At 45.8% G+C, this 107054-nt stretch overlaps 1 protein-coding gene across 5 annotated transcripts; it reads left to right on the plus strand.

Moving 5' to 3' along the window:
* Positions 1 to 12181: 12181 nt before the first annotated feature.
* Positions 12182 to 68052, plus strand: LOC139233870 (gap junction gamma-1 protein-like). Of its 5 annotated transcripts, none has more exons than XM_070864486.1 (2): positions 12182 to 12435; positions 63305 to 68052. In XM_070864486.1, the coding sequence occupies exon 2, from the start codon at positions 63333 to 63335 to the stop codon at positions 64503 to 64505; it is 1173 nt and encodes a 390-aa protein (XP_070720587.1). In that variant the 5' UTR covers positions 12182 to 12435; positions 63305 to 63332; the 3' UTR covers positions 64506 to 68052. The 5 variants fall into 5 exon arrangements, with proteins under 5 accessions (XP_070720587.1, XP_070720588.1, XP_070720586.1 ...); XM_070864487.1 differs by lacking the exon at positions 12182 to 12435 and adding an exon at positions 48244 to 48318; XM_070864485.1 differs by lacking the exon at positions 12182 to 12435 and adding an exon at positions 55142 to 55292.
* The last annotated feature ends 39002 nt before the right edge of the window (positions 68053 to 107054 follow it).

Below are 107054 nucleotides of genomic sequence, written 5' to 3' on the forward strand. Positions count from 1 at the left end.
AAACAGATTATCTGGTCATTATCACATTGCTGTTTGTGGGAGCTTGCTGTGCGCAAATTAGCTGCCGCATTTCCCACACTACAACAGTGACTACACTCCAAAAGTAGTTAATTGGCTGTAAAGTGCTTTGAGATGTCCAGTGGTAGTGAAAGACGCTATATCAATACAAGTCTTTGTTTCTTCTTTCTTCTGTGGCGTTCGTGTTACTTGCCACATATCAGCCCAGTGAATAATGTAAGTGAACAGCTGGATGTCATTCTGGAGGGAGCAGGGATTGAGGGACACAGTGAGAAGGCAGGTCTATGAACTTAAATGTACTTGTTGGACTTTGTGTTTGTTTCTTGTTCTTAAAATGTCCTTTCTTCCCACATCTGGAGCCTGTTAAAGTGTTTGTTTTTATTATCCTTAGGCAGGATCACACAAACGGCATTATCATTGTGAATTATAGCTGTGTCAAAGTTAAGTTAACAAACCTTTTGTGAGCTTTTTTTTGGGGACATATTTTCAATCATTGTGGAACAAATATTTACTCAAATATGCCACGAATTGCAAACCTGGTACACGTTCAGACGTAATAAGCAGTCTGAGATTTGGATCCTCAAAATCCCACAAGATTTAACCATACATGGTCCCAGCAAACAACATGTGTCCCCATTTGACTCACAGATCACCGCAGATACACCTCCGGATATCTAAATAATACTGTTACAGGCGGACCACAGCCTTTTACATCGAATTTTACAGCACAATTCGGCCTAACCGGTCTATGCTGGTGTTTTTTTCTTATTTTTTTCCCCATTTTATTAATTATATTTGCTGGGTTGCGGTCATCTTTTGTGGGACATTCTTCTCAATAAAGAATGTTTCTCCCTCGGCCATCACCTCTGTCCTCGCTGACCTCCTGATCCTTCAGTGCCTCAGATTTAAAATGAGCATCCTTGTTGCAATGTATGCACCTGCGAATATGCTCACAGGTTTATTGTGCTGGTGCTCCCGTTATCTCTTGGGGATTTGGCCTGGAGGGTGTTGCACGGGGCACGGACTCCCAGGCCGCCTGCATTTTCTGTGGTCTGGAGGGGTCCATATTCCATATTTTTATAGAGTGTGTGAGGTTACTGCCCCTATTCCATTATTTGAAGGGGCTGCTCCTTGATTTTTGGCTGCACTTCAGTTCCACGCTCCTGATCTTTGGGCACCCTGTGCAGAGGGGAGCAGGCAGGTCGGAGGGCCTCCTCGTGGGACTGCTCCTGGGCCTGGCCAAGGTGGCCATTAACAAGTCCAGGCAGCGGGCCGTCGAGGGGGCCGATCAGCCCAACTGCCTGCCCCTCTTCCGCGGCTATGTTCACGTCAGGGTGTCCCTGGAGATGGAGCACGCGGTGTCCACCGGTACGCTCGCGGCCTTCCGCGAGAGGTGGGCACTGGAGGGACTGGAGTGCATCATTACTACAGGGAACCCAATTTTTATTTGATTTGTTAAGGTTCCCTTAAAAGTTTATTTGTTAATTTGCGGGTTCTGGTCGTCGTGTCCCTTTATCAAAGGGGGCACTGGGCTTAAAGTTATAATTTAAAATAGTTGTAGACCTGTTGCATTATGAGTGGCTTTGCCAGTCACATGATGTTCACAAGACTCAATAAAACCCCAGCCAGTTGGGTCTAAGTCATCAATGATGAGGTGTGCAATTGTGAGACTAGTAGACGAACTGGTAATGTGTAGTGTGATTGTTAAACCTTTGTTAATAAACCAACTAGTTCTTAATAGCAATGTGTTGCTATGAATTCTTACGTAAAGAACCCAAGAAGCAAATACATTACACATGATGAAATCATTGCTTCACCTACTCCTGTCTCTGTAACCTTCATCAACCCTACAGACCTCCCCCGCCCACCCCCTCCCCCCACCGCCAACCTCATCGAACCCTCTGGTCCTTCTACTCTGGTTTCTTGTGTGTCCCTTCGCCCTACCATCAGCTGCCATGCCTTTAGTCACCTAGGCTCTGGAATTCCCTCCCTAAACCCTTCTGATTTTCTACCTCTTTCTCTCTCTCGCCTCCTTTTTAAGATCCTCCTTTAAACTCATCTCTTTGACCAAGCTGTTAGTCACCCTTCCTAATGACTGCTTCTTTAACTTGGCATCCATTCTGTTTGGGTTACACTTCTGCGAAGCACTTTGGGAGGCTTTCCTACGCTAAAGGCGCTATATAAATGCAAGTTGTTATTGTTAAACATGCTTGCTTGACATGCTGATCCAGTAATTATAGGGGCTGTAGAGGTGAGGAAGGGCTGGAATTCAGTCTTTGCTCCGTATTGAATCAGTTCATCTCAGTTTGGTCGGAGGGGAAGAGCAGTCGGGATGTTCTGTATTCCTGGGTCAGGGAGAGGATAATCAGCCGGGCTTCCCGCACCACATCACTATCCAGAAGCCATTGGGAGTGCACATGGGCGAAGTCCAGTGGAGGCAAGGTTGGACTCGACAGTGATGCCCCTATGGTGGAATAGCCTAACCCACCGCTACCACTGTTGAGGCACCTGCATCGATAAGGGTTGCTTGGCTGAGCTGCTGGAAGGCTGACCAGTGACTGGCGAATCTCTCCCACCCAAGGGGTCATTGCCCTCTGGAGAGGAGTGGAGGCAGCAAAGGGAACAATGCACATAAGTCTTAAGGTGGCGTTTGAAATAAGTTCTAATGTGGAAATTTCCTTTATATTCTCCATGAATAGGTTTGCTGTAAATCAGTATTCTCCATTTGCTTACAACATATTTAGAAAAAAGCAACAAGACCTTATATTGGCAGTTGTCTACATACCCACCCTTTGAATGACATTTTCTATTTTTTCTTACAATGACCAACTTATCAGGAATGAGTGAATGAAGCATATAGAAATGTTCCATTCATTATCAGCAAGACAGCATGGGATAAATCTAACATTCAGTAGATTGTATTCAACTTTCCACACTGCATGACCTTAGCTCAATGCACACAATGTTGCCTGTGTTGTCTCGCTCCAGATGTTAATCCTCAATGGTGAAGCAGTTAAAAATAAAACCCGGTCGTTGCCCAATTTTTAAATAATGCCTATTCATTTCTTGTCAGCTTCTGCTTAAAATCAGGCCCACATGACAATGAGCTGTATGCCTCCTCGCATCAAAACCAAGCGACCTTATTCTACCCTGCAGGTCTGAACACAATCTGTGTGCCAGTTCCAATTATAGTGGTGTGCAATGCTTCATCTAGTGGGGACGAGTGATGCAGAACTCATATAGTCAGTGTTCTGCTTCACAAAACTAGTGTGTTCTATACCAATGTTGAAGAGGCTTGAAGGACTGACATATGAGGAAAGCCTGGATCGACTAGGCTTATATTCACTGGAATTTAGAAGAATGAGCGGGGATCTCATAGAAACATATAAAATTCTGATGGGATTGGACAGGTTAGATGCAGGAAGAATGTTCCTAATGTTGGGGAAGTCCAGAACCAGGGGTCACAGTTTAAGGATAAGGGGTAAGCCATTTAGGACCGAGATGAGGAGAAACTTCTTCACTCAGAGAATTGTGAACCTATGGAATTCTCTACCACAGAAAGTTGTTGAGGCCAGTTCATTAGATATATTCAAAAGGGAGTTAGATGTGACCCTTATGACTAAAGGGATCAAGGGGTATGGAGAGAAAGCAGGAAAGGGATACTGAGGTGAATGATCAGCCATGATCTTATTGAATGGTGGTGCAGGCTCGAAGAGCAGAATGGCCTACTCCTGCACCTATTTTCTATGTTTCTATGTTTCTAAGCCAGTGATTATATTCTTTTGATATAAATGGACTTCAAATATTTATATTATGTACTTTTTTTTCACAGGTTAGATTTAGTAACTACTTTCATATATAAAAGACAAAAAAAACCATTATGAATGGAACAGTGTTGCACATCGAGCACAATCAGACAAAAGAATATATTAGTGTCGGCCGCAGTTCAATGGGTAGCACACTTGCCTCTGAGTCAGAAGGTTGTGGGTTCCAGAGACTTGAGCACATGAATCTAGGCTGACACTCCAATGCAGTACTGAGGGAGTGCTGCACTGTAGGATGAGACGTTAAACCAAGGCCCCCATCTGCTCTTTCAGGTGGACATAAAAATCCCATGGCTCTATTTTGATGAAAAGCAGGGGAGTTATCCTTGGTGTTCAGGTCAATATTTATCCCTCAATCAACATAACAAAACAGATTATCTGGTCGTCATCACTTTGCTGTTTATGGGAGCTTGCTGTGCGGAAATTGGCTGCCGCGTTTCCCACATTACAACAGCGACTACACTCCAAAAGTACTTGATTGGCTGTAAAGTGCTTTGAGACATCTGGTGGTCGTGAAAGGCGCTATATAAATGCAAGTCTTACTTTCTTTAATATGTTCCCATTGGTCACGATGAGTCATTACTTACAGGACTACAAGATCAACCAACACTTTCCTTCTAGCTTTACCTTAGAGTCCACTGTCAAGGGCGTGTCTTCAGACAGTCAATTGACAATCCCCAGTAGGTCATGCACTGAAGCTTCAGCACACATTATTGATCTTTATTACAGTTCCCCAGCTTTGCTCACAAGCTGATAATTATTCCTTCTATCTAAGTTCCACTCTCGCTGGGGTCACCAGAATCTTTTATTTTGCTGTTCAGGCTGGTGCATATTAAATCTTTCCACAGGTGATGCGCATTTGCATCTTCTTAAATTGAATTATTTTTAATGTCTGTAATGTATGCACCTGTGAGCATGCTCACAGGGTTACAGAACTGTTGAGATCAGGCGTTGGTGTACGTGAGCACCCAGGCTGTGACTTTCCGTCTTCAGACCCTGCAGAGGATATTGGACGTTGAGTACCCTCCTAGATGGTGTGCCCTGGCAACGTATTTCTTCCCCCAGCAGTACTGCCTGAATTATGACACGCAGCTCCTGTTTGTGAACCTGGGAGGGGCGTCAGGACCACTATGCAGGGGCTGCCTGTCCTTTACCAGGAACTCATCAGGGTCTGGAACAGAATCGGCACCAAGCGCAGTTCTCCCCCGTCTGGAGTGGCGGCTGTCCTTCGGGAGCCGCTGCTCAGGAATCCGTACCTCCACAACCGCGGTTTTAGGTGGCAGGCGGATGAGAGGGCTGTGTTTGGCAAGGTGACCATGGTCAGGGACCTGCTGGATGGCGCCAGAGGAGCTGGCACGGTGCCTATCCTGGGCCGACGTCCTGCACGTGGCCAATGCCATCGAGTCGCTAAAAACAGCACTGGGCCCTGACTCCCTTAGGTGTGTCGAGGAGGCTCAAGCATGTGGGGAGATCCCCTCTGAACTGACCCCCGTCCGGACAGAATTCCTCATCGGTGCCAAGCCCCGAAACCTCCCTTGGGAGCCGGCGCCTCACAACTTGAGCCTCCTCCGGGAAATCCCCTCTGTGCCTTTCAGTTCTGCGCGGAGGGGTTTCCTGTACGGGCTGCTGTTGCACACTCTCCACTTTGCCGTCCTCGTCTGCCGTCTGGACACGCCATGGCGTACCATCCCCAATGGAGTACTCTCTATGTGGGAGTCCTCCCTTTATTTATTGGGGTCTAGGCCTGGAAGGTGTTGCACGAAGCAGTCCCGTGCAATCGGTTTTTAAGTCAGTTCACGGACTCCCGGGCTGCCTGTAATTTCTGCGGTCTGGATGAGTCCGTGTTCCACATTTATGTTGAATATGCAAGGTTGAAGCCCCTCTCCCAATATTTGAAGGGGCTGCTCCTCAAATTCTGGTTGCACTTCAGTCCCACGCTCCTGATCTTTGGGCACCCTGTGCGGAGGGGAGCGGGCAGGTCAGAAGGCCTCCTTGTGGGCCTGCTCCTGGGCATGGCCAAGGTGGCCATTAACCGGTCCAGGCAGCGGGCGGTCGAGGGGGTCATTCTGCCTGACTGACTGCCTCTCTTCCGCGGTTACATCCGAGCCAGGGTGTCCCTGGAGATGGAGCACGCGGTGTCCACCGGTACGCTCACGGCCTTCCGCGAGAGGTGGGCATTGGAGGGAGTGGAGTGCATCATCACCCCCGGCAACCAAATTTTAAGTCGATCGTTTAATGGTTCAAAAAGTTTTATTTGTTAATTTGTCAGTTCTAGAATGCCTTTAATAAGGGGTACTCAGCTTTACCGTTTAATTTAAAATAGTTATAGAGCTATTGAGTTGGGAGTGGCTTAGCCAGTCATGTGATGTTCACAAGACTCAATAAAACCCCGGCCAGTTGGGTTCAGGGGATCTACAATGAGGCAGGTGTTTGGGAGCCTGGTGAATGAACTGGTAATGTGTAGTGTGATTGTTAACCCTTTTGCTGATAAAGCAACTAGTTCGTAATAGCAATGTGTTGCTATGAATTCTTAAGCAAAGAAGCAAATACATTACAATGTCCAATTTGCTCCAGTCCTGGTTTTATTCCTCTCCTTCCTAGCTATTCCAATCTATCTAATGTATCTTTTCCTGTGCTTGTGTCTCTCTGCATTAATAGTTCTTGTGTTACATTTACTCTTGAGAAAGGATATTGGACTTGACGGAATTAATTTTAGCATCAAACATTGTTGTGTCTGCCAGCTCTTAAAAAAAACTTTACATTGTGGAACATGTTTTGGCCAACTTCAAGGTTAGAAAATATGTTCTGAACGAACTACTCTTGAAATATGAGAAAAGCACTACTTTCATAAAATGTCCAATAGGGCAGTGAAAAAAAACTGAGGGACGTCGCTGAGGAGAAGGTGCCAGGAAAAGTGAGGGATCAGCTGGACAGCAAGGCAGGCTCTGTTTCTGGGCAATCCCTTATTCAAGGTACTAGGGAAAGAAAAAGAAAAGGAAGTTAAGAATCAACCACATTGCTGTGGGTAAGGGCGGCAGGTTTCCCCTCCCTAAAGGGCAATAGCAAACCAGATGGGCTGTTACAACAATCTGGTCATTTCATGGTTACCATTACTGATACTCGCTTTTTAGTCCAGATTGACTTAATTAACTGAATTTAAATTCCCCAGCTGCCGAGGTGGGATTTGAACTCTTGTCTCCTTAGTTCAGCCCTTGGGATTACTTGTCCAGGAACATAACCACTATGCTACTGTTCCCTATTTGATGCAAAAATACTTAAATGAGCACCGATCACAATTCAGTGGGGCTTACTGCAGGGTCTTTTTCATTAAGCACCTATTTGGAATGGGGGCAGGAGAAGCTATATTAGCAATGGAGCTCTTAAGAAAGAAAGACTTCCATTTATATAGCATCTGTCATGCCCACCGGACACCCCAAAGTGCTTTACAGCCAATGAAGTACCCATTTTGAAGTGTTGTTGCTGTTGTAATGTAGGAATTGAAAAATCAGTGTCAAACATTGCTTCTTCCTAACTTAACCACAAATTTAAATCCACTGATTGTCTGCCAGCTCAGAGCTGAGGCCAGGCAACAAGCCATAGATTGCAAAGAAAACTGGTGATTATAACCCTTTTGCAGAGCGTTGGTAATGAGCTAGTGCACCTGACAGTATTTTAGGATGTACTCAATATAAAATGGAAATAATTAAATTGCCTAAAAACTGCTTTGAGGCCCGCTGACTCTTTTAAATGCTGGCAAAGGCCAATTAATAACCAAGCATGAGGGGCACATCCAATAGAGACCGTAAATGAACAAGTTTTAAATTAAACTTAATAAATCAAATTAAAATTCTGTTCCTGGTTGTGATTATGCATTCATCATAGGCAATCCCTCGAAATCGAGGAAGACTTGTTTCCACTCTAAAAGTGAGTTCTCAGGTGACTGAACAGTCCAATGCGGGAATTACAGTCTCTGGACACTCAGTAATTGAAGGAAAGGGTGAGTGGGGAGTCTGGTTTGCCGCACGTCCCTTCCGCTGCCTGCGCTTGTTTTCTGCATGCTTTCGGCGACGAGACTCGAGGTGCTCAGCACCCTCCCAGATGCACTTCCTCCACTTAGGGCGGTCTTGGGCCAGAGACTCCCAGGTGTCGGTGGGGTTGTTGCATTTTATCAAGGAGGCTTTGAGGGATCCTTGAAACATTTCCTCTGCCCACCTGGTGCTCGCTTGCCGTGTAGGAGTTCTGAGTAGAGCGCTTGCTTTGGGAGTCTTGTGTCAGGCATGTGGACAATGTGACCCACCCAATGGAGCTGGTCGAGTGTGGTCAGTGCTTCGATGCTGGGGCTGTTGGCCTGATCGAGGACGCTAGCGTTGGTTCATCTGTCCTCCCAGAGGATTTTCAGGATCTTGCGGAGACATCGTTGGTAGTATTTCTCCAGCGATTTGAGGTGTCTACTGTATATGGTCCCTCCGGTGCCCACCTCGCTCGGAAGGCCGCAAGCGTACCGGTGGACACCGCGTGCTCCATCTCCCAGGACACCTGGGTGCGAGTGTAGCCACAGAGGAGACAGAAAGGCAGTCTGGCCAACCGACCCCCTTGACCACCTGCTGCCTGGACCTGTTGATGGCTACCTTGGCCAGGAGCAGTTCCGCGAGGAGGTCCTCCCACCTACCCACTCCCCCCAACCCCCCGCCCCGGGTGGATTAGGCCCGCTGATGTGTAATGTTGAGATTATATGCAGTGTGGGACATCTGACTGATTCACAGCATCGTCCTGCTGAGTGATAATCTTTTTCACTCAACACATTTCCATCTAAGCTTGGGGGTGGGGGGGGTGAAGGAATGTGCTTTGGGCAAAGAAAGAAAGATGTGGATTTATATAGCACCTTTCCCGACCACCAGACATCTCAAAACGCATTGCAGCCAATAAAGTACTTTTGGAGTGTAATCACTGTTGTAATGTGGGAAACACGGCAGCTAATTTGCGCACAGCAAGCTCCCACAAACAGCAACGTGATAACGACCAGATAATCTGTGGGGTTTTTTTTGTGATGTTGATTGAGGGATAAATATTAGCCAGGACACCGGGGATAACTCCCCTGTTCTTCTTTGAAATAGTGCCATGGGATCGTTTATGTCCACCTGAGAGAGCAGACGGGGCCTTGGTTTAACGTCTCATCCAAAAGATGGCACCGCTGACAGTGCAGCAGTCCCTCAGCACTGCAATGTCAGCCTAGATTTTTTTTTTATTGTGCTCAAGTCTCTGGCATGGGATTTGAACCCACAACCTTCTGATTTCAGAGTGCAAGGGTGCTGCCCACTGAGCCACGGCTGACACTTGGGCTATAAAGAGGGCCAGGTGAGGCCACCGTTACGTTCAGTATCCCACATGATGTTAGATTCAGTAAAATTAGCATGGGGGTACAACTTCATTCAGAAAACACTGCTGAGATCCTGTGCTGCAGCACGGCAGGAGAGCAGTTGTGCCCTGGGCGAGGAGGGATTGCACAATTCGGAGAGAAGATCCTACGCCCATTTACCACTAGCTGCAATCTGCTGCATTTTGTGAGCTCAAGAGTTTACCCCCCACTTCATGCTTTCCACCCCAAGTTATTTTTCTATTTGTTCACAGGATGTGGGCGTCGCTGGCAAAGTCAGCGTTTATTGCCCATCCCTAATTGCCCAAGAAGCATTGTTCTTTGGTACAACTAAGTAGCTCGCTGGACCATTTCAGAGGGCAGTTAAGAATCAATCACATTGCTGTGGGTCTGGAGTCACATATAGGCCAGACCGGGTAAGGACGGCAGATTTCTTTCCCTAAAGGGCATTAGTGAACCAGATGGGTTTTTACAACAATCCGGTAGTTTCATGATCACAATCACTGACATTAAGCTTTTTATTCCAGATTTATATAATTAACTAAATTTAAATTCCCCAGCTGCCGTGGTGGCATTTGAACACTTTTTCTCCAGATCATTAGGCGAGGCCTCTGGATTACTAGACCAGTAACATAGTCACTATGCTGTCATTCCCTATTTGATGCAAAAATAATTAAATGAGCACCGAGCACAATTCAGTGGGGCTTACCCCAAGTTTTTTTTTAAAGCATCTATTTGGAATTGGAGCAGGAGAAACACTATAGGCGATGGAGCTCTTAAAGAAAGGACAGACTTGCATTTCTATAGCACCTTTCATGACCACCGAACATCTCAAAGCACTTTACAGCCAATTTTGGGGTGTAGTCACTGTTGTAATGTGGGAAACGCAGCAGCCAATTTGCGCACAGCAAGCTCCCACAAACAGCAATGTGATAATGACCTGATATGTTGATTTGAGGGATAAATTTTGGCCAGGTCACCGGGGATAACTCTCCTGCTCTTCTTCGAAATAGTGCCATGGGATCTTTTAAGTCCACCTGAGAGAGCAGAGGGGGCCTCGGCTTTACGTCTCATCCGAAAGAAGGCACCTCTGACAGTGCAGCACTCCCTCAGCACTGCACACCAGTGCATTGGGAGTGTCAGCCTAGATTTTTGTGCTCAAGTCCCTGGAGTGGAACTTGAGCCCACAACCTTCTGACTCAGGCGAGTGTGCTGCCCACTGAGCCTCAGCTGACAGTTACAGGAGAACTGACTTTGTATATTTTTTTTGACATGCTTTCAGTCGCCTTTGAGTATTGTATTTTTATGGGTGTGTATGAGATGCAACGAAAGAGCCATAGGGATTTTTTTTCATTAATCCACGGGATGTGGACGTCACTGGCAAGGCCAGCATTCATTGCCCATCCCTAGTTGCCATCGAGAAGATGGTGGTGAGCCGCCTTACACAACTGAGTGGCTTGCTCGGCCATTTTAGAGGGTATTTAAGAGTCCACCCCATGCTCTTTTTAAGGTCCGTGCAGCAGAGCTGGTCTCCAGTCGTCTTGGTTAATCCCTGCCACTGGACCAAGACCTAGCTCTGTCAAGCTCATGTATGTAAGCTGGTATGCAACGGCCACCACACGTTTAAAAAAAAATCCATGCATAGACATCTTCCACCCTTCAAGGCGTAGTTCCGAACCTGGAATATTAGGTCCTTCATTGAAACACCTGTGAACTCATCCCTTTTTGGCGTGGAAGCAAGTCATCCTCAATTTCGAGGGACTGCCTATGATGATGATTAAGAGTCAACCACATTGCTGACTGGTAGTGGTTTGGTACAACTGAGTGGCATTGCTGTGGGTCTATCGGCCAGACCGGGTAAGGGCGGCAGATTTCCTTCCCAAAAGGACATTAGTGAACCAGATGGGTTTTTATGGCAATCTGGTAGTTTTATGGTCACCTTTGCTGATACTAGCATTTCATTCCAGATTTATTTAATAAACTGAATTTAAATTCCCCAGCTGCCGTGGTGAATTTGAACTCCCATGGTTGAAAGTGTGCATTCCAACTCCACTCTTTCCCATTGAGAGTATTTTGTTCGGCAAACTGTACAATGTTTGATAATTCCACTGGGGCATGTGGAGTTTTGAAAAGGTCACATGATCGAGTGTCAGGTGATCAAACCTCCAGGGATCCTTCCAACCAGAGTTGGCAACCATGACAAGCAGTTCCTAATGTAAGCTCGAGGGACAGCACCTTATCTTTCGTTTAGGCACATTACAGCCTTCTGGACTCAACATCGAGCTCAACAATTTCAGACCATAACCTCTGCCCATATTTTGCGCCCTTTCCTCCTTTTTTTTTTTAACCCCCCCCCCCCCCCCCCCCCCGATCTTATGTATTTTTTTCTCTCTGTCTCCCATGGCAGCTGGTAACTATTCTGCCATTCATACCCTATCTAGACTAATCTTTTTCTAACTTCTGCCATTACCGTCGCAAGTTGGTCCATCATCCCTTTTGTTTCTCTAATCTCTCCTGTCTTCCACCCCATCACAGACCTTCCATTTTATACTTTCCTCCGCTCCCCCTTTCAGTGCTCTGCTAGAATCTGTTCATTTCGAACATTCGCCAGTTCTGAAGGGTCGTCGACCTGAAACGTTAACTCTGTTTCTCTCTCCACAGATGCTGCCTGACCCGTTGAGATTTCCAGCATTTCCTGTTTGTATTTTAGTACCGAACGTGTAACGCTTCTGCTGCTACGGGATCACACTATCCAGCCCCAGGTGTAAGATGCTTTCCTTGCCAATATAACCAAGGAAAACTAGGGGGAATCGCTCCAGATCCCATTTGTCCATGACAGGATTTATCTGTCTCTTAGTTGCTGCAGTCTGGTCTCGCATTCACACAAATTCACAGAAGGCAGGGGGGGGGGGCACTTATTACTTTAACCTCAGCCAGATCTGAGCAGTTATGTGGGTGGTAGCAGTCCTCATCTGTCTCTGCTACCACCTCGGGCTTGGGGCATTCAGCAGTAGCCACTTCACAGCCTGACATACTGCTGTTGAAGTATATACACATTTCTGAACATTTGCTGCAGATAAGTAGGCAAACAGCTTCGCCACTAACAGGCTGTAACTGATTTTGGCAGGACATTGGATGTTAAGGAGCCTTGTCTGGAATTCCTGATGGCGTGAGCCCCAAATAGCTTGGCAGCAAATTGATGGAGAGGAACTACCAAAGGTAAGATTGACTTGAGGTATTATGCAGCAAGACTGTTTATTTTGACCAAACTGTAATCATAGTGGCACACTCGTATGCCTCTAAAAACAGCATAAAGCTAGACATTATTAGTACTGAAATAAAGAGAGACTTCATTTATATAGCACCTTTCACGACCACCTGACGCCTCAAAGCACTTTACAGCCAATGAAGTACTTTTGGATTGCAATCACTGTTGTAATGTGGGAAACGTGGCAGCCAATTTGCGCATAGTAAGCTCCCACAAAAAGCAACGTAATAATGACCAGATAATCTGTTTTTTTTAATGTTGATTGAGGGATAAATATTGGCCAGGACACCGGGGATAACTCCCCTGCTCTTCTTTGAAGTAGTGCCATGCGACCTTTTACGTCCACCTGAGTGCAGACAGGGTCTCGGTTTAATGTTTCATCCAAAAGACGGCATGTCCGACAGTGCAGCACTCCCTCCGTACTAGTGCCAGCCTAGATTTTTATGTTCAAGTCTCTGGAGCGGGACTTGACCTTCTGACTCAGAGGCGAGTATGCTGCCCACTGAGCCACAGCTGACACTACAACCGACAGTATAACTGCACAGGATTTTTATTGTGTTGTGAAAATTAAGAGTTGTTGAATTGTTTTGCTGCTCCAGGTGATCCAGTAATTCAGGTAGTTGCCATTTTGAGCTGTACCTGTGCTGGATTCCGAAAGCTCAGGTTTTATTTTGAATTATTTGTAATATGCCCCACTTTCTTGTGTGTAGGTTAGATGGAAGGATATTAAAAAGAGGAGAATTTACTTGTAAGTTCTTTGTTTTTTTTCAAACATGCCTGTGTTTAACCATTGGTGGCTGTGCCTTCAGCTGCCTGGGCCCTAAGCTCTGGTACTCCCTCCCTAAACCTCTGCCTCTCTATCTCTCTTTCTTCCTTTAAGACGCTCCTTAAACCCACCTTGTTGACCAAGCTTTTGGTCATCGGCTGTAATTTCTTATTCTGTGGCTCAGTGTCAAATTATTTTTTTTGTCTTATAACACTGCTGTGAAGCACCTTGGGACATTTTACTACATTAAAGGCGCTTTATAAATACAAGTTGTTGTTGTTAGTTCCATTACCTTTTCAGTGAACACTGAGGGCCTGCACACTTCGTGAATCTCCGAGCATGCCCGAATTTAGTTTCATGTATTGGGCTACTGGGAATCCCAACAATTCAAAAACCCTTTTTTTTTAGGCAAAATAAATAACCTATTTTATTTCCATTGGGCTCAAGACTTCTGTTTTTTCCATGAATCCTAATGCTTTTATTTTGTATTCTGTGATCCGTGTTTTCTGCGTTACTATCCAGCTCCCTACTTTTATCTCTAAATGTTTTCCAAAAAGTGGCCGTTTAACTTTTTTTCCTCCCACACTCGTGCTATTTTGAGCATTTCCCAACCTCTACCAGTAAAGAAAAAATAACTTGCGTTTATCTTGTCTCTTCTTAGGCAGTCCCTCGGAGTCGAGGATGACTTGCTTCTGCACTAAAGAGAGTTCTCAGGTGACCGATGAGTCCAATGCTGGACCTACGGTCTCTGTCACAGGTGGGGCAGGCGGTGGTTGGAGGGACGGGTGGGTGGGGTGCTTGAGTTGCCGTGCACTCCTTTCGCTGTTTGCGTTTGGCTTCCGTGTGCTCCCGCCAAAGAGACTCAAGGTGTTCGGCGCCTTCCCGGATGCTTCTCCACTTTGGGCGGTCTTGGGCCAGGGATTCCCAGGTGTCGGTGGGGATGTTGCACTTTATCAAGGAGGCTTTGAGGGTGTCCTTCAAATGTTTCCTCTGCCCACCTGGGGCTCGCTTGCTGTGTCGGAGCTCTGAGTAGAGCACTTGCTTTGGGTGTCTAGTATTGGGCATGCAGACAATGTGGCCCATCCATCGGAGCTGATCGAGTGTGGTCAGTGCTTCGATGCTGGGGATGTTGGCCTGAGCGAGAGCACTGACATCGGTGCGCCTATCCTGCCAATGGATTTGCAGGATCTTGCGGAAACAGCACTGATGGTACTTCTCTAGTGCATTGAGGTGCCTGCTATACATAGTCCACATCCCTGAAGCATATAGGAGGGCAGGTATCACCGCTGCTCTGTAGACCATGAGCTTGGTGCCGGGTTTGAGGCCCTGTTCTTCAAACACTCTCTAACTCAGGCAACCGAAGTCTGCACTGGCACACCTGAAGGCGGTGTTGGACTTTGTCATCGGCATCTGCTCTTGTTGACAGTAGGCTCCTGAGGTATGGAAAATGGTCCACGTTGTCCAAGTCCTCGTCATGGATCTTGATAATCGGGGAGCAGTACTGTGCGGCAGGGGCAGGTTCGTAGAGAACCTTTGTCTTACGGATGTTTAGTGTAAGGCCCGGGCTCTCGCATGCTTCAGTGAAGGTGTTGACAATGGTTTGGAGTTCGACCTCCGAGTGTGCGCAAACGCAAATGACGTCAGCATACTGTAATTCAATGACCGAGGATGGGATGACCTTGATCTGGACTGGAGGTGATGGAGGTTGAACAGTTTCCCGTTTGTTCTGTAGATCAACTCCACTCCACCGGGGAGCTTATTGAGGGTGAGATGGAGCATTGCAGCAAGGAAGATGGAGTATTTGACAGCTTGAGTGCTGAAGAATCTTTACAGTAGCATCCTCTTACTGCATTTTCATTTCTATATTAGAGTTGGCAAATTGTTACATTGAGTTACAGCGGCCCAACTGGCCTATGCCACCGTTTATTCTCCACACCAGCCTCCTCCCACCTTTCTTCACCTCACATTATCAACATATCCTATTCTTTTCTTCCTCATGCGTATATCTAGCTTCCCCTTGAATGCATCTATGCTATTTTCCTCATCTACACCTTATGGTAGCAGGTTCCACATTCTAACCACTCTCTGCGCAAAGAAGTTTCTCCTGAATTCCCGATTGGGTTTATTAGTGACTATCTTATATTTACGACCTCTAGTTTTTTACTCCCTCACAAGTGGAAACATTTTCTCCATATTTACCCTTTCATTATCTGAAAGACCTCTATCAGGTCACTCCACAGCCCCAGCCCATTCAATCTTTCCTGATCGTTGTATTCTCTCCGTTCTGGTATCATCCTTGTAAATCTTCTTTGCACCTTCCCCAGTGCCTCTATACCCTTTTTATTTACGAAAGGATATACTTGCTTTGGAGGCATTTCAGAGAAGGTTCACTAGGTTGATTCCGGGGATGAGGGGGTTGACTTGAGGTTGGGCCTCTACTCATTGGAATTCAGAAGAATGAGAGGTGATCTTAGCGAAACGTATAAGTTTATGATGGAGCTTGACAAGGTGGATGCAGAGAGGATGTTTCCACTGATTGGGGAGACTAGAACTAGAGGGCATGATCTTAGAATAAGGGGTTGCCCATTTAAAACTGAGATGAGAAGAAATTTCTTCTGAGGGTTGTAAATCTGTGGAATTTGCTGCCTCAGAGAGCTGTGGAAGCTGGGACATTGAATAAATTTAAGACAGAAATAGACAGTTTCTTAAACAATAAGGGGTTATGGGGAGCGAGCAGGGAAGTGGAGCTGAGTCCATGATCAGATCAGCCATGATCTTATTGAATGGCGGAACAGGCTCGAGGGGCCGTATGGCTGACTCCTGTTCCTATTTCTTATGTTTGTATGTTATTATAATATGGTGACTAGAACTGTGTGCATTATTCCAAGTGGGACTGCAGCAGCCATATTATCAAAATGGATTGTGATGACTGTATTCAGGATTAAAGAGCAGTGATTTCCCTCTGACAAGTAACCCTTTCCTTTTTCGTCCTCCTAACCTGTAGCTGAAATTGTAATCCCAGAATAATGAAAAGGCTTCCAATCTGTAGCATTCTGAGCTAGTTCTTCACAAGTGTTAAATCATTGAAAAGCTACTTTAAAAAAGGATATAGAGAGTTAAGACAAAAGGAAAGTTGAAAAAGAAGTGCTTGGCTTGTCTTTAATTAAAACATAGGATGAGAAAGAGAGAGAAAATGCTGTAGTTTGATCATTTGGGGCAAGGAGACACATTCTAGTCCACCACAGCTTTGCATAAGGAAGGGACATTTCGAGCTCCATATCGGCAGCAGAAGCTTGTGGCCCATAAGTGACCATTTAAAAACAAAGAAAAAGCAATTATTGAAAATTCTCCATGGGGTTCGGTAGTGCAGTGATTACATGACTGGACCAGTAATCTAGAGGACACAAGTACAAATCCCAAAATGGAAGTTTAAGAATTTGACATCAGTTTTGAAAACCTGTAAATAGTCATTTAAACTGTCAGATTGGCATTAAAAAATTCAACGAGTTCACCAATGTCCTTTTTAGGGCAGGAAACCTGGTGTCCTTACACATGTTTGGGGACTTAAGCACAAAAATCTAGGCTGACCCTCCAGTGCAGTGCCGAAGGAGTGCTGCACTGTTAGAGGTGCCTTCTTTCGGATGAGACATTAAACCGAGGCCCCGTCTGCCCACTCAGGTGGATGTAAAAGATCCCATAGCACTATTTTGAAGAAGAGCAGGGGAGTTATCCCCGGTGTCCTAGCCAATATTTATCCCTCAATCAACATAAGAAAAACAGATTATCTGGTCATTATCACATTGCTGTTTGCAGGAGCTTGCTTGTGCACAAATTGGCTGCCGCGTTTCCCACATTACAACAGTGACTACACTCCAAAAGTACTTCATTGGCTGTAAAGTGCTTTGAGACATCCGATGGTCGTAAAATGCGCTATATAAATCCAGTCTTTTTTTTATATGTGACTGCAGTCTCACCCCAACGTGGTTGACTCTTAACTGCCCTCTGAAGTGACCTAGCAAGCCACTCAGTTGTATCTATATGAAGAAGATGGCCCACCACTTTCTCAGGGCAACTGGGTATGGGCAATATGTATTGCCAGCAATGCTCCACACCTTGAGAATGAATATTTTTTTTAACTCTGGAAATACTACTGGTGACTTAATGACAACAAACTTTGGTTATACTGTAACATTGCGTCCATCTCTGAAAAACTTTCTCAAGAAATTTGAGTACGCCACAAGCTGTCTCAAGAAGCAATTATATAAATAGAAAGTTAACATAATATTTTGTAACACTAACTTATGTGTAAATAAATCCCTGCAGTTACGGAAAGTGATAATTCACAATGTCATATGGTCACTCATGGCAAGAATTGAGACTATAGAAGATGAGCAGGGCTCAACTAGTGTTACACAAACTTCCAAGAAATATAGTTATACACTATAGCAAGATTAATCCTGGGGGGATTGTCCTATGAGCAGAGAATGAGTAGACTAGACAAATTCTCTAGAGTTTAGAAGAATGAGAGGTGATCTCATTGAAACATACAAAGTTCTTACAGGGTAGATGCAGGGAGGACATTTCCCCGGGCTGGGGAGTCTAGAACCAGGGGTCACAGTCTCAGGATAAGGGGTCAGCCATTCAGGACTGAGATGAGGAGAAAGTTCTTCACTCAGAGGGTGGTGAATCTTTGGAATTCTCTACCCCAGGATGCTGTGGAGGCTCAGCCGTTGAGTATATTCAAGACAGAGAGATAGATAGATTTTAGGATATGAAGGGAATCAAGGGATATGGGGATAATGCAAGAAAGTGGAGTTGAGGTAGAAGATCAGCTATGATATTGAATGGTGGACCAAGCTCAAGGAGCTGAATGGCCTACTCCTCCTATTTCTTATGTTCTTGTATGGTGAAAGGGGAATGTGTGAGTGTTGTACTGTATTTTTAGTTTTTGTGTGGATTATGCCAAGTTTGTGTGGGGCGACTGAATCCCCAAATTATATCAATAACCCACATCACTCATTCTTTGTTACCACTACCTTTATAATAATACATTAGCCAACTGTGCCCATTTCCACTGAAAATAGCCAATAATACCGCAAATTTCAAATGTAGTGTAATGTAAACCTTGTGCTGCTCATCCTCCTATACTTCCTGCTAGGATGAGCTGGTGCCAGAAGTGGGTCAATCATTCAACCCTTTTAAGGAGGCTGCGTGCTTTTATTTTTAACCTGTGTTGGCCTAGTTTCCCAGGCCTCGGGAAACCCAACAGGTAAACGGAGGTGAGAAGGGCTGGATCCATAGGGTAAGTGCCTTTACAGCACTGCTTGTAGGCCAGGAGGAGTGAGAGTGTTTCCCCCTGGCCCAACAAGCAAACCCTGTAACCACCCTCCCACCCCCACAATGTTCCACCCGAGCCCCCATCACCAACGCACCCTCCCCTCGATCTCTCCCCAAACCTCCTCCGATCTCTCCCCAATCTCCAATCCGCCCCCACCATGATCCTCAATCGCTGACTCACTCCCAAACCACCCTGTACCCCACTCCTGCACCCTCTCCACCCCCAACAATCACAAATTTTACCTGATCATCGGCTGCCGCCTTTCATGGAGCGTTCCCCGCTCGACAGGCAGCCAATCAGGCTGGCTTCCGGCAGGAAATCTAGTTTAAAAAAAATATGCATATGGCAATCGGGGGAAATCCACCCTTTCGAGTTTCGCGACCATAAATCCTTACCCCCCGTCCCCCCCCGCCCCCATCCCCAGCTCCAAAATATTGGGGCCAATGTCTTTGTTCCTTTTTCCACCTAAGCATTTTGCAAATGGGGAAAACTCATCAGTCTCTTGTGGAAGACAACACATACAAAATTAGACGGAAGGCTTGAAGAAGAATACTTGGATTTATATAGCGCCTTTCACGGCAATCGGACGTCTCAAAGCGCTTTACAGCCAATGAAGTATTTAGGAAGTGTAGTCACTGTTGTAATGTGGGAAACGCGGCAGCCAATTTGCGCACAGCAAGCTCCCACAAACAGAAATGTGATAATGACCAGATAATCTGTTTTTGTTATGTTCATTGAGGGATAAATATTGGCCAGGACACCAGGGATAACTCCTTTGCTGTTCTTCGAAATAGTGTCATGTAATCTTTTACTTCCACCTGAGAGAGCAGATGGGGCCTCGGTCTAACGTCTCATCCGAAGCTTGTGTCGCTAAGTCCCTCCCTCCATGAGCTGCCCCTCTACTGTATTATAGGTATAACTTTTTGTGGTATAAGAACATAAGAAATAGGAGCAGGAGTCGGCCATTTGGCCCCCTGAGCCTGCTCTGCCATTCAATAAGATCATGGACTCAGCTCCACTTCTCCACCCGCTCCTGATAACCCTTTATTCCCTTATCGCTCAAAAATTTGTCTATTTCCACCTTAAATATATTCAAAGACCCAGCCTCCACAGCTCTCTGGGGCAGAGAATTCCATAGATTTACAACCCTCAGAGAAGAAATTTCTCCTCATCTCAGTTTTAAATGGGTGGCCCCTTATTCTGAGACTATGTCCCCTAGTTTTAGTTTCCTCTGAGTGGAAATATCCTTTCTGCATCCACCTTGTCGAGCCCCCTCATGATATTATGTTTTGATAAAATCATCTCTCATTCTTCTGAACTCCAATGAGTATAGGCCCAACCTACTCAACCTATCTCCATAAGTCTTTCTGCCGAAGTTGATAATCTCTCATTAACCTGTCTATATCCCTTTGCAGATTTTTTGTGTCCTCTTCACAACTTGCTTTCCCACCCATCTTTGTATCATCAGCAAACTTGGCTATATTACACTCGGTCCCTTCATCCAAGTCATTAATATAGATTATAAATAATTCAAGCTCCAGCACCGATCCCTGCGGCACCCCACTAGTTACTGTTTGCCAACTGGAAAATGACCCATTTATCCCGACTCTCTGTTTTCTGTTAGTTAGCCAATCCTCTATCCATGCTAATATATTACCCCCAACCCCATGAACTTTTATCTTGAGCAGTAATCTTTTATGTGGCACCTTATCGAATGCCTTCTGGAAATCCAAATACACCACATCCACTGGTTGCCCCTTATCCACCCTGCTCGTTACATCCTCAAAGAACTCGAACAAATTTGTCAAACATGATCTCCCTTTCATAAAACCATGCTGACTCTGCTTGATTGAATCATGCTGTTCCAAATGTCTGGCTACTGCTTCCTTAATAATGGACTCCAGCATTTTCCCAACGGCAGATGTTAGGCTAACCGGTCTATAGTTTCCTGCTTTCTGTCTGCCTCCTTTTTTAAATATGATTTAAGTATGATTTATGTTGACCTATAACTTTGTCCTTTTGTCATTGTGCTTTGTGAGTCAATCTGGGGCCTTCCTTTCCCTGGTTGAATGTCTCGGTGCAAATGCTGGTTTTTGTGAGTCGTTTGTTAGGCCCTCGCTGTGCAGCTGGCCTTGCTGGGCTGCCTGGCGTAGTGAATCCTGCTGGACTGCTGCGGTGATAGGTTCTGCTCCATGGTCAACTGCTGGTGTGTGTGTTGGAGGGTCAAAAAAGATAGTCTATTGTGGGTTGCTCTGGATAGTCCGTGAATCTGAGTTTGGTTTGGTCCAAGTGCTTCCTGTAGGTGAGTCCATTTGAAAGTTTGACCAGAAGCACCCTACTCCCCTCTTGGGCCATGACAGTGCTGGGAAGCCACTTGGGACCTTGTCCATCCTTCAACACAAATACAGGATCATTAATCTCGATTTTGCGTGACGCATTTATGCGATCATGATATGTATTCTGTTGAAGCCGCTTGCTCTCTACCTGTTCATGTAGCTCAGGGTGAACTGACGAGAGCCTTGTCTTAAGTGCCCTTTTCATGAGCAGTTCAGCAGGGGGAACCCCAGTGAGCGAGTGGGTTCTTGTGCAGTAACGAAGCAGGACTCGGGATAGGCGAGTCTGCAGTGAGCCTTCAGTTACCCTCTTCAAGCTCTGCTTGATTGTTTGCACTGCTCTCTCTGCCTGACCATTGGACGCTGGTTTAAACGGGGCAGATGTACATGTTTGATCCCATTACGGGTCATGAACTCTTTGAACTCGGCATTGGTGAAGCACGGCCCATTGTCAATCACAAGGACATCAGGCAGGCTGTGCATGGCAAACATGGCCCGCAGGCTTTCATTTGGAGTACGCATCTACAACCACTGGGAACATTTTTCCCAAGAACGGGCCTGCATAGTCGTCATGGACCCTAGACTGTGGTTTGGAGGGCCAAGGCCATAAACTTAGTGGCGCCTCCCTGGGTGCATTGCTTAACTGTGAACATATGTTACATTTGTGCACGCAGGACTCTAAGTCTGCATCGATACCAGGCCACCACACGTGGGATCTGGCTATCGCTTTCATCATTACAATACCTGGGTGGGTACTGTGGCGATCACTAATGAAAGTGTCCCTGCCCTTTTTGGGTACCCGATTACCCCATAGGAGGCAGTCTGCCTGTGTAGACATTTCATCTCTGTACCGCTGGTACATCTTTATTTCTTCCTGCATTTCTAACGGGACACTAGACCAACTCCCGTGGAGCACAGTTTTTTACTAAGGACAGTAAGGGGTCCTGGCTTGTCCAGGTTCTAATCTGTCAGGCGGTAACAGGTGATTGCTCACTCTTGAATGCTTCCATTACCATAACTAAATCTGCGGGCTGTGCCATCTCCACCCCTGTGGTGGGCAATGGCAGCCTACTGAGAGCATCGGCACAGTTTTCTGTGGCAGATGCCATAGTTGTATGCGGACAACGTGAGCGCCCATCTCTGGATGTGGACCGATGCATTCGTATTTATCCCCTTACTTTCAGAAAAGAGGGATATCAGTGGCTTATGGTCGGTTTCCAATTCAAGTTTGAGCCCAAACAGATATTGCTGCATTTTCTTTACCCCATAGACGCATGCTAACACTTCTTTTTCAATCATGCTGTGGGCCCTTACAACCTTAGACAGACTTCTGGATGCATAAGCAACCGGTTGCAATTTCCCAGATTCATTAGCTTGTTGCAATACACATCCGACCCCATATGACGACGCATCACATGCTAGTACCAAACGTTTACATGGATCATACAACACAAGCAAATTGTTTGAGCATAACAGTTTTCTAGCTTTTACAAAGGCATTTTCTTGGCTTTTACCCCATACCCATTCATCTCCTTTATGCAATAAAGAGTGCAGTGGTTCCAACAGTGTGCTAAGACCCGGTAAGAAGTTACCAAAATAGTTCAGGAATCCGAGAAACGACTGCAGCTCCGTCACGTTCTGTGGTCTCGGTGCTTTCTTGATTGCCTCTGTCTTCGAATCGCTGGCCCTGATCCCGTCCACCTCAGTAACTCCACTTCAAGCACCAGGAAAACACACTTCAAGCATTTTAACCTGAGTCTCATGTGATTAAGCCGACTAAGAACCTCCTCCAGGTTCTGCAGATGCTCGACGGTGTCCTGACCTGTAACCAAGCTGTCGTCCTGGAAGACCACGGTGCACGGGACTGACTTCAGCAAGCTTTCCATGTTCCTCTGGAATATTGCTGCGGCTGATCGAATCCCAAACGGGCATCTGTTGTAAATGAAGAGACCTTTGTGCATGTTGATGCAGTTGAGGCCCTTCGATGATTCCTCTAGCTCCTGCGTCATGTAGGCCGAGGTCAAGTCCAGCGTCCTGAATGTTTTTCCTCCCGCCAGCATCGCAAATAGGTCGTCTGCCTTTGGTAGTGGGTATTGATCCTGCAGGGAGAAATGATTGATAGTTACTTTATAATCACCACAGATTCTGACGGTGCCGTCTTCCTTGACGACTGGAACAATCGGACTGGCCCACTCGTTGAATTCGATCGGCGAAATGATGCCCTCTCGTTGCAGCCGGTCCAGCTCGACCTCCACTCTCTCATCATTTGGTACCGCTCTAGCCTTGTGATGGATGGGTCATGCCCCCAGAATCAGGTGGATCTGCACTTTTGCTCCATGGAACTTCCCGATGCCTGGTTCAAACAGCGAGGGGAACTTATTTAGGACCTAGGCACAAGAAGTGTCATCGATGGACGAGAGCGCTCGGACATCATTCCAGTTCCAGCGTATCTTTCCCAGCCAGCTCCTGATGAACAGCATGGGGCCATCGCCCGGTACCACCCAGAGTGGTAACTTGTGCACCGCTCCATCGTTGGAGACCTTTACAGTAGCACTGCCAATTACGGGAATCAGTTCCTTTGTGTACGTTCTCAGTTTAGTACGAATAGGAGTCAGGACTGGCCTTGAGGCCTTGCTGCACCACAATTTATCAAAAGTTTTTTTGCTCATTATGGATTGGCTTGCGCCCGTGCCCAGCTCCATTGACACCGGGAGTCCATTTAATTCAACCTTCAGCATTATTGGGGGACACTTTGTGGTAAATGTGTGCACCCCATATACCTCTGCCTTCTTGGTCTGAAGCTCTGGTTCATTGTGATCCACCGTGGATCTGTCCTCCTCTGCAACATGGTGATTTGCAGGATTAGCAGGGTTTGCAGCTCACCTGCACATACATTGGAGGTGTCCCATTGTTCCACAGCCCTTGCAAATGTATCCTTTGAAGCAGCATGAATGGAAACAATGATCACCCCTGCAACGCCAACAAGATGTTAATGGCCTTGCATTCACCACCCTTGATGGTGGACTCTGAGATATCTGTGGATGTGCAGCTGCAGGCATGTGAGGCCTGCCCTGTACGATACAATTCTAAAACAACATTACTTTGTTCACAGTACTTGCAGCACTCGTGTACTGAGATTTGTTTGGTATCGCCACTGGTGGCGATGAACGCCTGGGCTATCGCTATGACTTTACTCAAGGTTGGGGTCTCTACAGTCAAAGGTTTGCGAAGTATTACTTCATGGCCAATGCCAAGTACAAAGAAGTCCCTGAGCATATGCTCCAAGAGTCTTTCAAATTCGCAATGTCCTGCAAGGCGCCTTAGCTCGGCGACGTAGCTCACCACTTCCTGGCCTTCAGACCTCTTGTACGTGTTGAACCTGTACCTCGCCATCAGAACACTTTCCTTCGGGTTTAGATGCTCCCGGACCAGTGTGCACAAATCATCGTACAATCTCTCTGGATTTCGCTGGAGCAAGCAGATTTTGCATGAGGCCATACATTGGTGCCCCACAAACGGTGAGGAGGATCGCCCTTCGTTTGGCAGCGTTCGCTTCTCCTTCCAGCTCATTGGCCGTGAAGTATTGGTCGAGTCACTCCACGAAAGTTTCCTAATCATCTCCCTCCGAAAATTTCTCCAGGATGCCCACTGTTCTCTGCATGGTTGCGGTGGGGTTCGTCATCTGTATCTCGTCGCCAGTTAAGTATTGAATAAAGAGTTTGACCAGATACTGTGAGGTCTCCGTAAGGGAAGGTGTGACCGTAGTCCTTTATTACAGGTCTCCAGAGTGCCTCTCCAGCCTGTGAGGCCTCCTTATGTACAGCTGCTCCCAAGGAATTGTGGTATCCCTTGGGACTCCAGGGGATGAGCCCTCTGGTGGTTAAACAAGGTATTTACAGGTTTACATGTATAACAAGATTGATGCAGGTGGCCTTCCCAACTGTGTCGAGCTGGAGAAAGCACAAGCTGCGACAGCTCCAGACTCGGAGGGGAATGCTAAGCACCCCCTCCTTCTCTCCCAGGACTGGCCGGGGGAGGGGCGGGGCTGGGCCAAGGAGGTTAAATCCGCCGTGAACACGCCCACTTCTGGTGGGTTTGGGAGCGTGCAAATAACCTGCTCTCGCGGGGCGGGTCAGTGATTTTACTGGCCCAGAATTTACAGGGCTTTTGACGGCATACGTACACCGTTGTTCTGGAACTCCCTCCCTAAACCTCTCCGCCTCTCTACCTCTCTTTTCTCCTTGAAGCCGCTCCTTAAAACCCACCTCTTTGACCAAGCTTTTGGTCACCTGCCCTAATTTCTCCTTATGCGTCTCGGCGTCAAATTTTTTGTCTTGGAACACTCCTGTGAAGCACCACAACGTTAGAGGAGCTATATAAATACAAGTTGTTGTTGTTGTTGTTGTAAGTGCTATGAATGGCCCCACAAGTTCCGGGATACCGCATGCGATGGGCAGCTGCGAAAAACCCAGAACTTGCGATCTGTCAAGTTGTGCTTGGACAGATCCACCGCATCTGCGGTAAATGCACTTTTATTGCCGGAGAGTCAGGTATACCCGCTAAACCCTTGCGCCCGGTACAAGCAAGCATAAGGCCTTCTCTTACCAGTGTAAGGGTTACAATAAATGTTAAAATAACATTCACTTGCATTTAAAATTAGTTCGAATCAATTTTGTCCCTTTTTTAAAAATGTTTCAATTTTTTTGGAAAAAAATTTAATTTTTATTTTAAATATTTGCTGAAAGGGTATTTTGTTTAATTTTGAACCTGTGATAATTAATTTTTATTTCAGTGTTGGTGAAATTGTAATTTGTATTATGGGGATTCCGTACATAAATGGGAGCCCCATAAGCATAATGGGAATCGCCGTTTGTCTTTGGTTGGGCCAGCCAATGTGATCTCAGGGACGCTTGCGAGTCGCCTGCTCCCCCTGGGATATGTGGGCCTTTACGCTGGCCTCCGCCCGCAGGCCCAGGAGCGCGAGGGCCCGAAGCTCCAGAGACACCAGGTAGGTGCGGACTTTTCTTGTGGTTCAGAGGCATTCGCCACGGGAAGGCTCTGACCGTAATATCCAGGCCAAAATGTTAATAGGCTACACGCCTCAGATTTTCGCAGGATTTAACGGCTGCGGGTCCGGATTTCCCAGGGCTTGAGAAACCCGGCAGCAAAACGGAGGAGTGAATTGCTGGATCTAGCGGGTAAGTGCCTTTTCCTGCACTGCTTGTGGGCCAAGAGGAACGAGAATGCTATTCTCCGTCTCCCACGCTAACCTGCCACACTCGGCCAGTTTCCCCTCCCTGCAATCCGCTGACCCTCCCACCCCCCTCCCACCCTGGCGATCCCCTTCCCCCACATCTAATAATACCCTTTCAGCAAACATTTAAAATAAAAACTACAGTTTTTGCAAAAAAAATGTAAACATTTTTAAACGGGACAAAATTGATCTGAACTCATTTTAAATGCAAGTGAATGTTATTTTAACATTTATTGTAACCCTTACACTGGTAAAAGAAGGCCTTATATTCTGTTCATTCGTGTATTTTATGTAAAATAAGTTTCTTGGTTAAAAATCGTGCCTTATGCTGCAGTGCTTTTTTGTCCGCCTTCCTTTAAAAATAGGAGAACATGTGCGGCTATAGTAGCTGGTACATGCAACAAGGGTTCTAGGTTATAATTTCCTATATAATGCTGTTGTTTAATTAGATATCGGGCAGTAAAGGTGCACTCTGGGCTGTAGAGACTGTGAGGTGTACCTGTGGGAATGCCCAGTGACCCTGGACCCAAGGGTCTGTCTGGTATAAACTGAGTGCTCTTTCCCTGGTGTATTCCTTGTGATATTGTGTATCCTAATACACATTCTAATCCTCCTTCTAAATGCAACCCGAGTGGAAGAAGGAAGTGAGGTAGCTGGCTGCTGGATCTTCCCAGGAGGTTTCTGGGATAAGAGTGGATCCTGAGTTCTATTGGCAAGGTCTAATCCTGAAGGCACTATGCAGTGTTTAGAGATTTAGCGGGGTCAGGGGTGAGGGGCCTCCAGTTTTCAGTCTCTGTTATGCCGTGTGCTTCCTTGGCCTGCAATGAGAAGATTGTAATCAAAAATGGACTTGTTTCCTGTCATGTATTCAATCAACATTGTAACCCATGTATAATCTGACCTAAGTTGTACACTGAGAACAATGACCACTAGGTGGTGAACTTGTGGGAGACACTCCTAACCTAGACCTTCAGATATAAAAGGGGAAGCTCCACCCACTTCCATCACTTGAGTGCCTTGAAATAAAGGACAGGTCACAGACTGACCTCTCAAGCATGGGCCTCATGTGCATTTATACTGTATAGTAAGGACGTATCAATGGTGACAAGAAACTGGGATTTAAACCAAGCGAGCATGGCCACTAGCAGAACAGACGAGAGATACTGTGTTAAGGAATGGTTGGGACAGAGATTCAACATTGTTAAAGCAGCACACAGTTCTCCAGGCAGACAAGGGCAGTCGGACATTCCCCAACATGTAGTCGAACCCAGAGGGGGAGTTCGACAGAGACAATGGCAAGCTGAACGGCGATTCACGCCATTGCAAGGGACAATGCGGCCAGTAATGTGGCCATCAACACCTGTTAATGGCGCACTCAAGGGCAATAACAGGGGCAGTCAGGGACGATCGACTGGCAAGGGACCTTTTGTTTCAAACAGCAGCTCATGCTGGAGGCGTGGAGGCACACACTCAGCCGGAGTTTGCAGAGGTGAGCAAAATACCTGCAGAAATGAACTCTGAGGGAAATCGCTGGAAGCTGAAGTTCAGCGAGTTCATGTGGAGCATGTATACAGTTCATACACCAGGACGCCACCGATAATGAAAGTGCTCCTCAATGGCATCCCAGTATCAATGGAGCTAGACACGGGGGCCAGCCAGTCCCTGATGGGTATCAAACAGTTCGAAAAGTTGTGGGCGTCCAAGGCCAGGAGACCAAAATTATCGCCGATTGATGCACAGCTACGGACATACACAAAGGAGATCATTCCGGTACTAGGCAGCACCACGGTAATCGTGACCCACAAAGATTCGGAGAACAGGTTGCCACTCTGGATTGTCCCAGGGGATGGTCCCGCACTAGGGAGGAGTTGGCTTGCTGTCATGAACTGGAAATGGGGCGATGTCAATGAATTTCCTCTGTGGAGCGAGTATCATGCTCACAGATCCTAGACAAATTTGACTCATTATTTCAACCCGGCGTCAGCACTTTCATGGGGGCCAAGGTAGTGATTCACATAAACCTGGACGCCAGGCCAGTACACCACAAGGCCAGAGCGCTGCCGTACGTGATGCGGGAAAAGATAGAAGGCGAATTGGACCGCCTGCTGAGGGAAGGCATCATCTCGCCAGACGAATTCAGTGACTGGGCGAGCCCGATTGTGGGGTGCTCAAGGCGGATGGGTCGGTCAGGATATGTGGCGATTACAAGGCCACCATCAATCGGGTGTCATTCCAAGACCAGTACCCGCTAACTAGAGCGGAGGACCTCTTTGCGACGCTATCCGGTGGCAAACTTTTTTCAAAATTGGACCTGACCTCCGCTTACATGACCCAGGAGCTGGCGAGTGAGTTGAAGAAGCTGACCACCATCACGACACACAAGGTTGTTTGAGTACAACAGATGTCCGTTTGGGATTCGCTCGGCCGCCGCGATCTTCCAACGAAATATGGAAAGCCTCCTCGTCGATTCCAGGGACGGTGGTTTTTCAGGACGACATCCTCATCACGGGTTACGATACGGAAGAACCTCCACAACCTGGAGAAGGTGCTACGCAGACTGGACCGCGTAGCGCTGCGACTGAAAAAGGCGAAGTGCGTCTTCCTAGCTCCAGAGGTAGAATTCCTGGGGATGAGGGTAGCAGCAGATGGGATCAGCCCTACTGCGTCCAAGACGGAAGCGATCCAGAGAGCACCCAGACCCCGTAACACGACGGAGCTGCGTTCGTTCCTGGGACAGCCAGGAAAGGGCTTTTAATAGAGCACGCAATTTATGTTCCAACAATCTGTTAACGCTATATGACCCATGTAAAACTTGTGTTAACATACGATGCGTCGTCCTATGGTGTCGGGTGTGTGTTGCAGCATGTCAATGCCAAGGGGCCAAGGGATGGTAGAAAAGGAGGCGCTCGCATGTGTATATGCTGTAAAGAAAATGCACCAGTACCTGTTTGGCAGGAAATTTGAGCTGGAGACAGATCACAAACCCCTAACGTCCCTTTTGGCCGACAACAAGGCCATAAATGCAAACGCATCAGCCCGCATACGGAGGTGGGCACTCACGTTAGCCGCCTATGACTATACAATTCGGTACAGACCGGGCACCGAAAACTGCGCCGATGCACTCAGCAGGCTCCCACGAGCCACCACTGAGGGGGCAACTGAGCATGCTGCTGAGACGGTCATGGCTGTTGAAGCTTTCGGAAGCGAAGGCTCACCCGTGACAGCCCGTCAGATTAAAGTCTGGACAAATAGAGACCCGCTATTGTCTCGTCAAGAAATGTGTCCTGAATGGGGACTGGGCAGCCACGTACAGGGCATGCCCTGAGGAATTTAAACCATTTCACAGGCGCAGGGATGAACTCTCGATTCAGGCCGATTGCCTACTGTGGGGAAACCGCGTAGTCATGCCCCAGATGGGCAAAGAGGTGTTCATCAGAGAACTCCACAATGAGCACCCGGGCATTGTCACGATGAAGGCAATTGCCAGGTCACACGTTTGGTGGCCAGGGATAGACGCAGATCTGGAACTTTGTGTTTACAGGTGCAACACGTGTGCCCAGCTGGGTAATGCGCCCAGGGAAGCCCCCCTTCGCCCCCAGCCATGGCCCGCCAAGCCTTGGTCACACATCCATGTGGACTACGCAGGTCCTTTCATGGGAAAAATGTTTTTGGTTGTAGTAGACGCCTACTCCAAATGGATCGAGTGTGACATTTTAAATTCAAGCACATCCTCTGCCACGGTAGAAAGTCTACGGACAATGTTCGCCGCCCACGGTCTACCGGACATCTTGGTCAGCGTCAATGGCCCGTGCTTCACAAGCACTGAATTCCAGGACTTCATGGCAGGCAATGAAATTAACCATGTTCGAACGGCACCGTTCAAGCCAGCCTCAAACGGCCAGGCAGAACGAGCAGTGCAGATAATCAAACAGGGGATGCTCAGAATCCAAGGGGGTTCCCTACAATGCCGCTTATCACGCCTCCTGTTGGCCTACAGATCCCGACCACACTCGCTCACAGGGGTTCCACCCGCAGAGCTGCTAATGAAAAGGATGCTCAAAACCCGGTTATCCCTTATACAACCCACCATTAAAAAAATTATCGAGAGCAGGCGCCAGTCACAATATGACTACCATGACAGGAATGTGAGGGCGCGATGTATTGATGTAAATGACCCAGTTTTTGTCCTCATCTACGCTGCAGGGCCCAACTGGCTCGCAGGCACTGTGGTTGCCAAAGAGTGAAATAGGATTCTGGTAGTTAAACTTGCCAATGGACAAATCTGCAGCAAACATGTGGATCAAACCAAAAGGAGGTTCAGCAACCCCATAGAAGAAGCAGAGGAAGAACACGATGTAGAGTTCACTCCTCCACAGGTGACCGAACACAGGAACCAAAGGGAGAAGAGCCCAGTCACTGTGGGCAGTCCGGACAGGCCTGAGGCACCGCAAACAGCAGACACTCAGGCCAGCGCCCAACAACTGGAGCCCCAACTCAGGCGCTCTACAAGAGAGCGCAAACCACCAGAGAGACTCAACCTGTGATCCCAATAAGACTTTGCGGGGGGAGGTGATGTCATGTATTCAACCAGCATTGTAACCCATGTATAATCTGACCTAAGTTGTCCACTGTGAACACTGACCACTAGGTGGTGAACTTGTGGGAGACACTCTTAACCTGGACCTTCAGATATAAAAGGGGAAGCTCCACCCACTTCCATCACTTGAGTGCCTTGAAATAAAGGACAGGTCACAGACTGACCACCTCTCAAGCATGGGTCTCGTGCATTTAGACTGTATAGTAAGAACGTATCATTTCCTGAGGCTTTTGACAGCCATGCAATTGGAAAGAAAGACTTGCATTTATATAGCGCGTTTCACGACCACTGAACATCCCAAATTGCTTTACAGCCAATGAAGTACTTTTGAAGTGTAGTCACTGTTGTCAGCAGGAAATGCGGCAGGCAATTACCGCACAGCAAGCTCCCACAAACAGCAATGTGATTATGACACCCCTGCTCTTCTTTGAAATAGTGCCGCGGGATCTTTTACGTCCACCTGAGAGACCAGACGGGGCCTCGGTTTAACGTCTCATCCGAAAGACGGCATCTCCGTCAGTGTAGTACTCCCTCAGCACTGCACTGAGTGTTAGCCTAGATTTTTGTGCTCAAGTCCGTGGAGTGGGGCTTGAACCCACAACCTTCTGACTCAGAACTCGCTGTCGTCCCATTTATGTTGCGGAAGTGGTTTTGTAATACGATGCAGCTGCCTGTGTTCCATATTGCTACTTAAGTATGTTTGTAAAATCTGCACGACAACAGTTTAATTTTTGTCTATGCTTCTGGGATATTTCCACATTTTACTCTCTCTTCACCCCTGCCCCCCCCCCCCCCCCCCCACAAAACATATGGGGCTAAAGTTGGATGGTCCCCGAAAATGGGCACGGGGATCAATCCATGCAGACAGCATGCAAACTTTGTGCTGCTGAGTGGCTGTAGGCTGTACGCTCAGCAGGGGACCCAAGTTCGTGCGAAGCTGATACGGTGAGCTAGCATGCAGTTCTTAAAGGGGATCTGCATTCTGGCTTTAGAGGATTGTCGAGGAGCGTACGCCCTACAGGGAGAGTAAAGATAGCACAACATGGCAGAGAGAGGGCTCCCAGATTCTCGGATGCAGCACTCGAGGCAGTGGTGCAAGAAGCGGACAGGAGTGATGTCCTGTATCCGCAGGGGGAGGCCATTGAGAAGCGACTGGGAGCAGATAGCCATCACTGTCCATGCAAGCAACAGCTCCGAGCACAGAATGGATTGACCTCACTTCAAAAGTAATTTGTTGGCTGTAAAGCGCTTTGGAACATCCTGATGGTGTGAAAGGTGCTATATAAATGCAAGTTATTTCTTACTTAGGCAAAACTATTTCAAGCTAATTCCTTGATTTCAGCAAGACTTGCAACTTGAACAAAAATATTTAAAAATTGGACAAAAGATGTTAAAAGTTGATACAAGATTGCTCCAATGATATCCCTAACTTAAAACTACACTTGGCGTTCATTTTAAACCATGTCAGTTTCATCAGAATGGTGATCTGCAACTATAAATCTGTTATGTATGTAAACATTGTAACTGTGTACGACTTGCCACCAGAGGGCGCAACTGTTGGAGGCCCAAGGGTCACCTGCACACCTCGTGCAAGGGAGTATAAAAGGTTGTCTGCCATACTGCTTAGGCACTCTGGAGTTGTATTAAACAGACTAAGGTCACATCAGTTTTAGCTCACAGTACTCAGTCTTGTGGAGTTCTTCCATACTTAACAAAACAAGTGCGGCACAAAAAACCTATTATCCTGACAAAATTCTGAACTATAGTTGGACTTGAACTTGTGTTGTCTGCCTGAACTGAAATGGATTGCATAAGTTATAGAAGCTTAAACACTCTACATTCTTCTGTTTATAGGAATGGCTTTAAAAGGTATCGTTAAGAAATTCCCATCTCTTTCCACATATTGATGCACCAATTTGATTTGTGAGATATATTGTACTGTTATGTATGAACAGTAGACGATTAGAATCATAGAATGGTTCCAGCACAGAAGGAGGCCATTCAGCCTTTCGAGCCTGTGTCGGCTCTCTGCAAGAGCACTTCAGCTGGGCCCACTCTACCGCCCTTTCCCCGTATCCTACTAATTTTTTTTCTTCAGGTACTTATCCAATTCCCTTTTGAAAGCCGCGATTGATTGAGTCTGCTTCCACCACCATTTCAGGCAGTGCATTCCAGATCCTAATCACTCGCTGCGTAAAAGAGTTTTCTCTCATGTCGCCTTTGGTTCTTCTGCCAATCACCTTAAATCTGTGTCCTCTGGTTCTCGACCCTTCCAACAATGTGAACAGTTTCTCTCTATCTACCCTGTACAGATCCCTCATGATTTTGAACACATCTGTCAAACCTCCTCTCAACCTTCTCTGCTCCAAGGAGAACAATCCTTGTACTTTCATTTATAAGTGAACAGTACTTGATGTATAATCATGTCCAATCCAATTATGTGGGAAGTGATTTTTTTCCCCCTTTCAAATGAATGTAGTTTGGATACATACTAGTCCATTTATATATGTGTTATAATTAACTGGTTATCTTTTTATAACTATTCTCCTCTTTCCTGCCTATGTAATTTAGATAGTTTGGATTTCTTTTTCATCTGAGAGTTAACATCTTTTTCTTTCAAATTAGCTTTATACCAGCATGGATATTTTTTTACACATATTTTATTCCAAATTGTTGCAAGTCCTTTTGTACTGCCTTTGTATTCGCATTCTTAATATGTGTTCTTGCACGATTGCTAATTTGTTCTTATGAAAAATGGCAGCACTTTTTTTGGAGGAGGGGAGGATAGAACGAGGTGCAAGCCACTTAAGAATTGCTTAGCTTTTATTGTAAAGCCTACATTCTCTGTAAAGAACAGACTGTTCCAAAAGGAGCCTTTAATTTCTTCACCATCCATCAGCCGGGCCCTTGACTTCCGTCTGAAGCGGATGGTAGTCGAGCAGTATAGATTTGCTAAAATGTAAGATGTTCATTAAAAATAAAATCTGAAACACTGCCGTTTGTCTGTTAGATAAAACAGACAGTCTGACACACTACTCTTAATGTTGAACACTAGAATTAGTGCGTGCACTGATGACAGAGGAACATAGCTGGTTGACGTGTCCTCTGAACGTTGAAACTCTCCCCCGCGTCCTGTTTACAACATATCTAGAATGAGAAAGTGATTGAGTCAAAGAGCAGCTGTAAGTTATTTTGTGCAATAAAGTAGAAAAAGCTTGCATATGGATCTTGTATCAATTTTTTTTTAAAATCACACCAAACTACACACCCCTAGGGGACGACACTTGCCCTGCACCCCGATTGGAGGCGGTAACTTTCTGGGGCTGGGACATTCTGCGCACAGGTTCCGCTCCCACCGCGGAATTGCCCTTATCTCCCCTCAAAGAAAGCAGAGCGCGATCTCGCGCGCACCACTTCCTTTGTGGGGTGGCTCATCATCATAGGAGGTCCCTCGAACAAGGATAACTTGCTTCCACATGAGTTCACAGATGTTTCAATGAAGAACCCGATGTTCCAGCCCTGAACTCCAATTGAGGGGGTGGATTTTTTTAATGTGTGGTGACCGTTGCACACCAGCCACCACACGGGCTCGACAGAGCTAGGCCTTTATCCAGTGGCAAGGGTTAACCAGGACGACTGGAGACCTGCTCTGCTGCACGGACCTAGTGCACACACATATCGCAGTGTGGGCGGCCCATGCTACCCCTGGGCTCTTCTGGGCCCCGTACCCTCATTCCCCACACCTTCGCCCACGATGTTCCAGGGCCCGGCGCTCCACCTCTATTTATAGCCTCGACCTGTGTGAGAACACCACCGCAGGTCAGGGCTATAAATTGAGCTGGAGCGCCGGGCCCTATGGGGCGGTTACTGGGGCGCTGAAGGAAGCGCTACGCGGATACTCCGCGAGACCGCAGCACGGGCACCCGAGACGGAGCGCACGATGACAGCCCAGACCATGCTAGGGCCGCCATCGTTGAGCCGACCCAAGAGTCAGCAGATAAATAAAGATGGCGGCCCGGGCTGATCGCGCCCTACCCTTTAAGGAGCACCCCGAGAGCGGATGTTCACCAAGCTGCCGTTGACATCCGCTCGCGCCAGCCTTGCAGCACGCGGAGCAATTTCCCCCACGGGGCATTAAAGGGACGGCCATGACTTCATCGCTGGTTGCGCGGCAGCCCGGGGAGCAGCCCCTCCGCAAACCCCTGGGAGGCGGTAGCGCCCACCTCCCCCGGGCGAAAAGTGCCTTGCGGAACTGCTAACGGGGCTGTAAAAAGGGTTCATTTCGCCCGCCCTAGTGTGGTGTGGTGTGCGACTAACTTTTGCTCCAATCTTTTAAGTTTGATATAATGCTGTTGGTAACTAGCAGGCTGTAATAAGCTATTACTTCCATTCAGTAGCGCGCTCTAACATGACAATCGGTGTTTATGAACATATGCAAAAGTTTGTGTAATGGACCATCTGGTCCATAAAGCCTCCCCCGTGCAGACATGCTGCAAATTTGTACACCATCAATCCAACCTCCAGTCACACGATCTCCAGGGAGAGGCAAAAAAAACCTTGAGCTCAATTCAGAAAAAACTTTGGGAACTTCCTTTCTGACCCCTGCAGGCAAATAAGTGAGCTCCAGGAAACCACAGTAACTCATGATGAGGAGCACTAATCCCAACTGCGCTGCAACCTACTCGTTTTATAAGCTGAAATAACTCTCGTACCCAAGAATTCCCGTTTGAAGGTTTTGAAGGAATCCATCCTCCCCCATCACATGTTTCGGTAATCTGTTCCAGAGATCAGTGGCTCTCTGTAAAAGGAAATGCTTCAGTGTATCTAGTCTAAATCTTTGTTTACATACAAACTTATGAAAATGATGGGCAGGAAAAGACCAACTGGTCCATCAAGCCTACCCCACACTCATGATGGCTGGAGCATCATGACTAGACACATATTTCCATCCCCAACGGCCCCCCACCCCCCGGCCCCTGCTACCTCACAGCCCTGTAATCTTCTGGGAGAGTCAAAAAAATTAGAGAAAAATCCAGGACAGATCAGGGGTCAAAACTAATCTGGAAAATGTATACTTATTCCACCTTGTTCTCCGATCCCTAGCTCACTGAAGTGACCTATCCACCTGGGCAGAGTTTATTTCCTTCATCTTTTGGGATATCTCAATCATATCTCTTCTGTCTATATTCCTCCATAGTAAACACAAAATGCCACGAGCCTTAAGACTGTGTGTCATTTTCTTCACCTTCCTCTGGACCTGCTCCATGGCTTCATTGTGCAGAGACCAAAACTGGACGCTGTGCTCTAAAAGTGGCCAAACCAAGGGGTACAAGCCGAAGTGTAACAATCCTGGTTCTATATTGTTCTGTCCTAACAATACACGCTAAAATTATATTTGTTGTTACATTGGCCTCATCACACTGCTTGGGGACCTCTTAAGGTTTTATCCATTCCCGCTCCGACTCCATGACATTTAGTGAGTCATCATCATCATAGGCAGTCCCTCGGAATCGAGGAAGACTTGCTTCCACTCTAAAAATGAGTCCTTAGCTGGCTGAACAGTCCAATATGAGAACCACAGTCCCTGTCACAGGTGGGACTGATGGTCGTTGGGGGAAAGGGTGGGTGGGACTGGTTTGCCGCACGCTCCTTCCGCTGCCTGTGCTTGATGGGACTCGAGGTGCTCAGCGCCCTCCCGGATGCTCTTCCTTCACTTAGGGCGGTCTTTGGCCAAGGACTCCCAGGTGTCGGTGGGGATGTTGCACTTTATCAGGGAGGCTTTGAGGGTGCCCCTGTAACGCTTCCTCTGCCCACCTTTGGCTCGTTTGCCGCGAAGGAGTTCCGAGTAGAGCGCTTGCTTTGGGAGTCTTGTGTCCAAATGCTGCCGCTGTTAACGACATCTCCGCTGCTATGGCTGTCCTTTGCAATCCCCGTTGATAGCCCCAGACCCTGGCCCCCTCTCTCTATTCGCCTCCTGCTCCAAAGCTCAGCTCCTGCTGCTGCTTGCATATCATCAGATTGCAATCTGGCAGGCAGGGAAGGCATTAGGCTGCAGTTCACTTGGTCTCGGTGTTGGAACAGGCCAAAGACGGACAGATTTGAAATGCCACTTTTTAAAAAAAAAAGTGCAACAAAGGCAAAATAAACTGAAGTGGCAAAGCAAAAGGCCAAATAACAGCCCCCCCTCCCTCCCTCCCATTCAAAAATGGGCACAAAACAAGGGAGATAAAGGAAAAAGTTCAGCATAAAACAAAGGAAACAGAAGGTAAGAAGCAATATATATAGACGCCAGATAAAATATAAAATGCTGACAGAATAACTTCCATAATCCCCATTTTCTGGTGTGAGCAACACTAAAAATTGTACAAAATGGAAATGATGACGTTATTTGCACGTTCCTGGAGCTACAAATAATAAATTGTCCCTGATGTTGGTCTGATCTTTAAGGTCTGTATCCTTCACCTTGTTCATTTGAAAGTGGATGTGTATGGGTGGCAGTGATCAGGTCAGTTCTGATGATGCATCAGTTGTCTGATAGATTACTTGTCTGCCGTGTAATACCGCACACCCTGGGCACACCAGCACCAATATTTCACGTGCCTGTGCCCTCTGAGATTTGGCGGAGGGTGCACTTGGTAGAACGTCATCAGCAGAAGTGACATGTCCAAGGTATCTGAACTCATACCAGCTATGAAGTATGTTCGGGTTATAAGTGCATTTATTTACAAAGTGGGCTATGAGTTGTAACAAGTGCACTGCATGACCAGGCCAGGTCCAAGGCCACCCCAACCTCTGTTGTTGAGCTACTGTACACAGACGATGCCTGCGTCTGCGCACATTCTGAGGCTGAACTCCAGGATATAGTTGACGTATTTACTGAGGCATACGAAAGTATGGGCCTTGCGCTAAACATCCGTAAGACAAAGGTCCCCTACCAGCCTGACCTTGCCGCACAGCATTGCCGCCCAGTCAACAAAATCCACGGCGCGGCCCTCGACAACGTGGACCATTTTCCCATACCTCGGGAGTCTCTTATCAACAAAGGCAGACATTGATGCGGAGATTCAACATCGCCTCCAGTGCGCCAGCGCAGCCTTCGGCCGCCTGAGAAAAAGAGTGTTTGACGACCAGACCCTCAAATCTACCACCAAGGTCATGGTCTACAGGGCTGTAGTAATACCCGCCCTCCTGTATGGCTCAGAGACATGGACGATGTACAGAAGACACCTCAAGTCACTGGAGATATATCACCAACGATGTCTCCGCAAGATCCTACAAATCCCCTGGGAGGACAGGCGCACCAACATCCGTGTTCTCATCCAGGCCAACATCCCCAGCATTGAAGCACTGACCACACTCGATCAGCTGGGCAGGCCACATAGTTCACATGCCAGACACGAGACTCCCAAAGCAAGTGCTCTATGCGGAACTCCTTCACAGCAAACAAACCAAAGGTGGGCAGTGGAAACGTTACAAGGACTCCCTCAAAGCCTCCCTGCAAAAGAGCGACATCACCACTGACACCTGGGAGTCCCTGGCAAAGACCGCCCCAAGTGGAGGAAGTGCATCCATAGGGCATTGAGCACTGAGTATCAATGCCGAGAGCATGCAGAAATCAAGCACAGGCAGCGGAAAGAGCTTGCGGCAAACCAGTCCCACCCACCCCTTCCCTCAATGACTATCTGTCCCACCTGTGACAGGGTCTGTGGCTCTCGTATTGGGCTGTTCAGCCACCAAAGAACTCACTTCAGGAGTAGAAGCAAGTCTGCCCATGATAACTGCATGACATAGAACCTTTTCAACTCATTTTCAGACTGAATTTATCTTTCATCTCAAGTTAAATGACCAAATGAAAAGCTTGGTGACAATATCTTAATTGCCAGCAAGACATTTTTATTTAGTTGTTTCAACACTTTTGAAGATTTCTAGAGATTTTTCATCGTACTTCCCTTAACTGTCCAGACCATATAATAGTGTCAGCTCAGGGGGTAGCATTCTTGCCTCTGAGTCAGAAAGTTGTGGGTTCAAGTCCCACAATCCTGAGCACAAAAATTTGGGCTGACACTCCAGTACAGTGCTGAGGGAGTGCTGCACGGTCGGAGGTGCCGTCTTTCGGATGAGACGTTAAACCGAAGCCCCGACTGCTCTCTCGGATGGATGTAAAAGATCCCATGGCACTATTTCAAAGAGGAGCGGGTGAGTTACGCCCGATGTCCTGGTCAATATTTATCCCTCAATCAACATAACAAAAACAGATTATCTGGTCATTATCACATTGCTGTTTGTGGGAGCTTGCTGTGCGCAAGTTGGCTGCCACATTTCCCACATTACAACTGTGACTACACTTCAAAAGTACTTCATTGGCTGTAAAGCACTTTGAGACGTCCGGTGGTCATGAAAGGCGCTATATAAATGCAAGTCTCTCTTTTTTCGTTTCTTACATATTATGTGGGTCATGGGTTCAACGTGCGGCCTGAAGGGCACATGTGACTCCGGCTCCCTGGCAGCCCAGCTCATGAAGCCTGGGTAACTCGGGCCTATTATTGCTAATATTGTTTCATTGGCTGGTTTATCCTGTTTTAATTTTATGTGTCGGCAGCTTTAGAAAGAGCTATTTGTAGCATTGTTGCCAACAGTGGATAAAGGTTAAATCAGAATACCCAGATCTGTTAGTAGCAGCAACAGGAGGTGTGAATGGATACATTGATTTAAAGCTTCACACGGTCACCAAGGCTCCATGTTATGTCCATAAGCCATCCACAGAAACAAACTGCTTGCAATATGTTTTTCCCAAAAGCATCAAGGCATTTTTTAAACTATTTGATCCTGGGATGTGGGCGTCGCTGGCGAGGCCAGCATTTATTGCCCATCCCTAATTGCCCTTGAGAGGGTGGTGTGAGCCGCCTTCTTGAACCGCTGCAGTCCGTGTGGTGAAGGTGCTCCCACAGTGCTGTTAGGGAGGGAGTTCCAGGATTTTGACCCAGCGACGATGAAGGAGCGGCGATATATTTCCAAGTCAGGATGGTGTGTAACTTGGAGGGGAACTTGGAGGTGATGGTGCTCCCATGCACCTCTGCCCTTGTCCTTCTAGATGGCGGAGGTCACGGGTTTGGGAGGTGCTGCCGAAGAAGCCTCGGCAAGTTGCTGCAGTGCATCTTGTAGATGGTACATGTTAAGTATGGAAGAACTCCACAAGACTGAGTACTGTGAGCTTAGTCTGTTTAATACAACTCCAGAGTGCCTAAGCAGCATGGCAGACAACCTTTTATACTCCCTTGCACGAGGTGTGCAGGTGACCCTTGGGCCTCCAACAGTTGCGCCCTCTGGTGGCAAGTGTTACACAGTTACAATGTTTACATACATAACAGTACACATTCAATTTATAATATGTATTTTGTGAAAAAGCACCATTTAGTTCAAAGTGTTTAAAAACGATGTTGTGGACAATCTAGAGGAATGCCATTAATAGCACCTTCAAATCGAGGCTTTCAGTGAAAATGAATAATCCCTACTCTCAGATACTGGGCCAGCACACAGACAAAACCAAAAGAGAGGTTTTGATTTCCAGATGAATGCCTCAGCTTCAGACTGTAGGAGTAGCGGGTTTTATTTACTCTTCCGAATCCATTCTGTGTACTTGGCCAGTCGTTTGTAGGTCAAAGAGGGATGGGAAAGAAACCTGTGCACGGCTCTGCATGCATACAGGCTTGTCTCTTGTTTCGAGAGACCTCTCCCTTCACAAAAGAACAGCTGGAAATAGTGTGACTAACGCATTATCCCAGGCCCTTTTGTTCTGTGACACACAGAATTTCCATGTGAAAAGACGTGACATTGAGTCCAGCTGGAAGAATGAAATGCTGGGTCAGACCGCAGGCCTCAATCACTGTCTCAATACACTGAGCTTTTGTAGGCAATGGAAGGGCCGAATTTTGCTCTCAGTAATTCTTCAAATACGAGGTTATCGTCCTAGAAGTGGAAAGTAATGAGTCCAAAATGTAAAGTCGTTCTTTTTAGAAGCTGGTGGTTGTGCTGACTATATATTTCTCTTTCCTTTTCATTTTCATGTGTGTTTTGGACCAATTTGTGTTTTTGCTGGGAATTCGTCGTCTAATAATACACTTTTGTGAAAATGACATCTGCTATATTTTAGTTCCCTTCAAATTAGTATTTAAATTCAAAAGTTTTTCCCCAAAAAGCTAGGTTTATGGTGATCGAAGTTTTCAGGATATTAAGGGGAACAGATAGGATAGATCATCATCATCATAGGCAGTCCCTCGGAATCGAGGAAGACTTGTTTCCACTCTTCAAATGAGTTGTTAGGTGGCTGAACAGTCCAATGCGAGAACCACAGTCCCTGTCACAGTAGATAGAGAGAAACTAGTTCTACTGGTTGGGGATTCTAGGATCAGGGGCATAGTCTTAAAAATTAGAGTCAGACTTTTCAGGAGCGAAATTAGGAAACCGCTTTAGACACAAAGGGTGGTAGAAGTTTGGAACTCTCTTCCGCAAACGGCAATTGATGCTAGGTCCATTGTTAATTTTGAATCGGAGATTGATAGGTTTTTGTTAAACAAAGATATTAAGGGATATGGGCCAAAGGTGGGTATACGGAGTTAGGTCGCAGATCAGCCATGATCTCATTGGATGGTGGAACAGGCTCGAGGGGCTGAATGGCCTCTTCCTGTTGGTATGTTCCTAACAAGCTCAACCAAGTATTTTATGCTGAAAATAGGACTGAAAGCTTAGTGCATATTACATTCTCTGAATATATTTAGTGATGTAATGTACAGAACTGTTGAGGTATTTGCATCAAAGATATTCCATTAGATTCCAAATGATAAAATGTTTCTGGCTTTGTAGAGAAGGTTCCCCAGTACATGTTTCCCAAGTGAGATAAGACAGATCACAGCCAGTATGTTCTTCTGGACAATTGCATTACTTATGTGTTTAAACTACTTAAAAGAAAACATTGGTAGTGACAATGGCATTAACAAGCACCTTGAGTAATGGTTTATTCTGGTCTAGTTCGGTGAAGCTTTAATCATTTTAAAAGACTCATTAGCCAATATTTCAGCAACTCTTGTTCGTCTTTTCAGTTTATTGCATGTGATGTGTATGACATCAATGTTGCTGTGCATTTTCTGGACACTGTTTTGAAATAATGATAGTTACTGCTCTACCTTGAAAACTTGACTAATTTATTTTTGCGTTGAGTGTTATAAAAACTCTTGTTTCTGCCTTGTGCTCGCTCTCGTATATAGGTTTTAGGAACATAGGAAATGCTAGATGAAAAAAGACCAGGGTCCATCTAGTTCGCCTTCTACCATCCTGGCATGATACAACCATAATGGAATTGCTGACTAATCACAGTGATCAATCTCTATCAATTAGTCTACATCAGAGTGAGGAAAAAACCTCCAGTGATGGAGAGCATTGGGAACCACAGGTTCAGTCACATAGAAACATAGAAACAAAGAAAATAGGTGCAGAAGTAGGCCATTCAGCACTTCGAGCCTGCACCACCATTCAATATGATCATGGCTGATCATGCACTTCAGTACCCCATTCCTGCTCTCTCTCCATACCCCTTGATCCCTTTAGCCGTAAGGGCCACATCTAACTCCCTTTTGAATATATCTAACGAACTGGCCCCAACAACTTTCTAATGGAAGAGAATTCCAGATGCTCACAATTCTCTGAGTGAAGAAGTTTCTCCTCATCTCGGTCCTAAATGGCTTCTCCCTTATCCTTAGACTGTGACCTGTGACCCCTGGTTCTGGATTTCTCCAACATCGGGAATATTCTTCCTGCATCTAACCTGTCCAATCCCATCAGAATTTTATATGTTTCTATGAGATCCCCTCTCATTCTTCTAAATTCCAGTGAATGTAAGCCTAGTCGATCCAATCTTTCTTCATATGTCAGTCCTGTCATCCCAGGAATCAGTCTGGCGAACCTTTGCTGCACTCCCTCAATAGCAAGAATGTCCTTCCTCAGATTAGGAGACCAAAACTCTACACAATATTCAAGGTATGGCCTCACCAAGGCCCTGTTTCTCACAAGCATAATACACTTTACATATTTCATATCTCCGTTTATTCGTATACTATATCCTAAAATATTATTGAAAGAACAACAACAACTTGTATTTATATAGCGCCTTTGTGTAGCTTCCGATGCTAGGGAGAGGGATGGAGTTGGTGGCTAGGGAAAGGAGTTTGTGGCGGGGAAAATTTCTGCTCATCCAGAGCTGAATGTCGGACAATTTAGAGACTGAGGTAGGTCGAGAGAAGTGGTGGTGAGGTCGAGCTGGGTATCATCAGTGTACATGTGGAAACTGACGCTGTGTTTTCAGATGATGTCACCAAGCGGCAATATGTAGATGAGAAATAGGAGAGGGCCAAGGATAGATCCTTGGGGGACACCAGAGGAAACGATGCTGGAATGGAAAGAGAAGCCATTGCAGGTGATTCTGTGGCTACGATTAGATAGATAAGAATTAGAAGTTTGCTAATTTGCCTGGTTTCCAATAAGTCAGCAGCTTCTATTTTATAGTTTAGTTGAACACAACATTCCCTCCAAGCTGCACGAACCGGGATTGGCTTGTCCAATGTTAAGTCACACAAAGCTGTGAATGGGCTGCGCAACCCAAAAGAAAATTAGGGGTAAACATTGGTTGAAAGCTTACTCAAATTCATTATCCTGTTGTCATCAAATTATTTCAGATCAGCCATGATCTTCTTGAATGACGGAGCAGGTTCGAGGGGCCGTATGACCTACTCCTGTTCCTATTTCTAATGTTCTTATTTATTGAAAAAAACACAAATTGAAATGGACAAGAACACACTGTGGAAAAATTAATAATTGTTTGGAAATTGAACATAAACAAAAACGGATTCTTGTGTATGGCTCTGTTGCTGGGGTTGTTCCCTCTAGTGGTAGGAATACAATGCATCATTCTTGCCCAGTTTTGTAGCCAGAACAGCTTTTTTACATTGGTAATATATGAAACACTCTTGACTATAAATAAATACGTTTGTTTCCAGTCCAGTACTTCGTAAATTTTATATGGATAAATCACTGGCATTAAACTGTTTTGATTGGGTTGTGAAATGACAAACTACTTGATAGTTTCTGAAAGCAAACCGAGCCTGTATAGTCTAACATTTGATTCTCTCCTTCAAGTGAAGTCTTTGTCAGCTAATTTGTGGACAGCAAGCCTGTCTGGCCATCAAAATAGCATTTTTTTTGGCTTTGCATCAGAGTAGCTTCCATTTTAAACCCAACCCCTTTGATCAGCACAAAAACAAACAGAAAATCCGATATGTTCAAATGGAGAAACATATTGGCCTGGAAATTGCGGTCGGAGGCTTGCCGCCTACGTATGCCTCCGAACAGCAAGAAAACTCCGTATTTCCCTGATGTCTCCGAAGCTCCGGACTCTCGCGGTCCTGGGCCTGTGGGCGTAGGTCTGCGTAAAGGCTCACGTATCCCAGGGGCACAGGCGGTTCACAAGCTTGGATGTTATGAAGGGGCAAGGAACAGTAGGTTTCTCTGGATGGTTGAGCGAGGGAGGGTAAAATGATTGTCCACATTTGTGTCTATCTTGTGAGCATTTAACATACTTGTAAACAGTTTACTGTATCGCTTTTTCAAATTTATTTTGGCATCGATGATTATTGGCTAGTCCCTGGTAAAACATGCTTCCTCGTAAAAGAGTAGATGGTTTCCAGACCGTCCTTTTCTTGGAAGGGAAAGCAGCATCTGTCTTGAGTCCGTTCAGCATCGTTAGTGATTGCATAACTGGAGCTTGTCTTTATCTTGCTTCTCAACTGTCGCTCAGTGGGTAGCACCCTCACCTCTGAATCAGAAGGTTGTGGGTTCAAGTCCCACTCCAGGGACTTGAGCACAGACAATCTAAGCTGACACTCCCAGTGCAGTACTGAGGGAGTGCTGCACTGTCGGAGGTGTCGCCTTTCAGGTGAGATGTTAAACCGAGGCCCCATCTGCTCTCTCAGGTGGATGTAAAAGATCCCATGGCACTATTTCGAAGAAGAGCAGGGAAGTTATTCCTGGTGTCCTAGCCAATATTTATCCCTCAATCAGCATAACAAAAACAGATTATCTGGTCATTATCACATTGTTTGTGGGAGCTTGCTGTGCGCAAATTGGCTGCTGTGTTTCCCACATTAAAACAGTGACTACACTCCAAAAGTACTTCATTGACTGTAAAGTGCTTTGAGATATCCAGTGTTCATGAAAGGAGCTATATAAATCCAAGTCTTTCTTTGTTTTCTTTTTTTATCTCTCCCCAGTCACACAAGCTGGTTGACCAACTGATTACGAAGTGAAGAATACACTCTAGGAAGTTTCTTTAGGAAGGATTTTACTTGTTGGGACCTTCCCACTCATAGTGAGATAAATACAATCCATCACATCCCTCGTCTGGTATCTGCAGATCTTGCGGGACTATCTGCTCCAAGTTGGGACTCCATACAAGATATGTTGGGCTTCCTTGTGACCTATCAGTTTTACAGAGTCTGGTTTTCAACACTTTTATGGAATAATACAAAACTAGTTATTCAGTATGGAATAATACATCTTTCCTCATGGTCAAGCAGGAGCCTGTTCATCTGCTGCGGTTTCTTTCATAGAATATTGCTCACATGCCAAATTGTTCGTTCAAAGAAATCCCTATGGCAATCGAGAGAGCCCAATAAGGTGGATGCTTTGGAAAAGATGCCACATGACCAGGGAACGCTCCAAATGAGAATACAGCTCATCAAGTGAGGTGAAGTAATCTGGTCAGCCATGCATCTGTCATGGACAACATAAGGCAGCAAAGCTCCTGCAGCAATCTACAACTGATGCCGGCGACAAGTCAGAGACTGTTCAGATTTTAGTCATAAAAGGTTCTGTTTTAGTATTTAATATTTATCTCTCTCCACTGTGTTGGCTTAAAAATGTGTTATTTCAATAAAGGTAGACCCTCAAAATGGCTTCTGCAATTGTGTGCTGGGAGAATGCCTTGTGTTCTTTGGCTTTGTATGAAGTATATAAGAAAAAGGGCAATCATTCAATATTATTGATTGTTTACGTGCGCACGTGTCCATCGGTTAATAATCAAGTAGACCTAAGCGGTCGTAACAACTAATGTGTATCAACAGGCTATTAATCAATTAATAGATTACTAGACTTCCAAAACAAGCGCTCTACTCAGAGCTCCGTCACGGCAAGCGATCCCCGGGTGGGAAGAGGAAATGCTTCAAGGACACTCTCAAATCCTCCTTCAAAACGTGCAATATCCCCACCGACACCTGGGAATCCCTGGCCCAAGACCGCTCAAAATGGACGGAGAAGCATCCGGGAAGGCGCCGAACACTTCGAGTCTCTTTGCCGGGAACATGCAGAAGCCAAACACAAACAGCGGAAGGAGCGCACAACAACCCAAGCTCCCCACCCATCCATCCCTCCAACCACCACCTGCCCCACCTGTGACAGAGACTGTAGGTCCTGCATTGGACTCATCAGTCACCTGAGAACTCATTAGTGTGGAAACAAGTCATCCTCGACTCCGAGGGATTGCCTAAGAAGAGAATCAATTATGTAATTCGTTTAGAATAGCTCTAGCAAAGACAGTTATTTATCAGGTCCCATTGGTGGACATCAGTATGCGTTTTTTTTGTATGTTATGTTGTCCGTTGTTTGAATGAAGTACTTCTATCTGGCTGACTGACTTCTCGAAGGTAACACTTTATATTGTATGATTTTATAGATGGAAGAATCTAACATTTTTGATCTAGTTGCAACAGGTACAGTGCCTTTCCGGGAGGAGGAACACATTTGTTCCGGGAATTGTAACCAGTTGGGATCATGTGGCTATTACCATTCTAAGAGGAGCTTGTCCATCATTTTTTTTTTAGAACGTTCTCCAAAGAAACTTAGCTGACGGATGTGTCCGTTTAACACTCTGTGAACTGACGCAGAGCTATGTTATTTGGAAATCTCAGCGGGTCAGGCAGCATCTGTGGAGAGAGACAGTTAACGTTTCAGGTCGATGACCCTTCGTCAGAACCATGTCCGTTCTGTTTTTATTTCAGATTCCAGCATCCGCAGTATTTTGCTTTTGTTATTTGGATTGCCTCAAACTCCTGTTGCCGCTTGCTTCTGCAAATGATTAATCTGTGTGTATGAACCTGTTTTGATAGTTTAGTCTGTTCCACAAGTATCTGGCGTGACTGGTGTGAATTGCTTCCTATTAATTGTCCCAAGACATGGGTGTCGAGTGGAAACCCTGCCTGTACATCCAGAGACGATAAACAGGTCTGTTTGTTTGCCCAGAGCATGTTATCCTAAATTACTTTTATGAGCAAGGTCCAGCCTCAGTTCATACAAGATGCAGGCTTGCTTCAGCAAACTGGCTTTCATGTTGTATTGTGCGAGTCAAAATTGCAACAATGCTCTCTGTGGGGGGTGGGGGGGGGAGACCCGGAACATCTGGTTACAGACTTGCATGTGGAGGCTGAATGAGCAACTTGCTAAAACTGCAAGTATTTCCGATAGTTCAACTTTCACCTGCATGTCTCATGGTTAGTTTCTGACTTGGCAGTGGTTTTTTTTTGTGTGTGTATTACTTTCATTGTATTACTTTCAATCCTGCAGACTCTTTCAAAAGGGGCGACATCAACAAGGGGGTGGGGGGGGGGGGGGGGGGGGTAGGGGAACCACATGCACACAACACAAATTTGGAATGAACAAGGATCTTTTATGGTTGGAGACCATCCCTGATACTTTTCTCTCACGCGCAACACAAAGGACACATGGGCTTTACTGTGGAACTGGTTCTACAAGCTGACACATGACGTTTGGCGTGATGTAAGAACATAAGAATTAGGAGCAGGAGTAGGTCATACGGCCCCTCGAGCCTGCTCTGCCACTCAATAAGATCATGGCTGATCTTCAACCTCAATTCCACTTTCCCGCCCGATCCCCATATCCCTTGACTCCCCTCGAGTTCAAAAAAATCGATCTATCTCAGCTGTGAATATATTCAACAACTGAGCCCTTTCGGGTAGAGAATTCCAAAGATTCACAACCCCCTCTGCGTGAACAAATTCCTCCTCGTCTCAGTCTTAAATGGCCAACCCGTTATCCTGACACTGTGCCCCCTAGTTCTAGATTGTCCAGTCAGGGGCAACAACCTCTCAGCATCTACTTTGTCAATCCCCCTCAGAATCTTATATATTTCAACGAGATCACCTCTCATTCTTCTAAACTCTAGAGAGTATGGGCCCAATCTACTCAATCTCTCCTCATAGGGTAACCCTCCCATCCCAGGGATCAACCTAGTGAATGTAACCTGGGGTCACAGGGTGACTGGTGAACCCTTTTACCACTGAGGTATGCACTGGAAGTAATATAAGTTACTACTACAAAATGCCAATCTGAACATGGAACTGTCAATCACAGAGGCATAATCATAAATCAATAGATGCTAAGCGATAGGAGGAGCTATTATGACAGATGACAAAATCTTGGTCAAAGAGGTGAGTTCTACGGAGGGCCTTAAGAGGAGCAGAGGGAGGTGCAGGGGCTTAGATGGTGAATTTTGTGTGTGGGCTGAAAGCAAGGCTGCCAATTGTGGCACCAAGGGAAGGGTGTTTGCACAAAAGGCCAGGGTCAGAGGAACAGAGAATTCTCGGATGTTGTATGGCTGGGGGAGGTTACAGAAAGGGCATGGAGAATTGTTAAACATAAGGATGGGAATTTTAAATTGGAGATGTTAGGCGGACCAGAAGCCATTGTAGGTCAGCAATAATGTGGGTGAGTGGGACTTGGTGCAGGATAGGATACCAGCAGCAGAGTTTAGGATGAGCTGAAGTTCAGAGAAAAGAAAGGAAAGCTTGCATTTATATAGCACCTTTCATGACCACCAAAGGGCTTTACAGCCAATGAAGTACTTTTGGAGTGTCGTCACTGTTGTAATGTGGGAAACGTGGCAGCCAACTTGCGCACAGCAAATTCCCACAAACAGCAATGTGATAATGACCAGCTAATCTGTTTTAGTGATGTTGATTGAGGGATAAATATTGGCTAGGACACCGGGGATAACTCCCCTACTCTTCTTCAAAATAGTGCCATGGGATCTTTTACGTCCACCTGAAAGAGCAGACAGGGCCTCAGTTTAACGTCTCATCCAGAAAGACAGCATCTCCGACAGTGTACTGGTGTGTCAGCCTAGATTTATGTGCTGAAGTTTCTGGAGCAGGACTTGAACCCAGAACCCACTACCTTCTGACTCAGAGGCGAGAGTGCTACCCACTGAGCCACAGCTGAGGATGGGAGGCTGGCCATGAAAACATCGGAATAATCAAGTCTGGAGGGGACAATAGCATGATTTGGGTATCATCAGCAGATGGGGTAATGTAGCTGGAGAGGTGAACAATGTCATGGAGGTGGAAATAGGCAGTCTTTTTGACGGGGTGGATATGGGGACGGAATGTGAGCTCAGGGTTGCCAAGGTTGTGAACAATCTTGTTCAGCCTGAGACGGTGATAGACGAGGTGGGTGGATTTAGTGGCAAGAGTAGGGAATTTGTGGCAGGGAGCGAAGACAATGTTTAACTATAGAATGTTGCAGCTGATCTAAGACTGGATTTCGGACAAGCAGTGTGACCAGACAGACAGTGGCGGGGGTTGAAAGAGATGGTGCAGAGATGGAGATGGGTGCCGTCAGTGTACATGTGGAAACTGACTCCCACGTCTTTGGATGATGACAAAAGGGGCAGCGTGCAGATGGGGAAGAGGAGGGTGCCAAGCATAGATTCTGACAGCAATGTCCCCCCCCCCGTCACCCCCAATTCTTTTTTGGGTGTGCGACCGTTTAAGGGGCTGCGCGGGCCATTCACGACATTGAAAAAGATGGTCCCGGACTGCACGGGATCGATAGGGAGCTGTGCAACTACGCAGCTCAGCGGGAACGTTGCCTTGAAGGACTCTGCAGCAATGTTCCTACTTGGTTTTTTTTTTGGGGGGGGGGGGGGGGTTGAGCGCTCCCTTCAAAGTTTCGTGCATTTGCGAAATTTCACGTTGGAAAAGCCGGTCCCAGGCTACGCGGGACCAGCAGAAAGCTCACGACGGACGTTGCTCCCGAGGTAACGGGCCGGGATGTGAAGCTGATCCTGGGGCTGCTCTGGTGACGATTGGATAGTAGGTAAGGGTGGAAACATTACAGAGAGATTAAAAGTATCGGGGCTGACTTCTGCATTCCTCAGAGCAGTGTCTGCAGGAATGCTTATGTTTGGACACTCTGTGCATTTGCACCACAATCTTCTGACTACATGTTATGAAGCGTTGTCAGCTCCGAATAAACTCGGAGCACTGTGCTGGGAGTATGTAGGGCCGGTTGCCAGCAGCTCTTAAAAGTCTGGTGGTTGATCTCAAAGCAGTCTTGTTACTCAGTGGCAGAGCTAGGAATGGACATTTTGGTGGGCCCCAACTGATCATTGACACTCGACACTGGCAAAAGAAGGGAATTTCGGTATAAAACATACTGAGTACTCCTGGTGTAATGTATGCATCTGTGAGTATGCTCATGGGTTTGTGGAGCTGTTGAGTTGAGAGTGGCTTAGCCAGTCACGTGATGTTCACAAAACTCAATAAAACCCCAGCCAGTTGGGTTCAGGGGATCCAAGATGAAGCAGGTGGTTGTGAGCCTGGTGGATGAACAGGTAATGTGTAGTGTGATTGTGAAACCTTTTGCTAATAAACCAACTAGTTCTTGATAGCAATGTGTTGCTATGAATTCTTAAGCAAAGAACCCATGAAGCAAATACATTACACTTGCTTCATATAATAAAGTTCATTTTGGAAAAATATACATCCCTGTTACTGAGCACGACAGTGATACTCGTGGATGTTCTGTGGCTATGGGCATTTCGGGGCAAACTTTCCTTTTTTCGCAAGTGTATTCGGCACAAGGGCAGTTGACTGTGCATGGGATAGTAGGTGAACTTGAGTAAAGATGCCCTCGATGAGGGTCCATCTTATGACGGCTTGTAAGAGTGACTGTACAAACATTTGCTCAGTTTCTTAGTCAAGTGTCCTCTTGTCACTGGTTCAAACTGCCTGTCCTCTTCACCATCTATGGCAAAGCCCCTTTCAAGGGGAAAGTTGTCATCATAGGCAGTCCCTCGGAGTCGAGGATGATTTGCTTCCACACTAAAAATGAGTTCTCAGGTGACTGAAGAGTCCAATGAGGGAATTACAGTCTCTGTCACAGGTGGGGCAGACGGTGGTTGAAGGAAAGGGTAGGTGGGGAGTCTGGGTTGCTGCTCACTCCTTCCGCTGTCGACACTTGGCTTCAGTTTGCCCTCGGTAAAGAGACTCGAGGTGTTCGGTGCCTTTCCGGATGCTTTTCCTCCGCTTTGGGCGGTCTTGGGCCAGGGATTCCCAGGCGTCGGTGGGGATGTTACATTTTTTTCAAGGAGGCTTTGAGGGTGTCCTTGAAGCGTTTCCTCTGCCCACCTGGGGCTCGCTTGCCGAGTTGGAGCTCCGAGTAGAGCGCCTGTTTTTGGAATTTCATGTCAGGCATGCAGATGATGTGGCCCGTCCAACGGAGCTGGTCCAGCGTGGTCAGTGCTTCAATGCTGGGGATATTGGCCTGAGCGAGAACACTGACATTTGTGCGCCTATCCTGCAAATGGATTTGCAGGATCTTGCGGAGGCAGCGTTGGTGGTACTTCTCCAGTATTTTGAGGTGCCTGCTATACATAGTCCATGTCTCTAAGCCATACAGGAGGGCGGGTATTACCATTGCTCTGTAGACCATGAGCTTGGTGCCGGGTTTGAGGTCCTGGTCTTCAAATACTCTTTCTCAGGCAACCGAAGGCTGCACTGACACACTGAAGGCGGTGTTGGACCTCATCATCGACATCTGCCCTTGTTGCCAGTAGGCTCCCGAGGTATGGAAAATGGTCCACGTTGTCCAAGGCCTCGTCGTGGATTTTGATAACCGGGGGGCAGTGCTGTGTGGCGGAGGCAGGTTGGCAAAGATGGATGTTTAGTGTAAGGCCCATGCTCTCGTACGCCTCGGTGAAGGTGTTGATGATGGCTTGGCGTTCGACCTCTGAGTGTGCGCAGACGCAGGCACCATCTGCGTATTTAATTCAATGATGGAGGATGGGACGACCTTGGATCTGGCTTGGAGGTGGCGGAGGTTGAACAGATTCCCATTTGTCCTGTAATTTAGCTCCATTCCAACAGGGAGCTTGTTGAGAATGAGATGGAGCATTGCAGCAAGGAAGAACAAGGAGACCGTTGGTGCGATGACGCAGCCCTGCTTGACCCCGGTCCGAACGTGGAATGGGTCTGTGGTGGATCCGTTGGTCAGGATCACGGCCTGCATGTCATCGTGGAGCAGGCGGAGAATGGTGACAAACTTTTGAGGGCAGCCGAATCTGAGGAGGACGCTCCATAATCCCTCATGGTTGACGCTGTTGAAAGCATTTGTGAGGTCGAAGAAGGCCATGTACAAGAAGGCCTGGTACTGTTCCCTGCATTTCTCTTGTATCTGCCTTGCTGCAAAGCCCCTTTCAGCTGTAGCATATGCAGTCTAGATGTACTCTGCCAACTTTATAAGGTTTGTGCTGGGAGAGCGCAACAGTGAACTTACTAATTCTTCAGTTTATCTTTAAATATGTCTAGTGAATTAGCTTTTATTATTTCATTATCTAACTGGTTCCAGTCGACAATCAGCGCTGCTCTATGGTCTAATGTTTTGTTCCTGTAGATTGTGTTCCCATTTGAAAAGGAAGAAAGTCTTGCATTTATATAGCGTCTTCACGACCACCAGATGTCTCAAAGCCCTTTTTAGCCAATGAAGTACTTTTGGAGTGCATTCACTGTTGTAATGTGGGAAACGCGGCAGCCAATTTGCGCACAAGCAAGCTCCCACAAACAACAATGTGATAATGACCCAGATAATCTGTTTTGTTATGTTGATTGAGGGATAAATATTGGCCAGGATACTGGGGATAACTCCCTTGCTCTTCTTCGAAATAGTGCCGCGGGATCCTTTATGTCCACCTGAGAGAGCAGATGTTTAACGTCTCATCTGAAAGATGGAACCTCAGACAGTGTGGCACTCCACTGGAGCATCAGCCTAGATTTATTTTGTGCTCAAGTCACTGGAGTGGGGACTTGAGCCCCCAACCTTCTGACCCCGAGCCGAGGGTGTTACCCACTGAGTCACTGGCTGACACGTTTCAGAGCTGTGATTCAGAGATGTAGTTACTGAGGCGTACGAAAGCATGGGCCTTATGCTAAACATCCGTAAGACAAAGATCCTCCACCAGCCTGTCCTCACCGCGCAGCACTGCCCCCCAGTCATCAAGATCCACGGCGCGGCCCCTGGACACCGTGGACCACTTCCCATATCTCGGGAGCCTCCTATCAACAAGAGCAGGCATCGACGACGAGATCCAACACCACCTCCAGTGCGCCAGTGCAGCCTTCAGCCGCCTGAGGAAAAGAGTGTTTGAAGACCAGGCCCTCAAAACTGCCACCAAGCTCATGGTCTACAGGGCTGTAGTAATACCTGCCCTCCCGTATGGCTCAGAGACATGGACCATGTACAGTAGACACCTCAAGTCGCTGGAGAAATATCACCAATGATGTCTCCGCAAGATCCTACAAATCCCCTGGGAGGACAGACGCACCAACATCAGCGTCCTCGTCCAGGCTAACATCCCCAGCATTGAAGCACTGACCACACTTGATCAGCTCCGCTGGGCAGGCCACATAGTTCGCATGCCAGACACGAGACTCCCAAAGCAAGTGCTCTACTCGGAGCTCCTTCATGGCAAACGAGCTAAAGGTGGGCAGTGGAAACGTTACAGGGACACCCTCAAAGCCTCCCTGATAAAGTGCAACATCCCCACTGACACCTGGGAATCCCTGGCCCAAGACCGCCCTCAGTGGAGGAAATGCATCCGGGAGGGTGCTGAGCACCTCGAGTCTCAACGCCGAGAGCATGCAGAAATCAAGCGCAGGCAGCGGAAGGAGCGTGCGGCAAACCAGTCCCACCCACCCTTTCCCTCAACGACCATCAGTCCCACCTGTGACAGGGACTGTGGTTCTCATATTGGACTGTTTAGCCAGCTAAGGACTCATTTTTAGAGTGGAAGCAAGTCTTCCTCGATTCTGAGGGACTGCCTATGATGATGATGTTTGATGAGCTAGTGGCTTACTGTTCCATAATTTGAATATAGCCCACCCTTCACCTTTTAGTGGGCGATGGAAAGGATAAAATGATCAGGCTGCTGTGTGATGTAGTGTTTAGTTCCTGCAGATTTTGTTCCCATGTAGGTGCAAGTAGAAATTTGTTTTCGAAAAATAAACTTTATTCATATAAAATTTTCACAATACATTGGAAAATAGTTCAGTACCTTGCGCTCAGCAATTCCATACAATTCGTTTGGATGCTGACAGCAGTTCCATACAATGCACTAGCATGCATTTCATTTCAAGGTACAGTTTATTACAATCCGTAAATCACGTTACATGTAGCACTGTGCAAATGAGGGTATTACAAGGAGCAGATGAGAACAGGTTTACATTAGATTCCAGGATACATTTCAATACCGATCACGAATCACGTTCCATGTAGCATTATGCAGATGAAAGCAGTACACGGACCGGATGAGAATACATTTACATTTCTTTACAAGTTACTAAACAGTGCAGAGACTTTCATTATACATGGCACAACACAGGTGTTTTTTTAGTACATGGTGCTCTATGTATACAAGCAGATTAACAAGTACAGCCCGAGGGGGGTCTGATTCCATCCCCTGGGTTTACCGTGGCGGAAGGGCCTTAAACTGTGGCTCTTCCCCACCGTGCCTTTGCGGCGACTGCACCAATCTTTGGTGCGTCCCTCAGCACGTATTCCTGGACCTTGAATTGCGCCAGTCTGCAGCACTCGGCTGTGGACATCTCCTTGCTCTGGATGACCAGCAAGTTTCGGGAAGACCAATGTGTGTCTTTCACCGAGTTGATGGCTCTCCAGCAGCAGGTGGAAATGCACCGATAAACGGATGGGGATTTGTTTTAAAAGTGGCTAACTTCGGTCGCAAGCATTATTGAGACTGGTGCTGAACTTCTTGTCAGTGTGGCTTGTTCTGGGGAGTGTTGTAAAGTGGCTGCAGCCACACACACAGCGAATGTAGCTGGACTTGCTGTGTACTTTGCAAAGCCTCCCAACGTGAGCCCCCCCAAGCCTGGGACTGGGATGCGAGTTTGGATGGAAAGGGGTTGGAATCGCGGAGGCGCTCGGGAAATCCCGCCCTTTGCGCTGCTCCCACAGGAAAAGGGGGCGGATTTGGGAGCCGGGCAGAGTGTGTGCTGGTTCGAGACACGGATTGTTGGACCAAGAATCGGGCAAACCCTCCTCCTCGGACTGCCCGCGCCGCTATGTCCGGCGCAGAATGAGCGCTGGTCCGCCCGCACAGACCCAGTAAGTAAGTTTCTTCTGCCTAAAAAAAAGTTGCTGTATCTTTTCGGCGGGGGAGGGAAAGGTTGGGCAGGGGTGACCTGCTGGGCTGGGCTGCTTATCTAACTTTTGCAGAAGCACTAATGCAGTCACTGCTGTAGTATTTTGGGACGATTCCTGCTGCAATAATCCGATTCAGGACGAGAATTGTGGCTTCCAGAGTTGCGTCCGACCCAAAGTTGCAAATGAAGGGGAGAATGGAACAGAAGAATTGAGAGGGTTGGAATGGAGAAAACGTAATCTTCTATATTAATTTAAGCCTTTGCATTGAGGGTTATAATCATTTCCAATTGTTGGTGCTCCCAAGGAACTGAACCCATTTCTGTTCCGTTACTGCCCAAGCCTTGATTTTAAATTGTAACTTTTTCCCTTCTCTTTGTCCCTATTTTTTCCCCTCACCGCTCTCCTGCAATTTTTTCAGGCTGCATAATCCACAAAGGCTGACCTTCTCCAAAACTGTCACAGTTCTTCAATCCATAGCTGTGTGTAATCTCTCTCACATATTGCCCCCTTTGGAGACACACGACCTATATACATTAGCTAAATTAATCAGCAGAAAGATTTCCTGAGTCTTATCCTGGGCATGGCGTGTTTGAGACCCAAGAATCATCTGAGAGTAGTCATCTTAAAACTACAAAGGGGAGGACGACAATTTAACATGGTTTCTTATGCTTGCTGTAATGGATGGGCTTCGATATTGTTTGCAATGATTTAAAAGTTAGATCCTTGTTAATATAGTCACCAAATACTATATTTTCAGAGGAAGCTTGCTGCTTTCTTTGCATTGTGTTTATCATGGGCTTCAAACATGTTATAAATTTGATAATTTTCCTAAGGTTTTAGAGCAGTTAGAAATATATTTCGTATGTTGCCTATCTGGGATCTATATGAAACAAATAGAGAGACACATACACACACACAAAGGAGTTGTGTGCTTTGTGTGTGTGTATGTCTCTATTCTCAAATATCATTTTTAATCATTGTCTGCATCAAAACATACTTTCTGAGCTAGCAGTTTTATCTCTCACGACCGATGATAAAACTCTCTGGCAGCAGGAGGACGGTAATGATGGAAAAAGGCCAGGGTCATGTCTACATTGCACCCACTAGTCATTGTGTAAGTATTTGAGGGGAAGCCCTTGAACGCAGAAACAGTTTTAATTGCCGTTCTCCTGGTCATGACTTTCCCACATGTATTTGGACAGGAGGACTGAGGAGGAGAACTAATACAAAAGAATTTAATGAACATCATTTTTTGAAAAAAAAACTTGTAAGCAATGAAGTACTAGTGATGTTGGGTTCTTATTTTGCACGTGGAATAAGCCTGTTGTACTGCTGCATTTGTTATCGGGGGACTTGTACAGTCAGATGTAACTTAATTTCCTTTGATTAAATTAATCAGGTACAGCAGCCACAAGATCAGAATTTGAAGTCTGTTTTACTGTACACATACAAATAATGCACCGATTTTCCAGGGATTTATTTTGAGCTGTTATAGATGTTAGAGTAATCCACTTGATATTGGGGGTGGGGAGAGTGAAGAAATAGACTTCTCTGTTTCATTGTTTGCATTTATTTTCCTGAAAGGGGCAGGGAAACTGGAATGAAGCAACTTTAAGTCATTTGTAATGCTAGTCATATCCTGCAGTCAAAATGAAAATCAAAATGAAACTGTTTTTTATACAATTTTTCAGTAGACATCATTACATTTTTGTAACTTTTAAAGTATTATGGTTAGAATTTCATGAAAGTATTATTTCTGTCGCGTTCTGGAAAGTGTAATGCTGTGTGAATTTTTTATATTACATCCACTTGAACTGTGAAGAATAGCCAGCTGTACAACCACACATTTAATCCCTCCAAATTTTAGTTTTGTAAGTATTTTTAGCCATATTGCGCCATGTTGGAGTCCTGGTAATTATAAGTCTGTTACTTGTGTAGTTATGGGGCCTGGCAGATGCTATGGTTGGCAATTATTCCTGTCATAATCAGATGATTCAGTCACTTATTTTCCCCGTTTATATGTTCCTTTTGACAAGTTGTGCGGATTTTGAGTTGCAAAGTTGATTGCGGAGCCATCAGAATAGTTTGGGGCTCCTCCAACCAGCCCCAAGCTTTGCGATTTAGGGAGTTGAGGATCCGAGTACAAAGAACTCTCTCTTTTAATCCTTCTGCTAAATCAAGTTAGGAGGCACAGCAAGTAGGCGGAAGCAGGACGTTACAAAGGGACATGGGCAGATCAAGTAAGTGGGCAAAACTATGGCAGATGGAGTTCAGTGTGGCGTACAAAGGGGAGGCAATGATGCTCCAGCTGTACAGAGCCTTGATCAGACCCCATCTGGAGTACTGAGTATAGACCTGGGCACCGCATCTCAGGCAGGATGTATGGGACTTAGAGGGGATATAGTGCAGATTTACCCCAAATTATATCTGGGCTAAAGGGTTAAATTGTGAGGACAGGTTGCATAAACTTGGGTTGTATTCACTTGAGTTTAGGAGGTTGAGGGGGTCATCTAACTGAGTTGTTTAAAATGATTTAAAAAAAAAGATTTGATCGCGTACAAACAGATAAGCAATTTCCTCTGGTGTAATGCAGAACAAGAGGGCACAATCTTAAAATTACAGCTAGGCCATTTAGGAGTGAAAGCAGGAAGCACTTTTTCATCCAAAGGGTAGTGGAAATGTGGAAAACTCTTTCTCCCCCCCCCCCAAGGCTGTGTCAATTGATATTTTAAAACCTTTTTTATTAGGTAAAGGTAGCAAGAGATTATGGATCAAAGGCAGATAAATGGAGTTGAGGTACAGATCAGCCATCATCATCATCATAGGCAGTCCCTTGGAATCGAGGAAGACTTGCTCCCACTCTTAAAATAAGTCCTTAGGCGGCTGAACAATCCAATAGGAGAACCACAGTCCCTGTCACAGATAGGACAGATAGTAGTTGAGGGAAAGGGTGGCTGGGACTGGTTTGCCGCACGCTCCTTCCGCTGCCTGCGCTTGGTTTCTCCATGCTCTCAGCAATGAGACTCGAGGTGCTCGGCGCCCTCCCGGATGCTCTTCCTCCACTTAGGGCGGTCTTTGGCCAGGGGCTCCCAGGTGTCGGTGGGGATGTTGCACTTTATCAGGGAGGCTTTGAGGGTGCCCTTGTGATGTTTCCTCTGCCCAGCTTTGGCTCGTTTGCCGTGAAGGAGTTCCAAGTAGAGCGCTTGCTTTGGGAGTCTTGTGTCTGGCATGCTTTCAACCGTTTCATTAAACCCCTAACCCTGCCTGCTTCACCCTCGCCTCGAACAACAAGAGCAGCTCATGGACCCCTTTGTCCACGTGTTGGAGATTATCCGTTCAGCTGTCGCTGATGCTCACCAAGCCAAACTTCCCCTCGGGCCCACCCTAGCCCTGAGCCTCTCCCAAATTTCTCTCGTTTCTCTCTCATTTTCCCCCATACCCCCTCGGAGCTCATTGTATCAATAAGACCCACTTCTTGCTCCCTTTGACCCTATTCCCACGAAACCCGTTGGCCACCCAACCTCTTGGCCCCATTGCTAACTGTCCGTGTAAAGAGTTCCGTCTCCTCGAGTACTGCCCGCCTCCCTTTCAAAGCAGCCTCATCCAGTGTTCCCTGTAAGTTGCGTGACTGCGCAGTAGAAAATTCAATAGAAAAAACATGCATGGGCAGCGCATCTCCTTAAAGGGGTAGTGCGACCCCCCCAAAAAGAATTACAGGAAACCTTGCCCTCAAACACCCCCACTGTCCTTGCAAACTACTGCCTCATCTCTAATCTATTCTTTCCAGTATCCTAAATGTACTTGTCGCTTCCCAAATCTGTGTCCATCTCTCCTGCAACTCCCTGCTTGAATCCCTCCAATCAGGTTCCTATGCCTCCCACAACACTCAAACTGCCCCATCCACTTTGGACAGATCCGAATTATTTTTAAATAGTCATCAGCTCGGAACAGTGGAGGTCCAAGGAGATTTAGAGGGTCCATGTACGCAGATCACTAAAATGTAATGGCCAAGTATAAAAAAAATAATCGTAAAGGTTAGTGGAAATGTTACCCTTTATATCTAGAAGGCTAGAATATAAAGGGGAGGACGTTTTGCTGCAGCTATACAAAGCGCTGGTTAGATCACATCTGGAGTATTGTGTACAGTTCTGGACATACAGGCCTTGGAAGGAGTTTAGTGCAGATGCGCCAGAATGTTACCAGGGCTCCCAAGGGTTAAATTACGAGATGAGCTTATGTAAACTAGGCTAGTATTCTCTGCAATATAGAAGGTTATGGGATCATTTGATTGAGGGTTTTCGGGCTGTGAAAGGAATTTATTGGGGTCGATAGAGAGAATTTTGTTCTTCTGGTTGGGCAGTCCAGGACAAGGGGACCTAAAATCACAGCCAGGCTATTTAGGAGAGAAGTTCGGAAACACTTCTTCACGCAAAAGGTGGGAGGAGTGTGGAACTCTCGCCCACAAAAAGAAGTCGATGTCGGTGGTAGTTCAAGAGATATTGAGCCAAGGCGGGTAAATGGAGTTTGGATACAGATTAGCCATGATCTCATTGAATGGCAGAACAGGCTCGAGGGGCTGAATGGCCTGCTCCTGTTTCTATGTTCCTAACCAAAGTCATGAACATTATCTGACCAGGGTGCATTATCCTTCCTCCTCGACACAGTTGACCACCCACTTCAAAGCGTCTTCTCTGTTGTACAGCTCAATGGGAATGCTCTTGCTTGGTTCCAATCTTACTTCTCCAATCATAGCCAGAATATGTCGAACGGTGGCTACTCATCCCACCTCTGCACAGTCAAGGAGTCCACAAGAATACATTTTTGGCACCTTCCTCTTCCTCATCTGTATGTGCCCCTTGGTGACATCATCTGCCAACATGGAGCCTGCTTCCCCATATACAGTGATGGGACCCAGCCTCTCCATTACCTCTCTTGACTCCTGCACGGCGCCTGTTTTGCCAGAGTGCTTGTTTGCAATCCAGTCTTGGATTAGCCACAGTTTTCTCCAGTTAAACACCGTCTTTGACTCCTGCCACGAACTCCGTACCCTTGTCACGACTTCCATTTGAATATTGGGAAGACTGAAGGCATTGTCTTTGGCCTCCGCTGCAAAATCCATTCTCTTCCTGGCCACTCTCTCGGGCTGAACCCGATTGCTTGCAAACTCTGTGTCCTGTCCAACCGTGAGCCTGGTTTCTGACCGTGTGTGTTCTCCATCACAAAAACTGCCTACTTCCACCTCAGTATTATCACCCACCTCTGCCCCTCTTTCAGCTCATCCGCCGCTGAAACTCTCATCCACATCTTTTTGTCATCTCCAGGCTTGACTATTCCATTGTTCTCCTGATCATCCTCCAACCCTGCGCAAACTACAGGTGATTCCAAATATCTGCTAGCCGTATCCTATCCCGCACAAAATCCCACTCTCCTGTCCACCTGTCTCGAGAGCATGCAGAAACCAAACGCAGGCAGCGAAAAGAGCGTGCGGCAAACCAGTCCCATCCATCCTTTCCCTCAATGACTGTCTGTCCCACCCAGGGACTGTGGTTCTCGTATCGGACTCTTCAACCACCTAAGGACTCATTTTTAGAGTGGAAGCAAGTCTTCCTCGATTCCGAGGGACTGTCTATGATGAATGACTGACCAAAATTGGCTCTCTGTTCCCCAATTTCTGGAATTTAGAATTCCACAACCTCGTGTTTAAAACCCTCCATGGATCTGCCCCTCCCACATTATGTAACCTCATTAAGCCCTCCAACCCTCCCTCTCAAAAGTCCCCATTCCTGTAACTCTGTCTTTATGTGCACTTCCCCCTATCCTTTTGCCTCACCATTTGCAGGCAACTGTTGCGGGCATGCCTTTAGCCACCTGGACCCCACATTCTGGAATTCTTCTCTAAATCCCTCCACCATCCTCTCCGCCATTGACTCTCCTTAAAACGCGTGCCCTTGGCCAAGCATATGGTGATGCCTCCTTCCATAACGCTCCATCCATTTTATTTCCTTAATCTGCGATGTGCGATGGGACTTGTTACCACTTTAGACGTGCGATTTGAGTGCCAGTTGTTGCTGATTTTCCTTCTCTGTTCCCCCTGCGCCCCTATATTTGTGTCTGCCTGTAAAGTCTGCCCCATAGCAGTGCTGTAGCTCCACCTTCTGAAGAATACAGATACTGCAAGAAGAATGGTTTCTGGCTCAGATTCCCAAGTGTGCCAAAACTAATGTGAGCTCTAAACATCGTCGGGTTCAAAAATGTATCTGGCAGAGGCCTGCTCCCTGCATTTTATTTTGGGGATTAAAAAGACTTTGGTTAATAAGGAGAAGACTTTCATGTCCTAAGGACTTACGTAGGATTACATAGGATATACGGCACAGAAACAGGCCATTCGGCCCAACCAGTCCATGCCGGCGTTTATGCTCCACTCGAGCCTCCTCCCGTCTTTCCTCCTCTAATTCTATCAGCATAACCCTCTATTCCCTTCTCCCTCATATGCTTGTCTAGCCTCCCCTTAAATGCATCTATACTATTCGCTTCAACCACTCCGTGGTAACAAGTTCCACATTCTCACCACTCTTTTTGGGTAAAGAAGTTTCTTCTGAATTCTCTATTGGATTTCTTGATGACTATCTTATATTGATGGCCTCTAGTTATGCTCTTCCCCACAAGTGGAAACATTCTCTCTGCATCCACTTTGTCAAAAACTTTCACAATTTTAAAAACCTCTATTAGATCGCCCCTCAATTCTTTTTCAAGAGAAAAGCGGCCCAGCCTGTTCATCCCTACCTGATATATATATACCCTCGTATTTCTGGTATCATCCTTGTAAATCCTCTCTGCACCCTCTCCAGTGTCTCTATATTCTTTTTATTATATGGTGACCAGAACTGCACGCAGTACTCTTAAGTGTGAAATGTCAGGTCCTTCACTGAAACTCCTGTGAACTCATCCTTTTTTGGTGTGGAAGCAAGTCATCCTCAATACGAGGGACCGCCTAACAAGAGACTAAGTGTGGTCTAACCACGGTTCGATACAGGTTTAGCATAACTTCCCTACTTTTCAATTGTATACCTCTAGAAATAAGCCCTAGTGCTTGGTTTGCATTTTTTATGGCCATGCTAAGCTGTGTCACAGCTTTTACTGATTTGTGTATCTGAGATCCCTTTGTTCCTCTACCCCACCGAGACTCACACCCTCCAAGTAATGTGACCTCCCTATTCTTTCCACCAAAATGGAATACCTCACATTTTTCTGTACTGAACTTCATTTGTCAATTATATGCCCATTCTACAAGTTTATTAATGTCCTCCTGTAATTTGTTGCAGTCCTCCTCGGTATTGACTAACCCCCCCCAATTTGGTGTCATCTGTAAATTTAGAAATTGTGTTTTTGATTCCAAAGTCTAACTCATTAATATAAATTGTGAACAACAGTGGTCCCAGCACTGATCTTTGTGGAAGTCCACTATCCACCTTCTGGCACTGTGAATAGCTACCCTTTACCCCTCTGTGATGTATGCATCAGTGAATATGCTCACAGGTTTGTAGAGCTGTTGAGTTGTGAGTGGCTTAGCTGGTCACGTGATGTTCACAAGACTCAATAAAACCCCAGTCCGTTGGGTTCAGGGGATCCACGATGAGGCAGGTGGTTATGAGCCTGGTGGATGAACTACATTTCAGTTTTTGTTTCAGATTTCTAACAATTTTGGCTTTTCTTTTTTATCTCAAACAGGCCATTGAGGAATATGTCTAAAGGGTTTGAAACGTTTAAATTGCTTCTTTGAAAGAGTATGAGTCCTAACAAACCTCTGTTACTATTTCAGGGTGTGTTTTTATAATAGTTTCAATATCCTGAACAAAATTCCAGGATTTTGGAATCTCTTTTTGTCGGATTTATTTTCAACATGAAGTTAATTCAGTATTCGCTTGAAACCTGTTCATGTAAACGGGTGTCTAATGGTGTATGTCTCTTGTGTTGCAGGGGCTGACCGGGAAGCCGATTGAATAACATGAGCTGGAGTTTTCTAACCCGTCTTCTGGAGGAGATCCACAACCATTCCACGTTCGTTGGAAAATTGTGGCTGACTGTTCTCATCATATTCCGCATTGTGCTGACGGTGGTCGGAGGGGAGTCTATTTACTACGACGAACAGACCAAATTCGTTTGCAATACGGGACAGCCAGGTTGCGAGAATGTTTGCTATGACGCCTTTGCTCCGCTATCCCACGTAAGGTTTTGGGTCTTCCAGATAATACTCATTGCCACCCCATCCATTGTATATCTGGGTTACGCCGCCCACAAAATTGCTGCAACCGAGGATGTCGACGACGGAGGCCGGAAGCCAAAGAAACAGCAGTATGCAGTGCGTTGGAAGCAACACCGGGCTTTGGAGGAGGCGGAAGATGATAATATCGAGGATCCCATACTGTATCCGGAGATCGAGCTGCATAGTGATAAAGAGACCAAGGATGAGAAGTCTCTCTCTCGGCACGATGGGAGGCGGCGGATTAAACGAGACGGTCTGATGAAAATTTATGTTGTGCAGTTGCTTACAAGGACTGCATTTGAACTGAGTTTCCTTGTGGGACAGTACATCTTGTACGGCTTTGAGGTGGCTCCAAGGTACGTGTGCGAAAGGAGTCCATGCCCTTATCAGGTGGACTGCTTTGTGTCCAGACCAACGGAAAAGACCATTTTTCTGCTAATAATGTACGGAGTGAGCTGTTTCTGTTTATTCATAGACGTCTGGGAGTTAATTCATTTGGGAGTTGGAATGATATGGGATATTGTACGAAACAAGCAAAATTCCACGGCGGAGGCTACTTACAGTTACCCGTACACCTGGAACACTCCTTCCGCTCCCCCTGGTTACAACATTGCAGTCAAACCAGATCAGCTTCCGTACACTGAGATTTCCAACGCCAAAATGGCGTACAAGCAAAACAAGGCCAATATTGCCCAAGAGCAGCAGTATGGTAGTAATGATGAGAACGTCCCAGTCAGCTTGGAAAGTGTGCAGCAGCAGCTGAAAATGGCCCAGGAACGGCTGGACCTGGCTTTCCAGGCTTACAATGGTCACAACAAGCCCTCGGACCACCCCCGAGACAAGAAGAAGTCCAGATCAAACAAAAGCAGCTCAAGCAGCAAATCCGGAGATGGGAAAACCTCTGTGTGGATTTGATGACTATTTCGCTGCCCAGCGAGTTTCCGTTGCTTACAGACCCGACGATGACTTATTACAAATGGACCGTTTAAACTATTTGTATCAGTTATGCTGAATAGCCACCTGAGATCCACTTCAGATCATGACCCAACCATACTGTCTCTTCAGAGTCGCAGTTTACTTTGGTTCCATTGATGGAGGTCTAGCTTGGAACTTGTTGCAGATTTAAGTTGTGTTGCCCGAACTCTGCTCGGTGTGGCGACTTTTTTTTTAAGGCGGACATGGGCAACTAAATTGTCGCTGTTGGGTTTCATGCGTTTATTCCTTCCAGTTACCATATTACCATTGGTCATAAGTATTTCCGAAACAGAATGCAGCTTTAGCTATTTGGCTGTATACACAAATATAAGTGCCTTTTTTTGCAAAGGGGACATGAACGAACGCAAGCAACTGACCAATCATAGCCATAAATCTGTGTGGTATGGTCAGTGTATCAAGGTTTACATTTGAGTCATTTTGTGCAAAAGATTGAATTTGAAAAAAGTAATTTTTATTCTCTTAATGTTCATGGTAAAAGTGCTTTTAGGTTTTTTGTTGCATACATCATTTAAGGATGATGATTTATCAAGGCCAGGCTGTAATTTCAAATAAGATAAGACACGTTCCACAACACTTTGAGAATGGTGACTGCCTCATAACTAATTTGTGAAATGGAAATGATCTTAAGTTGGATTTGATTACAATAGATTTTGATATAATGAAAATTAATATTGGTGCAGAACAGGTGCTTTGTTAGTTTACAGTGTAAAATACTGTAGCAATGTTTGATTGTTGAGGTGCCATTTTAGATAACAGCATACCTTCACTTGCAAGAAAATCCAAATCACATTGTCCGAGGCTCGATTGTCAATCATGATCCTATTCATTAAAATGATTTAATGATCCTGGATTATGAGCAGGAAAGCGAGCAGCTAGCATAGAAAATGTTTACCAAATGGGATCAGATTTGAAATTGGCACTTAACAAGGACAGTTGTTAACAAATCAAAATTGTTCTGCATGTGGGAGACTGAACAGTGACATTTGATAAATGATCTTCAGTGGGGGGGGGTGGGAAATGTGGCTTGTTCTCATTTTTAAACTTCAGTCTGAAGATAGGTGGTTTAATTTTGAGTTGCTTGCATCTGGAGTGGAAGAGCATGGTTGTGGGACGGGTTGCGATAAATTCTGGTGCCCCAGTGTCGTCGTAGAAGGGTTCAACACTTGGGAACTACAACTGTCTCTTGATGTGTTGTCGAACCATCCACTTCTGCTGGAGAATGACTCGTTACACTAAAGTTTTGGTGCCTGAGATTAAGAATGAGGAAAGTGCTAGTCTTTCCCCATCAGCTTCATACAACAGCAGTCAGTTCAAAGGTCATAGGAAGCAGAGATGCTGAAGCAGGTAATTACCGTGCCGCCTTGGGTAGGAAGGTTTTTTTGGGGAGAAGACTTTCCAACACCACTTCCTTTCTCCTCTTTCGCCTATTGCCCAGCCAAAGTAAATGGTGTATGACAACATGTTGAGCTGCCTCAGTATTTGCTGGAAGTTCCCAATATGTTCCAAAAAGAAGCCATCAGTTTTATTTTTGTTGAAAATGAACACGGGTTGGGTATGGTTATGACGGCATTCATAATATGAAGGGCACAAAACTCTTAATGTCAATATTGAAGGTTTTTTTTGTTTGGGAAGATATGTTCACGCTTTTTTTGTTATTGACCATAACTAAGTAGAATACATAATCTCCTAGGGCAGATTTGGAATATAGATTAGCATAATGCAAGGTTAACTTCCAACGGTCCGAGTATAAGAGAAGGACCCTTGGTTCTACTTGGGTTTCAAATCTTATATGTAGCCTTTTTTTTGATGGCCTACTTTGGTATTTTTAAGAATGGAATTACCAAATTAAAATCCTCAGGGCTAGAAATTAATTTGCATAGCGCCACCCATGAACCCCCGAGAGGGGGCGCTCACGGGCCGCTAAGCGCTTACCGCCCGAGCACCGCACTGTTGGCGTCTCCCGCGAACTTCGGTGGAGGTTTGGCGGTGGCGCTAACCGTTAGCGCTGAGCACTCTAGCGCCGCCCACTGGGTGGCGTCAGTGAGTGCACAACGCCCCCGTAGTGCCGCGGTCGCGAACTTGACTGCTTTCGCCTGCCGTCACGCGCCTCGCGCTATTCCCGATAGAAAAACCGGCGTCACGGAAAAGCTGTCGGGCCGATATGTGTGAGGGTCAGGGGGGAGCAGGTAGGCAATTAAAATGATTTTTTTTTTTCCCATTAATGCATCTCTCCCAGCTGCTGTCTTTTAGCTGCCTTGGCTTTTCTTTAATCTTTCGGGTGGCCCAACTGACCTCCCCTTTAGGCGCTGGGATGCCGGTTTCCTAGCGGCAGAACTTCAGTAGCGCTCCCGCGATAGCGCCCAGGAAATGGGGTTAGCGCCCTAAGACGGGTGTGGAACGCTTCCCTTCGCGCTAAAAGTGAATATCCCGGTAAACATCGCCCGGCGTTAAAAGTTAGCGACCAGGCGGTGTCACCACCTCAAACCGGGTTATACTGCATTTTTATCGCACTGTCTTCAAATACTGTTTCAAAAACACTCAGCTATGACTTCCAAGGCACCAAATGTACTTTTTTTTAGTTTTTCTGTACCGGAACAAATTGTTACATTTGAAGAATACATTTGGTTGGTTTCAGTCCGTTGCAAATAATCTTGTGCTGTTGGCTACATGCTTCGGCAGGCCAAGGTGACGGGGAGAGAAGATGCTGCAAGATCACTGATGTGGAACTTTCCAGTTTATCCTCGCTTTGTATTTCAAAGGAAAGTTTCATGTGCACTTCTTTCCCTGCCAAGATATAACTTGTTAATTAGATTCAGGGAGTAGTTTGTTCCAGCTATTTGCAATTCTCTTGACTGTCAGCATATTGACGTTTGTTCTCCCATGAATGAAAGGGTCACTTCTGGTTGGTTGAAGGTGCGTAATGACGTATAGTTGAAGCTGTGTTCTCCAGATGGACTTCGCCTTTCTAGCTTGAAGGGAAATCTAGTTGGACGGAACATGAAATTTATTTCAAAATGTTGAACTGTGTAAAAATGTGTCTAAATTTATGTAATTGTCTTTTAATTTAGTTACGCAGCACTTCTTTAGTGAAATGATGGGAGGGGCCCAATAGATAACTATCCCTAACATGGTGATTCAATGAGTCATTTTACATTGCAGCATGAAACAAAAAAAAGGTGCCTTTTTGTCTTTCCGTTATTACTAAGAGACTTTATGCTACATTCCAAACACTGTAAAAAGGCGTATTTTGTTTCAGACTGAAATTGTGCGAATATGGAGCCAAGTCTTCAAAATGTGTTCTACAGTTGGCTAAGGAAATGTAACTTGTCATTGCATCATCTATGCAAATTATTTTGGTTTTATAATCGTACAGATGGATGTTTGTCTGCGTATTGGGGGAAAAAAAGATTTTGTATAAAAGTCTCTGTTTTCTGCATGTTTCAAAAGTACTTCAGAATTGTAACTACAAATAGAAATGTTGTTCAATATACTATCTGTCTTTTCTTTTACTGGTTTTTGTATGCAGGGACTGTGGTTCTCATATTGGACTGTTCAGCCACATAAGGACACATTTTAAGAGTGCAAGCAAGTCTTCCTCGATTCCGAGGGACTGCCTATGATGATGATCACTAGTAAAATTTAAGTGTTTCCTTCCAGCATTTGAATGGGACCTGGATCAACTTCTGTGTCCCAATTTTTCGGTACCCATGGGTCGAAATTCGGTACCGCCGGTTTTGAGGCGGTGTCACCGCCCGAGTGCCGATTTTACTGCCGAGCGTTGGGTGCAGGCTTCAACTGCCAAATTCAGTTTTTGCGGCCAAAGACGGGAGAGCAGCGCTCAAAGGTGGCGTTGCGCACTCGTCCTCGGGCGGGAGCGCAGGAGGCCGACTGAATTTTGCATTGGGAGGCTGCTGCCGTTCTCGTTGGGAAACGGGAAGAAAGAAAAACCCTCAAACTTCTCCGACCCACACACAAACTTCCCCACCGTTACAACTAATGAAGAAATAAAGAAAGAAAAAAACTTACCTTGCCCTCTGGGCGATTTCCCCCGAGTTCCGCTGTTTAACCACCACTGTTTTCAGGCTGTATGGCAGCAGTACAAACTAAATATCGCGACCGAGGCGCCAAGGAGACATGTCACGTGTCCTGACGTCATGATTTCCATGGCGTTAGCCGGCGGGATGTAACAATTTAGCGCTCTTAAAAAATGACCACCGAATTTTGCGTCCAGCTCCCAGCACCACTCCCAACTAACGAACTCCCAGTTATACACCTAACACCGGCGTTATCAGCGGGCGTTAGCAACCGAATTTCCGCCCCCACCCCCCCTGCCCCAATGCATTTTTGGGGAGAGGATCAACATTGAAAATAATTATTGCAACCACGACTGACCCAGTATGTCGACACCAGCTTTATGTTTGGTCCCATATTTTTAATTATGGCAGAACAACACTAAACTTCATTGGAAGAATTCCAGTTCAAACAACTTGTTCCCTTTTGTATACGGTCTCAGTGGGGTTATTAAGTAGAATGTGAGTACTGGAAATGCGGTTACATTGGGGCTAGGGTTACGCCCTGAAGCCATGTCCTATGGGACACTGACCAGAAACGTTAATCATAGAAGTTTACAGCACGGAAGGAGGCCATTTCGGCCCATTGTGTCCATGCCGGCCAACAAGAGGCTATCCAGCCTCATCCCACTTTCCAGCTCTAGGTCCATAACCCTGCAGGTTACGGCACTTCAAGTGCATATTCAAGTACTTTTTTAATGTGGTGAGGGTTTCTGCCTCTACCACCCTTTCAGGCAGTGAGTTATCCCCAGTTTCTCTGTTTCTCTCCACAGATGCTACCTGACCCGCTGAGGTTTCCAGCATTATCTGTTTTTATTTCAGATTCCAGCGTCCACAGTATTTTGCTTTTGTCCTATGGGACACTGACTGTTTAATAGTTCAAGGGGCAGAACTTCTAATCAGTAATGTTCACTTCCGAGAACTTAAAGCACTTGTGCTGCATTCCTATGCGTGCTATTTTTACGAAGGCGTTAAATAAAGACTTGCATTTATATAGCACTTTTCACGACCACCAGACGTCTCAAAGCGCTTTACAGCCAATTAAGTACTTTTGGAGTGCGGTCACTGTTGTAATGTGGGAAACGCAGCAGCCAATTTGCGCACAGCAATGTGATAATGACCAGATAATCTGTTTTTGTTATATTGAGTGAGGGATAAATATTAGCCAGGACACCAGGGATATCTCCCCTGCTCTTCTTTGAAATAGTGCCATGGGATCTTGCACCTCTGACAGTGCAGCAGTACTGCAGTGGAATGTCAGCCTAGATTTATTTTTTTGTGTGCTCAAGTCCCTGGAGTGGGTCATGAACCCACGATGTTCTGACTCTTGAGGCAAGCGTGCTACCCACTGAGCCACAACTAACACACTAATGAGCTGAGTGCATTGTTGCCAGGGTAGTGCAGTTAATTCAGAAGAACAGTGCAAATGCTTCTGGCCCAGGGTGAAGAGCACTCGTTAGGGCCTTAGCTTTGGTCAAAACTCCTTATTGGCAACAAGAGTATCAGAACTTTCTGCCCCTCTTCTCTTCCACCTCCCCAAGTAGGATGTGGCCATCTCGCCCAATTGAGGCACTTGTAGGGGACAAGTGAAGACCTAAGTTGAGGAGAAATGGCTCTTTATGAAACATGTTGAAGACGACAAAGAGAAGCCAATCCGCATGATTGTGGAACTGGGGTCCTCTTTGCCCACATTCAGTCCAGCCAAACAGCTGGTGTTGGAAGAAGCTGGTATATTTGTACTAGTGAATTGCAGGATACTTAATGGTCTTTATATTGCATTTCCTTCTGGCCAGTACAGAGAGTGCACTCAGTGCATGCCCAGATCAGCTCCCATGTGTCGCTAATTGGAAGTGATTATGATCAATTTTCCTCTAAAATGTGGCACAGTGGATTACATGCTTTTTTTTGGTTTAAAACTTAATTGATGGCAATTGCCATCACCAATTAAGAGATAGCAAATGTCCACTTCTTAAAGGGGCACAACCAATAAAACTGCAACTAAAATTAAAGGAAACTTAAACAAATTAAATCAAAATTCTATTTTGTGGGGGTGATGATGCACTCCAGTCCCTCCGGTGCCCACCGGTTGCGGAAGGCCTCGAGCATACCGGCGGACACCCTGGCGTGAACATAGCCACAGAAGAGAGGCAGGCAGTCTGGTCAGACGACCCCCTCGACTGCGCGCTGCCTGTTAATGGCCACCTTGGCCAGGCCCAGGTGCCGTCCCACGAGGAGGCCCTCCGACTTGCCCGCTCCCTCCTGCACCGGGTGACCAAAGATCAGGAGCCTGGGACTGAAGTGCAGCCAGAAATTGAGGAGCAGCCCCTTCAAATAGTGGAAGAAGGGTTGAGATGCTGCTCTTTTGTTTCTGGTAGCTGGGTTTGAATCCAGCCCAGACTCGTCTCTCTCATTTGTAAAGGTCAACTGTGAAATGACTGTGGATAGTTTAAACCTCGTTCACAGGTGGCAAAGGCCCTCAATATGGTCCGCAATCTTACTCCGATGTCGGCATGTTTGGTGTAGGAAATGGAAACGCACATTGATGAGCTGGTTGGATGCTGAGAGCTTTAATGTGTAACTAGTGTTGCTTTCTCTGACCTGAACATGCTTGATGTTAACATTAGGGTCCTTTAAAAGGATGTGTTCTATTTCCTAGAGATAATTTTCCTTAACATGATTTAAAATCTCACTTTTCATAAAAACTATTTTAATGTACACATTCTGAAGGATAAATATAGTTCCATCGATCTATAAGTTATGTCTGCACGCACTTCCTGAATGCAAAGCCTTGCCTCTGATAACTTTTTGGTAAATTCCTATCTCCATATTTGTAATGGGAATTGCCTCTGTAAAATGGCCATACTATTATTACCACCCTCCTGCTAATAATGCTGCCTGTAACTCCTCAGCTTTGCATCTCCACAACCTATACTGCAGAGAAATTCCTATAATCCAAGCAACCCTTGTTCTGCTTACTAAATCGCTATGTTTTACTATTTAACTTTAATAAATATAAAACCAAAGGACTATACAAAATAAGTACAGAATATGAGTTTAAAATAGCCACTGAATTACATCTGCGTCCCTGATCCAATTATCCCCGGCCCTCTAACCTCGCTTCATTTAAAGACTACAATTTGTCTTGACTGTGAAATGTCTGGGAGAATCCATGTTTAAACGGAGTTGCAATATATCTTGACCATGTGTGTCACTCCTGACATTTGCCAGCTCTGTTGATGGCTCTCCACGGATCATCCTGTTAAGCATTGATTTGTCCTCCCATTATTTATTAACATTTTCTATTATACATATATATTTGGATGTTCTATTTGGTCTGGTCTCCTTACTTAAGGAAAGACATACTTGCCTCAGAGGGAGTGCAACGAAGGTTCACTAGACTGGTTCCTGGGATGAGGGCAATCCTTTCCTGAGGAGAAATTGAGTAGACTAGGCCTATATTCTCTAGAGTTTAGAAGAATGAAAGGTGATCTAATTGAAATGTATAAAATTCTTAAGGGGCTTGATAGGGTTAATGCTGAGAAGATGTTTCCTCTGGCTGGGGAATCTAGAACGCGGGGTCACAGTCTCAGAATAAGAGGTCGATCTTTTAGGACTGAAATGAAACATTTCTTCACTCAAAGGGTTGTGACTCTTTGGAATTCTCTGCCCCAGAGAGCTGTGGATGCTCAATTGTTGAGTATATTCAAGATTGAGGTCGATACATTTTGGGGAATTAAGGAATATGGGGATAATGTGGGAAGGTGGATTTGAGCTAGAAGATCAGCCATTATCTTGTTGACTGGCAGAGCAGGCTCGAAGGGCCAAATGGCCTACTCTTGCTCCTATTTCTTATGTTTTAAATGTTACCTTTAATATATGTTCCTTCACAGTGGAATATCCCTGAGGTGTCTGCAGGAATTTGAAACTCAGCTAAATTAAAAAGTAGGATCTCAAAAGTAGCAATCTCAGGATTGCTACCAGTGCCACGTGCTAGTCAGAGTAGGAATGGCAGGACAGCTCAGATGAATACGTGGCTTGAGGAGTGGTGCAGAAGGGAGGGATTCAAATTCTTGGGCCATTGGAACCGGTTCTGGGAGAGGTGGGACCAGTACAAACCGGATGGTTTGCACCTGGGCAGGACCGGAACCAATGTCCTTGGGGGAGTGTTTGCTAGTGCTGTTGGGGAGGGGTTAAACTAATATGGCAGGGGGATGGGAATCTATGCAGGGAGACGGAAGTAGAATGGCGGCAGAAGCAAAAGATAGAAAGAAGCAAAGTAAAAGTGGAGGGCAGAGAAACCCAGGCAAAAATCAAAAAGGGCCACATTGCAGCAAAATTCTAAAGGGGCAAAGTGTTAAAAAGACAAGCCTGAAGGAGTATTCGTAATAAGGTGGATGAATTAACTGCACAGATAGCAATTAACGGATATGATGTAATTGGCATCACAGAGACATGGCTCCAGGGTGACCAAGGCTGAGAACTCTACAGCCAGGGGTAGTCAACATTTCGGAAGGATACACAGAAAGGAAAAGGAGGTGGGGTGGTGTTGCTGGTTAAAGAGGGAATTAATGCAATAGTAAGGAAGGACATTAGCTTGGATGATGTGGAATCGGTATGGGTGGAGCTATGGAATACAAAGGGCAGAAAACGCTAGTGGGAGTTGTGTACAGACCACGAAACAGCAGCAGTGAGGTTGGGGACAGCATCAAACAAGAAATTAGGGATGCGTGCAATAAAGGTACAGCAGTTATCATGGGCGACTTTAATCTACATATTGATTGGGCTAACAAAACTGGTAGCAATGCGATGGAGGAGGATTTCCTGGAGTGTATTAGGGATGGTTTTCTTGACCAATATGTCGAGGAACCAACTGGAGGGCTGAGAAAGGACTAATTTAGCAATCTTGTTGTGCGAGGCCCCTTGGGGAAGATTGACCATAATATGATAGAATTCTTTATTAAGATGGAGAATGACAGTTAATTCAAAGACTAGGGTCCTGAACTTAAGGAAAGGTAACTGATGGTATGAGACTTGAATTGGCTAGAACAGATTGGCAAGTGATACTTAAAGGGTTGATAGTGGATAGGCAATGGCAAACATTCAAAGATCACATGGATGAACTTCAACAATTGTACATCCCTGTCTGGAGTAAAAATAAAACAGGGAAGGTGGCTCAACCGTGGCTAACAAGAGAAATTAATGATAGTGTTAAATCCAAGGAAGAGGCATATAAATTGGCCAGAAAAAGCAGCAAACCTGAGCACTGGGAACATTTTAGAATTCAGCAGAGGAGGACAAAGGGTTTAATTAGGAGGGGGGAAATAGAGTATGAGAGGAAGCTTGCTGGGAACATAAAAACTGACTGCAAAAGCTTCTATAGATATGTGAAGAGAAAAAGATTAGTGAAAACAAACGTAGGTCCCTTGCAGTCAGATTCAGGTGAATTTATAATGGGGAACAAAGAAATGGCGGATGAGCTAAACAAATACTTTGGTTCTGTCTTCACAAAGGAAGACACAAATAACCTTCCGGAAATACTAGGGGACCGAGTGCCTAGTGAGAAGGAGGAACTGAAGGATATCCTTATAAAGCGGGAAGTTGTGTTAGGGAAATTGATGGGATTGAAGCCCGATAAATCCCTGGGGCCTGATAGTCTGCATCCCAGAATACTTAAGGAAGTAGACCTAGAAATAATGGATGCATTGGTGATCATTTTCCAACAGTCTATCGACTCTGGATCAGTTCCTATGGACTGGAGGGTATCTAATGTAACACCCCTTTTTAAGAAAGGAGGGAGAGAGAAAACGGGTAATTATAGACCGGTTAGCCTGTGTTAGCGCGAATGTTTTCCTGCAAGAATCACTCGACACTCTGGGTCGGTTCCAACGCCAAAATGGCTTTTATTACGCCGGCGGGGAGAGAGCCTCTGGTTAACTCCAGGCATTCTACTCCACCGAACAAAGAAATCCATCGATATTTATATGTTTTACAATAGTTCATTACAGTTACTTCAGCCCATATCGGCTGGACACAATCCAATCATAACGATTATAGATTACATATAGGTTTCTTTAACCCAATAGAATTCCCCTGATACCTCAGGGGCTGTATGTTCGGTTCTTGTCAGCTCGGGCTGATTAATGATCTTGTTATGTGAGGCAGGCCCCCCCCCCCCCTTATCTCTGTTCCTCGGGGCTCTGCTGTGTGAAGTCACTGATTAAGGACATTCCATACCAGGGACTATAATGGTTCGTTATAGTTATCTTGTCTCAAGCGGATGATCCAAGGCATTCCGGTAGTGGGCCTCACAGGGTCATTGCTCGGTCAGCCTCAGTCAACAGTTCATTGCTTGACTAATTGAGTTCCCATCATGCTTGGGCAGCCATTTTATATGTGGCCATTTTAAACATATATGCGTATATATATATTCAGCAGGTGCCTAATGCCTACAACAGCCTGTAAGGGGGGTGGTCTCTATGAGGGGGTCAGGTTCCCTTCTGACCAACTTGAGCGGTTCGAATTGCTCTCCCTCCCTTGGGTTCTGTACTGTGGATTTATTTAGGGGGTGTGACAAAAGTGCAGAGGACACTGGTTTGATGCAAGGAACTTACTTTTATTACAGTCCAGGTAATACAGGCTTATTACTCCAGTAAGAAAATACACGGCCAAACTTACAATCGCTCTAATAAAGGACATTACAAGGAAAAATACATGGTCAAACTTATAACCACTCTAATAAAGAACAATTCAAGGAAAGGTATCAGGTCAAACTTATAATCACTCTAATAAAGTACCATACACTACACATTCAAAGGGGGCTGCAGTAAAATTATACCTCCCATCTCACAATACCTAATTCTAACTAGGTTAGACTCCAGGGTAGGCAGGGATTTATGCTTACCAACCCTTTTGATAGTTAATGGTCGATGGTGATGTTCTTCCTTCCTTTAGGACTTCGAGGCTGGAGAAGTTAGTTTACAACTGTCGTGTTGGTTTCTCTCCTTTTCTTGATGAGGTAGTGGCAGCCTTGTAGCTAACTAGCAACCACCCCTCTCACCTCTGTTGAAAACAGTGGCCAGTTATATGATTTCAGTGGTTCTAATCTTGCCGCGCAATCTGTTCACAATCCTTTGTATAAATTTGGCGGGCTTGGTTCTTTGTAATATTTTGTTGGGCTCATTAAAAGTTGATATGTCTTGGGTGGGTTGATGTTCGAAAACTGTTTCCTGATGGAAATATTAGTTTGGTAATTGCAATGTCCTTTTGTGCTTAGTCTTTCGCATACTGGCTGGATTGGGCCTCTTTGTGATGTATATGCTGAAATGGTTGTCCAGACCCATGTTGATGGGGAGCTACCTCTGGGTGATTTTATGATGTTAATGTCTCTTGTGGTGAAGGATTTTCAAATACTCAATCTTCCAGACAGGTTAACTCAGTTCTCACACCCAGGTAGCTTTACTTAATTAGACTGTCTCTTGCTAGCTCCATAGGTCCGCCCACAGCCTTGAATTTGTCTTTTAAAATCCAAAATTCTATTAAAGTTCGTAGTTTCTTCCATAAGCACTTTAGAGTTCCAAACTTTTCGGTAGATAGTCCCAAATTAAATTTCCTTTCGAATGAACCCAAACACAGGGAGGTTTCTTGTGAATTTTGCATTTTTTTCAAGCCTGACATCAGTAGTGGGAAAAATGTTGGAATCAATTATTAAAGATGAAATAGCAGCGCATTTGGAAAGCAGTGACGGGATCAGTCCAAGTCAGCATGGATCTATGAAAGGGAAATCCTGCTTGACAAATCTTCTAGAATTTTTTGAGGATGTAACTGGTAGAGTGGACAAGGGAGAACTAGTGGATGTGGTGTATTTGGACTTTCAAAAGGCTTTTGACAAGGTCCCACACGAGATTGGTGTGCAATATTAAAGCACATGGTATTTGGGGTAATGTACTGATGCGGATAGAGAACTGGTTGGCAGACAGGAAGCAGAGAGTCAGGATAAACGGGTCCTTTTCAGAATGGCAGGCAGTGACTGGTGGAGTGCCGCAGGGCTCAGTACTGGGACCCCAGCTATTTACAATATACATTAATGATTTTAGATGAAGGAATTGAGTGTAATATCTCCAAGTTTGCAGATGACACTAAGCTGGGTGGCGGTGTGTGCTGTGAGGAGGATGCTAAGAGGCTGCAGGGTGACTTGGACAGGTTAGGTGAGTGGGCAAACGCATGGCAGATGCAGTATAATGTGGATAAATGTAAGGTTATCCACTTTGGGGGCAAAAACATGAAGGCAGAATATTATCTGAATGGGAGCAAATTAGGAAAAGGGGAGGTGCAACGAGACCTGGGTGTCATGGTTCATCAGTCATTGAAAGTTGGCATGCAGGTACAGCAGGCGGTGAAGAAGGCAAATGGTATGTTGTCCTTCATAGTTAGAGGATTTGAGTATAGGAGCAGGGAGGTCTTACTGCAGTTGTACAGGGTCTTGGTGAGGCCACACCCGGAATATTGTGGTCTCCTAACCTGAGGAATGACGTTCTTGCTATTGAGGGAGTGCAGCGAAGGTTCACTAGACTGATATATTGGGAATGCTTACATCTTGCAGGTTGCCAGCTTAAATGGTAAACTATTGAAGCGATGTTAATGAATGAGGACATTGCCTTATATCTTTCTTCTTTGGATTTTTTGTTTTGCAGCATTCAAGCAATGATCCATAATGCTTTGTGGAATTTTATGAGCATAGGGATGCAGCAGCTGCATTGGCTGGCTGTAAAATAATGGGTAAAGAGGTCAAAGTAAACTGGGCAACAACACCAAGCAGCCAGAAGAAAGATACAATGGTTAGTTAAGGCCTATAATTACTGCAGGGTTTCTATAGCAGAGTTTTTAGATCATGTGCATTGCTGACTCTAAAGTTAAATAAATACAGCGTTTTCAGATTTTCACGTACTATAATCTTTTTTTTAAAATTAGATCCATTTTAATTGCATGATAAAGTGTTTGGTAAACTGGATCTAAATACCAAACAGTTACCCTTATTCAATCCTTTAATGGTCTGGAGAAATGCTTACTAGATAATCACAGCGATCAATTATTGGGGCATTTTGCAACTATAATGAGTTTTAACTCCGAAGTTAAAGAACCATATCCAAATCTTTGTTCAGAGGAGAAATCATTTTACATAGAATGATGCATTCCAGAGCTGTTTAAAAATGTCAATTTTCAAAATTCTCATCCTTATTTTCAAATCTGTCCATGGCCTCACCCCTCCCTATCTCTAATCTCCTCCAGCCCCACAAACCCCCCGAGATGTCTGCGCACCTCTAATTATGGCCCCTTGAGCATCCCTGATTATAACCGCTCAACCATTGGTGGCCGTGCCTTCTGTTACCTAGGCCACAGCTCTGGAACCCCCTCACTAAATCTCTCTGCCTTTTTTTCCTTCTTTAAGACGTTCCTTAAAACATACCACTTTGACCAAACTTTTGGTCACCTGCGCAAATTTCTGCTTGTGCAATTCGGTGTCAAATTTTTTATCTCCTAATACTCCTGTGAAGCGCCTTGGGACATTTCACTACGTTAAAGGCGCTATATAAATTCAAGTTTATATTGGTGGATTTTGATCAATCTGGTCATTGTTTTCAAGTGCTTTCAGGAATGGTGCCTCTCTAAAATCCGAACAGGAGGAGGCCATTCAGCCCCACGAGCCTGTTCCGATTTCAGTGAGATCATGGAGGATCTGCGACCTAACTCCATATACCCGTTTTTGCCCCATATCCCTTAATACCTTTGGTTAACAAAAATCTAACAATCTCGGATTTAAAATTAACAATGGATCTAGCATCAATTGCCATTTGCGGAGGAGAGTTCCAAACTTCTACCACCCGTTGTGTGTAAAGGTGTTTCCTAATTTCACTGCTGAGCAGTTTGGCTCTAATTTTTAGACTCTGTCCCCTAGTCCCAGACTCCCCAACCAGCGGGAAAAGTTTCTCTTCATCTACCCTATCTGTTCCCCTTAATATCCTGAAAACTTCAATCAAATCACTCCATTGCTTTTACCATTTCACCATTTAGAATAATCTCCAATGGAAATAGCCTGGAATGATTCAAAATAATCAAATACTTGAATAAGTACTCCTCTGATTTGGAATTATTACCTTATAAGATATACACTTTTCAAGCACTAGTTTCTGATGTAGATTTAAAATGTGATTGAACAATCCCTTTAAAATGAGCACAATTTTTTTTAATGGAGTTTCAGCACTACTTAGTGGTTATTGGGTCAATTGTACGGCATGCAGTGTCTGCTTTAAGCAGTGTTACATATTCGAAAGGGCTCAAAATATTCGCATCTTGGAGTTTTAGCGAACTACAAATTTAAATAGTTGGATTTATTTCCTCTCTGGCTGGATGGCTGCGATTATAAAATAAGGTTTGGCAAGGTGGCTAATGCCTGTTTTAGGCAAATGACCAGGGCACCTCAAAAATGGGCTTGACAAATTTAGCAGTAGGTTGGCACATCTCGGATTGGGCGTGGGTCGTCCCACTGCTAAATTGTTCAACGATGCACCCGTTTTACAACCATACTAACAATGGCGGACAGGGAAAGACCATCTGGCCCATCGAGCCTGTCCCACATAATTGTGATACCTTGTGTATCACAACATATACACTCCACCCCACCCCAAACCATGTGATCTCCTGGAGGAGAGGTTTAAAAAAAAGATTTAAAAAACCCAGGCCAAATTTGGGGAAAAGAAATCTTGGAAATTCCTCTCCGACCCATTTAGGCGATCGAAACTAGTCCAGGAGATCACGCTGGTTGTGAATTCCCTGCAGTACCTACCTTCTGTAAGAGGTGATCTCCGCCGCAGCCAGAAATAAATCCAGCTTTTGCTTGAAGGAATTCAGCGAGTCTGTATCCACCACATGAAACGGCAGCTTGTCCCAGAGGTCCACTATTCTCTGGGGAAAGAACCACCTCCTGACACCTAACCTAGATCTAGCCCTATACAACTTAAATTTGTGCCCCCTGGTCCTACCTAACCCATTTAATTGAAATAAACTGTCAGCTGGAACACCATCTATTCCCTTCGTTATCTTATAAACCTCAATCATATCCCCCCCTCGGCTACGCTGCTCTAAGGTAAAGAGTCCCAGCTTTTTTAACCTATCTTGATAACTAAGATGCTTTAGACTTGGAATTAGTGTAGTCTTTACACCCGATAATCGGGCACAACGTACGTCAATTTCTACCGCAATGTCTTGCGTAGACCGTACTTTATTTTTGTTGTGTGGTGTAGACTGTTTTATACAGCATGCAGAATACAGACGTGCCGTCACTGCTGGAAACCATGTTAATCCAGTATTCGCTCTGAAATCAGTTTTCTATTAATAGCACACTTTTTTCAAATGATAATTGTGAGCTGAAGTATATTTTAAGTAATGCTGCTTGACGTTTATAACATATAAAAATTTAAGAGACGGAGGAAGTAGTTTGTGTTCGTATTTTATGTTTTTGCAGAAGGGGCAACAAACTACACCAGTGACTACATTTTGTGCTGGTGTTATAATGGAATTTATTTGAAACACAAAAGCATATGATTAAAAACAAACCTAACTCTTATAAATTTGTAAAACTACAGCGTGGAACATTAAAATATTCTGCACAAAGAACATTGTGGATAAAGTAGTTAATGCTATGCTAACACTTTAACACAGCTTGTTAGGTACAGCATTGAGGATTACAAGTACAGGTAGAAATGATCGTTTTTACGTGACTGGGAACACAAGATGTCATTTCAAGGAAGGCAGCTGGTCCAAGATAGATGGGGTGGAAATTCGGTGCTGCCCGCATTGAGACGGTGACACCGCCTGGCCGCTAACTTTAGTGCCGGGCGATGTCTACCGCCTCAAAGTACGAAATCCAGTTTTCCCCAAAGAGGAGAGCGGCGCGCTAAGAGAAGCGTTCCACACTGGTCCTCGGGCGCCAATGGAGCGATAGCGCAGCTGGCCCACTCAATGTTTTGCTGCTAGGATGCTGGCATGAAGATGAGAAAAAAAATGTTAGTGAAAATTTCAATGACCTACACCCACACTTCCCCACTGCTGCCATAAACAAATAGAAGTTAAATACATTAAATTTCGCAACTTACCTCGCTCTCCGCCCCGAGATCACCGATGTACCGACTGCTTTCCCTGTCAGGAACAGCGCCCGCCAGTAAAGCAGGCGATCCAGTTCAATTTTGCCGCCGTGACACCAAGTGGACGTTGCACGCTCGATGATGTCATCGCGTGAGTGGTGTTGGAGTGCGTAGCGCTGCTCCCATCATGCCATTGAAGTTTTCAGGAGGTGATAACCGCATGCCATTGCATCGATTGGTGCAAACTACCGAATTTAGCCCCATTATTAGAATAAAGAGATATCCTGAAGTCTTGCTGGATTTTAATTTTGGAACATGTGAAAGGTCTTGCTTTTTTTTTTACATAAATGAATTGTGTAATGAGACAGGGTTAATTAGTAAGGGGAAGAGTGATCATAATATGATAGAATTTCGCATTGGGTTTGAGAGTGAAATACTTAAATCCGAAATAAGAGTGTTAAACTTAAATAAAGTCAATTACATAGGTCGGAAGGGTGAGTTGGCTAAGGTAGATTGGGGAATTATATTAAAAGGTATGACTGTCAATAAGGAGTGGCAAATATTTAAAGAAATATTCCAAAATTATGAATGAATATACATTCCATTGAGAAATAAAAACTCCGTGGGAAAAGTGATCAATCCGTGGCTAACTAAAGAAGTTAAGGATAGTATTAGATTAAAAGATGAGGCTTATAATGTTGCAAAGAACAGTAGTAAGCCTGAGGACTGGGAGAGCTTTGAAACCAGCAAAGGATGACCAAAAAATTGATGTGAGAAAACAGAATATGTGTAAACTAGCAAGAAATATAAAAACAGAGTGTAAGAGCATATACAAGTATGTAAAAAGGAAGAGAGTAGCAAAAGTATGTCCTGGTCGCTTAGATGCTGGGGCAGGAGATATTATAATCGAGAACAAGAAATTGGCAGATATTAAACAAATATTTTGTATCTTCACAGTAGAAGACACAAAGGGCATATCAAAAATAGAGAGGATCCAAGGGGCTAATGAGAGTGAGGAACTTAAAGTAATTAATATCAGTAAAGAAAAAGTACTTGAGAAACTAATGGGACTAAAAGCCGACAAATCCCCTGGACCTGATGGCCTACATCCTAGGGTTCTAAAAGAGGTGGCTGCAGAGATAGTGGATGCATTGGTTGTGATCTTCCCAAATTCCCTAGATTCTAGAACTGTCCTAGTGGATTGGAGGGTAGAGAATATAACCCTGCTATTCAAGAAAGGAGGGAGAGAGAAAACAGGGAACTACAGGCCAATTAGCCTGACATCAGTCGTCGGGAAAATGCTGGAATCCATTATTAAGGAAGTGGTAACAAGGCACTTAGAAAATCATAATATGATTAGGCAGAGACAAAGTGGCTTTTTGAAAGGAAAATTGTGTTCAACAAATTTAGAGGTTTTTGAGGATGTAATTAACAAGGTAGATAAGGGGAAACCAGTGGATGTAGTACATTTTGATTTCCAAAAGGCATTCGATAAGGTGCCACATAAAAGGTTGGTAAGTAAGATAGGGCTTATGGGGTTGGCGTAATAGATTAGCATGGATAGAGGATTGGTTAACAGACAGAAAACAAGAGTAGAGATAAACGGATCATTTTCCAGTTGGCAGGCTGTTAACTAATGGGGTGCATCAAAAATCAGTGGTGGAGCCTCAGCTATTTACAATCTATATTAATGACTTGGATGAAGGGACCGAATGCAATGTATCCAAGTTTGCTGGCGATACATCAGTCTTCTCTATGTAGCCTGGGCCCACCTGGTAGGCATGTTTGCTGGGAACGAAAGCTGTGAGGAAGGGATATAGACAAGTTAAGTGAATGGGCAACAAAGTGGCAGATGGAGTATAATGTGGGGAACTGTGAGGTTATTCACTTTGGTAGGAAGAATAGAAAAACATAATATTTTTTAAATGATGAGAAACTTAAATTTGGTGTCAGAGAGTTAGTTGACCACATACAGGAAACACAGAAAGCTAGCGTGCAGGTACAGCAAGCAATTAGGAAGGTCAATGCCATGTTGGCCTTTATTGAAAGGGGGTTGGAGTACAAGAGTAAGGAAACCTTACCACAATTGTACAGAGCTTTGGTGAGACCACATCTGGAGTACTGTGCACAGTTTTGGTCGCCTTATCTGAGGAAGGACATGCATGCCTTGGAGGTGGTGCAATGAAGATTTCTGACATTGGATAACCCTCCCATCCCAGGAATCAATGAGGAGAGATTGACCTATACTCTCTGAAGTTTAGAAGAATGAGAGGTGATCTCATTGAAACACATAAAATTCTGAGGTGGATTGACAGGGTAGATACTGAAAGGTTATTTCCCTTGGCTGGAGAGTTTAGGACTAGGGGCATAGTCTCAGGATAAGGGGTCGGTCATTTAAAACTGAGATGAGGAGGACTTTCTTCACTCAGAGGGTTGTGAATCTTTGAAATTCTCTGCCCCATAGGGCTGTGGATGCTGAGTCGTTGAGTATATTCAAGGCTGAGATAGATAGATTTTTGGACTCGAGGGGGTATGGGGATAGGATGGGAAAGTGGAGTTGAGGTCGAAGATCAGCCATGATCTTATTGAATGGCGGAGCAGGCTCAAGGCGCCGTATAACCTACTCCTGCTCCTAATTCTTATGTTCTTATAAAAGCTCATTTGCATAAACCACTGCTTAAAATGCCCAAGTGTAACATGCTCCAATGTGGCCTGCTTAATGTAGTTTGCTTTGCATTGTATAATATATCTAACTAGAACAGGGCAGTCCTAAAAAAATGTAAAGAAAATAGCTAATTTTAATATACGAATGATCACGTTATATATAAATCAATTTATGGCATCAATATTTTTGATAATCACAGCAAAAGTACAAATGTGAGGTACACTTGTCTTAACAGGGAAATTGTGTAGTATGCAGATACTCTGAAACAACAACCACTTGTATTTATATAGCACCTTTAACATAGTAAAATGTCCCAAGGCGCTTCACAGTAGTATTACAAGACAAAGCAGATAAATTTGATACCGAGCCACAAAAGAAGAAATTAAGGCAGGTGACCAAAAGCTTGGTCAAAGAGGTAGGTTTTAAGGAACGTCTTAAAGGAGGAAAGAGAGGTAGAGAGGCGGAGAGGTTTAGGGAGGGAGTTCCAAAGCTTGGGGCCCAGGCAGCTGAAGGCACGGCCAGCGATGGTTGAGCGATTATAATCAGGGATGTTCAAGAGGCCAGAATTTGAGGAGTGCAGATTTCTCGGGGTGGGGGGGGGGGTTGCGAGGCTGAAGGAGATTACAGAGATAGGGAGGGGCGAGGCCATGGAGGGATTTGTAAACAAGGATGAGAATTTTGAAATCGAGGCATTGCCTAACCAGGAGCCAATGTTGGTCAGCGAGCACAGGGGAGTGGGTGAGCAGGACTTGGTGTGAGTTAGGACATGGGCAGCCGAGTTTTGGATCACCTCTAGTTTACGTAGTGTAGAATGTGGGAGGCCAGATTCAAAATAATAAAAAAACAAACTAAAGCGGGTATAGATTTTTCTGGTTCTCTGCTTTACACAAGGGCATTTATAGCAAAAATATGTTCCTATACATTATAAAACAGTTGATATTTAATTTTCCTGTTTTATTCCAGCCTTGATTGTGAAATTCAGAATTTTATAGCGAGACGACAAGAGCAAGCAATGACCACATGCAATTATAAAACGGAGGTTCTGAAACAATTTGAATTAAAAAGTTGATGCTATGACGACTTGGTTCCTTATTTTGAAACTTGCTTCACTTCACAGTGACTCTTCGGCATCACAAATGTTGCTGTTTTGGAAGAAGGAGGAAGGAAATGTGATTAGTGATGCAATCATTGGGCTGGAAATTGCGGTCGGAGGCTTTCCGCGGGCGCTTGCTGCCGAACCGCAAGAAAACTTCGCACCTACCTGCTGCCTCCGGAGCTTCAGACCCTCGCGGTCCTGGGCCTGTGGGCATAGGCCTGCCTAAAGGCCCACGTAACCCGGGGGAGCAGGCGGTTCGCAAGTGTCCCTGAGATCACATGGGCTGGCCCAACCAATGACAAAAGGAGATTCCTGTTATGCTTATAGAGAATCTATTTACATACGGAATCCCCATAAGGATATCAGGAATCCCCTAAAAACACACACTTTCACCCCACTTAACTAAATATACATTATCCCACGTTTAAAAATTAATTAAATTACAATTTAATTAAACATTTAAAACAAAAATCTAACACTTTGAAAAATAAATTTAACATTTTTTTAAAAGGAGCCAAAAATAAGCTAAACTACTTTTTAAAGGTTTTTGAATGATTTAAAAAAAAATGTAATTAGGCAGGTAAAAATAGACTTTATGCCTGCTTTTATCAGGCTTAAGAGCTTCGTGGGCATTCACTGGGCAAATAGCCCAACCCTCCACCAGCGAAGTCCATTTCCTTTGCATTCATACAATCTGCCCAGCAAAATCTTGACAGATCGCTGGTTCCAGGTTTTCATGCAGGCACATCACGTGCGCAAAACTGGAACCTGCGCACTTACGACCACGTAGGCCCCGGAAAATCCGAGCCATTATTTCCCCACTGACCAGCTCCATTAGTGCAGCGACCTAGGGTTAAATGACTATCTGATAAATATCATCATCAAAGGCAGTCCCTCGAAGCGAGGATGACTTGCTTCCAGGCCAAAAAGGAATGAGATCACAGATGTTTCAATGAAGGACCTAATATTCCAGATCCCAAACTAAATCTTGAAGGGTGGAAGATGCCTGTGCTTGGATTTTTTTAACGTGTGGTGACCGTTGCATACCAGCCACCACACGGGCTTGACAGAGCTAGGTCTTGGTCCAGTGGCAAGGGTTACCCAAGACGACTGGAGACCAGCTCTGCTGCACGGACCTAGTGCACACACATAGCGCAGTGTGGGCTGGCCCGTGCTGCCCCTGGGCCCTCGCCTCTTCTGGGCCCCAAATTCACGCCTCTCCTGGGTCCCGGTCAGTTCCCTCTATAGACTCTTGCCGCTCCTTCGCCTCTCCAGCTGTGCCTGCCCGCACTGCAATCAGCGAGCTGACTTTGCAGCCATCACCGCACGCTGCTCCCTCTGATGGCTCCGGCCTGCTGATGGTCTTGCAGACTGGGACCGCGCCGATTTCCGATATATAGCCTCCATGTCAAACCCAATCAGAATTGTAAACGTTACATCAGCGAATGCATTTTTACCCATATTACATACTGCCCAGTACACATAGCTGTCTTCAGTTTAATCAGAGGGGACAGAGTGCAGTGTAACAAAATTTGCAGATGACACAAAGATTAGTGGGAAAGCAGGTTGTGTAGAGGACACAGAGAGGCTACAAAGAGATTTAGATAGGTTAAGCGAATGGGCTAAGGTTTGGCAGATGGAATACAATGTCGGAAAATGTGAGGTCATCCACCTTGGAAAAAAAAACAGTAAAAGGGAATATTATTTGAATGGGGAGAAATTACATCATGCTGCGGTGCAGAGGGACCTGGAGGTCCTTGTGCATGAAACTCTTTTTGAGTTTACCTGAAAAAAAACATAAACATTAAACTGTGCCACCCGCCCTGGATGACACAGCAGACATTTTCAAGACCCCTTTTTTTTTTTCCTTTTTTGTGGTTTTTTTTTTGTTTTTCTTTTTTCTTTTTGGTTTTTTTTTGGGCGCTAAAATCACATTTTTCCAAGTGCCCCCTATAAAAGGGGAGGGGGATCCTTGTGCATGAAACTCTTTTGAGTTTACCTGCAAAACATAAAAACATTAAACGGTGCCACCCGACCTGGGTGACACAGCAGACATTTTCAAGGCCCCTTTTTTTTTTGTTTTTTGGTTTTTTTTTGGGGCGCTAAAATCAAATTTTCCCAGTGCCCCCTATAAAAGGGGAGGGGGACACTAAAAGCACCGGCAATTAAAACAAATTAAACTTTAAAACGTAAAATCAAATTAAAATTTGGTTGCCGGGCGTGATGATGCACTCCAGTCCCTCCGGTGCCCACCTCTCGCGGAAGGCCGCGAGCGTACCGGTGGACACCGCGTGCTCCATCTCCAAGGACACCCTGGACCGGATGTAAGAGCGGAAGAGAGGCAGGCAGTCAGGTTGAACGACTCCCTCGACCGCCCGCTGCCTGGACCGGCTGATGGCACCCTTGGCCGTGCCCAGGAGCAGTCCTACGCGGAGGCCTCCTTGTGCATGAATCCCAAAAAGTTAGTTTGCAGGTGCAGCAGGTAATCAGGAAGGCGAATGGAATGTTGGCCTTCATTGCGAGAGGGATGGAGTACAAAAGCAGGGAGGTCTTGCTGCAACTGTACAGGGTATTGGTGAGGCCGCACCTGGAGTACTGCGTGCAGTTTTGGTCACCTGACTTAAGGAAGGATATACTAGCTTTGGAGGGGGTACAGAGACGATTCACTAGGCTGATTCCGGAGATGAGGGGGTTACCTAATTATGATAGATTGAGTAGACTGGGTCTTTACTCGTTGGAGTTCAGAAGGATGAGGGGTGATCTTATAGAAACATTTAAAATAATGAAAGGGATAGACAAGATAGAGGCAGAGAGGTGGTTTCCACTGGTCGGGGAGACTAGAACTAGGGGGCACAGCCTCAAAATACGGGGGAGCCAATTTAAAACCGAGTTGAGAAGGAATTTCTTCTCCCTGAGGGTTGTGAATCTGTGGAATTCTCTGCCCAGGGAAGCAGTTGAGGCTAGCTCATTGAATGTATTCAAATCACAGATAGATAGATTTTTAACCAATAAGGGAATTAAGGGTTATGGGGAGCGGGCGGGTAAGTGGAGCTGAGTCCACGGCCAGATCAGCCATGATCTTGTTGAATGGCGGAGCAGGCTCGAGGGGCTAGATGGCCTACTCCTGTTCCTAATTCTTATGTTCAGTTACCTTATTTTTTTTTATCATTTCAAATCTGTCAAACTATAGCAAGTTTAAACAGTATTAAAACTATTAAGAGTCAAAAAATCTTGGTGAAAATGAGAGGCTTCTAATAAATATCAGACTGCGTTTCTGATTAATGAATAAAAAATGTGAAATAAAATGTGTGACATATATCGTTTCCTTATAAGGACGTCAGATTTTTTTCTCTAATACAAAACGTTGTAGATGTTTTGGCACAGCAGAGGCCTGAAAACTACAGGCTTGATGAATGTCTGCTGTAATGCCTAGAAATGCTCAGGGCTATAAAACGCACTTTTTTGGAGGTCGGTCGAGTGTCTTGGCAGATGCAGAAACCCACCACCAAACTGAGAGATCCACACGGATAGAGTTTTTGTTTTAGTGTGCACACACTCTCCCTACTTGAGTCTAGCCAGCTTTCGTGTGGCTTAGCAATATCTCTGCAACCTCCTCCAGCCCTACAACCTTCCAAGAACTCTGTGTTCCTCTAAATCTGGCCTCTTGTGCAACCTCGATTTCCATTGCACACCATTGGCGGCTGTGTTTTCAGCCGTCTTGGCCCTAAGTTCTGGAATTCTCTCCTTAAACCTCTCCTTAGGTGCTCCTTAAAACCTATCTCTTTGACCAAGCTTTTGGTCACCTGTTGTAATGTGGCTCCGTGCTATGTTTTGTCTGATAATGTTCCTGTGAAGCGCCTTGGGATGTTTTAAAGAAAGACTTGCATTTATATAGCACCATTCACGATCACCGGATGTCCCAGAGCGCTTTACAGCCAATGAAGGAAAAGCGGCAGTCAATTTGCACACAGCAAGCTCCCACAAACAGCAATGTGATAATGACCAGGTAATCAGTTTTGTTATGTTAATTGAGGGATAAATATTGGCCCAGGACCATTCAATAATTCTATTCTACTCCTGCTTCAATTTCTCATGTTCTTACGTTTCTCACATTACAATAGTGATGTCCAGTGGTTGGGAAAGGTGCTATATAAATCCAAGACTTTAGGTTCAATTTTCCCCAGCGATTTGCAGCGTTTTCTTGGCCAATGCGGCATTTTTTGGCCTAAATTTAAAAATCCAAGTTTCCCCAAAGATTGTGCGCTCAGTTAGTTACGATTTTATTAGATCCGTTTTTTTTTTGCGTCATAACCTGCGTAACCTGATGTCTGCGGCAGTTTTTCACATTTATGCAAGTTTGGCCAACTTACATTTTTCCTAGGACGACGTATGTGACCACCCCCAAAAAACCTTCTGGGCACTTAAGTAGAACCAGTGCACATTAAAAAATCGACGCAGAAATACGCCATTGTTTCTAGGCAAAGTTTTGGAGGGAGTCAAGAACACGTTAATCATGAAGCTTCATTTTTTCCAATTGAAAATGCAGAAGATGGAAGTTTCATGCAATTCTTTAATTTTGGATAAAAAAAAAATGCCACGCCATCACCGAACGTCTCCAAACCAGGGTCGAGGGTCGGAGCGTTGGCCGGCAGAATCACTCCCTCGTCCGGGCTAGGGGCTCAGCTTCAAAAGAAGCCTGGGGGGAGGTGGAAGTCAAACTAAAGGGATGAGAAGCCTTACACTATGCAGCAAACAGTGTCAAACAAAGCCCAGGTGGGGTGAGGGGGCTGGTAGGTGAACTGAAGGCATTAGATGCTTTACACTAGGCAGCATGCAGCATCAAATGAAGCCTGGGGTAGGGGGGCTTCCCGATCTAAGCAAGCTCAGACCTGGGCGTGGTCCATACTAGGGCGTCAACCTTGGGGAGAGAGACAACAAAGAAACTTGTCCTGCTGTTTTGAGCTTCTTCCAAAGATACAATTTAATCCTGGGGCAATATTGACAATGCCATGCCTCGTGCAAGCCTTCTGTATGATGGTGCTGTGGAGGAGACAATTGATTCGATGTCATCGCATGAAGAACCTCAGAGCTCGTACGATGATGGGCAGGAGGCCTTACCCACGTCGGGTATATCGAGACAGGCATTCATACCTGCACCTGAGTGATACAGACTGTGTAAGAAGGCTGCGTTTCTGCAAAGAAGTTGTAACCGAGATCTGTGAGTTAGTAAAAGCAGACCTGCAACCTAGAAGTGTCAGGAGGATTGCTTTGTCAGTTGAAGTGAAGGTTACAGCTGCACTTTCATTCTATGCATCTGGATCGTTCCAGGCCACAACTAGGGATGTGTGCACCATTTCTCAACATCCAACACATATCTGCATTCGGCAGGTGACTGCTGCACTATATTCCCGGAGGAATGACTACATAAAGTTCCCCATGACCGCCTAGGCAATGCGTGAAAGGGCTGTGGGCTTCTCCAGGTTTGCTGGCTTCCCAAAGGTACAGGGCTGCATTAATTGTACCCACCTTTGGCGGATTCCGAGATGTACAGGAACAGAAAAGACTTCAACTCCATTAAGGTGCAGCTCGTGTGTGACGACATGCATCGCATCATGTCAGTTGATGCAAGATACCCTTGGAGCCCCATAACGCGTTCATCCTACATGAGAGCGCTATATCTGCCATGTTTCAACAGCAGCCAGAAGGGCAGAGCTGGCTGCTGGGAGACAAAGGGTACGGCCTCGTCACCTGGCTCATGACGCCCCGATGTGTAACCCGGATGAAAGCTGACCGTCAATACAATATGTCACACATTGCGACGCGCAGTATCATAGAGAGGACCATTGGCATATTGAAACAGCGTTTCCGATGCCTGGATCATTCCGGAGGCTACTTGCAATACTCCCCTGAGATTGTCGGTCAGTTCACTGTTGTGTGCTGCATGCTGCATAACTTAGTCATCATGAGGCAAGAGCACCTGGTAGTAGAAGACCCATCTGAGGTGAGAGTGGCTGATGATGAGGAGGAAGATGCAGATGATGATGAGGAGGAGGAAGACGAAGACAAAGACGAGGAAGCCATGCAACTACCTGAACCCGGAGGAGGACAGGCCGTCATGCCCCTTCAACGATTGCTCGAGCCTTGTGCCAGCAGCTCATCCGTGAATGTTTTGCTGCCTGAAGACTCAGTGGCAACTATTCCAAATGGACCATGTTTACTGTTTGGACCTGTTCCGTAATGTTGTGTTGTGTTACTGGAACAAATAATGGAAATGATTCTTCTTTACTTCAAAAAGTTGTGTTAATAATGCAACAAATAATGGAAATGATTCAGTTATAATTTAAAATATATTTTATTCAAAAGTTTAACAAGCACTTATTTGCACTTAACTTAATTTTAATAAAATATTCTTGTATCAAACTTTAAAGTTTTCAGTTACAATCACCTACAAACTTTAAGATCATTTACTAACTTTTAAACTTGTAAATTTACATAACTTACAAAAAACGTTTAATTTGAGAACAGTTACAACAGCAACAACAATAATATCATCATCATCATAGGCAGTCCCTTGGAATCGAGGAAGACTTGCTTCCACTCCTAAAGTGAGTCCTTTGGTGGCTGAACAGTCCAATAGGAGAGCCACAGACCCTGTTACAGGTGGGACAGACATTCTTCAGGGGAAGGGGGCGGGGTGGGACTGATTTGCCACACGCTCCTTCCGCTGCCTGCACCTGACCTCTTCACGCTCGTGACGTTGAGATTCGAAGAGCTCAACGCCCTCCCGGATGCACTTTCTCCACCTAGGGCGGTCTTCGGCCAGTGACTCCCAGGTGTCAGTGGTGATGTCGCACTTTATCAGGGAGGCTTTGAGGGTGTCCCTGTAACATTTCCGCTACCCACCTTTGGCTCGTTTGCCGCTAAGGAGCTCCGCGTAGAGCAATTGCTTTGGAGCCTCGCGTCTGGCATGCGAACTGTATGGCCTGCCCAGCGAAACTGATTGAGTGTGGTCAGTGCTTCAATGCTGGGGATGTTAGCCTGGGCGAGGACACTGATGTTGGTGTGTCTGTCCTCCCAGGGGATTTGTAGGATCTTGCAGAGACATCATTGGTGATATATCTCCAGCGACTTGAGGTGTCTTCTGTACAACGTCCATGCCTCTGATCCATACAGGAGGGTGGGTATTACTACAGCCCTATAGACCATGGTAGATTTGAGGGCCTGGTCTTCGAACACTCCTTTCCTCAGGCAGCCAAAGGCTGCACTGGCGCACTGGATCTCCGCATCAATGTCTGCCTTTGTTGATAAAAGCCTCCCGAGGTATGGGAAGTGGTCCACGTTCTCGAGGGCCGCGCCATGAATCTTGATGACTGGGGAGGCTTTGCTGTGCGGCGAGGACAAGCTGGTGGAGGACCTTTGTCTTACAGATGTTAAGTGTAAGGCCCATGCTTTCATATGCCTCGGTAAATACATCGACTACATCCTGGAGTTCAGCCTCAGAATGTGCGCAGACGCAGGCATCGTCCATGTACTGCCGTTCAACGACAGAGGTTGGGGTGATCATGGACCTGGCCTAGAGGCGGTGTAGGTTAAACAGCTTGCCACGGGTTCTGTAGTTTAGTTCCACTCCAGCGGGGAGCTTGTTGACTGTGAGGTGGAGCATGGCAGCGAGGAAGATTGAGATGAGGGTTGGAGCGATGACGCAGCCCTGTTTGACTCCAGTCTGGACGTGGATTGGAACTGCTGGTAAGGATCACGGCCTGCATGTCACTGTGGAGCAGGCAAAGGGTGTTAACAAACCTTTGAGGGCATCCAAAACGGAGGAGATGCTCCATAAGCCCTCACGGTCGACAGTGTCAAAGGCCTTTGTAAGATCGAAAAAGGCCATGTATAAGGGCTGGTGCTGTTCCCTGCATTTTTCCTGCAGCTGTCGCACTGCAAAAATCATATCTGTTATGCTCCGTAGGGGACGAAATCTGCACTGTGATTCCGGGAGGAGCTCCTTGGCCATAGGGAGAAGACGGTTGAGGAGAACCCTAGCGACAACTTTCCCAGTGGCTGAAAGCAGAGAGATTCCCCTGTAGTTGCCGCAGTCGGACTTGTCCCCCTTTTTAAAGATGGTCACGATCACTGTCTCTCTGAGATCTCCTGGTATGTTCTCCTCCCTCCAAATGAGAGAGATGAGGTCATGTATCCGCGCCAACAGCGCCTCTCCGCCATATTTAGAACGGGGAAATGCTCATCAAGGACACCGAGGCTGTCAGGGCCCATTGGAAGGAGCACTTTGAAGATCTCCTCAATCGAGACTCTGCTTTTGACTCGAGTGTTCTCGACTCCATCCCGCAGCATGCGACCCGCCACCACCTCCGTGAAACCCCAATGCTGTACAAGGTAGGCAAAGCCATAAAACAGCTCAAGAACAACAATAATAATAACAACAACAGCAGCAGCAGCAAAGAAAGGCTGCACCCATCTCTCCTCCAGTTTATTCTAAGACTGTCCGCTACGCTTGGTCTTGGTGACTCTACCCCTGCCCGCAGGTGGTGGTACAGCGTTTCTCGGGTTGGTACCAAGTTTATTCTTTCGAACATCTCGGATAATGCGCACTTGTTGATGGGGGACGTGGGCAGGCGGTAATGTGGAAGGCCCGGCTTGGGTCTCTTCAGAGGCTGGTCTGGGGATTGGAGTGGGAGTGGCAGTTGATTCTGTTTTTGGGCGCGGAGTCTGGGCGTGTTCCCTTATTGCAGTAGCTAACTCCGACATTCCCTCCCTCATGTGACATGACAGTGTCTCAACGACCTGCAACATTCCCTCCCTCATGTTCACCGACAGTGTATCAGCTACCTGCGATATTCCCTCCCTCATGTTCACCAACATTGTATCAGCTGCCTAAGCTATTCCCTCCTCGTGTTCCTGGACAGTGTTCCCATTTCTCTTGAGAGTGTTGTTACTTCTCCCGACAGTCCGATACCTCATCACCCACCCCACTGATGATGTCCAGGAGTGATCACGTAAGGTCAATGCTCTCCGCACTCATTGCCATCATCTGAAGCACATCTGTTAGATCCTGCACCTAAGGAGAGCGCTGTCCCCTCCTCACCCTGGGTGTAGCTCGCTGCATCCCACTGGGACCCACAGCCTCGGACGGTGGGGCCCTGGGTGTACCTCGCTGCACCTCACTGGAATCCCCAGTCTCGGACTGTGCGAAACCATGGAATGTCCCAGCAACACTCATACTATCAAAGGAAAAGGGCCTGGCACCTCAATGGGCGGCACCTGCACCTCCTCCAATGTGACAATAACAGTGGGGGCTTCATCCATCACCTTCCTCCTCCCCCTCACCCCCATGCTCTTGGTCTGGAAGGTGGGATTGGAAGATGTTCTCCTCTTCAGGCTCGTCCACGTCTGAATCTTCTTCTGCATTGGCTTCAGCCTCGTCAGGGTTGGCCTCAAGTTTTGCAAAATATAACAGAACAGACAAATGGTTAGCAGCAGAGGAGGGGTCAGGGTGGGTGGCATGAGTAGGCTCACACAGCGCAGGCAGCAGGCTCATTTCAAGGACCACGATGAATGGTAACACATTGCATCAACTGAAGCGTAGCTGAAGGAGACATCCCCATGAACCGAAACATGGCTAGCCCACGCAGTGCTTAACATTTAGCAAAGCCTGATTTTGGAATTTGCAGGACTTACCCTCTCCCTCGAGTGTGGGCCCAGCTTGTGCAGTGGTAGTTGCTTTTCTCCAGTCAGGACCCATCAAAGCAGCGACCCTCTCTTCCAAGGGTGTCAGTGGGTGCAGATTTGCCAGGCCTCCTCCTGTTAGAGTTCTTTCCCTTTTGTTGTGTGCCACCTTCCTCTGCAAAGATGAAAATATAACTTTTTAGAGAGGGTGTCTTTCTGCTGGGTGGGACATATACAGATGGTCACATGTATAATTGCAATTCCATTGAATAAATGAAAATATTACTTACACTAACTACTTGATCAAGGTCCTGCCACTTCTTTTTGCACTGGCCTCCAGACCTCGGGGTGGTCACCATTGCACAGTAATCTTTTGCAAGTTGGTTCCAGCGTTTCTTTATTTCTTTTGTTGTAACTTTTATGTGACCTCTGTTGGTGTCCAGCTCGTGCCATCTGGCCTCAATTACAGTAACTAGTGCCTCCACTTCATCCTGTGAGAAATTCTTGGTCCTTGAGCTGCGTTGCATCTCTGTATTGCAGCTCTGATTTTCCCAATCAGAATTAAAGTTCTCACACATAACTGGTTCTTTAAAAATGGCTGAATGCAGATTGGGAGCTGTACTTGGCATGCGTGCCCATAGCAATCATGTCAAAAGCGTCTTTTTTTTCCGCGCATGCGCAGAAGGGGGGGAGGGGGGGCATCGTTTTTTTCAGCGCAGACATTCGGTTCCACCCCCGAAGCTAAAGGACAGGCTGCTCAGTGCCAATTTCAAAAATTAGAACGGGGAAACTTGCTACTTATTTTTTGGAGTAATTGGGGCCAAAAATAAAACGGGCGTAACTCTGGCAATATGTCAAAAAACGGCATGGGAAAAATTGAGCCCTTTTTCTTTCTAATTATACATCTGTACCATTCCATACCAATCTCTTGCATTCTAAAAAGAATGATGTAGTCGCAGATGTTTTACTTCTACACTTGATCAGTTCCGCTGGGCAGGCCACATAGTTCGCATGCCAGACACGAGACTCCCAAAGCAAGCGCTCTACTCAGAACTCGTCCACGGCAATCGAGCCAAAGGTGGGCAGAGGAAACGTTACAAGGACACCCTCAAAGCCTCCCTGATAAAGTGCGACATCCTCACTGACACCTGGGAGTCCTTGGCCATAGACCGCCCTAAGTGGAGGAAGTGCATTCGGGCGGGCGCTGAGCTCCTCGAGTATTGTCGCCGAAAGCATGCAGAAATCAAGCGCAGGCAGCGGAAGGAGCGTGCGGCAAACCAGACTCCCTGCCCACCCTTTCCCTCAATGACTATCTGTCCCACCTGTGACAGAGACTGTGGTTCTCGTATTGGACTGTACAGCCACCTAAGAACTCATACTAAGAGTGGAAGCAAGTCTTCCTCGATCCTGAGGGACTGCCTATGATGGCTTCTACAGAATTTGTTAGCAACTGGTTAAAGTTCTCTGCAGTATAAGAACATAAGAAGATAAGAAATAGGAGCAGGAGTAGGCCATACGGCTCCTCGAGCCGTTTAATACGATCATGACTGATCTGATCATGGACTCAGATCCACTTCCCTGCCCGCTCCCCATAACCCCATAACCCCTTATTCCCTTATTCCCTTATTCCCTTATTCCCTTTGCACTGGAATGTCTTTTCAATTAGGTTTATTTTCTAAACTGACCGTTGCTTTAAGGTCAGTCTTAATTCAGCAGTTCAGTGGTCACTGCATCTAAATTGACTTATACTTTCTCACTAAACAGGCAAAAGTTAAAGGTTACTATTACTACAATATAAAGATTAATCAATAGCTGTACACCATTAGCGAACCTCGGGACAGTCTAATTAACCGTTTCCTTATATATTCTCTGCATGCACGCAAGCAAGTGGAAGAATTACCTGTATTAACTTCGAATTACGACGTTCTCGCCAGAGATGGTTTCTCGTTTGCCCAGTCCATGAGTTCTTGCCAGCACGCAATCCACGTAGACATCCCAGAAGAGCTGGGCCAAATCCCAGAAGAGGAATCTATGCTGGGGTGTCTTGGACTCTCTCAGGTACATCAGGAAGTTCCACAGGTCTTGCTCGCTTTCCACCACATTTATGTGTCTTGTTTCAACAAGGGCGACTGACGAGACAGCAAAGCACTGGTTGTCCACCTCGCCTTGGGAGAGTAAGTCTATCGCTTTAAGAGGGGATCCGTGAGTGCAGGCAAACAGCAACAAGAGCAGGAACACCATTGCGAGGCACTGATGTCCAACCATACTGAAAGTACAATAGCTGAGAGTAAGTTACATGTTTGCAGTGAATAAGTGGGATTGTAAAGTAATAGAAACATAGAAACATAGAAAATAGGTGCAGGAGTAGGCCATTCGGCCCTTCGAGCCTGCACCACCATTCAATATGATTGTGGCTGATCATGCAACTTCAGTACCCCATTCCTGCTACATCTAACTCCCTTTTGAATATATCTAATGAACGGGCCTCAACAACTTTCTGTGGTAGAGAATTTCACATGCTCACAACTCTCTGAGTGAAGACATTTCTCCTCATCTCAGTCCTAAATGACTTCCCCCTCATCCTTATACTGTGACCCCTGGTTCTGGACTTCCCCAACATCGGGAACATTCTTCCTGCATCTAACCTGTCCAGTCCTGTCAGAATTTTATATGTTTCTATGAGATCCCCTCTCATTCTTCTAAATTCCAATGAATATAAGCCTAGTCGATCCCTTCTTTCTTCATATGTCAGTCCTGTCATCCCGGGAATGACATTTACTTAATGTAAAAAAAACACACGCTTCCCCCTCCGCAGCTCCCACAGTGCTACCTCCCGGTCTACTATAGGGTTAAAAACTACCCGTGTAGACACAGCAAACACGTCACAGAAGCGCTCAGCACAGGATGAGGCCATTCAGCCCATCGTGACTGTGCCGGCTCTCTGAAAGAGCAACCGCTCCCCTGTTCTTTCCCCTGTAAAATAAGAAAATAAGACGAAATTCCAAACATTTGGAATTTTATCACACTTGACCCAATTGATGTTTGCCAAAACCCTTTAAACACATAGGTCTTGCCCCATTTGCTCTGCCTGGATCAGAAGCAACACACAGTAAGAGTGGACGGAATAGGGTTTCAGCACATCAGAATCTTGCACTTGGCTTCCATCATCTGTGTATTCACTTGGTTTACCTCTGTTATAAAACCGGAAAGAATATTCAATTGGGACTGGCTGATCTTTATTCAAGGCTACTCTGAATAAACTATTAAGATAAAGATTTGTGTATAGACACATGTAGCCCAGTACTAATCGGTTAGGGAGCCGTGCTACACTTTAATGAGCTTTTCAGGTAAGTAACAGTGCAAGCCTGCAGAAATGCATTTTAAGAGCTCTTCCATCCACCAATGATTAGTTGGCACTTAGTTTTACCAAATCACTAATTAATTTTTGTTTAGAAGCCTGAGTTTTTAAAAAATATCAAAATTAAGTTTTGTGGCGTGGTGCAGCTTTAAAATCTTCATTGCTCTCCGAGATCGGCACAATATTGGCTCAAAGAAGCAAAGCAAAGTGGTAATCGGTAATATTCTTAATGGATTGGTAATCAGAACAAAAATATCTTTGTTGAAAATGAAAACATTTCTCAGACTTTGTAATCTGTGGATCCCAATTCTTTCATATCAGTAACATTGAAATCTCCTTACCTTAGGATAGTCTTTAGTTTGCCTGCTCTCTCCTTCTCTCAGTTACTTGGCTTTATATCCTCTCTTTCCATTGAGTGATGCTGTTTTACTCTGCGTCAAGAGCATGTTTTTGATACAGTCACCCACTTGATTGTTATCCTACAAGCATCGAATAATCAAAACTTCCATCGAAATTACTTAAAAAAGCAAGCAATCCACTTCAACCACTCCGCTGTACACCCCTGCCTGCTCCAATTAGTTTGGCTCTGTGAACAATTGTTATTGTACGGTCCACCATTCAACTTCTTTCAGAAGTTTCCTGAATGAAGTGTGTTTTTAATCATAATAAAAATAATTACTTAGCTACATTAGTCATCTGTGTGAGCAAATTGGGAACCAAACTCTAATGCCACTTGTACATAGATGGAGTACCATCAGTAGAGCGAAGATCTTCTGAAAGGCATCACAGACACACACACAATAACCCACAAACTCAGTTTAAAAATAAACAGTCCTGTTGCCCGAAGCCTGGGTACTCTCTGTACGACAGAGGCAAGGAACATAGCCTCGCCTTTTACCCTGAACTCGCCAGTGTATCAAACGATGCTTATATATTATCAGGCTTTCTGTCCTTGTGAGGGGGAGTAACCTCCATGTGTCACTCATCCTTTTTCATACATTCAGCACGAGATTCAGGTCTCTCGTGTCCTGGTCTCCGAGCCGAGATCTGGGAACAGGTCGAGAAGGACGAGGAGGGAAGAGGTTTCTCCTCATCTCATTCCTAAATGGTCGACTCCTTTATCCTGAGACTATCACCCTTGATGGCTTGAGGGGCTGAATGGGCCGACTCCTGTTCCTGTGTTATTGTGTCTGTAAGCACTCTAGTATTGACTCCATGAGGCAAGGTATTGTACTTGAACTGTGGTGACCTTAATCCATTTATTACAGCTCCTGAGTGAGGGTACAGTAAGGTGAGCTCCCTTTTATACCTGGTTACCTGTTGTGTACAGGTGACCCCTAGGTCTCATAGAAACATAGAAACATAGAAAATAGGTGCAGGAATAGGCCATTCGGCCCTTCGAGCCTGTACCAACATTCAATATGATCATGGCTGATCATTCACCTCAGTACCTCTTTCCTGCTTTCTCTCCATATCCCTTGATGTCTTTAGCCGTAAGGGCCATATCTAACTCTCTCTTGAATATATCCAATGAACTGGCATCAACAACTCTCTGCGGTGGGGAATTCCACAGGTTAACAACTCTGAGTGAAGAAGTTTCTCCTCATCTCAGTCCTAAATCATGTGCCCCTTATCCTAAGACTATGTCCCCTGGTTCTGGACTTCCTCAACATCGGGAACATTCTTCCTGCATCTAACCTGTCCAGTCCCGTCAGAATTGTATATGTTTCTATGAGATTCCCTCTCAGCCTTCTAAACTCCAGTGAATACAGGCCCAGTCGATCCAGTCTCTCCTCATATGTCAGTCCTGCCATCCCAGGAATCAGTCTGGTGAACCTTCGCTGCACTCCCTCAATAGCAAGAATGTCCTTCCTCAGATTAGGAGATCAAAACTGAACACAATATTCCAGGTGAGGCCTCACCAAGGCCCTGTACAACTGCAGTAAGACCTCCCTGCTCCTATACTCAAATCCCCTAGCTTTGAAGGCCAACATACCATTTGCCTTCTTCACCACCTGCTGTACCTGCATGCCATTGAGTGTACAGGGAGTATACTTATATTATACATACACAACATGTGTAACAAGCTTGAGAGGGTGAATGGGCCTACTCCTGTTCCTGTGTAACAGGCTTGAGGGTTGAATGGGCCTACTCCTGTTCCTGTGTAACAGGCTTAAGGGGCTGAATGGGCCTACTCCTGTTCCTGTATAATAGGCTTGAGGGGCTAAATGGCCTCCTCCTGTTCCTGTGTAACATGCTTGAGGGGCTGAATGGGCCTCCTCCTGTTCCTGTGTAATGTGCTTGAGCGGCTGAATGAGCCTCCTCCTGTTCCTGTGTAACAGGCTTGAGGGGCTGAATGGGTCTACTCTTGTTCCTGTGTAACAGGCTTGAGAGACCTATTCCAAGTCCCTAATTTTAAAATATCTAAAGAAAGACTTGCATTTATGTAACGCCTTTCACGACCACCGGACATCTCAAAGCGCTTTACAGCCAATGAAGTAATTTTGGAGTATAATGTGGCAGCCAATTTGCACACAGCAAGCGCCCACAAACAGCAATAACCAGATAATCTGTTTTTGTTATGTTAATTGAGAGATAATATTTTGAAGAAGAGCAAGGGAGTTATGCCCAGGACATTGGGCATAACTCCCTTGCTCTTCTTCAAAATAGTACCATGGGACCTGAGAGAGCAGACAGGGCCTCGGTTTAACGTCTCATCCGAAAGACGGCACCTCCGACAGTGCAGCACTCCACTACAGTGTCAGCCTAGATTTGCGTTCTCAAGTTCCTGGAGTGCGACTTGAACTGACAACGTTCTGACTCACAAGCAAGTGTGCTGCCCACTGAGCCACAGCTGACACAGCTTATGCTGGGATTGCTGGAGATGGTTGTGCGATTGATGGAAACCGATATGTTGTAAGGCTGTCTTGCACTTTTCGCTTCGTTGCTTTAAACGTTAAATTACACACACATTCAGTTGTAGTAAATGCAGGATCAGGTCTTTTATTTAGACATTCATACTAAACAAACCAAATATACTTCACAAGCCAACTCTCTGCTTGCAAAGGCAGCTCTTCAAAAAGGTTTTTTTTCCAAAAATATACTTTATTCATATAAAATTTTCACAATACATTGGAAAATAGTTCAGTACATTGCGGTCAGCAATTCCATACAATTCGTTGGGATGCGTGCATTTCATTTCAAGGTACAGTTTAGTACAATCCGTAAATCACGTCACATGTAGTACTGTGCGAATGAGGGTATTACATGCAGCAGATGAGAACAGGTTTACATTACATTCCAGGATATATTTCAATACCGATCACAAATCATGTTACATGTAGCACTATGCAGATGAAAGCAGTGCACCGAATGGATGAGAATACATTTACATTTCTTTACAAGTTACTAAACAGTGCAGAGACTTTCATTATACATGGCACAACACAGGTGTTTTTCAGTACATGGTGTTCTATCTATACAAGCAGATTAGCCCGCCAAGAAGTGGCACACCTTTCAAGATTCCATTGTCACTGGCGTCCGTGTGTGATAAAAGCCAGTTCCATCCCTTATACCTTAAAAGCCTTTGAACTCTTATTTCTTTGCATTTAGACATTCACGGCTAACTGCTTTCTGAACTGTTTAACGTACAGATGATGTCATCAAATAATAACAAGGTACACTCAAATACAGACAATGTCATGAATTACTATACACAATTCAGATGATCAGCAGAGGAGTATCATTGATTCCATGCATAGATTATTATCCGCATAGTAACAAGTTACACTCATACTCAACATTTCAATGGCTAAAAGGCACCATTTCGTCCAGCAGTCTGTTTTAATCCAATCTTGAATCTTTCAACTTTTAACCCTTTCGATCTCCAGACCGTGCTGAGGCAAAGTGTTTCAGAAATGCAGGCTTGCACTCCCACAGTTAGTCTGAGTGTTAATGGCCTGGGTAGGAAGATCTTTGGTGATATTTTTACCATTTGCCCCATTCTCCCACCCCAAGGATGCTTGGACACCAGTGGAACTGATCCCACAGTCGATTCAAGGGAAACTGAAGTACCTGAGTTTTAAACTTCTCTGAAAAGAATTTTATACTTTGATAAGACTTATATTTAATTCCATTTGGGCTCAGTTTGAGAATCCAGTGAGTAGCTGAGCCACACAACAACAACTTGTATTTATATAGCGCCTTTAACATAGTAAAATGTTTCAAAGCACTTCACAGGAGTGTTATGAGACAAAAGAAATAAATTTGACACCGAGCCACATAAGAAGACATTACGGCAGATGAACAAAAGCTTGGTCAAAGAGGTAGGTTTTAAGGAGCATCTTAAAGGAGGAAAGAGAGGTAGAGAGGCAGAGAGGTTTAGGCAGGGACTTCCAGAGCTTGGGGCCTAGGCAACAGAAGGCACGACCACCAATGGTTGAGTGATTATAATCAGGGATGCTCAGGAGGGCAGAATTAGAGGAGCGCAGACATCTCGGGGGTGTTGAGGGGCTGGAGGAGATTACAGAGATAGGGAGGGGCGAGGCCATGGAGGGATTTGTAAATAAGGATGAGAATTTTGAAATCGAGGCGTTGCTTCACCGAGAGCCAATGTAGGTCAGCGAGCACAGGGGTGATGGGTGAGCGGGACTTGGTGCGAGTTAGGACACGGGCTGCCGTGTTTTGGATGAGCTCAAATTTATGTAGGGTAGAATGCGGGAGGCCAGCCAGGAGTATGTGGAGTAGTCAAGTCTAGAGGTAACAAAGGCATGAATGAGGGTTTCAACAGCAGACGAGCTGAGGCAGGGACGGAGACAGGCGATGTTACTGAGGTGGAAATTGGCGGTTTTAACTATGTCGCGGATATGACACCTAGACCTGGTTCAGCCTCAGACAGATGCCAGGGAGAGGGATGGAGTCGGTGGCCAGGGAATGCAGTTTATGACGGGGACCAAAGACAATGGCTTTGGTCTTCCCAATATTTAATTGGAGAAAATTTCTGCTCAACCAGTACTGGATGTCGGACAAGCAGTCTGACAATTTAGAGACAATGGAGGGGGTCGAGAGAAGTAGAGGTAGGGCAGGGTGTCGTCAGTATGCATGTGAAAACTGACACCGTGTTTCCAGATGCTGTCGCCAAGGGGCAGCATGGAGATGAGAAATAGGAGGGGGCCAAGGACAGATCCTTGGGGGACACCAGAGGTAACGATGCGGAGGTGGGAAGAGAAGCCATTGCAGGTGATTCATACAGGCTCCATCCCCGGCCTGTGCTGGGTTAGCCTGATCTCACACCCGGTGTGGTACTGAGCCCCACACACAGAGCAGGAAAGGCCCGGCCTCTACTGTGAGATGATCGTGACTCCAGTCCCTCACCAAGGTGGTTGAGTCTTAATTGCCCTCTGAAGTGGCCACTCGGTTGCATCTATCCGTCACCAGCAGTTCAACAAGAAGGCCCACCATCACCTTCTCAGGGCAACCAGGGATGAGCAATAAATGCCGGCTTTGCTGGCAACTTCCCACATGTATAAGTAATAGAACTATGAAGGCATAATGACATTCCCGGGCCTCGCGCTGAACCGGTGCCTCTATAACACGGAGGGAGACCACCCCGACCCCTCCACCGTGAGCTCTCGGGTCACAAATGGGACAAACCCAAGGGATATTCGGCCAGGAAAGGCTGCCCATTTTTCCGCACCAGCGAATCCCGGGTGAGCTCCTCACTTTCTGCTCTTGCCCGGCAGGTTTGGGCCCAGAGGGGAGCTGAAGAATGTTGGTACGGACCCGCTGCGTCGCAAAGGGTAGCTGATTCGACCCGAGAAAATGGAATAACATTTGCCTGCAACGTGGATCACGGATGGATTTGTGAAGTCTCCTCCATTGACTGCATGGCGTGGGAATTTGGACTGGAGGCGGCGCTCAATCAGCAGGCTGATGACATCTAAAATTTTGACATCCATCCGAGAAAGATCTCCCTGTTCCGTCACCATCGCTTCCAGTTGTCGAACGGACGCTCGGCACCAAAGTGATACAACAACAACTTGCATTTATATAGCGCCTTTAACATCGTGGAACGTCCCAAGATGCTTCACAGGACTGTTATGAGATTTTAAATATTGACAGCAGCAAATCGGAAGGGAAGACGATGAAGGGATGGATGTGCGCCTTGCCAAAGTGCGCCGGTGGTGGAGGCAGTGAATGTTTGAAGCTTGGTCGATTACACCCCCTGTCCCCACGGTCAGAACATCCGCTAACTTGCTGTCCTGGGTTTATATTTTAAGGTTAATGTAGTATATGGAGAAAGAGTCAGACTGAACACTGTGAGCTCAAAATAAAGTGCGACCATAGTCTTTTATTGCAGGTCTCCAGAGAGCTTCTCCAACCTGTGAAGCCTCTTTATATACCTGTGCTCCCAAGGGATTATGGGATCCCTGGTGGCTGCACAGAGTAAATGCAAGTATACATATATAACAACACCCCCCCAAAAGTCAATAGTGTAACTATTTACAATGTGAGTCGATCTGGGGCCCTTCTTGCCCTGGTTGATCGTCTCGGTGTGAAAGCTGGTGTTGCTGAATCATTTGTTGGGCCCTCGCTGGGCTGTTGTGCAGTTGGCCTTGCTGGGCTGCCTGGTGTGTTGGGCCCTGCAGGGCTGCTGTGGATGATGGGTTCTGCTTCATGGTCAACCGTGGTGCCGGTTGCCACTGGTGTGGATGTTGGGGGATCAAAAAAGGTAAGGCCCAAGGTGGGTTGCTCAGGATAGTCCGTGAATCTGAGTTTGATTTGGTCCAAGTGTTTCCAGTGAATGAGTCCATTTGAAAGTTTGACCTGAAACACCCTGCTCCCTTCTTTGGCCATGACAGTGCTGGGAAGCCACTTGGGACCTTGTCCATAATTTAAAACAAATACAGGATCATTGATTTCAATCGCGCGTGACACATTTGCGCTATCATGGTATGCACTTTGTTGAAGCCGCCTGCTCTCTACCTGTTCATGTAGATCAGGGTGAACTAACGAGAGCCTTGTCTTAAGTGCTCTTTCCATGAGTAGTACAGCAAGTGGGATCCCAGTGAGTGAGTGGTGTCTCGTGCGGTAGCTAAGCAGGACTCGGGATAGGCGAGTCTGCAGTGATCCTTCAGTTACCCTCTTCAAGCTTTGCTTGATGGTTTGCACTACTCTCTCTGCCTGACCATTGGATGCTGGTTTAAACGGGGCAGGTGTGACATGTTTGATCCCGTTGCGGGTCATGAATTCTTTGAACTCAGCACTGGTGAAACATGGCCCGTTGTCGCTCACCAGGACATCGGGTAAGTCGTGTGTGGCAAACGTGGCCCGCAGGCTTTCAGTGGTGGCAGCGGAAGTGCTAGCCAACATTATCTCACATTCAATCCACTTGGAGTACGCGTCTACAACCACAAGGAACACTTGAACAAAGAACGGGCCTGCATAGTCGACACGTACCCTAGACCACGGTTTGGAGGGCCAAGATCATAAATTTAGCGGCACCTCCCTGGGTACATTGCTTAAGTGTGAGCATGTTTTACATCTGTGAACGCAGGACTCTAAGTCCGCATCGATACCGGGCTACCACACGTGGGATCTGGCTATCACTTTCGTCATTACGATGCCTGGGTGGGTAATGTGGAGGTCATTGATGAAGGTGTCTCTGCCCTTCTTGGGGACCACTACTGGATTGCCCCACAGAAGGCAGTTTGCCTGTATAGACATTTCATCTTTGCACCGCTGGAACGGCTTTATCTCATCCTGCATTTCCACTGGGACACTGGGCCAGCTCCCGTGAAGCACATAGCTTTTGACTAGAGATAATAAGGGGTCCTGGCTTGTCCAAGTTTTGATCTGCTGGGCAGTGACGGGTGATTGCTCATTCTCAAATGCTTCCATAACCATGGCTAGATCTGTGGGCTGCGCCATTTCCACCCCCGTGGTGGGCAATGGCAGCCTGCTGAGAGCATCGGCGCAGTTTTCTGTGCCTGGCCTGTGGCGGATGGCGTAATTGTATGCGGACAACGTTAGTGCCCATCTCTGGATGCGGGCCGATACGTTGGTATTTATCCCTTTACTCTCGGAAAACAGGGATATAAGTGGTTTATGGTCAGTTTCCAATTCAAATTTTAGCCCAAACAGGTATTGATGCATTTTCTTCACCCCATAGATACACGCTAACACTTCTTTTTCAATCACGCTGTCGACTCTCTCAGCCTTGGACAGACTCCTGGATGCATAAGCAACCAGTTGCAGTTTCCCGAAATCATTAGCTTGTTGCAATACACACCCGACGCCATATGACAACGCATCACATGCTAGTACAAACGCTTACATGGATCGTACAACACAAGCAATTTGTTTGAGCATAACAATTTTCTCGCTTTTACAAAGGCATTTTCTTGGCTTTTGCCCCAAACCCATTCACCCCCTTTTCATACTAAGACATGTATGGGTCTAGCAGTGTGCTGAGACCCGGTAAGATTACCAAAGTAGTTTAAGAGTCTCAAAAACGATCGCAGCTCCATTACGTTCTGTGGCCTCAGTGCGTTCTCGATTGCCTCCGTCTTCGCGTTGGTGGGCCTGAGGCAGTCCGCCGCAATCCTCCTTCCCAGGAATTTCACTTCAGGCACCAGGAAAACGCACTTCGAACTGTGACTAAGTTGTCGTCCTGGAAGACCACGGTGTGCGGGACCGACTTTAGTAAGCTTTCCATGTTTCTCTGGAATATCCCCACCGCTGATCGGATTCCAAACGGGCATCTGTTATAAACAAAAAGACATTTGTGCGTGTTGATGCAGGTGAGGGCCTTTGATGATTCCTCCAGTTCCTGCGTCATGTAGGCTGAAGTCAGGTCCAGCTTCATGAACGTCTTTCCGTCCGCCAGCGTTGCAAAGAGATCGTCGGCTTTTGGTAGTGGGTATTGGTCCTGCAGGGAGAAACGATTGATAGTTACTTTGTAATCGCCACAGACTCTGACGGTGATGTCTCCCTTGAGGACTAGGACAACAGGACTGGCCCACTCGCTGAACTCGATCGGTGAAATGATGCCCTCTCGTTGCAGCTGGTCTAGCTCAATCTCTACCCTTTCTCTCATCATGTACGGTACTGCTCTCGCCTTGTGATGGATGGGTCGCGCCCCCGGAGTTAGGTGGATCTGCACTTTTGCACTTTTGCTCCTGAATTTCCCGATGCCTGGTTCGAACAGCGAAGGAAATTTGTTTAAGACCTGGGCACATGAAGTGTCATCAGCAGGCGATAGCGCTTGGATTTAGTCCCAGTTCCAGCGTATCTTTCCCAGCCAGCTCCTGCCGAGCAGCGTGGGACCATCGCCCGGTACCACCAGAGTGGTAGTTTGTGCACCGCTCCATCGTAGGAGACCTTTACAGTAGCACTGCCGATTACAGGAGTCAGTTCTTTCGTGCAAGTTCTTAGTTTCGTGCGAATTGGAGTTAAGACTG

Source organism: Pristiophorus japonicus, chromosome 21 (genome assembly GCF_044704955.1).
Source record: "Pristiophorus japonicus isolate sPriJap1 chromosome 21, sPriJap1.hap1, whole genome shotgun sequence".
NCBI lineage: Eukaryota > Metazoa > Chordata > Chondrichthyes > Pristiophoridae > Pristiophorus > Pristiophorus japonicus.

Coding starts and splice junctions, on each gene's coding strand:
- LOC139233870 (XM_070864486.1), top strand. CDS start 63,333: ATGAGCTGGAGTTTTCTAACCCGTCTTCTGGAGGAGATCCACAACCAT.